The sequence below is a fragment of the Eleginops maclovinus genome, chromosome 3 (assembly GCF_036324505.1).
Source record: "Eleginops maclovinus isolate JMC-PN-2008 ecotype Puerto Natales chromosome 3, JC_Emac_rtc_rv5, whole genome shotgun sequence".
In the NCBI taxonomy this organism is placed as follows: Eukaryota; Metazoa; Chordata; class Actinopteri; order Perciformes; family Eleginopidae; genus Eleginops; species Eleginops maclovinus.
In genome coordinates this window covers 20,057,107-20,201,285 of record NC_086351.1, presented here as the reverse complement: position 1 = coordinate 20,201,285, position 144,179 = coordinate 20,057,107, and the positions used below count along the sequence as shown (strand labels likewise).

The following is a 144,179-nucleotide window of genomic DNA, read 5'->3' as shown; positions in this document are numbered from 1 at the left end:
GGAACAACTTTGTCAATACTATTTGTTCTGCTGTGGATAAGGTGCCATCCAACTGACTCCAACACATCCTCGCAATTATCTTCCAATTCAGTTTATTGTTGTAAGTTTTCCCTGAAGATATGTGGTTCAGTCTGTGTTGGAGGGGATTCAGCGTGTCCAGACCTCAACCCGGCTCCACTCTCTGACCTTTATCATAAAGAAAAAGCTACCCTGCAGGCGACAGGAGATTCCTGAGAGAACATGTTTTGTGCAGAAAAGTCATTATGACGGATTGATTTTATTGTTGTGGTCTTGTTAAATGATGTTATAGACTTGTTAGAGTACTGTTATATAACAAATAATTCCCATTTGTAGTGGATGGAGGTTAGCTATACATGATGTCTAAGTATACTACATTGTTGTTGTTTTTAAAACAAAATTGATTATTTGTCAATAGGTCCGAAACCAAATTAGGAGCCTGAAGTCATTCTACACTGGACAGGATCCTCAAGAGCCTGTATTAAAGTAGTATGACCAGCAACCAAATGGACCGTCTAATTGTACATGTTAGGAGTGAACAAGAAAGTACTTCATGAAAAAAACATTTCCGGTGAACATATTACAGGTATAAATTACAATGCCATAACTAGGATTTAAGGTTGTGTCTAGACTGTAACCATCTCCCTAGAGTTTTTTTTTGCAAACGGAGGGTTTGCATCTAGGCAGCAACATATTGTAACCAAAGCTATTGAGGAAAAAGCCTAACACTAACTATATTGTACAAGTTTTGAAATCAAGAGTTACCAATTAGACACATTTTAGAAATACTAAGCTCAAAAGCCCATGACCCTATTGCACTAATGCTATATTCAGCTATTTTAGTTTGACATAATTCAACAGACACTGGAATGGAATGGCTGCCATACATGTAGATAATGATATTTGAGAAACATTTGGAGTGCTCTCTTATTTTTTTCCAGAGCTGTATATTCTTAAATTAAAGACTAAGGGTCAAGTCATGTATGCATTTGCTTAGTAAGTTGTCTTACTGATATGGATACCCAGCCCTATCCCTTTTTATTTAAGAGTTATATATAAAATTACAACTAGCAAATACTGCCTTTACCAAATAACCTGAGTAGTTAGGCTGGGTGCTTTTAATGCCCTATAGTGCGTTAGTCAAGCTTGTTGTCTCTTATTCCTAGGGTATTGTTATGTCAGCATGCTCAAGGGATTATTGAACCCGGTATAGGGCCTTCATTTAATAGAGATCTGACCAAGGTAATGCTCTTTTAGCTATTATTGGTTGCCTTAATGAAAGAAGCCATTCCCTCCTTCTTCTGTCTTTTTTATCAGCTCAGTGCTTATGTGAGAAGCCTGCTCTCCTGTAAGCCTCGGAAATACATTTGTTTTAGTTATGTGATTAAAGTTTAAAGTGTTCCGACAGTAGAAAACCTCTCTGCAATGAAAGACAAAAGTGTATACATATAGAGGTACGTATAAGTCACCTCCTTTTCGTGCATGAAAGGCAGCCTAAACTGCACATACTGCATTGTGTTTCCTTTGAAAGGACACCATGGAGGACAACTCTTCACATGGGGGAACGCAGGGGGAAATTCATGATGTTTTCTGCACTGGAAGAGAACGGTAGAAGGAACTTCACCATGTTTTCTCCACTGAAAGAGCACAGCAGAGGGCACTTCATCCTGTTTTCTCTACTGATGGACACACTAGAGGGCATTTTAGATATATTTTTCCCCATGGAAGAAAACCGTGGAGGACACTTTATCATGTTTTCTCTAATGGAAGGGCACCTTAGAGGGAATTCTCATCATGTTTTATCTACCAAAGGGTCATCCAAAAGGGTACGTTTCTGCAAAACGGGGATAATCGTTACAAAGTGGCCTACTAACTACTAACTCTTTGTAATTTTGTGGTGAAGAGTCCATTGTGTTTTTAATTTTCTTTGTTATATGGGTATTTATAAGATTAATTGTTCATTAAAAAATAAACAAACCTAATACTCTGCATGTTTGTATACAACTGTTTACACTGCTGATTGAAAAAGAAGAAAGAATAATCTAGAGAGGGTTTTTGGAGAAGAGATTTGGCTTTTTCATCTGTCAAAGGTTATCAATTAACCTGTTGAACTAATGCAAAGATCAAGAAAAGAGTAAAAAATAGTCACCAAGCCATACCATCCATGAATAGTTATTATCCATATTCAAAAACACTGCTTGAATATACCCTCAAGCATATAATTAAAAAGTTCAACAAGGGTCATTTATATTCCTGAAATAAGCGGCAGTAAAATGGATGATCTGACAGTTAAGTTGCTTAGCAACACTTTCTCAACCTTTCAAAAAGGAGAAAGGCAGGGCCAAGGTCAGCAGGGCTCCTATAGCCGCTCACCCTGTCAGCAATATGATGGGAATGTGAGCTGTGTATGAAATGTACTGTGCTGTGCACACACACCTGGCCCTGCTCCCATCAGATCAATAGCACATGTACACATATCTCGTCTGCTACAGCTGTTTAGTTTTTGTGCGACTTATCTACGTTTTGTCTGGAAGCAAAACGCTTATTCAGCACATGTTCAAATATTGTAATTACCTGATATCGTCGAGATGATGCTTGTATGCCTATTATAGTGCCTGTTCTCTTGTTGAATGATGTTAATATTGATTGGATACATAACATTTGCTTTACTTGTGTTTTTCTCTTCTATGCAACCTTATACTTTGTACTTTTTAAATTCCACTTAAAAAGCTTTTCATTTATTTTCAGGTTACCATGAATCTCCAGATGTGTTTAGATTGAATGTTTGTTGTAAACTGAATGATGATTTATCCTCCTGCGTAATAAGGTTAATACAAATTTAGAAGCCCTTCTGGATCAACTAGAAAATGAATTGCAACAAAACTGAGCTTATGAAAAGATTACTTTATATAAAATATAATGTGTTGCTTTACAAAGCAGTATTTAAATGAGTTAACATTAGCACAACCTTAAATACTTACAGCAGTAAACTACAAAATACACATTAATGCAACTCTAATAAGAATCCAACAACATAATAAAGAAAAACACTGAAAGAAAACATTTTAGTGCACTTAAGTGTTTTAACAGCAATAACAATGTGTTGACTAAGGTAGGTTCTTCGATGGAGGATTCAAAAATAATTTTCACAGTGTGGTATTACTTTTACTTAAATACAAGGATCTGAATTCTTCCTCCGCCATCGATTCATTGCTTGTTTACAACATTTCTGTTATCAACAATCTTATAAGTTGCTTTATATCTACATATGAATGGAAATGTTCCATTCAGAATCATTGAGTGTGTCAACACAGACAGCAACAATCACAAGCAAATACCCACAAATCATTATGTTCATAAGAAACAGGCCGATGGTGTTTGAACTGTACCAGCTAAGAGCATCGTCACAGATAGGAGCTAAATGACCTGCAGCTCAATACTCATCCATATGACACTTTTCACATGTGACGAACAGAATGTAGAGCCCCACCAGCTGGGAAAACACTGAGGCCCTTGTTGTGCAGTAACTCCTGTAGCAGAAAACACTGAACACAGCACAGAAGACAAAGATTCAGGTGTCTGTTTTGACTGCTGTTTCACATCAATTATTTTCTTGATAAATGTTGCTTACTGGTTAGGGTTAAGGTTTCTTTTACACACCAAACAGCACAGCAGACCCAGGACCGTTGTTGCTGTTGTTTTTAAATTAATCCCTTGATTAATATTTTACATGTAGGGAAAATTATGCAGCGAGGCAGTCATTAATGAAAACGAACAGCTTCACGTTGATCCGACAACAGCAGATTACAGAAACGTAATTTAGTTCCAAGTCTGTTCACATTTTCTTTTCCATAAGGTTTTGAGTTCCACCACTGGCAAGTCCAAATTGATTAATCAGATATGTTTGTATTCAACTAAGCTGTGTAATAATGTTTTATAGCACTTTGAATTAGATAGGTAGGTCACAATTACCCTGCTTACTGTTAAAGCCCATTTGTTTTTCTGTTGTACTTTTGCTTTCTAACTGTAAGAGGAAGTCGGACTTTGTACTTCCAATACATTAATCCAAATGAATGGGATATTTACAAATCTTAAATATGAATTATACAACTTAAAGGCAACAAAATGTACATTTGCTTTCGTTAAGAACTTAGATTGAAAATAAGTTACCTGAGCTTTTGCACAACCTATCACTGCAAAATTGAGAATAAAAAAGGAATAAACTTATTAACCAAATTGAAAATCTTCCTTAAAGGTGTGGTGCTACACTCTGCATTAAGCTAGACTACTGAATTAGTGATGAATTTGAATGTATGTAACTGTCAAAACATCCAGTTTATGGTCTAGGAGTGAAATACTTTGACCCACATCGCCTGTAATTCATTGGTAATTTCACAGATTTGTGTAAGGGTGTTTCATAAATCACACTCATGCACTAATCCTCTCTACAAAGTCTACCTTACAAGCTCCCCTCAAGCTTTTATCCACCACTGACATGTTTCATAGAGGCTGCACTCCTGTGAGACATTTCCTGGGGCGCGTGTGAAACAAGCTGTGACTACATGGCTTTATTCATGCCACGGCCATCTAATTCTGCGCTCAATTCAATTGGCTGGGGTGATGGAAACCTTAGCCTGTATGGTGTTTATTTTCCTCTCTTCAGTCAGTATTTATCCTGCTTCACTTGGTTCTACGTCAGTGCGCGTACAGCTTTTGTCTTAGAGCTGTTTTGCAGATTGACTTGATTGATGTGACGTTCAACCACAACTGAACTCTGCAGCAGCTTTACTGCAACTACACTGAGAAATTCAAATGAAAAACGTCTCTAATTTTTTCTAATTGATTTCTATTTATTATGTTGTTTATACCCTATGAATGCCTGACGTCGGAAAACTAGAAACACAAGTTTAAAGCAAATTAACTTTAAAATAAAGTGTCCATAAAGAGTTCTATAAATCACAGAGGAGGTACCCCTAACTGAAGTTGCGACGTAGTAATGTAATTTATTATAATTAATTCAGCATTACTATTTATGGAAGTTATTAAAACTTTCAGTATTGTTAGTACGAAACTTTCTTTCAGGAGATGGATTGGTTTTGTGCTGGGCATTGCAAAACACATTTTATTCAAAAAAGCATATAAATAAAGTATAAAGGAAGTAAAAAGCATTTTTACCAAGTCGATTTAGACTTATTAATATTTGCAGTGTTTTGGGTAGCTGTTGGCAGAGGGGGGAGAAGAACTCCGATCTTTTACTTAAGTTAAAGTAGAAGTACCATAGTATAGGCATACTTTGTATACGGCAGGATAGCTTGGGATTTTAACTAGGTAAAATAAAATACTAGGTGTAACTAAAGTCTGATTTAGGTGTTGTTGTGTATACTGTATGTATATTTCACATTATTAATCCAAATATGTAAAGTAACTAAAGTTACAAAATAAATTTAGTGGAGTAAAAGTACATGGTTTACCTCTGAATTGTAGCAGAGTTCAAATGCAAAGTATTATAAAATGGAAATACTCAGTGAAGTACAATGTGTGCAGAGCAGTTTAGGGCTAGGGTTAGGTTCAGGTAAACAAGTGAGCAATTGCAACAGCAAAACAGGTTAAATGTTTCTTTTGTAGTAAAAGACTAAGATTCAAGGTATACTATACTAAGCCATGCCCCTAAAGTCCCAGATAGACATTGATCCCCAGACTTCATCAGGAAAGCATGTGCAGGGTTTTGGACAAAGGGTCAACCAACAAACGAGGTTGCTTCCCGTCCTCCAATCAGCGGGTTTATGCTGACACAGGTTTACATATTGGTTTTGGACAGAACTCAGCAATTGTTTCAAAGCCTTGACTTCCTTGACCTCCCTATGATTGTCTGCTGTTTAAGTTATAGTGGTTGTAGATCTATCTAATGTCTTGAAATCTTCTGCTTTATGGTCTGAGTCATTTATATGTAATATGACCCAGCATTTTATCTGTTGACGTTTTCTTTTTGTGACGCTAATGCTTCTGCTACAAGTATTATATATTGCTTTCTGCTGTTTCTAATTTGCAAATGAGAAGCAACTTGAATAGACAACAAACATTTTATATTCACATATCCTCAGTTATGTATGGAATAACCAAACAGTTTATCATGTTTACAGGGAAAAGCTAGGTTTTGCTAGTTGTTAGCAACCTTGTTTTCTAAGTCACCTTTTTTTCTAATATTTTCTACATTATCACATTACATTATGTTACACAAATAAAAGCACAACTAAATCACTGTCATGCCATTTTTATAATAATTGAAAATACAGTTTTGTACCTTGTTAAGTGGAATGTAGCACTGCCTTACAGCTAAACTAGCCACTGTTCTGTTTGTTACAGCTAATCATAGCAATCTCTCATTGAGCACACTTCCCTTTGTGTACTTACATCTTTGTATCTTAGTTTCCTCGATATTCATAATTTGTATTGCCGTTCTTATCTAATACAATATTATTGAGCTGTAATACGTGCTTTCTTAAATACGTTTACACTGTTTTACATTTAGTCTACTAAGCAAAGACTAAACATCTATAATAATAATGTCGGACTCAGAACACAAACACAATTTTCTCGCGATCAATACAATGACCTTCCATCATTTTCACTCCTGCCATTAACATGTCAATTGAGCTGAGTACAGATTGCACTCACAGTAATAAATAACATCATTTGAATTATAGGGTTGTACTGCTCTTCATTGATATTGGTGACCCAAAAGTAGCCACCTCAGTTCCAATCTTTCAAAAAGTTTTAGGAAAGAATAATAAGCACAAAGCCGTAGTTTGAAGGTTGACTGGTGTATTTCTCCCCTGCATTGTAAATGTTGAACTTGGGGCAAGGCAGTGGCATTGTGGGTTCAGCAGTATATTAGACCAAAGCTTTGAGGGACAGATTGCAGGCAGGAAGGTAAGATGATGAACAGGCAACCTTTTCTGAACCATGATCAATCTGCCTGCCTCTTTGTCTTTACACCTTCAATAGCTCAATAGCTCATTCTTAAACAATGATTGCTTTTGCTGGTGAAGGACAAGATGAATTGAAGCGTAAATTATTTTTGTAAACAAGTGATTCTTGTTGAAGAGCAGGATGTTTCTTACAGAACAGACCTGTGTATGGAACTACATAAACAAAGAAACATTTATCAATTTGTTTGGATTGTGTTGACGAATGCCCCCAAGGACAATTAAATATTGACAGGTTGAGGAAAATGTTTAGTATGCATGCACACAAAACAAGCTTAGAAATTAGACTCTACATTTCAAGATAAATGCTACCTTTGGTCATTTATGTTGCTATATAAACCCAAATAATCTCAAAAGCTATTCCTCTGGCATAATAAGGTATATTCCCAATTCAAGACTAATTTCCATGGGGAATGGCTGAATAAATCGTCAAACAAACTGTCGAGAAGGAATTAAGGACCATGATTCAATGTGGGAGTGAATGCTTGGTGCTTAATGTTCATTACCACAGCAATATTCTTTTCTAATGCAAATATGCTGGCATTTTGCTGATGGCAGATACATCGTTTCCCTTCCAGTTTCTCATTTTTGAAAACGTGCATAAAAATGTACAGCACTCCAGACGTTACAGAGCTGGAAGGCAGAAGCGGGAAAATGAATTAGGTTCATAGATTCAGGGCCATTTCATTGGTGCAGCTGGGCACTGCTGAGGCTTTTGTGCCTCATTCTCTGGGCCACTTCTGCTCTGCAATTTTACACTTTGGATCTCTTACTCTTTGCCAAATCAGACTGGCTCTCAATGGCCAATAAGTCTATGTCGGTACAACCACTTTTCACGGGATAACTGGATCGATTTGTAGAACATTATCGTGTTACTGGTTTCTTAATAGTGCTTAATCCTTTTTAATGAAGTGCAAGGACAGCCTGCGTTGCAGCAACCTTGAACTAAACACTCAATAAAAAGTGTTCCCTTTGCACATAATATGCTACTCGCTGGAAAGTCTTGCTCAGCTCTTTCTCTAATGGATCAACCATGTTTCCGGCAGAGTGCTTTACAAACCTTGCTGGACCTTTAAATGTCATACACAAGAGGTTGAGGACACATCTTTTGCTTGAAGACACATTTTTTTTTCTTAATGGTAGGACTATTTAGAAATACATTTGTTTTTGCCATAATTCAGCAAAGGGGTTATTTGCCTCACCTTTAACTCTATGAATATGAAAATCGAAATTAAGACATGAAAGGTTTTAGTTTAATTTCTTTAACACAGTAGTTTTATCTTTAGTGCTGGTCACAATGTCAGACCAGGAGCCAACAACATTGGTTAATTTAGTATAGAAAGTGAACTTTACCATTAAATTCATAATCAATGGTAAAGTTATTGGATTGGCTGATTTTATATAGCTTGATAGCATTTTCAATTTTTCATCGTTTACACCTGCTATTAACATGCTGTGTCAGTATATTCTTTTTGGATAGGGAACAATGCGTAAGTGTAATTGAACCTTGAACACATTGAGATTAGATAGCCTCTTCTTGAGATGGTGTGGCTTGCATTCTTATTGGTTTACCGCCAGCGAATGGGTAAATGCATCCATTCAGCATTATCATATTCTGAAAGAAAGATTGACCAATCACTTTAAAAGCTTACCTAACCCCACTTTTGCTAGCTAGAGCTTTAGTACCTTGATGTAAAAAATATGCGCGTTGGTAGCTTTACAACAGGTTCTAGTACTTGGTAACACATTATTGAAGATGTATAGGGCTCATTGCTAAATACATCTATCTAAACTACTGAGTTAGTAAAAAGATCATCATTTGAAATGAAAATGTATGTTTGTTACGTGACTTAGGGTTAGGGCTAGCCCTGGACGTAACGTCATTTGTCGCCCTTGGAGAGGGACCAGTTTGGGCTAGCAAAAGCTAAGAAATTACCAATAGTTAGCAAGTTTTGTAAACTAAAAGTGTTTGGCAGAGGAATGATATCATAACATTGCTTTTCTTGGGTTAGGGTCAGGGTCAGGGTTAAGCTGCATTCATATGATACGTGTTATGTTCTTTGCTCAATGCGAGGTTGGGTGCCAAGCCTTGAGGTGAACTCAGTTGGGTAAGTTTTGTTCTTATGTTTGTTCCTTTCTCTGCTACTGTGTGCTACTTCAAACTGTTTTCATTTGATTGGTTGATTGGTTGGCAGCTTATGGTTTAGGGGCACGCAACACATGTAATAGTAATTAGTTTACTTTTCATAAATGACATTTGAAAACACTTGTATGTTGCCAGTGGTTGTTTGTGGTCTTAATGCCTGTGTAATAAATAACATTTTCCATTATTTTGTGTGTGGGTGTGTGTGTTGGTGGCCTTAAAATGTACGGCTGGAGTGCACCCAGCAGATGAATTGTTACATCCATCATCAAATTAGTGCCTCTGTGTTCCAAGGACATTCTCTCCCAGCACATTAAGCTCTTTTTCAGCTCTATAACATCGCATGGGTAATTACTGTAATATATACTCTAGTGCTATCAGCATTTATCAGTTAACCAAATAGAGCGAGGTGTCATCAGTCAGATATAACCTACAGCAGCTTAAAATAAATTGCGTGGGTGTCATATTGTTTGTGTTGAGAGTACAGTTTTGGCCTGTGATAGCTTCAGTGAGATGAATTTGTGTCAAAGCAGGCCACCACATGCTGACTGACTGCAGAAAGAAGTCATCAGTGCCTCTGATTGATGTCCTCGGTGTGGCCATAGCTCATACAGAAGCTATCTGTGGCTGATTCATGGCCGTCTTGGATGGGGCAGTTTCTTTAATAGCTGCTGGTAGAAGATAAGTACAGGTGAAGGTACAGGGAGAAGAAAATAGATCATCTTACAAGACAGTTTAATGTAGCAATATTGCACCAACTGTGAAGCCGATATGCTGCAATTATAGTCTCTGTTTATTATAGACAAAACAATACAAAATACAAAACAATACATTAAACAGCAAGAAGAAAAAAGCAATGCCTCAGTTGTATGAAAATACATCAGGTGTCAGATCTTCGTGTTCACCTCACAAAAAGCATTGCGTTCATGCTGCAGACTGCGCACGATGCCAAATATCTCCATTACAACTGTGGTGTTTTACTATAAACACAATTAATTTCAACTGAGCGCAAAGGAAGAAAAGAAATAAAAGTGCACAAATAAAAAGTCATTTGCGATACAAACTTCAAAGCTTTGTTTTCTCTTATATTCAATATTGGAGCTTGTTAGCCTCCAGTGATTGGTTTGAAATGAAATAAAAAACAATGGATAGAAACAAGCTTTTTTCTTTTTTAAATGCACTTCTTGGCACACAATTGAAAATACAATGTTGAATAATTTCACGTTGAACTACACAATTAAATCTTAGCAACTTTACAATATAGACAGATAAGAATAACCTGCTAATAATGAACAAGTTATTTTCATTACACAGTTTTCATTCCCTCTGAGTGCTATTCAATTTGTACATACCATATATGTAGGTGAAACAAACAGCTGGAAATGCTTCTTTTAATAGCAGGGTGAGCTATACATACTGTGGATTTCACAAACTCAAGTATGGCACTTTGTTGTGATCTATTTACACATTCCATCATTGCTCCGGGGTTTTTGCTGAGCATATACATCACAGAAAAGTGCTGCACTCTGCAGTCTGTGGCAATATCAGTGAATTACTGCCTTCTGACCCTTTGACGAACAGCCTCTCTGTCAGGGTTACACATTTCTTCCTCATTATTATACACTGGCTACTGACCTTCAGAGACTGTTCAGAGTCCTCAGTGGTCTTATTCACAGTGACCAAAGCATCGTAAAGCTTTTGTGTCTGTCACTGTAAAGACCCTGTCCCTGCAGGAACCATTAGAGTACAGGAGGTTTTAGATTGACAGAGCAGGTTTAAATTAGTTTCTGTAATATCTTTCCTTTTTTTTTTTACTTGGGCTGTTTTAAAAGGTCATTTTATTCCATGCACATGCTTTTTCTCTCTGCGAGTGAGATTAAAATTTCACGGTGTGAGTGACATGGTTTCTGGAAAGGATGTTCTTGAATAAAGGCTTTTGCTACGAGTTATCCATGGTACCAAATGAGATTGCATCCTAGGCCTGGGTGATATAAACATATGTGTGACATACAATGTTCTTTGTTATAACATTAGGAACTTGGATATACTTCCGATAAATTAGATTGCTTAACAACATACTTTTACATACTATTACATGCTACCCGATTTCAAAACAAAACTATCCTCAACCAGTCTTTTGCACTTTTGGCCAAGTTTCTTGAAACATTTTCCATTACATTAAATTGTATTCATTTAAATAACGTTACTTTACTAATTACTCAACAGAAAAAGGACTGCAACAACTTTAAAGCCTCCAAAACCACTCATTACATCTTACATGTGTAGGAAACAAAAACCCCAGTCTACTGTTTGGAGGATTTCAGTGAACACCACCAACTTGATGTTAGTACTAATGACGGTAGGCATAGTGTCTATGCTCCCTTAACCCTGTGTTCCATTAGATCAGTAGCTCCGCCTTACATGGGAGAAGTTAGTCTTAAGGGATATCTTCCAAAACGGTTCCATTTTAAACTATTTTATTTTCTTAAACAAAGATGTAATGCCTTAACCTAGGGATAAAGCTCCACATTAAGACAGAAAGCCCTGAATGCTAACGTCCAATACTGTTTAATATTCCAAATCTATATCTTTACTTCTAACACTTAACACAAATAAACATGTTGGTTACTGTCCCCTGTGTTTATTTGCAGATGGACTTATGCGTTTATGAAATTCCAGATAAAACAACACAATATGCTTTTAAGAAATCTGGGAGTTCATTTATTTTAATGAAAACTATCCACCACAAACCTCCAGTGCACAGCAAGCTAGCACAAATGAACCGGTCTACACAATTTATGTACTGAGACCAGAACTGAAAACCCTAACCCTACCTTTCCGACAAACTACTTACAGAATGTGTTACAGCTAATGATAGTATTTTAGCAACTGACAGCCTAATTTCAGAGAGCTGGATATAGCGCTAGAGGTGGGCCCGGTTAATTTATTTGAAAATTGCTCTGGGGCCCATGAAGACCAAAAAGATTAACTAATCACAGTTCCTTACATCCCGCCTCTAAACCAAAAGACTCGGACCTTCACTGGTGAAGGGTTGCTGTTGACACAAGTAGCGGTTAGCAGCTAGGTGTTACTTGGCCTTCATGTGCCACCTTTCCACTGCCCGGTACAGCACGGTTTTTAGAAAACTCCATTTTTTTTTTTTTAATGAACAACAGTTAATGAGACAGTCCCAAACAGGACTACGCTAATGGAATTTAGAGACTCAAATGAAAAAGATACTGTAACAGCAAGACAGGAAGTAATTTAAACCTGAAGCATCACAATCTGATACTCCACACAGAGTACAAAGACCTGCCATCAAACCAGTAATTAGACTGATCCATAGGAACAAGTAGTAAGGCTCTCAGGAAAACACCTAAGGAACAAACTGTAACAACACTGACCCAAAATAAGACCATGGCTGTAAACATTACACACAGGGGGAATTAATAGCAATAGAAGGGATTGAAAATTAAATATCTCTTTCTGATGCATTTTATAATTTAAATATATTTTATGTCTATAGCTTGCACAATTCTTGGTTTGAACATTTTTTTAAATAATATTTTGATAAATATTGTAATAAAAAAGTTTTGCAATATCACTCAGCCCCATCATATAAAACAAAACTACCCAATATTAAGTGTGGCATATTAGTCTGGTTCTGTTTTGTGTGGAGGGGGACGGGGGAAGTGGATACTCCAATTTAGTTTCTGTTTGTTGTACCAATAAATTGTGTCTTTGCAAGGTTTGTGAAAGCTACCTGTATTTGCTTTGTATAAAATGCTGAAGTTGGCTCATCAAATAGCATCCTGTTATGTTTTGGGAAAATTGTATTGCCAAAAAGAAAAAGGAAGGGAAAACACCTTGGTGAAATCAAATTAATAGTGTCTGGGTATTTTATTTAAATCTTCTCATCAAAAAAAAGTCCCATGGGAAACTAATTCCGTCCTGCAGCTGCAGCTGAGTCTCTGCTACCGTCTTTAAGTGCAACGTTTGTTTATAGTCAGACTTTGACATTACTCCCTGACAGGGAGGGCTTTACGAACGGCATCTTCTTGCTACTTGGCAAAACGCCAGGTAAGTACTGATCTGTCGGCGTGGTCATTTCTTCCAACTCAGAAGTGAAGTGGTCTGGACTTTCCCCATTGGACGATTCCTTGATGGCGCTGTAGGTCAGCGCTACACTGTAAGAAGCTGGTTTCTCCATACGTTGTGGGCCGCAGTGACACAACTTCTTAAAAGCAGCACGGAACTTCTGGGACATGGCGTTGTAGATGACCGGGTTGATGGCGCTGTTCAGGTAGATGCAGAGTCGGCAGAAGAGCAGGAACCATGTGTCCAGGTAGGCGTCGTCCAGGAAGGAGTTGACAACCACTAGGGTCCGGTAGGGCATCCAAAGCAAGGCGAAGAGGACTACCACCACAGCCAGCATCTTTGTCACCTGATGAAATTAAATCATGCGTTAAAAATGCTACAACAACATAAAAACACAGAAATCTGGACTCGCATGCACATTGTCGCATGGATTCTAAACACTATGAACAGCCTGAGAAACCTTGAATACTAGAACTTTTTTTACTTTCTTATAATACTTGTATTTAATAATGATTTTGTTGAATTCCAGTGTCCCAGTTAGAGTAGGTAGCTTATCTGAGTTCCCAGGATGTCCGCAAGCTCAATATCCATACTTTCTCAGCATGTTTTTTCCCTAGTTCAAAGGTTCAATGTATATTTCTCTACAACTTATTAATCCTATTATGTTTTACTATGGCTCAAATGTAGGGTTAGGGTTAGGTATAGTTTTTCTGACTTGACTTTCTTGATTTACATTTATAGCATCTGCTTTGGGTTTTTTAAGCTATTTGGATTTACACATGACTTTTCTTCCGTTACCAAGTTGAATTCAGATTATCCACCCACATAAAAGGGTTTCGAAGGAAATTAAACATTTTTGCATTGCCCACACTGTAAACCATTCATTCCTCTGTTGTATTTCTGACACAGAGGGGAAAAGAAATTAATTATGGGACCAGTAGTGTTGAACCTATCTGCACCAGTAGCCACAGATGTTATCAGAACTTAATTCTTGATGGATAGTTACTTTAGGGTTTGTGAAAGATGCGCAAGCCATCATGCCCAAGAAAAGAAAAGTCCTTTTCACCAAGTCTCCATCCACTGAGGTGCAGCCATGATCCGTCTCAAATATTGTAGGTGAGAATGGAATTTTGGGACGACTAATTGCCACAGTGCCATATTCTGAAGTTCAGACAACTCAAGTGTTAAATTAATATCTTTATTGGAAGTATTATATTTATATTAAGTTTGGCGTCTAGGCTCAGGCCTCATCACTCCACATATTTACATAGTACATTGAGTGACGATTAGATAACTAACCCCCCCCGAGCCTACAGGTTGAGGCTGGGGTGGTGGTGGGGCAGGTTAACAGCGACCACGTGGAGTAGCAGCAGAAGCAGCATTAGCCATGCGGCAGATCTGGTAGCTTAAATAGAGTGGCAAATTAAGGACAGTGTGTTTGGTTGGTTGTAAGAACAGCAGTGGGCATTATGTACGAATATATCATGAGTACTCGAGTTGACTGCCTGAAGCTCGCAGGCTTAGCACCATCTCTGAATGTTCAGTTTGCTGGCTGTGAATGTTTGTTTTTGGCGCAACAGTAGAAATTATAATCGATTATAATTTTGTGATCATTTTATTCACAAGGACCTGCTGATGCATTGCAATGTGAGGCCTTTAAACTTATTTGTTTTACCATAGAATTAGTAGGAAACTGCCGTGTCCTCACAGGGGAATGCATTCAAGATCAACAAAGTGCTCAAATCATATCATATCAGCCTTAAAAGCCAGCCACTTTATGAATAAGACGAACAAATACAATGTAATTAATGTCAAACAAAGGCTTTCACAATTGCAACTTATATTTTTTGATTTCATATACTTTATGAGGAAACTGGTTTTATAAGTGTTGGTTCTCGTAAGTTTTAACTTAACTTAGTTTTTTTTAACCTGAATTATTTTCCAAGGTCTGTAATTTAATTATTTTCCAACTTACAATGGGCCTAATATGCTGTCATATTCATAGAGAGTTGCAATTGAACTGTACAACTTAAAAGTGAATGCAAATACACCATCTTAGACGAAAATACTAGAAAAGATTTATAGAGATTTCTCCAACTCCTTTGATTTCCAACAATAGTGATACAATGAGCATTGTTAATGTGACCATTAACAAACCTTTTTAAATCTTTAAAACCATGCAACTGTAGATCTAATTAAACCCATTTTATTTATTTAGATGCTGTTAATTCATTCCCAACAAGTAAAACTGATCTGTATGCAAAACTTAACAAAGCCTGGATTTGTTAATATAATTACCAGATGTAAATCCTGATTGTGAAACTTCCCCGTCATTAAATCTTTCCATATTTATGTTGTGTCGTCTCGGCTGCAGTCAAGTGAAGATGATTGGATTGGATGGGGGCGCTTGTAGTGTCGTCAGTGAGCAAAATACCTAATCGGGATTTTTCATTACTGTTTGACCTTTCGGTAATTCACCGTGGTACATGGTGGATTGTGTCCACATGTGAGTGTGTGTTTGTGGATGTGAGATTAAAACACAAGCCAGGATGGTGTAGAAAAAGCCAAAAGCATATTTGGGTTGGGGTTAACTGATTAGACAATCCAATAGAGCATGGAGCTCCCTCAGGGTACCACACCCCCCGTCATTCCAGGAAAGCTTCTTCCCGTGATCTGATAAACAAATGTCTGGCTTTGCTATCTACCTGCGTGTCTGCGAGAGAATTCTGGGTTATTTTGTAGGAAGATTTTGTTTTTTTTCAGGCACACTGAGCGAGGGGATTCAAAAGGTGGCTGCACCACAAGCCCTAATAAAGAAAGCACCGTTGGATATACAACACCTTGAAACTATAAATCTCTGTTGTCTTATAACTTTTGTCGGTTGTTTTCCGTGAGCCACTTTATAAATGTTTGCGCTTATGAGTATTAAAATGGTAGATTAGCTCTTTTCCACAAAAAAAAGGTGCACTTCACTAGACTTAATGTGTAATGTAATGAGTGCTGGCCCCACTTTGATGCACTGCAAATCAAAGAGCTCGGGGTTTGTTTCAAAATCTTCAATGATTATTGCAAACACCTTTTTCCTGGTAGAGCATCAACACACCAACACTGTTGTGCAATTACAATACTTAAGTGCAATATATCTATGTTTACAGTTTAATATTGTCTTTACTGGTTGCTTCTTCACTACTTGTAGGACAGATAAAGTATTTCTGATTCTAGTATTCTCTTGTCCCAACGATTACCCCTCAAAAATGCATGGGCTGTCCACAAAGGTTAGATGATGAGCAGCTGGCACCTTATATGGCAGCCCTGCCTTCAGAGTGAATGGGTAAATTTTGCATGTACAATTAAGGTGCTTTTAGTTGTTGAAAGACTGGAATATCTCATATATAAATGCACGGCCAAACATAAGGCCCATCCTCTTGTTCCTCAGTTAACACTGTTAGCGTTTTCACCCCTCACAGTGTAAAATCATTAGCTGCGATCCGCTGGCTTAGCTTTTGCCGTGATGCAAGACCTGTAGAGGCAGTCCTTCAATTTGCCCTGAATTGTATGTAGAACATTGTTTTACCAAAATAATACTTCATAACTGTTACTAATTGTATGTGAATTGCTCATAAACATGAATTTGAACTGATTTATTTTATGAAGTCTGTTAAAGATCTTCTATTTTGGTCATTTTGTCTGAAACTCCAGTTAGTAGTATATGTGTAATGGCAACTTTGTTGTTCTAATGTCCTTAATTGGGTTTCCCATTATTTCACAGTGACGTTTAGAGTGATCCAGAGGCAGACACATAACAGATGCTTTCCAGTCATTAGTTGCAGTTTATGACGTTTATTCAGAGTTTACATTACCAGGGTTTTAATCATTCAATGATGTTTGTATAGCTGTGAGCATCTGCCGGGTTGGTTGAAAAGGTATGCTTTCGCTCTTCCAATGTTCTGTGCTGTTTCCGATCACCTACCCCTTTTATACACCCGGTGCAGTTATCCCCCGCCACCAAGTGTTCAAAAGAATATTGCACTAGCATGTAAATTAAATAAACCAGATCAGATCAGTTGTGTTGACTGTATTTTTCAAAAATAAATCTAATAGGATTTATGGTTTTGTACTTTGTTAACAGTACACAATGACATGAAATAGTCCGTAATAAGTGTGCTATGCTCATTACCACTTGCAGCTGGTATTGTATTCAGCATCTGAGTGTGTTTGTCATGTTGGCAAAATGAGAACTACTGGAGTGGAGCGTTGGAATCCCTCTTTGTTCCTGGACAGATTGAGTTAGCAATGCAACCGTGCCGCGACAGTGACAAAACTACCAGGTTAATTTGTGAACAAAATGAAGGTCAGCTTTGAAATGGGCCATTGCTCTCTACCTGCTCTCTTATCTCTAAGTATAATGGTAAATGAATCCGTCTGAACGTTGCGTAGATATTTCAACACATACATGTTTTTTTGCTGTTGTCTAGTTAAATCTTAATGTGTATTTTAACATTCATGTCAGTGGGGTATGAAGGACCCAAAACAATGAGAAAACAAAACACATATCAACTTTGTCAAATGTTTTGTGGAATGAATATGTGTATTAAATTGCTTTGGGATGTGGAGTTTGTTGTGACAGGTTAGTGGTCAGTTTTTATTGGAAATTATGATTTTTATCAATTTTCGCCATCACAATTATGCTTCTTTTCCAGACAAGATGTTGCAGGTTCAATCTGACTTTTTTTAAGGCCTTTTTCAAAATAATTCTTTCTCGTAAAAATAATTTCTATTATGGCACAGGCACTGGTTTACTTGTGGGCTCTGTCTAATTTGTTTTTAGACAATATGCAAATCAACGGTAACTTTCATAATATGTTAATACTAATATTTATATTCATATTGCAATAATTACGTAAATAATTCTGTTTCAAGGATATATTATACTAAGTATGTTAGAAAAATGAGGGCAGAAGCAACTCATACCAGTAGACAGAATGTTATCACTCAAGCATGTTCCTGATTGGAGGACATGTACCTGACCATTGGTCCAGCTGGCATCAATCTTCCCTACTCACACAGGTCCAAACACAAACATTGATAACACTGATTATGAACAAACAGTTTCCCACCTGTCTGCGCGAAGTGGCCGTGGTGCTGCTGGAGGAGCAGGTGCTGATCATCCTTCCCCCCTGACTCGCCTCCTTCTTCCATTTCTTGGTGCTGTTCATGGGATCAGAAGGCAGCGGGTTGAGGAAAAGTATCCGGGCGATCAGTCCGTACAGAACCGTGGCCAGCATGAGGGGCAGCACATAAAACACCGCGAAATCCGTGAAGTAAATGGGCAGGTAGTAACTCCTGGACACCTTGTAGGCGCAGCTGAGCAACACCACGTTGTCATACACCAACTTTTCCGTGTCCGAGAGGAAGAGCCACATTACGCAGTAGACGGAGGTGAGCGCCCACACCAGCATGATGATCTTCTTCGCCCTGGATAAAGTGCACAGGAATTGCGCTTTGATGGGGTGGCAGATGGCGATGTAGCGCTCCACGGTGAAGGCTGTGATGGAACAGGAGGACGCGTTTATTCCTAGGTACTGGAAATAAGTGATGCCCAGGCACCCCGCGTAGCCGTACACCCACTGTCCGTGCAGGGCGTCGGTGATGTTGGGCAGCCCGGCAGCCGTCAGCACCATCAGGTCAGCCGCGGCCAGGCTCACCAGGTAACAGTTAGTTGGGGTCCGCATGTGTTTGGTGGTCAGCACCACCATGATCACCATCACATTCCCCACAATCCCCATTCCACAAATAAGGGACACCAAAAACACGCTGACCACTTTGTATTCACTTGTGTAGTCAGTCCAAACACCCAGCGTGGTTTGATTGTCGTGCACAAGTGTGTCATTCTCCATGGTCATATTGTCCATGGTGAGGTTTTCCATATTAAGAAATCAAACAATTGCACCAGGGATTAATCACACATAAACATTGTAATTACCTGCAGGGCCCTAGAAGTCCAACAAGCATAAATCCTCAAAAAACTTAATGTCATCCACATATAATCCAGGCAAATAGTATTTTCTTCTCCAGTGAAGACCGTTTTTGATATTGCAAATTAAACTCAAATGGAATTCCCATTCCTTAAAAAAGCAGATTGAGCCTCTTGCTGTTTGAAGTTTTAAGAGAGAGGGAGGTGGTGTTGCATACAGCTCCGCACCCTGCTCCTGTCTCACTGCTCACACAGTCATGACTGAGAAAGAGCTTCCTGCAGAGCCTCATTCACACACACACACACACACACACACACACACACACACACACACACACACACACACACACACACACACACACACACACACACACACACACACACGCACACACACACACACACACACACACACACTGTGAGGTCACAGGCAGGCTCCCACTGGAAGCCGACAACTAGATTTTGTCATTAAGCATTCATTTTACCCCAGCTTTTTGATGAGTAAAGAGAATGTCCATCTATTTGCATAAACTGCATAAATTGTAATATGAATGCCTGCACATGAGTTACAAATATAATTAAATATTAATTAAAATAAACATATACATTTCAACAGTTGCCCAGGTTTGAACAGAGCCCAGTCTGCTTCGATCAGTTAGCTGGTTGACTCTTTTTTGATTAGATTATCGGCTTATACATACCGCCCCTTAGACTATGTCATACAATGTGTTGGAGCACTTGCCAATAGAAGCATAAGTGTTACATAGTGATTTCACTATGTTAAGGAAGTAAACAACTGGTGCCACTTTGGTATTTAATCCTTTGTTACATGCACAGAAACCTACAGTATATAATACACAAGGGAAAACAGGATAAAAGCATAATTGGGCCTCTTTAATATTTTTATGACAAAGTGAAGCTATAAAGTTACACAACTATCATTTTTGTTTGCATTTTTTGATATTGTATAAATGTTACAGATTTTAAAGTAATTAGCTATCACTTATCATGCGATTTTCTCAATCATTTCTCCTGTAGCTTTGTGATTTGGGATTCTTATTTCCCTCTGTCTCAGGGTGTATATTTTGACTTTGATTGAAGCTAAGCAATGTTCACACTAGGAAATATTAAAGCAAAGGCTCATGTTTGCATCCCATCAAAAGGAGATATTGTAGATCTTTGCATCAAATAAAGTCCTTGGGATTCAATCAATGCACTGTGTGGGTCTATATCGACTTACCCAAAAGATAATCTCATAATAAATGTGTGATATATTACAACATAAAAGACATGTTCAGCTTTTCTCCCCAAAAAAACGTATTCAAAAACAAATATAGGTGATGTCATTAGGTGTATTATAAAGCATTTCAGACAGCGTTAATACAAACAGTCTTCTCAACAAGAAAGAGGGGTTCAACATGTTCTTAAGGATATTACCTGATAATACTAACTTTACTTAAAATAGAGAATTTACATTGTCATATTGTTTAAGCTTGATGCACACACAGTGCGTCATTTATTCACACAGATTGTATCTACAGGAATATTTCTGTATCATTACAGTGAGAGACAAACCACCATTAAGTGTGATTGTTCCTTCTAACAAAGTGTCCAAGCATCATCAGTAGTTTTGGGATATAAAAATAGTCCAAATGTTCCCATAAAGCAAAATGAGATCCTTTTGAATGTCTTTTTTAGTCCTACAGGCATGCTTTTACAATATTATAGGTCTAATATAGTGATGAAGATTTCTAAAATGAGGACAAAGACACTTTAGTATCATCACTTTTGCGTACAATATTGTAATGAGGAGAGTTTGCTCCAAAAGGCTCAGCATCACTTGGAATCATGAGGGACATGGCAGCAGCATATTTGCATTGTTTATTTCTATACTCTGTGATAGTTATGTCGTACAATTTTATTTTATTTTAATTAATGTATGTAAACCATACCTTAACGATCCAGGGAAAGGGCTGGGGTTATGGATGTCCTTTTGTAATTATATCTTGTACCTGTCTTATTGCTTCTGTGTTTTTATATTTCTGTCTTCTCTTTGTCTATCTTCTGACTCATTAACCTTAGACCTACAGTATTGGTTTGTGGTCTGCCGTTATTAAGCATTGAGTTTGGAATTCTGGAATAACACAGTCTTGGTTTTGTGGAAAACAAGGGACCATTTTTGGATATGAAGAGAAGAGAAACGCCCAACAGGAGGTGAGAAACTTTGAGAGATGGTTAAGATAAGCATTGACCTCAAATAGTTAAGATTAGCCTAGGTTGTTTACTCCTTTGATCCAGCAAAATGGTTAAGCTTAGTCTTTGGACTAATCAGTTTTCTAAAATGTAGGCTTACCATCTACAGTATATACAACTCCTGCCAAGGCTGGTACTGTCAGCATTGCAATAACTAAGTTACCAGCTAACTCTGCAATAGCTAGTCAGCTTGGTTGGCAATCTGTTGAATTGATTGAAATGATCATTTTGGCTAGCAAAAAACTCTGGAAAAAGTAAACAATATAGTACACTGAAACAATGATCAAGACAGTTTGAAGAGAGAAAAAACACATCACCTGTATTGTCATTTACCGGATACAGGACTTGTCATTCACAAGGTAGCAACCTTAAAGCATACCCTGAAGCATACCCTGCTTTATTTTACCCTATAAGGGACCGTCATTTACAAAATGAACATCATGCTGTATTGAAGATTTCAAACTGCGATTGAGACCTTAAACTCATCAGGAAAATACTTAGTAGGTTATAAATAAAATAAAGTAAAAATTGGGGTGGTTTTCTCATGGACTTCTTTACAATCTGTCTTATTGTTGTAACCAAAGAAGTTGCCCCCTGCTGGCTATTTTTAAAAAATGAAGGTTCAAGGCAGGAGTGCATTGGCTTCACTTGTCAAACATGGAAGTCGCCCCTTGGGTTCCCACTGTTCAGTTAGATTACATCATCATAATGTTGAAACGGGTGAGTTCTTTGGTGCTATCACAGCACCCGTGTTGGTGTTAAAGCAATTCCCCGCCCTGGGGGGTAAAAATCTGTAACATTAGATAGAGGAGCTGAGAGATGTGGAGCTGCTTTCCAGTGAAAGAGGAGGATAAAAAGCCTGCACTCATCTCCATCTGTGGAATATACAATGTGGAACGATAAAGCGAGATGCACGTGTTTATGATTTAACTGCTCGTGATTAGCAGCCCCATCCTGATGTTTTAGGAACCGCAGCCAAAAAGATAAACAAACTGGCTGAGGGTTCAGGCAGTCTCTCAGCACTAGTACAGATTAGTGTGATTGTTATTCCTGGAGAGGCTGTATGGTCACGAGTGAAGAAAGAGAAGGCAGAGGATGAAAATTAATCAGATCTCAGCACAGCAGGGGATGCAGCTGTTTATATTACTGTCTTTGTAATCTTCCCAAGAGGCCGGTTTAGCAATGAAAGCTCAGCGGTGTGCAGGAAGAAACTGCCTCGATGGAATCACAGATTAGTCTTTTAGGCTATTTTTTTTTCTTACCGTAGACAGATTAACTACAGATGATGTGGATAAAATGTATGATTACCTGGTTATTAATGGCAGTGTTTTTAGAGGTCAGCATTGGATGATGTTGATTTTAATTGCTTCTGAGTTTTGTGATCTTCAGTAGGTTGCATCTTCAACCAAAGATTTAATATCACGTATTGATCCTCTCAGTGTCCGTATCAGAAGAAATGAAGTGTTGGCTTCAATGACCTCACAGGCGGGGGGTCCAGAGGTAGTCACACAATTTGAAGACAAAATTGTTTTATTGATGCCTGAAAATTCCTCCGTGTCAGAAACAGCAGGCTAACCGAGTTATTTTACGTGAATGTTGATTCCATTACAGGGAATTTCTATGCTTGCTATGATTGTTTGTGATGCAATAATACTTAGATTTAAAGGAATGGCCAAAATCATAGTAATATTTTTGTAGCATGCAGCTAATTTTAGCATAAAAAAGCTCTAAAAAGTCACTGTACGCTACCTGCTAAGCACCAAACAGCAGACAGACACAGTACTTATCTTTAGGAACAATGACAGTGGGTGGTTTAATAATATAAACCATTTTGTTTTTTATTCTGATTTATAAATGTAAGATTAGGTACAACTAAATCTGGTTAAAGAACATTATGTTACTAACTGACTGAGGAGAATAAAAGTAAAGACATATGGTAGCATAACATGGTAATACTCACAAGTACCCCAAAAATGTACTTTATGAGTACATTAATTCTCCCTAGTGACTTGACTCTCACAGTAACACGGTAAGTGGGTCTTTACTGCCACCCCATGGTCAAACCCTGCTAATAAAACATTAAAACAGAGTTGAGACCAGCTACTGTAAAGATTTGAACCAGGGTCTTATTTCATAAAGATGCTATTTGTAACAGCTAAAGGTCTTCTGTCTGCTTAAAAATATGAGAACTAATGGCTGCTAAAGTTGCCAATAAGTACAGGACACTTATACTGGTACACTGGAGTGATGCCAAACAAATTCTTTGGCCTGCAAAATGTTACTGAGACAGATTTAATACCTGATTATATAACATTTTGCCCCAGGATTGTTTCTTTCCTCTGCTTCCAAATTCATTTATATTTATGAAATGCATTCCTTCAGACTTCAATTCGGGCTGATATACCACCTCTAGGGGTTTTTCAGTTTCACAGAACAATCATTTGCGAACATGAAACAAACCATGATGCAGAGCCAGTCATATAAAGCTTTAAAGGCAATACTCCCTGCAGAGAAAATGAAGAAATGCTGAGACTGAATAACTCACCGGTGGACTAATTCACAAATTCTTAAACAACAGTGACTTCTGTTTTATTATAATGCATTATTCAGCCGCTGCAGCTTTTAACAGAGAGGTCTTTTTGTTTCTAATTGGAATTTCAAGATAAACAGGATTACAGAAGCAGAATTTCACCTCTTGCCAGCAGACTACTCAGTGATTGGCTCGCTTTATTCCTCAAATATAATTCACATCTTTGGCTGGAACTCAAGTTTTTCTCATTAAACTAATGAATGAAACTCGTCCCGTCTAAAATGATTGCTGTGTCCATACTAAGCAGCTCCTCTGACTTTGGGTTAGCATTCAATCAAAAAAATCAATTCATTTTATTCACAACAATACAATTGGGACACCTCAATAAAATCTCCAAACATTGAGAATAAATGCCCACATAATAAACAGAAATGATATTTTTAAACCTATCTAGAAATTGAAGGAGTGGATGTATTAAACTGAAGATTCTGAGCTAAAAAACATGTTACACTAACTAAATGATCTCAAAAAATAATTGAATCTAACCCTAACTACTTACTGTTAAAAAGCATTACTCTATACATTATTTCAACATAAATAAGATACAATGAATACAGATAAAACATATTTCTCAGCGCAAGTTCTTTTAGGAGGACTGGGTATAAATGAATGCACTCCACAGCTGCATATAATCAGCTCATCATGGGTGTTCTCTTTTAACCAATTACATGTCACCACAATTTTCAACAGCAAATCACCGTGCTGCAATCAAATTTTAGAATAGTTCTCCTCTCTCCTGCAGTCAGCTGTGATTTCAGGTGTTCATGCTGCAAACCGCCTCCACCCCAAACTTCCTCCCGTCATCATGTCCAGTGCCCAGAAGAACCATTCCGAAGACCTCACCACACTTCTTCGCTTAAAAATAAAATGTTACTAATATACTCACGGCTGCATTGCCCCCATAAGATATATACGATATCAGGATCGGGATCTAATCGCAAAAGACTAGTAACATTTATATCATATGATATATGTGTCAATAAATGTTCTTTAAGCAGAACATGAAGTCTCTCCTGATTGAATTATAAGCATAGTCCCAAGACTGTATTACATTTCAGGTTTGACAGTATTTTTTAGGTAACATTGGCGGATCTAGATCATTGGCGATTATTATGAGAGTGGCACAACAGGGGGACAAAAGAGACAAAGACAGTGTTCAAGCTTAATAAAAACTTCAATACCATGATCTTTGTTTTAGAAACAGAATTTGTGCAGTAACTTATTTTCAATTTTATTAAATGATGTTTTTCAATACAAAATAACTCTATCATAAAGTCATCATAGACCCATTGGCCCCCCTAGAACTGCCCATGCAAACCCAGTCATGTCCAATCTGCCAACACCCTCACATCATTAAAAAGAACCTCAAAACTCACCTTTTCTCTCTTGCCTTCAACTCCTAATGCTCTGACCCCTCGCCCCTATTCAACCTAGCTTAGCACTTTACCTTTTAAGTTATCTTTCTTTACTTGCTTGTAAAGCGCTTGAACACCAAGAAAAGTGCTATATAAATAACATGTATTATTATTATTAAAATGATAGTGATCAGTCTTAGTCCATACCGGTGGACCTATGTACAATACACTGAGGTTGGTACATTTATGTTTTTTTACCCTTTTTAAAATCCTTTTCATATATGTGTGCGAGTGGAAAAGAGAAATGGTAAGGTCACATAGTCTGTTGTTGAGCACAATTACCATTTCATATATTAAACCATCCAGAAAGCACAATAATAGAAAGAGCTAAACTGAACATGACTGTGCATTCGTCAAAGGAATGGGATCCAGCGGCTAAATACAGAATGTTGCTGTGTTATAATTAGGGCACTTTTATAACCGTGCACATCAGAATAGCTAGAAGAGATAATCAGTGCTACTGATGGAGACAGAAGCAAAGGCTGAGGAAAGACAATTATCATCGAGCGCCATTGAGAGCGTTATAATTCAAAACCAGCTGTGGCGTGAGGGGATAACATCACATTAATTATGATAAAGAGGCGATAAAGAGAAGATGGGTCGATGGAACGGTGGAATTAATTATCCGTGTCGGCTTCCTTAATCACCAAAAGGCTTTTTTTATTTTTGTCTTATCCTTGCGTGAAGCGTAAATCTTTGCCTTCACATATACGCATTTAGAAATCTGTCATTATCCTTCCATTATCCCACAGTGTCTGTGTTGAGGTTGGCCACACCACTTCAATTAGTAAAGTCACTGTAAATTAACTTGAAGGACCAACTGCTCAATATTTCATAAGCGTGTCTGCTACCACCACACCCATCTAAGAAAAAAAAACACCACACTTAACCCCACTCTGCCTTTCCTTTCTCTTTATTCCCCCGTCATCCTGCTGTCTGGGTGCACTCTTGTCTCTGGGATGCTTTTTAGGAGCTACTGGAGGGTTTGCGTGCCAGACTTCCCAAACAAACCCAGTGGGACTGTACATCTGCTTATTAATAATCTACAATACCCTGCTGTTGTGACACACTACCCTGCTGCAGACATCAGGATGCTCTCTGCCAGCAGGTGCAAGGTTTACCTTCCTTGACTTACAACAAATACATTGTTTGAAATACGGTATAAAGCTAAATTAACTATGAAAACTGAAAGGATTTTCCTGTCTTATTATTTCATGTTCTCTTTTATCTTACATTCTTAATTCGGTTGAATGAAAGGTCAACTTCTGGATCTGTCTTAAACCTGCATTCTTTCTAATGGCCAGCATGGGGTGAGTCCACTGGTGGCAAAAATAAGTCTGATTGTATAAAGGTCTACGAGAAAAATGATAATTTTGTAAATAAAGGTACTATATATATGTAAAATAAAATTGCCAATAAAGCTGGGAGTGTTTCAGGGCATGGCTAGCTTTTGACTGACAGGTTGCTAACACAGCATGGTCCGTTTCTAACAACTTTGACACTTTTTCTTCGTCTTACTTTTAACCTTGCACTCTTGTATCACTTCTGGTAAATATATCGCTATATTTATGTGGTGCTCCCAATTTTAAATTCAATGATGTGTACATTTGTGAGTTTGAACGTAAGACACGCTTGTGCAGTGTGCCTCTGACCTTTTTCCTGTTTCTCATTCACACAGATCTACTCATTAATATTCACACATATCTCACACAGTCTACTTATGTGGGACACACTGACCAGCTTCAGCAGCTCCAAGAGCAGCTGGAGGTGAAATGAACCCAGTCACTCCCTCAGTCATTAAGTCACTTCATAATTCACACTCCCACTCATGCACTGTACCACTCTTCTCCCTTACGCTGCTGTATTTAGAGGGACCTCGACCTCCCCTTTCCATTACTTTTTTATATCTGCTACTGGCTAAAGAAATAGTAGTCCATGTTTCATAATCTCCATTTTGCGTGTGGGTCTATGCATGTGGCAGAAGACACACTATGAGGATTTATAGCCTTTATAAAGGCAGCAACTCCCCGACCGCCCCTCCTCTTCCAAGCCTGGTGTCCTTTGCCAGCAGGAAAAGTGGTGCACTGTTGCAGACAGATAGCATCTGATAGTTGGCTGTTGTTACCCCTTGCACGAGCGCACAGTCAGATTTCAGCTTCCTCCTCTTTATCTCTCTGCATGAACTAAAGGTTACTACAATCTGACCGTAAAGCATTATAATCCATCAGTCAGTGACCCGTGTGAATCTCTGACCCCCTTCTCTGCAAACTCATTTCTGCAACAAAAATGGAGGAGTAAATCTTCCCTCTCTTTCTTTCTCTCCCCCCTCTCACTCTCCCTTTCTCTTTACTCATCTGTTAAATGGAGCCTTGTTGGGAATCGAGCCAAAGCTGCTCACCCAGCCACAAGGACTCCAGGAAAAGTGGCGACTATATTTATATCCCCTGCCTGCTAAATAAGGTAGAACAGCCAGCAAATGAATATTCAGTTTGAAGTCGGATTAGGCCCTTTAATGGTGGATGGTGGCCCTGGAATAACATCTGGTTTACAAAGTGTCACTTTTCCAATAACATTTAAGTGTTGATTGTTTATCTTTTTCATGAGACATGGCTTGGAAGATGTGGCATAAAATGAGACGAACCGCCCAAAGATGTGTACGGGGTCACAGATCAGATGACCTATTTGATCTCTAGATTAAACGTGGATTAGAAAGGCTTTGACATAGTGACCAGTAATCTTCCGAGAGGGAACAGGAGAACAGATGGTCCATGATACACGCAGTTTAACAATGCTGTACACACAACACCGCTGGATAGTTCTTTCTGATATGATGGCCGCATTAACTGACAGCATACAGAAGTGATTATTGCATGCATGTCCCTGATCTTAAACAAACATGATACTGTTTATTTTCTCCTTAGGGAGTGTATTGTGTGACTTGTTCAATATTACATTTGTAGTGTTCAAATTTAATTTATGTGGATTTCTTTATACATAATTAGAATCAGAATCTTTTTTTTTAATGGCAGTTGCTCCATTTTAGACTTAGATAAAATAAAACATTTAAAAAAGGAATAATAAGTTAAAGTAAAATAATATAGACATTCATATGAACATAAGAAGTTAGGGGTAAAATGTTGGATAAAATATGAAATAAAAAAGAATAAAAATATGTTTATGAACATAAAAAAGTTAAATTAAAATGTCCAATCTGAAATTATACTACAATATATAACATATATTTTACAATATATACAGTGCATGTATTGTCATTTTTAAGACAATGTGATCCCTATGATAGTCAATACTGACTTTATAACACTTGAGTCTATAGACACTCATTTCTGTATAAAATAAAATAATTAAATGCATAAGCAGTAAACGTAATATGCTAAAAAAAAAAAAACATACAACTATTAATATAATCATAAGAAGTAAAAATGTGCACATTGTACTACAATAAATAACATGTATTTTTACAGTACACAGTGGTGTATTTGTATTAATAAGGTAATATGATCCCTATTGTATTGACTTAGCAACCTTGTGAAACTTTATGTCCCTTAAGAACTGCAAATTATCTTGAAGAGACTGGTTTCATGTGTTATTGTTATTTATTTTGATCACCTAACCAGTTTCCAGCATCCACAGGAGATGCACGGTTTCTATGGCATCAGATTCCCCTAAAATCTTACTTCCGGGAGTGAGTCGATGGTAAAAAAGGATCGTCAGGTCCCAAAGGTTCAGACTCAGCCCCGCAAATCCTCTTCCCGTTTGTGTGTTGACTGGCTGTAGTGATCTCAATCGGCTCACAGATAGCGAGGCTCCTTTCAGCGCCACAGAGCGGGCAGCTGAGGCTCTGTGTGTGGGCGGGACTAACGGAGTCGTCGTCGTCGGAGACCCCCCACCCCCCGGTGCCGCCACAGCATCGAGCAGGGGAAAGAGAATGCATTCAAAGCTATTCAACTGATAAGGCTCGTTTATTTATCTGTCCACGTTATATGAGCCCCACCAGCCTAGGTGTGCATGAAGAAGAGAAGGCGGAAGCGATGCAGGAGTAGTGTGCGGTGAGTTTATGTATTTGTATGCGTGCATGAGGAGGATTTTGGTGGATGATTAGAAACAGATAAACCGGGTTGTGCATGACTGGTCCACCCTTAATGCAGAGAACCATCTCACGTCTTGCGCTGAATTCATTGAAGTGTGCAGGAGTGTTCCGACTCATATTATAGAGCTATTGGACGCATTTCGTTTTCAGAATAGCTGCAATGTGAAATGATTCCATGATGATTTTTTAGGACTAACTGTGGTTATGTACAATGTTATGTGTGATTTAGTTTTAGCACAGTTTTGCACGTGTGTTTATCCTATTGGCTGTGTCTTTTTTAAAACAAATTATCTCGGTTAATACGTGGATTGTTTTCCTAATTGGATACAGAGGCATTTGGCTAATCACAGCCACTATAAGCGCCTTTCAAACTGATTTATCTTAAACGAACTCATCAACTTTAAAGTGATGTTGATTTAATTTTTGCACAGTATAAAGCTGCATTTTGCGCATCGTTCCAAATTACGCACAACAAAGTGTCTGTGCATGTGGATATATGAGGTTTCACGTGTGAAAATGAGCAATCTAATTAAGATGCACCGTTTAACTGGGAATTGGTGTGTGTGTGTGTGTGTGTGTGTGTGTGTGTGTGTGTGTGTGTGTGTGTGTGTGTGTGTGTGTGTGTGTGTGTGTGTGTGTGTGTGTGTGTGTGTGTCCTCTTGTTAGGGATGCTGTGGAGTGAAAGCGTCGTGGGTGGAAGGCTCAGAGCGAACCGGCGGGTGGTGAAATACGAATGGATTCTCCGGAGCTGCTTCCCGCAGATGAGAGAGGCAAGCAGCGCGATCCTCCCGACGTCCTTGACCGGGTTTCCGGCGCGCTGCTGCATGCCCGCAAGTCCGGTGGATCAACAGGGGGATTGCACCCGGGGGAGGGCGTCTGTAACCCGGCCCGAGGCAGCCATGCCCAGAGTCATTCAGCACCAAGGACGGCGCCGCGCAGGGGAGGCGCGGAGTTTAAACTCGGTCACCTCGGCGAGGAGAAAGTAAAGGTGTGTTGCGACGAGGAATTAGAGACATCTTTCACTTATATCGATGAAATGTTAACCTACGACTGGCCAGCCCGGATAGCAAAAGTACTCACAGGCCTGTGCGCAATGGCGAGCCTTGCTCCGAGACTTTACCGGAGTTTTCCTTCATGTCAGAGGACGATCTCTCCTTCGGGGAGGGCCCTGGGACTTCTATAGACTATGGCTTCATCAGTGCAGTCACGTTCTTGGTAACCGGGATCTCCTTGGTGATCATCTCCTACGCCGTGCCTCGCGATGTGGTGGTGGACCGTGACAGTGTGTCGGCAAGGGAGATGGAGAGGCTGGAAATGGAGAGCGCGCGGATAGGCGCCCACCTGGATCGGTGCGTCATAGCGGGGCTGTGCCTGCTCACGCTGGGAGGTGTGGTGCTCTCGACGCTGCTCATGATCTCCATGTGGAAAGGGGAGATGTACAGGAGGAAGGTAATCGCTTATTCCAAGCGTTCAGCCAAACTGTACGGCTCTATCAGCCTGAAGACCAGATCCAGCCCCAGCCACTCTTCCGCACATTTGTCCCTGGAGGAAGAGATAGAAGAAACTTTGGCTTAACATGCTGCTCTGTCTATGAACATGTTGGGTAAAACAGGAATTAATGCCATTCACATACATTATCTAACATAGTGTAGCCTAAAACTGTATTCACACAATCAAATTCTTAATTTGTTTGTCTTATAATGTCGAAATAGCCTAAATATTGGTGGCTAACGATGAACGATTTGATCCACAAAATATCTGAAAATTGTGATAAATGTCCATTTTAGATTTTCAAAGTCCAATGAGATGTCTTTAAAATCCTTTTTGCGTACACCCAAAACCAAAACATATTCACTTAAATATGATATAAAACAGAAAAAACATAAATCACCATATTTGAGAAGCTCAAAACAATTTGCTGCCAGTTTGGCTTGAAAATGACTTTCATTTAATCGATCATTTGCATATAGCAAATACGTTTCTGTCTTATAATCATTGCATCTTTGTCAAATTGTTCCCAAACGATTTAAAATGGCCCCAAACCACAAAAGACACTTGGGAGATGGCTAATAGCTTTGTGTCACAAACGTTGGATCACTTTTTTTTTTTTTTTTTTCCAGGAATGCAATCTCTGAGAGCTTCCATTTATTATTAAGACTATTCATATTTAATGCAACTGTCTCCAACAGAGAAATCATTCACATACACATTTGACGGAGCTGGGGAAAGTGTGTGTCCACAGGGCATTGGAGTGGAGGAGAGATGTAAAGATGTCCCTGTCCACTGGGATGTGGGAGCATCAGCTTAGTGGTCCAGACGGTAATATCCAGTGACAGTCCCTCTGCTACAGTGCTGAGGTAAGCCAGTTTAAGCCCGGACTCATGCATCTCAGTCAACGTTCCACATCAGTTTGATGGCAGTGTGCAATTTGACTGCAATGGACAGCACCTCTGCACTGGCTTCCTCCTCTCTCCTCCTCCTCACCAACTCCACACAATACTTCCCTTCCTCCTGCAGTTCTTTAATGCTCACCCCAACCTTTGTACACTTGTATATTCACTCATGTGGAAAGGGTCCTGGACGACCACAGTCAAGTGCCTGTGACATTTCAACAAGCCTTTTCCTTACCTGCCTCCTCTCATGTGAGGACGGACTGAAGAATGCCTAATCGCACATGAAAGAGCTGCCCCACTTCCCAAAACCTTAAGCCTTCACCACTTCAAAGAGCCAATTACATTAATAAAGTGAGGTATCAGTCTTTTCCAAAGGTGATATTTGATGGTATTGTGATCATTTGTGGACTAAAATATTGCTAAAATAAAGCTTAGGAAAAGAAGTTTATGATGGGCAGACTGGGTGAAAGAATGTCAATGCAACCGTGTACAGGAAAGTCAGAAATAACTTCATGTAACACTTTCTATGACGGCCTTGTTAATATTGCATTAAAAACCTACTTGTGATGCATTATAATCTGCTTATAGCACTTTTTCTCTCACCCCACCAAGAAAATTGCCTCTATTGGACTCCTTAGTTTACCTCCTTGACCTTGCAGCATCAATATGTAACACTTGCGCTTTTATTGGCTAGCGCTCCAACATATTGTACATGATAGGTTTAGTGGCGGGACATTGATAATAGAATTGGCCAGCGGACCAATCAGAGCAGACTGGCCTCTGGTTTGAGACAAAGGGTGAAAAGAGGTGCTGCAGCACAGGCAGTATGAGAAAAACAAAGAGCTTTTTGAACATTAAAGCATGGAAACATGCCAAAGCAGAGGCACAAATAGACATATTAACCTGAAAATGGGGCCCTTGAGGAGCACTCAACAATGTTCATGTCATTATAATGCATTTTTAAATGAATTATGGTCAAGTAAAGCTTACATTATACATTAAATAAGGGTAATACGTGGCCAGTAGGTGCTTTGAATGAAGTTGTGCATTTCATGAAGTATAGGCAGATATAATATGTCACAATCTGGTTATAAGTCAATATAAGTGATTTTTATGTCTCTATTTATAAAGGACCATGCATAAATATATTTATAAAAGATACAGATGATGTATGCCAGATTTAGCTATGTAGCTAATTTTCATTTCCATCATTATTTGCTTAAAGTAAAACTAAATCATTATATCTATGCGAGAATAACACACACATAAAAAAACTGATGTAACGGGTCATAACATTTAACATATGATCAAAAATTATAATTTTTAAGTATTTGTACGGGTTGTAAATATTGTAAAAAACATGATGAATATTTATGACTGCTGATATCTACAATTATACAGTCCTATAAGCAGATTATAATGCATAATATGTTTGTTTACGATGCATTATACATGGCTGTCATCGATTTTGTTACCCACGATTTTAGCTCCTGTCACTGCTGTCTGCAGAGAATAAGTAATGCCCAACAATTCTGTTGAAAACATTTTTTTTTTTATGTATACCATCCTGTAAGGCTCATGAATCATGCATGAAGCCCTAGCATTAATTCGCATTTGAATATATTCATGTACACAGCCAACGACAAGCGCTAATGGTTCTCGTGCAGTGTCACTGTTACCTTAGTTTCTCGCCCTTTGTTATTTCCCAGGCTTTTAATGTGACCCTATTTCAAGGCTTACATTGAAAGGACATGAGTCAGCCTCTCATAATGAGATGCGTAGGCTGATTATTCTGTGTTAAACTGCTCAAGGCCACACCGCTGTTGCACATTCATTCAGTTGCATTTCTTTTATGTACACTGTCACAGCATATTTTTCGAAGTGCCAGTCACATCACAGTCAAGTGAAAAGACTGGATCACTAATGAGGTCTTAAGGCACATTATGGTTCAAAATAATATGCAACTAACGCTAATGTTACCACAGCTTTTCATCTTCCGTAACCACAGACCTGACAAGTGTGTGTGCATCCCTGAAAAACATCCATTACAGTATGTCGCGAAACGGCAATAAAATGCCAAATGAACAGATTTCCAGGAGAGGTAATAAAAATTAATGATGCATATGAGGCAATGTTGTCCTGTTCTCATTGCAGAAGCTGTAAATCCACAGCCAGTATTACAGATGTTAAAGTGATATTTCATTAAGCGAGCTTTCCTGGCGTTGTTGGCCGTTGAAACGAGGTGCGACGCCCAAACACTGGACACACTTCCCTTTTCACACTCATGTGAAATTAAACTTGTTCGCAGCCAAAAGCAACGCTACCGAGGCCAACATTCTCATATGATTATATTGAGCAAATGAATCTAAGTCTAGCAATATAAGGTGACATTGCAGATGCAGTACATCAGTGCTTCCCATTCAGTGTCAGGGTCACAATCAGAGGTGGCATCATCTGTGAGAATGTCACACAGAGGCTCAGAAAAGCCGTTGGGAAGTCATTCACGTTGCACACTTCAAACAGACTCATCTGCAGCATGTAACGCACTATGCTGTAGGTTTTCAAAGATATAATATACCTCCCCCCTCCCTTTCTTTCTGTCCTCCTCCGTGGTTGGCTTCATGCCTCACAGCCAACACCAGGCTTCCCCCTCATACAGCCAACTAAACGTGTACGGGGAATTTAATCAGGGATTTGCTCAAGCGACAGCATTTTACGTGGCAGGCTCAAGTGTATTTCCAGAGGTCTCATGCATAAGCTCTTTATCCTTGAGCAGTGCACAGTTAAATCACCCTTATTGATATTTGGTTGGTTCCTCAGTAAGTCGATCCCTTCAGGTAGCGGCTTAGCTGCTGCCATCAGCTAATTTCCCGGAGGTGTTATTACACCCCTGCATCTAGTCAATGCTTATCCTGAGTGTGCACGAGTATGTGAGTATTTGCGTCGTTGTTGTGTGAGACCTTAGATTAAAGAGCTGCTGACCCTGAAAATATCATGTCAAATAGTTTCTGTGGAGACATTTCGATTTCCAAGAAGGTCTAAGTAGGATTGGTCAGAGTTATTTTCTGGGAAATGCAGACAGGCAGAGCAAGAGGAAGCTACATAACAATGAGATACTTTATAATTGTTTTAAAAATGGGTTGGGCCACCGGAGAGCTCAGTGGTTAGAGCTGGCGGCCCATATGCGGTTACCTCTGCCTTATAGGCTTGTTCGAATCCCGAACCGGCTGATCAATTCGGGGCAATCTCCCCCCCTCTGTCTCCCCCTTTCACTCTATGTTCTCCAAAAAGGCCCTCTGGCCCAAAAATACCTTAAAAAAGAAAAGAAAATTTGAAACAACCTTCTTTGTGTTTATCCCAGAAAGTTATATGAAAAGATCCTTAAGACGTTCATGTCTGTTTGTTCAATATGAAGATACAGCCATTAGCTTAGCTTAGCTTAGGTTAGCATCAACACTGGAAACAGCTAATGTGGCCATTTATGATGGAAAGCAACTCACTACCTCTCAAGCACACTGATAGAGTTACAAAGTTGAAGAAATCTTGAATGCACAATAAACAGCTGTTAGAAAATACCTTCTACAAACTACAAATCCCAAGGTCGTTTTGACAACAAAAAAATAAATAACCAATCTTAAAATGTGCCGCTAACAGCAGTAGAAAGTTAAAGATTATTAAGGTGTTTGAGAAATGAGGAATTTAGCCAGCATGTTCTCCTAAAACTGCATATCAATTATATTTCAAGGGAAATACATTTTCTCTTGGATTACTTAGTTTTGGAAGTAGCACCAATATGTTTATCAAAGTCTTTCAAATTAAACCAAATAGTTTTATTGCATGTTAGTTTTGTTAAGCTAAAATTAACAAACTTAACCGCATGTTTAAACATTCTGACTGTAAAACTGGGAAAATAAAGGTTGCCCTCGTAACATAATTGGCAATGCAGTTTGGTTGTATGATAGCATAATTTTGTACGAGGAAAGGGTTGACACTGATGGTCATAAAACAAACCTTTAGGGTTATTACGTTATCTCCCTGGAGTTCTGCATTTCCATTTTATGTTGAATAAGTTGTTTAGAAGAAAATTCACTTGGCTGTAACTTCATATTAAGTGTATAAGAGAGAGTGGCCAACATTTTTCAAATTTTAAGCTTAGAAAGAATAAATAAGCATCTCTACCAAACTCTCAAACCATATTTAACAGCTTGCAGTATAGATGCAATTGTGTGTTGTGTGCACTCTTTCCTATCTTTCGCTATCCTTTAGTCATTGTGGATATTGGATTTTTGGAAAGCTCATTGTATTGTTAAAGTAGTCAACAAAGCTTAATGTTCAGTGTGCACTTAGCCTGACTCTTTTACATTTTGCCCGCAAGAACATCCTTGTCCAGCATGTTTTCTTCTACTCAGTTTATTATTAGATTCAGCAACAGCACCGTTTCTTTCTCGTGTTCCATATACTTTTCAAACCCTCAACGGCTCTGCAGTTTCCTATTCTGTAAAGTAAGATTGAAACCCTATTCTTACAAGACAGAATCGCTTCATTACCCACTCACTGGTCAGCATTGCTGATGCCGGCAGTGAGGCCTGCCATAACCAGACACAGAAACGTCTGCGGAATCATTTCCTGTGCTTTACTTGGCACCTTAAAATCACTTTCTCAGACGGATAAACTATCAGTGCTTTGGCTGCTATGGTAGATGAGAGAAGAAAGGAGGTGATCGGTTGGATCAATCGTGCAGTAAAACCACTCAACTACTGCAGTAGGATAATAAAGGTTACATGTCGCTCTGTCTCTCTCAGCCTGTCTGATCAGCACTGAGCTACAGTGCATTTTTAAACGGGCTGTTTGTGATGGCAGAGGCCATGCCCTTGCCGGTGATGTGGTTACACGGTGGCTGCTTTTTACATCAACATTACCATCATATTTTCAGTGAGCTGGATGCCTCCTTGGCTTAACAGATTTGAGTAATGTAGACATATTGCACAAACAAATCACAAGCTTGGTTCACCTCGTGATCACCTCGCTGTTGAGTCCCTTCTGTTGTAAATCACACAGTCTTGCTGGGCTTCATTGATTTAATTTGTATCAAATTGCTAATGCAGTTATTCGTCATGCATGGCCTCCCGTGTAGCTTGTTTCCCCCATTATGCCTATGCATTTACCCTCTAATTACAGTGAATAATGATTGCTTGCTAGCTTGCTACAGTAAATACTGTAAGTGGGCTAGAGTGTGGTCTTTAGAAAGACATGAAGGAGCCAAGTAAACAACTTTGTTTATCTCCTCCTACAACATCTGAACAACAGAACAATGGAAATCAATGCTTAGCAGTTTGACACATTCCTATCTAAGCTTCTGCATTTATTCATAGACAACTTCTTAATAGTTAAGGTAAAATTCAAATAAGCTGTATTAAAACAGCTGCCCTGTTTCCAATATATGTTATGGTACAGTTCTACTCAACCCTACTCTATGTTGGTTTTCCATTAAAAAGTTTGGAATAGTACCTGTAACATTCTTTAGTAGCACCTTGGTCTTGACTCCATGCTGCATAGATTTAAAAAAGAAAACTAACTATAACATTTAATGGAAAAGGGTATGGTTCAGAGTGTTTAACCCATTTGCGTGGTTTGTTAGTGTTAGTGTGAACGATTTGCTAAATTCTGGTGTAGACAAAATAACGTCTCTTTGGTCTGCCTCAAAGGGGTGTTCTTTAACGTATGTCAAGTGAACTCTGAGCAGTTTGTTGTTGGTCTAAACACACATTTTGAAATAGTCATCTGCATTGCAGCTTGCCATTGATTTCATGGGTAAAAGTGTTCCTATTTGCATGTTTGAGTTACCTAATAGCCTCCACCACTGAATTTGATTAACTTCCTATACATCAGACCACTATTCTTTTTTTTCTGTAACCCGTGTAGCAAGAAAGATTGTTGCGATTAGCAAGCTAGCTCGCTCATAAGCTCATAGTGAAATAGAACAACTTTGCTTCAACAACACGGTCTTAACGCAGCGTAGGAAGGAGCATTACATGCATCGAAGCAACTGTTGTACGAAACTAAAGGTATGACTAATAATCAAATTACCTTTCAACCGAATGTCTTTATCTACAATTTCCGCTTTGTGCCACCTGTGTCCCCAGTTTGCTTCTTTTGTGTGTGTGTGTGTGTGTGTGTGTGTGTGTGTGTGTGTGTGTGTGTGTGTGTGTGGGTGTGTGGGTGTGTGTGTGTGTGTGTGTGTGTGTGTGTGTGTGTGTGTGTGTGTGTGTGTGTGTGTGTGTGTGTGTGTAATTAATGTCATGCTGCTCACCTGCTTCCCAGCACACCTGCCTACACTCAGCTCATTACCTCTGCTGGCTCGTCATCACACACCTGGTTACAATCAGCTCATCAAAACACAGCATTTAAACCCCAGCTTTCCTCCCACTCTGGAACCCTGTCAGAATAGTGTTTCAGTCTCAGTGTGCCAGGCTCTCTGAGAAGAGTATACCTTGCATTACTTGAAAAGGAGATCTTCATTCCGCAAATTATCCATTTGCATATCAGTTTGTCGTCAGGTGTTACATTTGTATTTTTTCAGAAAACCTTTTATTTGCATGATTCCTTGTTGAACAAAGAATCACAAATTGGTGATGGCTCTTTCTAATAATGGCACAACTATTTCAAAACAACCCTTTACAAAATGACATGACTTGGGCAGTATATTCTCCTCTGTAGGTCTCAATTATTTACTAGATGCTCACTACTTCACAAACATGCATTTTCGCAAACAAATCAAACATTTCCACAGCCCCTCTAGAGTCCCTCATTTTACTACAGACTAAAGATTTCAAACCATTCCAATCACCTGTCATGGCTGGAGTATCGTTGGTATTTACTCCACACTTTTCATTTTCCCATCATATCAGAAATGTCCTGCCTTCATCCACTTTTGTTCCTCTGCACTGCCAGGTCTTGACTGGAAAACGTAGAAAGAGTGCACAAGATATGTCTACACAAAGTGAGAGTGGCACCTATTAACAAAAGGAACAACATTTTAAGATGGTGTTGGGCGAAACATGGCCCCTAGTTTGGACAAGTTTAGCTTGTTAGCATGCTTAGAATGCTAAAGCTGAGGCTGGGAGGAATTTATCAATTTTAGTTTGAATTGAATTACTATTGGATCTTAATCCAAAGTATATGAAAATTGATCATTCAAATAATAATATGCATTCCTACTAAGGTTTCTCTAGGTCTTTGACCCCTGGTTGAAGACACATGATGGGATACCTAAACTGGGGACTATAAGTGTTGTCATGCCAATCCAAATAGTCAGTATTGATATATCTCATTGGAAAGGCAAAGGAAAAGTCAGCTGAGCAAGTCCTTAGTATCAGTTCTGTCCTCTGGGGACCTTCGATGTCGTGACCAAATGGCAATCCATTCAGTAATTGCCCACAACCCACTGAAAATCCAAAATGCCCATTCTTTTGATGGCACTATAGTAATTGTCAGAGGATGTAAGTACCAAAGTGATCAGCCAGATGACTGAGTGTTCAATCCCTATAGGTAAGCTAGGTTCAAAACTGCAAATAGCTGACCTTTCAAATTTGAATTACCCATATTCACCTCTGGATATGACCTTTGCGAGATCATGAATGCCATCGTCATAAAAGATTGAAAAAATGCCACCATCAATGTAATTTAATTTATATTTTTACCAGAGCTCTTTGCCATTTGAGTTTGACAATCATCCAGCTCGACAAAAACAATGTAATTACATTATTTCTAGTTTCAAAAACTGTTTTGGTCAGGATGTCCAATCTGGTCATGTGCATGTTAGCATGTATCTGATTAAATAAGAACAGGGCAGCAAATAGAGGATGAGGTCTGATGCCAGGACCAAAGGCAGGCGCTGCAGAGCTCATTGCCTGCTCTGCATTTCATTTGCCTCCAGTGTTGTGTTACCAGCACACATTGGACTACTGAGAGATAATACTGACTGCTGGAGACACCGAACAGGATGTGGAGAGGGGGGATGCTGACAGGGTGAAAACACACATGGGAATACATACACACTTGTACACTCTCACACATGAACATACATGCACATATAGCTGCGTGCATGTATACACATACTGTAGACACACAGAGTTCAGCAGTATACTTATCTCAAGATCGGATGAGATTCATTGTATCGATCGTTGTGGGTAAAGTGGGTTATCGTAAAGGGATAGTATCTAGATAAAAAAGCACAGCTACGAAAAATATCAGAAGTATAGGATATATTGACATTGTTTACCTATTTGATGTAGCAGTATGTACAAATCTAGGGTTCAACATATTAACTGAGTGGCAGTAATATCAGAAAAATGCACTTCATATAAAAATACATTTTAAGCGTGACATCAGTTTTATATCACTAAACTCCTAGAATAATAATACTAATACTTCAAATCTTAATATCCAATTTTAGAAGTTCAGTTACATTGACTTGACATAGGTAAATGGTTACTTTCCACTATTGTAATTTGCAATAAACACAATGAAGATAATAGTTAAATGAGATTGTACAATATTAATGGCAATTCCATGATTAAACATATGATGATAGGGGCCGCTGTATAGCTCAGTTGGTAGAACTGGAGGTCAATGTACTCTGGCTTAGTCTCCATGCAGACGACACCGGGTGTAGCCCCCCCCCCATTCAAAATGTTACTCAAGCAAAACTACAAAAGTATTATCACCTAAATATACTTAAAGTACCGACAGTAAAAGTAATCATTCTCCAGATTGGTTCATTTTAGAGTAACATATATTATGTTTTGATTATAATTATTGATCAATTGTTCTCAAAGCTTGTAAAGGTGCAGCTAGTTTTAATGAGTTTATATACTGCAGGGTAGCTTGTGAATTTACTCCAGGTGTCACTAAAGTCTGATTTAAGTTTAGATTATATCTGCAAAGTAAAGGTAACTAAAGGTATAAAATAAATGTAGTGGAGTAAAACTACAAAGTAGCATAACATTGAAATACTCAAGTAAACTACAAGTACCTCAACATTTTACTCAAGTACAGTACTTGAGTAAATGTACTTGTACACCACTGCAAATAACAAATTAATGTATTATTAATCCTCATTGTAGTTTTTGTAACATATGATGAAGGAAAGCAAGGACACAATCACTTGTATTCATATGTACCACTTCCTGCACTGATGAGCAATATATTGTACATTTACAGTTATCATTATCGTTGCACTTGGATTACAATACCCCCAATATGCAGTAGTTTCACTTTCATATACATTGTTTTAATATCTGATTACAACCTGAAGATGGCAGCATTAGACCTTATATTTCCAACCTAAAGCCTGAAACCAAAGCATTGCACCTATTGCCCTGTCAGCATGGAGAGTCTGATGCTCTCAGAGCAGGCTGTGTGAAATCCTCCTATTACAGCATTGAGCTCTATAAATCACTGTACAAATGTACATGGGTAAAACGCAAGCCCCTCTACCCTCCCTTGTCAATGTATTCACTGCCCTGTCTACAATCTGTTGGCATGCCTATAAGTACATTTGTAAATGCAAGCACACAACTTCCTCTTCCTGCAGTATTGTGCAACATCTGGCTCCGACTGCGTATTGATCTTGGTTAGGACAAGGGGCCGAGTGTGTGTGTTGGTAGGCGGGGGGTTGTAGTGTGAGTTAAGTGCACAGGTCTTTCTTTAAGGACCTTTTGTTTGTCCCAGTGAGCATTTACCGTCAAGAGGTGCTCTAACGTTCGAAGAGAGCAATTGATGGTCCCGCCGGAGATCAACCAGCCAGAAAACTGAATAATTAATCTGGGCCTCCTCAAAGCATCAGGCGTCTGGGATGATGAGATGTTGTAAACCCTCCTCTAACTCCAAAGGTCTCCTCCTCTCTCCTTGACTTTCTCTTATTCTAACCTCTGTCATGTTTCTCTAATGTCCCAATCACTCTTGTGCCTTGGCACCCAAAGTGTTATGCAACTGATATACAGACGATGATGCCCTGTATCTGATGTCTTAACGCAATAATACCTCACCATCCTCCCTCCACTCTCCTCCCTGCCCTCCCTCAATGCTTTGCCGTGGAGGGGGCTCTTTGCGGGAAACTCTAGCATACACTCCTATCTGCTCACATCTCAAGTTTCCCATCTGCGCAGCTCACCCATGCGAGGCAGTGCATTCTCATCATCCGAACCTTCACATTTTCTGTCCTTCACCACATTATCCTCCCCCACTTTCTGGAACTCTTCTCTCCTCTCTCTTCCTCTCAAGTTTCCTTTCGGATATTCACCCAACTCATGCTCCAGGTTGCAATGATACAGAGAAAATCAGGTGGGAGAAGTGACAGCAAGGAATTGAAATCACGCAACATCGTTATTTACTTAAGACATAGCCAATACTTTTATCAAATGGGCATGTCAGGGTGTCTCTGGATGTTGGTGTTTATTAGAATTTTGCTCTGATTCTCCTCCTATGCTAATTGATACTGTAACCTCTTCTCCCCCTTGACAATGCAAAATATGTGGGCTTGCTCAAGAACAGCTAGTCCTATTTTACAGCAGTTTTATGCCAAAGCATCAAAAGTTATTTTCATTCATTAAGATGCATGTAAAGAGGAAAGTAATGAGGAACAATGCAATTCTACCTTTCTGGGTTTTTGAACAGATACTGTTTTTTTAACATGGTTTTGTCGATTGGCATAATGCCTTTGTTATCTACAGTTCCCGGGATATTGACTTCAAACATTGAATCATATATGTCCTTTTCAAAGTCACTTTCCTGAAACTCTCAATCAGTTATAATGGCCTTACATTTCCCATAACTGTAGAGAAATGTACTTTTCACCAACTCCAAAGTTTCACACGATTTGACATAACAAATGGATGTTGTTGGTTTAAAAAGTAGCCATTTTAGTGTTTTGCTGTGTTTTATGACCATCAACAGCTAACCCTGTAGTGTTAACACATCTTCTTGAATGTTCTCATCCTTGATAGCCCCATCATTCTTTCTCCAGCCCTTGAACGATGTCAAAGGCCTATGCTTGACACAAACTTGATCATATAAAGTGTGTCCTCTTTCTCTCATGCCAGTAAAGGGCTTGATGAAAGACAATCGCCTTCAAGGGTGGGAGTTGCTTACAATACCCCACCTGAAAACTCCAGATGGTTGGTTAAACCTAACCATCCGTCAACTTTGGTAACTGTGCCAGTATTTTAGCTCTTCTTTTAAAGCAGAAATATTCTCCAGTTCTTATATAACTGAAGCTATTGCAGCATACTCTAACATTTTGAGGAGGCGCCATTGCTGTTTTGAACAAACAGACAATTCTATGTGCCGGCAACCGGTGGTTTAGACTCAAGTGCATCACTGTAAGCGGTACAAGATAGGTTCCTGCTCACCTTTTCATATTGCAAGAATCCAGCTGCTGTGCAAGGTAAAACATCAACACAGCAACTACAAAGAGCTGCCAAACAAGGAAGTAGCTAAGTGAAGCCAGATGTCCTACATGGGACAAAGAGGATTTAGTATATACCTGCCTCCAGCACCTGCGACATGGGTCATCCAACCACATTAGAAGAAAAAAGCGTTGCTCCAAATGGCCACCCTCAAAGGCGAACAGGCAAAACATAGTCTTTGCCAAAAGGGGCAAGAGACAATCAATCCTACAAATGAGGTTACTGTGGACACTTTTGGATAATTTCTCCTTGAAGGCACTAATGGTGTACTCATTTGTACTTGTGTCTGAAAGAGATGTTGAATTCCAGCCTTCTTTCTCACCTCTGACAAATGAAATGGACAATTTGACAAGCGGAGCATTTGATGACTTTGCATGTCCAGGACCAGTCATTGAACACACAGATGAAATTAAAATCAATCAATGTCATGATCCTGGTTTCGTGTCTGTCATGTCTTTGTGTTGTGTGTTTTATTTTGAAAGGTTTCCCCTCTTGTGTCAGGTTAAGTTTCACTCCCTGTCTTTAGTTTCCCTCCTTCCCCTGATCGTGTCATTGTGTTCACCTGTTGCCCCTGTGTTTCTCCTCCCCTCTCCAGCTGTGTGTTGTTTGGTGTTTAGCCTTGTGTATTTAGTCTTGGTTTCCCTTTTGTCTCTTGTTCGGTCGTCGTCATTTCTTCCCTGATGTTGTACATGTTACCTGCCTGTTCCTGCCCGTCCGTCTGTCTGCTCCTGTTCCCAGTGTCCCTGTATCCCCTGGTTAGTGTTGGTGTGGTTATTTTTTGGTTGAACGTACAGCTTTAATTTAAATAAAGCTCGCCTTTTGTTTGGACCCATACCTGCCTCCCGTTCATTTTACTGCACTTGGGTCCTGTTTCCCCAAACCCTGACAGAACGACCGAACCAAGGATGGACCCAGCAGTATGTTTGGACGATGCGCTGGTGGAGTTTTCGCACCAAATGTTGTGTTTTTTGGGAGAATGAAGGAAAGCAGTGTCTAAAGAGGCTCAAGATGCAGCTCTCCTTCGTGCATGCCGGGAAGTGGCAGAGAAGCCATGGTTCGTGAGCTCACTGCCGGAGTATTTGAGGACATTTGTCACTTCCCCAGAAAGCCTGCACCCTATCCTGAAACCTCGGGTCACAGCAGTGACAGCAGTTCGGCTCAAGCTGCAGCCAAGCCCCCTGCAGCCAAGCCTCCTTCAGCCAAGCCTCCTGCAGCCAAGCTTCCGGCTCAAATTTCGGCCCTAGCTGCCATGTTTCCAGCTGCGTTCCGGCCCACTCCAGCCACTCCTGTCCTATCGGCGGCCCGGCTGACTCCAGCCCATGCTGTCCTTTCGGCGGCCCGGCCGACTCCAGCCTCTCCTTTCCTGTCAGCTCCAGCATCGCCTGTCCAGTCGACTCCAGTCCCGCCTGTCCTGTCGTCTCCGGCCTGGCCTGTCCAGTTGTCTCCGGCCTGGCCTGTCCAGTTGTCTCCTGCCTGGCCTGTCCAGTCAACTCCGGCCTGGCCTGTCCAGTCGACTCCAGCCTCGCCTGTCCATTCGACTCCAGCCTCGACTCTGGCTTCGCCTGTCCAGTCGACTCCAGCCTCGACTCCGGCCTGGCCTGTCCAGTCGACTCCAGCCTCGGCTCCAGCCTCGCCTGTCCAGTCGACTCCAGCCTCGACTCCGGCCTCGGCTGTCCAGTCGACTCCAGCCTCAACTCTGGCCTCGCCTGTCCAGTCGACTCCAGCCTCGACTCCGGCCTGGCCTGTCCAGTCGACTCCAGCCTCAACTCCGGCCTGGCCTGTCCAGTCGACTCCAGCCTCGCCTGTCCAGTCAACTCCAGTCTCGACTCTGGCCTGGCCTGTCCAGTCGACTCCGGCCTGGCCTTTCCTGTCGACTCCGGCCCCGCCTGTCCTGTCGACTCCGGCCCCGCCTGTCCTGTCGACTCCGGCCCCGCCTGTCCTGTCGTCTCCGGCCACACCTGCTCCGTTCCCGTTGGGGGTCCCGCCGTCACTTGTTCCGATGGGGGTCCCGCCAACAACCGTTTCTGCCCCATTGGGGGTCCCACCGTCACCTGTTCCGATGGGGGTCCCGCCAACAACCGTTTCTGCTCCGTTGGGGGTCCTGCCGTCACCTATTCTGATGGGGGTCCCGCCAACACCTGCACATGTTCCGTTGGGGGTCCTGCCGTCACCTGTTCCTTGTGTATTTAGTCTTAGTTCCCCTTTTGTGTCTTGTTCAGTCGCCGTCGTTTCCTACCTGATCCTGTACATGTTACCTGCCTGTTCCTGCCCGTCCGTCTGTCTGCTCCTGTTCCCAGTGTCCCTGTATCCCCTGGTTAGTGTTGGTGTGGTTATTCTTGGTTGAAATTACAGCTTTAAATTAAATAAAGCTCGCCTTTTGTTTGGACCCATACCTGCCTCCCGTTTGTTTTACTGCATTTGGGACCTGTTTCCCCAAACCCTGACACCCAATCCAGTTCCTGGGAAAACAGCAAACAAGCTGCCTCCCTGCAATATCAATGTCGCAGAGCGTAATGGACACTGTTCGATATTCAGCTCGAACAAAGACGCCCTTACTCAATAATATTTAGATCACCTCGCTTCAACTCTAAATTCTGCACAGTAAGCTTCTCCTTCTCCGGACAAAACAAGTTTCTTTCCTTTTATTGCTCGGCTACAAAAGGCACACTGTGATGATGTAATGAAGTTGTTGGGGTTAACAATGCACTGAGGCCGATATGGATTAAAAGTCTAAATTCAGTGGCTCAACACAGTGCTGATACATTACGTCACCCCTTGTGTGCTGTTACTCATGTTTTGCAGTGTAATTGAAGCAGCCACAGATGATGTCATCCATAAACAGGGCTTACATTCAGAAGTTGTTTTGTTGCTCCTGTACACGACCAGGCGGACCGGCCCCATCACCATAACTTTAATAAATGGACTGGAAACGGCGAGCTGAGAGCGCACTTGGCCTCCGCTGAGGAGATTGGCAGGTGTTTGATATGCACTGAAGGCTTCCCCCGCTCTCTCTAAACCCCCCCCAAAAAGGCACGTCTGAGTCTAAATTATAGACTCCGAGACTTGGAACCCATTGGGAACATCGGATGAGTCATCTTGGAGAGACAGTGACGGAGGTTTCTACCTCTAACCCATCTACTCATGAGATTAATGACCTATCAGTCTGTTTATTGACACAAACAAAATGACTCCTCATAACTTATGCCAGGGGTCTATCCCTCTCTCTCTTTCTCTTTCCAATTCTGTGTAATGTCCCTCGCTCTGTCACTCCGTCCCCCTCTCTTTCTGATGCGTTGGCCAAGGTTAGAGAGGCGCAATATGAAAAGGGCGGCGAGTCGGAAAGGAGAGGGAAAGAGAGAGGAGGGGGGGTCTAAACAAATTTTCTGTCCTGCCAGGACGTCCTCATGCCAAGGTTTGTCTAGGGCTGGAAGGGATGGAGGAAGGCGGGGCTGCTGGGCGGGGAGGGTGGTGCAGAGGTTGGGGAGGGATGTGATGGGGAATGACGTGATCCCCTTTATCCCGGCCAATAAAACAGAGTGGCCGGTGAGATCCGGATCCGTACGTGCCGTCAAATTCAATAAGGTAGTGCTTTAATGTTTTCTTTTAATCAACCAAATTGCATTACGCACTGACTCCTCCGTGAGGCTCCACGGCGAAGAGGAAGGGGGGGACAGCAGAGTCGATGCGACTGGTGTTTGGGGGAGTTGGAAGTACCGAGGGGGGCATTCCCAATATCCAGTGGAATTTTGGAGAGAACCTTATATTGCATGTATGTTGAAGAATTTTCTAAGCCCGCACTGAATCCTCCTCTGGTTCCCCTTCAATGAGAGGAAGCAGGCGTGAATTCAGGGTTAGACCGGGGACAGACAAGGTGTACAGACAGACTACGTCATTCTGGTAATGAATGCCAGCTTAACGTTTTCGGAGTATCGGCCGCTTTAAAGGCAGAGCACTCTCCCTTCTGGACGATGGTGTCTCTTATCGTGAGCAATGCCCTCGACAGTGCCTTCCCCCATTCTTTTGCTACTTTTCTTCTTCCAGCAACTTCCTCCTCATCTTTCTTTCCTCCTCACCCCCACTGACCTCGCCCCCCCCCCTCCCCAATCGTACCAATATGACTCACCCTTTAGTTAAGGTACATCAGAAATGCTCTTCTAAACACTTCATCATCAAAAAAATAACTTTTTTCTTTTCCAACGCTGGAGGGGAGAACACAGGGATATTATATCTGCGTCATGTACTGTAGTAATCACCAGCCGCCAGATCAGCTTTCTGCCCCACTCCACTAGAGTTACTGGGATATTAATTCTGATTGGGTTGGGTTTTTTAATCCACCTTGAATCAAGCAGTGCTGTTGTGGCCTGAAGGATAACAGCCTGCTGCCGGCCGTTCATCCATGGACAGATGAAACTTCACAGAGGGCAGTAATCCACCAAAGAAGGGCCGGCTTTGCTGCTCAGCTGCCCCAGCCACAACTTTAAAGCCAGCTGACATTTAACATAATGATCAGTCAGAGTGGCCGAGCGTTTACACGGGAAAAGGTTTCCCGGACACAATTAGACCACAGTCCTCGCACAGGGCTAAAAATGAATCACAATGCACAATACCATACTGTAGTCCCTCTATCCATCTAATGGTAAACTGTGAGTGGAGTGACTGGAAGAAAAGCCTCAGTCTCAGCTGTGATATTACGGTGGTTTGTCCGCAGAGCTTGAAAAGACGACCACAGTTACAATCTACTGCACAGTGTATAGTCTAGGATACAGGCTGCATTTTGGTTTCAGCAATCCATCCTAGTATGAGTCATTTACGGTATGCTATTAGACAGAGGGGTTACCCAAGTTTTCCAATGCTAAAACAACACAGTGATTGCAAGAATGTAGTTCCTCTCTCCAACTTATCAACATTAGACCGAAAAAATTAAGGTTTTCTTTTCTTCTGTCACTCATCTACAATATAAATAAACACATCCATGCTCAATATCATTGCTATTTTGGTAGAAAGATGGTACATTTGTTTTCCTCTCACAAGTCATGGTTATCAGCTTCTGGCTAATAAATGAGGAGGTATGAATAAAATGTAAGAAGGCACTCAATTTAACATTATTAAATTGATTTAGCTGATTGCTTATCATATTGGATGGTTTTGAAGATTAGAAATCCTCCGATGAACTTTCATGTCATCAAACAACACAATATGGTTGTATCATTGCAAAGTTGTTTGTCGAGGGACAAAAAATACTGTGCTTTGAAAATATAGCTCTGTATACATACTTTGGGGGGATTTGAAGCAGCCATGTTTCTTTGGCTTCCAGGCAATTGCATTAATGAGTCAGACATATTGGAGCTTTTTGAAAAATTGCAGTTAATACTTGGATGTTGACATAAATGGTATTTAAAGGATGCAAACTGGTAATTATGGTAACTCCAATATGACATGAATGCACCATCAGAGTGAATGTTATAACCTTGGCTTTTTTTAAACAAGCATTGGGTAAAGGGATTCAGAGGCAGGATTTGGGGTTTTAGCCAAAACAATTAGGTAAGAGTCAATGGATAGCAGTTTGTTGTTGCATAAGTGGTGTTTTTTTTAAATAATTTTCAGTAGTATTAGTAACTTTTTCACAATAAACTCTACCAACCATCAATCTAAGCTGCAGCTTTCACCATGACTCGATTACAGTGATCCGCAGATCTGTATGTTTAACAGAAACACAACTACGCCCTGAAAACAGCAGATGAATAGAAACTGAAACTACAACAGAAACACCAACAACAAAAACAACAACAACATGCTGCAAGGCTCATGTTGAGCTCGCCCCAGAGGTCCCCAATGGGCGGATGACTTCAGCTGCAAAGTCACTTTGACTCAGTGAATCAGGAATCAGGTAACGGGATCAGGCTTCATTAGGTGACTTCAGCCGAGCTGGCTGACGGCCAGGTGAGCTGGACGCACAAATGGACATTGATTTTTCAATAAGGGCCTGAAGCTGTCAGCCAACCAGGCTATGGTGATATCTTCTCTCATGGGGATGGCCTTCTCCCGATGACGGCCTGACTGGCACCCAACCACAGGCCACCACACTGGCATCCACTTCACCTCCAGCTCATACATCACCCTAACCATGCTCCCACGCTGATGTTAAAGGGTATTATCCTGGAATGCTTCTAAAGATATAAAACTAAAAGTGGGTAGACTTTTAGCTGGTATGTCGATAAAATAGTTGTCTACATAATTACTAGAGAGGTATATTGTTTCAATTGACTTGTATTACACAGTAGAAGCACTCAGTTTACAAATAGTTTCAAGGTCTCAGTGGGATGAAAGAGGTTATAATGTTGTTTTCCTGTCAGGTTGTGCATATTTATCTAGTATTGTTCTCTGTTGCACCTCGATGACCTTGGCCTACAGGGGCAAAACACCCGTAATGGTTTCCATCAATCAGGACTCCCTCTTGCGTGCCCTCTGCCTCAGCAATCAGTACCTCTACGACTGCGGTCATCATTGGTTGCCCTTATCTTGAACCCCACAGCCAGCAGGGCATCCCGCAGTGAAGTAGGTGACCTCCTGTATGACCCTCCAAACTGCATATATAACAGGTAAGACTGCCTTGATGCAAGGAAGACAGCAGGAATGAATAGGAAACTGGGAAGAAACTAAGAAAATCCCAGTCAGCACTGCAGTAAAGATAGAGGGAGGACTTATTACGAAATTCCCATAGCTCTTCCGTTTGTTACACAATGTGAGATATTAAGCCAGAGAGACCTGAGTCATCCAAACATAGGCCTCCCGTTGTGCAAAGTGTGACTTCAGGGAACAAAGTCGTGAATGGTCAGGCCGACTAGTTCCAGTCTCACGCTTGAATCCTCAGATTCACCCTGAGGAAGTGTCTTTGAGAAAATAAAATCCCAAATAAATCACTGAAACACTTGACTTTTATGGGGAGGAAAAGCTTTTCGCAACTAATCACTTCTGGTGCATGAATCTAGAATGAAAATTGTTTCATTTCCCTCTTAAATATGAATGAATGCCTCAATCTCAAGCAAAAATATTGTCTCTGTTAAATGCATTATGGTATTCATCCAAAAAAAGGGTCTCTTAATATGACCCTAAGAACAGCTTGTTAGGTTTGTTTTTGGCAAAAATGCAGTTCTAATTAAATGTCCAGGAGTTTTGCAGGAAATGTTAAACCAAGAGATTATAAATCTTTTTCTCTGACAGGCGCGTCAAGGTGAGTAGCACTTCATTTAGGAAACGAGTGTCCCTGTATCAACAATTGGCCCCTAATAAAATCTCCAGTTAGAATCGGATATCAGTGCTGTAAAAGAATCACCTGTAGGCTTTTGGAACTACAACCCTGACGCATCAATCAAGTTACAGTTGAGAGTACAATCTTGCCAGATTTTAATTTTTCTCTGCGCTTTATTAGAAATTGATTTGCCAAGATAAAGTCAAAGCCATTAATCTTGTTCTCCCCACGAGTCGCTTCCAATATACTCACTGAATGGCCGAAAATGTCTCCGAAACCACTTTGAAGTGAATGAATGTCTAGGTATTTGATGACACAATTTTGTGCTTCGTTCAAATATTAGCTGTCACTGAATGAAACTGCTGAAGAGGTTTGAAATGCAGACACAAACCGCAGCCGTAATGAGTTTCGCAGTTCTCAGCCTGAGCCTCAAGCAATGGGGCTAAGGCAGCTTTCCATCAAAGTTGCTGTATGAATGCTCCTTCTAGGATATCTTGCTGTAAAAAAGAATCAGTAGTTTTCCAAATGTCTCACAATCTCACTCTCGTAAACTAAATTTAACATGTCATTAAATAACATTATGCTTATTTTCATGTATAACAGCAAAAACAAATAACACATCCTGGTGGGATTAGGAGGCTGGGATTTGTTGACTTCATGTCTATGGGATCTGGCTCTGCTTAGTCATCTCTCCTCAATTGTTTCTCATTGAACCTTGGACATGGAGATCTCCTGCTGCATCTGTCAACGGCAATTACCAATGGCTTTCCCCTGCAGCTACATAACCACCACCACCCCTGTGACTGTGATAAACACACACACATTTATAATAGCTTAAGAATCTCGGACGTTGTCCCAGTGTGTCCCGGTCCCAACCGAGAGGGTCTACCACACAAGTTGCAAGTGGAAGTGCAGCAAATCCGAGCCCTCTGGATCACACTGTCACTCTTGGTGTTGCCTCTGTCTTATTAACCACACATTTCCCAAACAAATTTCCCCAAACTGTCCAGATTCTTGCAGCAATTAAAGCATTTCTCTCATTCCTTTCTTCCCTGTACTTTTGGCAAGAGATGCAACCATGTTGGTCAGGTCGTCTCAGTGTTGCTAGGCCAAAGCTGACACAACCAATCCGAGGAAGCAACCATGATCCGACAAATAAAAGGAACAGACAATTACAGCTAGGAGGACGTCTGGGTTTCGAGGAGCAGTGAGAATCACACAGGGCGTGCCATTGTTTCTTAACCACTGATCGTTTTTGGCAGCTGTTGGGTCTTTTCTTTCCGAAACCCAAAGAACCATCTTGCTTTGGCAGAACCCTTATAAAAGAGACATAGAAAGGTTGAAAATTAGAAGCATTTATGTGGCTTAAGGGCTGTTGGCGTATTTTGTTGAACTGGAATATAAACTCTTCTGGGGTGAAAGGGTGAGGGTTAAAGGAGGAGCATTCTGACGTGGGATGGAGATGCTCTCTATAAAAGTGGTGAGTCATGATTGTGCAAATGTACTTCATAAAGACATTGTGTAACGTTATATGAAGATGATAGGTTGGGTGGTAGCAGTGTATGCCTGCTTTATTTCGAAAAGTGCCGTATAACGGGATCTCTGGAAGTCCGGAGCAGCACTTGTTTCCATTGGCCTTGTTTTAAAAAAAAACTGGCCAGACAGGATTCAGAAAATGATACCAAATGACAGCACATTTTCCACTGCGCCTAGACTTTGTTTCTTTTTCTGTGTGTGTGTGTGTTTTGTATTGAAGTGGTCAGTGGAAAGGATTTCACCTCAAGGTTTGTTGCTTACACAGTTCACCTCCGAGTGATAATCTGTCAGTAGCTCCTTACAGTCTGGACCTTGATCTGTAATATCAATCCCAAGTCACTTTTATTCAGTTGTCTCAAAGAGCAATCTCAGTTGTCTATACGTTGTAGTCACTTTTCTTGCAACACAGTGGTTTGAACTTGCTTTATTGAGAGCACTCTACGCATTTAATCACTCAATGGTCATCTTCTTTGATAAATAAAATAGTATATATGAAGCAACAGCTCAAATGTCTTTGCTCCAGTAACATTCATACATTCTTTCATACTTTTACAGATCTATATATTGCAGGTTTGAAATATAACTTGGCATTACAGGTGTCTGTATGCTTTTGGGCACAATAGGGTTAGGTGTTTTTGACTGTTTTTAGCTAGGCTAAACTAAGCTAAGCGACTGCTGGTCATTCAAGAGGGCAAAAATGTGCATTGCACAAAATGTCGAACAATGTGTTCGATCACAAAACACAATAAAAAAAACATTGCATTTAGCTCTTTTTGTAAATGTGTTGTAATTTCTGTCATGATCTTTTACACAGGTTCCTGTTTTATTTTGAAAACTCTTCAACCCCTGTCATGTCTGTTTTTACTTCTGTCTTCCTGTTTTATCACCTGAATTGCTTCACCTGGTGCCTTTGTGTTTTTCCCTCCCCAGCTGTGTCGTGTCCTTGTGATTAGTCTATGTATTTAAGTTCTGGTTTTCTGTTGGTTGTTGTCAGATCCTTGTGTGTCCTATGTGGAAGTGGGTTACATAGAGTTTAGTTACTGTTACTTGAATAAAGGTATTTTTTAGTTTGAACTTTGTCTGTCTGCATTTGGGTCCGCTCTGCCCCAAACTCGTGACAATTTCTAAATTATTCAAAAAAATGTCAACATACAAGGACACAAAGAGAGCCCTGAACTCCACGAAGGCTATAAGCCCTATCTGGCAATGTTAACGGTAAATTGTGTATCCATCAGGATTGAAATCTGTTGCAAAATGTAATAGGTTTGTGCTTGGCCGATACACCCTTCCACCCTTGAGCCTGTAGTTCTTCTGTTATTCTGATGACAAGCAGACAAACCAAGCAAACGACAAACTGAAACGGAAACATAACCTCAATGGCAAAGATAATGAACCTTTATAAGTGCTACAGAGGAAATTATGAGGTGGGCAACTAAAGAAAATACTTTAAACGAGAAGGGCACTTAAGAGAGTGGAGACCTCTGCCAAGGTCGTTTCCATAGATAAAAAATAATGCGTGTATGTGCCCCATGATTCGGATCTGCTCCAAAATGTAATGGCTTCTTCCTTGGCCCATACCACAAATACAAAAATGGGGCAATATTTTACCGTAATGCTGCTGACAAACAGACAAACAAAAACGGAATCATGTTGGCAGAGGTATAACTGAACTACTTCTTTGTAACAGTGCCAAAACAGCTATTTTCTTACCAGCGTGTTGCACATCAAACTGCACTGATGGAGACAAATGATGGAGCATGACCGTTCTCTGACATTTCTGCAGTAAAAGCACCGGTGTAGTGGAGAAACAGCCCACTTTATCATTGAAAGTGAGGGACAGGACAGAGGGACACAGAGGCATAGGGCAATGGAGACAGCCAATGTTGGACTGCTTTTAATGTCATTAACTTCATGTCCACTTTCATTTGTTCCCAAGCTGGGACAGCACAATATGTGTGTGTGTGTGTGCAAGTACTATGTGTAATAGGAAAGAGGTAAAGGAGACAGAGGACAAACACAAATGTATCTGACAGAGCTGGACAATGTCACATTCATTCACTTGAGAGTGCATACTTTGGACAGGATCTGCTCATTATTTATTACTTTCATGACCATACCATGCTTCCAAACATCATTAAGAAACCCACCACGTATCCTGTCTTATTTATGCAGCCAGGTGCACAGAGGGCACAGCAGGACAAATATAAAATATCCCGGTAATCAAGGGCTTTTGACCATGTCCAGGTTGGAAAGTCCTAAATATTCCCACCTCCGGTTCAGGTCAATAAAGTTAATCATAAAAGCTATTTATTTTGCAAGGTTTTAGTGTTTCGTTTCCATTTCTATTTCACGTGAGAAATGTTTTGCGTTCAAAAAAATGAAACCCATGCTGCTTTTGCTTGCTCCTTAAATATAAATTGTCTAAATGATGTTGTTGAAAGTGAGTTTTTAATGGACCTTTGGAGGATACTGAAATACACCAATATGAGCTCTGAAAGGGGTACTGTAGGGGTGGTTGACGACGTACGCCGGTGTAGGTCCTAAGAGGGATTTGTGTAAATCTACGCTGAGAGAGTGAGTGCTTAATGTTTGTAATTAGGGAGAAATGAAATTGAATGTGATTCCTACAGATGCACAGCATGCTGTGCTAATATAACAGGGCACTCGTCAAGTCCATGCCACAAAACCAATACGAGAAACATATGGTTCAACATCTCCTACTTCCCATAGCAATGTGCCTGAGTGGATTGTGGCACTGTGACCTTGACGGTGTTCCATTTGTATTCGACTGTGTCCGTGCCAGTGCCTCTGAGGCAGAATTAAGACTGCTTAGGGTGCTTTTGTTCTTCTGTTATTACTGCTTACTGCTAAGACATATTCCCGGTCAGAAATGTGGTAATTTCCATTATATACAATTACAGGATAGGCGGTGAGGTAGATCTACTGTGTTGTGGTGCTTTGTCATTTGAGTGGAATCAAGACCGTGTTTCACAGATAATGATTAAGTACAGTAAGTGCTTATTAGGCAACAGTAACAGAAATTATGTGAAACATTTCTGGAGCTTGTTATTGGCTCCAGTGTTAGACGTAACCTCTGGAACTTGAGTTAGCTACTACTTTATTATTTAATATTAAAGCTATTGAACTGGGATAATTTGCTTGGCTGTATCCTCTTCTTTAGTTGCCAGTGATATCTCTGATAAAAACTGAAAAAACGTAAATAAAATATGTGCACAGTAGGAAAGGACATTCCTGTTACCAAAAGCAATAGCAGTGTGTTAAAGATGGATGTGCATAAAGCAAAAAGCAAACTTTAAAGATGGACATTTTTGGGTGTGTGTGTTCTGGGCAAACAGTTGTTCAACTGACTGGGCACCACATCTGAGTCTATTGAGTTGAGTTTGTATAATGCAGGGTTATCCCCAACATGAACAGTGTAACCATCCTCAAATATTTATAACTGGGATGTGACATGTCCAAATGTCCTTTCTATAAAAGACTTACAGTTACGAGACATTGATATGTTTTTTTCCAGTGAAAATGTTTGACTGTTCCAGGACCGAAATATGCTATTTGAAAAACACAATGCAGGTGTTATAACAAACTAAATGTCAATAACAGCCTAAAGCCATGTCTTAATCTGCAAAATTAGCATCACAGATACTTTGTATGCTGTGCTATCAAACACTATTCAAATAAAAGCCTTTCAAACAGTTGAAAGATGTTAGAAATATTTCAATGTGAAACAAATCAGAACTGTTGAGTTTGCATTAAAACAGCATCCAGCAACTTCATTTATAATAACAGCGTGTCTTAAATAAAAACCCGGTTCCCTTAAGGGAAATAAAGTCCTGCCCCCCTGTTTGAAATCCGACTGTGTTTTTTCACTTTGAATGCATAGTTAGAAAGTGTACATTTTAACCTATCAAAATGTGGGAGTTTGCAACAGTAGCACAGATAACTTGACATTTCCTTCAGGAAGATTCAAGCATCCAAAATGCCAAAGGTTACAGTTTAACAGGCACTCCGACAGCTCTCAGCGGCTGAAGTGACAATAATTTACTGAAGATGGACCCTGGGGTATACTCCGTAGTTTCTTGGGAGTTACAAGTAATAAACCTCACTCATTTCTGACGTGATTTCCTTTGCCCTTTCCAACCCAGTAAGTGTTAAGAAGCTGTAAGACGAGACATGAATGCCCAATGCTGCCTGGTAACATTTGTAACAGACTTATGGCAGAGCACCTCTTCCATTATTGCCCCCTGTCTTATACGGAGATGCCTCATAGATCACCCTTTAGTGCCTTGCTTGCACTTTATTCTCCTCATAAACAATTGTTAAAGGTAGGAGGAGGTGAGCTTTGCAGAAAGTTTACACAATGGTAGCAGCACTGCAGACACACATATATTATTCCCAAGTAACTTCTTATTGAGGTGATTTATCATTTTCACATCATCCTGACATGGTTTATTTCACTTAGAAAACACAATAAATTCTTTTCCGACTGTCATGTCAGAATAAATTACAGATAAATCAAATTCTTGTCAGGCTGCAGGAGTAAGCCAGTGGATGAAATAGAGGGGAACACACGTTTGGCCTCTGGGTATTGTTACACATTCTCGTTGGTTTTGCGGCGCTATCTTTGATATTTTCACATGCTTCTCCTAGCTTCTGGGGCCAAGAAGCCAGTCTGGACTGGGCAGGAGGAGTCACCGGGAAATCCAAATATTATTTCTCAGAAATCCAATATGGGGGTACAAGTATGACAGCAAATAAGTTGGCCCCTGTCCTTGCTGTGCACCACCCACAGAGCGACGCTTCTAGCATTGTAAATTCTGTCTGGATGACCTCACTGCTCGGACCTCTGCTCAGTCCAGGGTCTAATAAGCCACCCTATAACTGGCTAACACCCTTTCCTCCTTACATTTTTGGAACACTAAAACCACATAGTTGCAGCAATTTCAGATTAGCATGCCTAGCATCACTTGTACGCTGCGCTAGGTGTGGCCAGATTAGCGTGGGTTGCGGCCTGGCGCCTCCATTGTTCGTCTTTGTTATTTTGGGAAAAAACCCATGCAGGATGGTTTTCACTGGCCGGGCCATCAATGAGGGTCGTGTGAATTTGGGTGCAAAGGTCTTTTCTAGCGGTGGCCCCAGACTTCTGGGACTTTTGAAACAGCTGCACGAAGATAGCTGCACCGTTTTATGCTGCGTCATAGACCTTTGCCAGGTGTAATTACAATGTCAGTCTGTTTAAAAAGCAGTCTTACGGGAATGCCAGGGCCCCATTACTGCATCAGGACCATGCACTAGGGGCCGTGGGGCCATAAAACACTCATCTGTGACCAGCAGTAAAAGAAGCAGCAGAGCAAAAAAAAAAAAAATGGCACTATGACAACATAGTATTTAGTGCAATAATAATCACACCCCCTTTTTGCTTTTATAGCATGTAAGGTTGATTGATTCATTGCCTTGAGGAGAGAACACATGGAAATGTACTTGTGACACTGTGTGTGACTACGGCAGCACAGTTTCCAAGGAATAACCTCAGTCATGCAATAGCAACTGTGTGTCTTGTGTTGGAAAACGTAAAAGGTAAAGGATATACATTGATTTGTGTTTTCTTTCCAAAAATGCAACTTGTTTCAATGCAACTGACTGAGCAAGTGATCAGTGTCTCTTAGCGAGGTCTGCATACAAGATTTTTTGTTGTCTTTAAAGGTGCCATAGAAAGCATCTATCTGGTATTTTAAATTGTTCTCTGATGTCTACAAAGAAGGTATACAACTTTGGTTGATCCAAAAAATGTCCAGATGCAGTTTTACAGGCCCATTTATAACCATATGATTTGGTCCTAGAATGAAACAAACTGAATTGCCTTATTTGGGGCTCATTTAAACAATTATGATGAGCTCTGCTCTGATTGGCTGGTTTACAAGGAGCAATCCATGGCTGCCTCAGAGCCCACAGAAGTAAGTGAAATTCGCAAAACTGTGAGAGATGAACCATGGAGGCTATTGGCATCCAACCTTACATGTTGAGCCTTTATCGGAGGAGGAAACTGATGAATTTGAAGAACAGCCAGTTGGTCGGAGAGCGACATTACGGAGTGGTAAGTGTTCGCTTTAGTGTTTCCAGCAGCTGGTGTTTGCAAATGTTGGGGCTGGAATATCGTGTGTGACGTAACACACAGGGATTGTTGTAATTTGCCCGTCATACTGCTGTGATATGCGTATTCATGATTTGCAAGTGAAGGAGGAAACAATGGTGTTTGAGGATCACGGTATGTCAGTTCAATGTACCAAACTCTCCTTATTCAACTATGCCGAGGTAAATACAGTTTTACATTTTATGGCACCTTTAATTAAATTAAATTGTCAGCTAAATTATTATTATATAATGAAAAGGGTATTTTAAATTTTAATTGAAATGGACCAAAATCCTAAATCAAGATGCCTTCTTCATCATCATCATCATCATCATCATCATCATCATCATCATCATCATCATCATCATCATCACCATCACCATCAACATCATCATCATCATCGTCATCATGTCCTGTTGCTTTTCAAAGATGGAACCAAGATTGAATTCTGGATGAATTGCAACAACCAGAAAACATATTTAAAACAAATAAACAAATTGGGGTTCAAACACTAAATAGATGATAAGGGAAATGTTGGATAAGGCCTTTAGTTGAGAAACATCTGGCTGAATGGTTTTTTAAAGTTTCTCCATGTGGATTCTCGTCATAAAAATAAACCACACAAGTCAAATGAAAAAGGACAGAGACTGAACTTTTGTAAGTTGTTTTACAGTATCTGCTGGTTCTATTAGCAACATTAACACTTTGTCAAACCAACCACATCAACAAATCAATCAGAGCATGGTTTGTTTAAACGAAAGAGGGAAAAAAGCTCAAGCCGTTGTTATGTTAGTCTAATTCTCGTTGAGCTATTTTCCTGAGAATGTGGTGGAGACCAAAACAGAGGTAAAAGCAATATTTTCTTTAGTTGCTTAATACTCATATGCACACCAGATAGTGGCTAACTGTCGGCTGTTTTGTGCTTTTTCTGTGAAAATGGCTGCCTGCTGCTGGTGAAAGCAACTGTGATACAAGTGGTGATGTTGACAGTAATTAGAGTTCGGCGATTGGCTGAGGATATCGCTGTGGGCGGGTTATATGGGCAGATTTTCGTATCTTTTTATTTAGAGACATCAGGAGAAAAAAAATGTTTCATCTCTAATACCGTGAATAAAGGGTATATCGACCACAACTATATGGATAACCATTTTGGCCATTAATAGAATACAAAAGATAAGTGTGGCAAAAGTAGGCTTGACACTCAACAAATATCCCTGCTAAAACTACACTACACTACTACTACACAAAAACACGCCTACCTATACAAATATTTTTGCAATTGCCGGTTAGGAAGGCCTATCAGCCAACTGTTAGAGAATACAAACCAAATATTAACCTATAACACACTAAAAAAGATGTGTACATTAATGGGATTCTGCTGTGTGGTTATCCTTTGCGGGTACACCTCTATGAGACTCCTTTCACAATAAACATTAAAATCTTGATTAAAGCAGCTTTAGGGTCAAAACCTCAGGCTTAGATAAATAACAACCAACATTTCAGTTTTATTTGCACAGCGCTTTAACGGGTACTTAAAGGCACTAGAGATGCTAATACAAACAGAAACAGAAAAAGCAAATGCGGTTACAAACAACCAAAACAATGATAGAGGAAAGGGAAGGGTGCTAATGAATAACAGATTAAGAGCAAATCTTAATCGGAAGGTTTTGCAAGAGGGGAGTGGTTGGGGTAAGGGTAGGGAATTAAGAAGACCCTGTCCGCACAGGTCCAGTGCTTGGACCATGTTAGAGGGGTGAGGATATGGGGGTGGGCAGATCTGAGAATAAAATTACATTGAGGCTGATTTGGTAGAGGTTAAGCAGCTACACGTTGGTCAGAATTGTAATGTTGAATAGTAATATTAATAAAGCGAAACATTCAGGAAAATTGCTCAAATAGAAGCCCTCTTGTTTATGAGTTGAGAAATGAACCTGGGTCACTGCAGTTAAAGGCAAAAAGAACATAGCCCTCCGCCACCCTGACCACAACAGCCTTTCTTTCCACTGTGCTATTTCTATGTCAAACCACTGCCTGTTTCTAGTCATGTCTACTTCATGTAATCCTTTTGTGGTGGGAAAATGAATTTCTCACTTGTGAAGTTTTAAGATGTTGTGCTTTTTCCGCCAAATTGTACAGCACCACACTTGGATTGTCGTAGGATTTCTCGCTCATTGGAAATGATAACAGTGCATATGCTGTTGATGCCATTTGAAGAGGACAAAAATAGCCTGGGACTTTCCCGATATAAAAATAAATACAAAGCTGGATTTATTATGTTACATTGGTCTACTTAGAGGTAGGTATAACAAAAGCCTGTCTTGTCAATCCTCCAAGGATTACCGCCATGTTTGTCTTTGTAAATAACCACATGGAAATGTTTTAGAAAAACAGGCTCTTCTTTATGAATGTAATGGATATGAATGGAGACACAGTGCTATTTTGTCTCTGTTCATGTCGTTTTCAATCATAAGGAAGGGAAAGAACTGCAAATGTATAATTCTGTGTGGTTTTCAAAAGTAAGCACCAGAGTGCCGCAGTAAGAAAATAATATTGGGTAAAAGTAACGGTCAATAAAAATGAAACTCAGTCAGGACTTCCAATTGACAACTTAAGTATATCATTACCATTGTCCAATCTGATAAAAAAAAATTAAATAATGATAGCCAATGCAGAAGTCATTACTTATTGAAACACAATATTCTGAGAACTTTATAGAGTTCAATTTCTGTTCAATGTTAAAAACATAAAATTCAGCAGGTTAGCCAAGATTTCCTGTCGATATCCATATTCGCTTCACTTAGAGAAAACATGCCTTGAACGCAGCGTATCGAACAAAGATTTTATCATAGACAAACACACATGGCACCAACCGCATGGAAAGCTCCAACATACCTGACCTTGTGTGATCCTTGGTTCACACAAAAACATCCCAGAAACTTCCAACGTTTGATGCTGTGATCAAGGCAAGAGTCCAAAAAGCCTGAACCAATAGAAGATGGAAGACATCCAACATTTCTGGACAACTGTAGAATAAGTGCTTGGCTCAGTTTGCTCACTCCATCCGAGCAAAGGTTTGGGTGGGAGGCCGGTCTTCTTGACTCGATGCCATGGGAGCAGGCCGCAGCAGAAAAACAGGTCAATACTGACTGTTAATGCCACGATTGGATGGTTTGTGGTCTGACCGTTTGGAACAGTGCAGAAAATAACATTTTACTGGGGTTCATAAACCTCTTGTGAATGTTAGAATGGCTCGTCCATAAAATCTTAAGTGTTAAAGGCAAGGTGTTAAAAATTGAAGCTTCAGGAATGACTGAATATATAGAACTGCAGAGTTTCAGGTTAGTGTCCAGCACATGCCAGATAATTAAACTAATAGTACTTCTGGTGTTAAAAGGGAAATATAAAAAGCCAGTTAAAATCGTTGAGTGGTAAATGATAATCACTTAGAGAGGATCAAGTGTGCTACAGTGCAGTGAGAACAGTGTTGTTTCTCTATCAATAAAACATAACACAAAATCCTATCTTGTAATTCACCTCAACTCCTTGTTTACTTATTTGTAATTATTGAAGTCGATTAGTGTTACAACTAACAATTGTTTTCAGTATTGATTCATCTGATGTCCTTTATCTAGATTAATCACTTGTTAGACTCTGGGAAGTATGATTATTGTTCACAATGGTGTAAGGCGTTGTCTTCAAATGTCTTCTTCTGTTCGACCAACACTTAAAAAGCTAACTTCAGTTATAATGTATGAAGGAGCTTACACCAGAGCGTGGAAGAGTTTTTGCTTCAAAGGAGACCAAATTCATTATCTGATAATTAAAATGTTTATTTAATTTTAAGATTTTCTGGTCGATTACTCTAATTGAGTCCAACTGAAATTCAATTTATGTTGGCAAAGAAGTCAGTATAAACTCACCAGCCTCATTATTAGGTACACCTTGCTAGTTTCGGGTTCGACCCCTTTTGCCTTTAGAACTGCCCTAATTCGTCATTCAATTCAACAAGGTGCTGGAAACATTCCTCTAAGATTCTGGCCCATATTGACATGATAATATCAGTTGCTGCAGATTTGTCGGCTGCACATCCATAATGCGATTTTTCGTAAATTGTAGCCTCAGTTTCCTGTTCTTAGCTGACAGGAGTGGCACCCGGTGTGGTCTGCTGCTATAGCCAATCTGCTTCAAGGTTCCATGTGTTGTGTTCAGAAATGGTCTTCTGCAAACCTTGGTTTTAACTAGTGGTTATTTCAGTTACTGTTGCCTTTCTATCATCTGGCCATTCTCCTCTGACCTCTTGCATCGACAAGGCGTTTCGCCCAGAGAACTGACCCTCACTGGATATTTTCCCTTTTCCGGACCATTCTCTGTAAACCCTAGAGATGGTTGTGCGTGAAAATCCCAGTAGATTGGCAGTTTCTGAAATAATCAGACCAGCCCACCTGGTACCAACAACCACGTCACGTTCAAAGTCACTTACCTTTCTTCCATATCCTGATGCTCTGTTTGAACTTCACCACATCATCTTGACCATGTCTACATGTCTAAATGCATTGAGTTGCTGCCATGTGATTGGCTGATTAGATATTTGCGTTAATGAGCAGTTGAACAGGTGTACCTAATAAAGTGGCCAGTGAATGTGTAATTAGTTTTTTTACTTGAAAACAATGGTCTTTTTTATTTTAGGAGTTCATTTTGTGCAATGACAGTGCATCTTTAATTGCTGTTCCAGAGGGGTGTTTGTTACTGTTCTAATGAAATGAGTTAATGTCCTTGGTACTGCGGTCATAACATCTATTATTACCGCAGGGACAAGAAAAAAACCTCTCTTTTTCTGGATGGGGAAAGTGAATTGATTGCAACTCATACTGTTGCCAGTATGAAAATGCAGATTTCATTGATGTTGTAGAAGAGTGACTCATCCGATGAACTGCAGTCTCATCTGACAGGGAAGCCAGCAGACCAAAACACATCTGTGTATTACATCCAGTAAGTGGTGCATCATCTGATTTGATGCGATTGAAGCAAGTGGCTCCCCTTGAGAAGACAAGAATTATACTAATGTCTTGTATACTAACAATGAACTAATGGTAGTTTAAAGTTGATCAAACGCCAGCTCAAAGTGGATGTTCTGAGGTCAGGTTGAGAATAAAGTATACCCAAGAGGATGTTCTTCACTTATGGTCATCATTATGTTTACAAGGAGGATTTGGCTAAATATGGAAGCATAAAAGTACACATTAGAGCAGCAAAATCATCCTCAGGGCTATTTAAGTTAACAGATGCATCCGTTTGAAGCCATCTTTATCTCTGCAGCACAAACTTGTTTATTCTCTAAATTCTGCCGCTATCTATTGCCCTAAACCGTGTTTGTTAGGGAAAGGCATCTTCATTTTAAAGTTGCAGATAACACCTGCTGCTGCTTTAAGTGAAAGTAGCAAAGTAACAACTTATGACGCACATTCGGAATTTCGCCCTATGGTGGTTGGTGAGATGATCTTCTGAAAAGACTAGCCAGCTCCAGAACGAATGCCCTGCTGTGACCAATATGAAACTCAGTATGATTCATCCTGCCAAGACCCCACAGATATGACCTCTTAAATGTACTATAGCTGCATCAGTTAGGCCCCTGCAAGACAAGGTTTTTATCTACCCGCTCTGATCGTCCTCAGATGTTCTCCTTTACCCTTAGGCGAGGCGACAGGGCAGAGCAAAGGTGGAGAATGAATGCGAAAGGGGGAAAAGAAACCTTTGAATCTGTCATCACCCAAAGGCACAGGGTGTTTCATCTTATACACTGCTTCCTGAAGTAATACCACTGATTTGATTTGTCTAAGGTTGAGATACACTTCAGCTCTGCTTTATTCACTCAGGAACTTTGATTTATTGTAGATGGGCCCGGAATGATTGGATTTTCATCATCAGATGACAATGAACCATCAGGAAGACTGATGTAATGCTAAAATCAATCAGGATTTGATACATGGCACCATCTTGCTGCTCACCACAGGCGTTATTTCAAACATTGCACTGTTTCAAGGGATTATACAGAACTACAGCTTGAGTTGTTTTTTCCCTAGTCAAGTATGGCTGCAATTAGCCTCAGGGGTGATGAGGATAGTCTGGCTGAACCTTCCAAACCATACCTCAAAGAAACCACTTAGCAGGTGCCAGGAAATTCACTAAACGCCAAAGGAGCAGAGCAGTTGAAAGTAAACAGCTGGCTTTTAATGTTGCCCTTCAACTTAGTTTTGTCAATGTATTAGAGTTGAAATAAAAAACAAGACAGCTGCTGCTTTCACCACTTAATTCAACATACACCTGCAGGATCTAAGATACAATCGGTACTCTGTATTAGTAAGTTATCGACCAGAATAGCTCAGTACCAGCTATCAAAGCCCCCTTAGATCAAACTATACCTGCACTTTATACTTTTTGCACCCAGATAAAAATGTGTTGTCCAGTCAAGTCAAGTGTGAATTCCTTATATTATAGGAATATTATTTTTACACCATAAAATACATCCAACTTGTATCCAAAGCTAAGATATGAACCCCTTTGCGTAAATTATCACAATAATACTAAGACTTGTTATGATACACTACTCAATAAAGATCAGGAAAACATACACATTTTTTTTAATCATTTTTAGTCAGTTTCAGTTTTCAGTTTTAATCAATTGCCTCAGTCCGGATTTACTTTTGATGTGCACAGCATGACATGGAAATGTTCAGGTTCACAAATATTAAAAATATATATGTGCCTTGTTTTCCAAATTCTCAGCTAAAGTCAACGGTCATATAAGTTCCCGCAATCCGTGACAATGACAAAACATATTTCTTGTCTACATTTAATAGCACCTATTTAACTAAGAGCAGTTGGATCTTATGTTCAAAACAACAGGAAATGATGGTGTATGACCTGTTCCTGTTTTATGCCATTACTTTATGTTGATCAAACTGTTTAGGCATTTTTTTCAGAAAATGACTCCCATAGCTTGCCGGATGATATAAAATACATTTGGTTGTAAATCCTTAATTCCCACTTCTACCCTTTATGGAAACAGTCAGAAAGAAAGCATAAAGGGGGGATAAATAACTTTTTTTGCATTATATACAAAAGAGATTCCCTGGTTATGTTTGTCAGGAGACTGCTGGAGGCAGATGGACAATGAGATTCACTGTCCTCTACAGTTTCTTAATGTGTTGAATCCAAAATATCCACATATTTTCCCAGACACCCTATCTCTTTCTTACTCCGGTCCAGCCAACAGGCCATGTGTATTGGGCTTCACACTTCCCAAGCCCCGTGCCTGACTTCTACAGACCACCACTTCCTACCACAGGACCCCTGCTGAACGGCAAGGCTCTAAAGCCAGACCACTCGTCTTCCCTAACACTAATCGCTCTGTTGAGTAACTCAGAGCCTTTCGCAGTTTATCCAAGAACTCTCCAGGACTCAAACAGAGACAGAAACACCTTCTCACAGATTCCACACAAGTGGAACAAGTCAAATCGCTCCAGCATATCTCCCTCTACCACAATATATTTATTCAGCACCACCACCTAATTGTTATAGAGATGTTTCAGGTCATAGGGTGTCCTGAAAAAGGTCACATATAAGTTCCTCATCTCTGGGAACCTCTTTGGGGACCATTACACGCAAAATGATGAGCAAGGTGTCCCTAATAAGTATCCCATTGTCTATTGGAGAGCAAGGATTGGATGAAAATGTTGATTACGCTTAACATGCCTGTGAGCTGATTCGCTGGTCCACCACTTCGGCCAAGATTGTATCTCAGCAGCAAATGGATGGATTGCCATGGTATTTCGTAGATACATTGCAGTCCCCAGAGGATAAATCTTTTTCCTTCTGTGACCATCAAGCTTTATCCCTTAATGCCATCAGCTGGTGAAAAGTTATGACTCAACATCTACAGGACAGCGATTCATGGTTTCCAGCTGTGTATGACTCTGGCTTCCCCCTGATGTGTGTTTCTAGCACCATGGACCAACAGATGTATCATTTAGCTCAAAGAACTGCTGTTCCTAAGTACAGCCTCCCTGTGACAGGACTTAATGATCACTTCATCTTTGTCTTAGTCACGGCTGCTTGTTAGGGTCAACAAATGTTTCTATCTGCCAATCGATGATTTTTAATGCAAATTGACATCACTCTGGCAATGTGATATCATAATCAATAACAAGCCAACCAAACACAGCTTTAAGCCAACCGAACACAGCTTTAAGCCAACCAAACACAGCTTTAGGCTTTGTTTTTTCTTAAAAACTGGACCTACATTCATACCACAACTGTCTATGCTTATCCAGTTTGTGAAAGTTGAAGGAAAGTGAAAGGACAATCTGTCTATAAGACCACCCTGATCACACTGTGAATGTGAACCACAGAAGTAAAGAAAAAAAGCATAATGAAAATGGGCTTAGGCTATTTAAGTCATTGAAAGGGCAGCAAACTACAGAGAGAACACCATGCTCAAAATCTGATCAGAAATTGGGACTCCATGTGCTGATTCTCAGAAATACCATATGTTTTCCTGTATGAGTACAATATCCTCAGGTTGGACTGGTGCTGACTCAAAGTGTTAGCTGAGAACATGTGAACAGAGCAGCAGTAAAATCATGTTGGATCCTCAGACGGCCCTTCGACACTTCCCATATCGAGACACAAGATTTATTGATGGGCCATGACAGCCGTTGAATTGATTCTCTGTGTGGTCAGGAAGCTAATCTCATGCAGACCAAACATGCCTATACTGCCACATGATAGTCTCGAACATCTGCATGGTTTCAGAAAACATAAATTCCCAATAGCATATCGTATTTGCAAGATTAAATAAATACGCCCGTAGTCAAACCCTTGGTTAATGTTCAGTTGGAGATACTTCACAAATATACACCAGATAGTCTGTTTGTATAGTTTACACACAGAGTAGTGGCTCACCAATTATTGAGAAAGATGATTTCATAACCAAATCAAAACCAATATTGTGTTCTGAGTTGTTGAAGAAAGACTTCAATGTATTTAATTCAACGGTTAGTTTTCCTCTTAATAAATATGCACATCTCTCAACCATCAACACTCCATCATTTAATATACAAAAAAAACATTTAACAGATAGAACCTAGAAGCTGAATATTACCCGAACTGACCTGTTATCAACATGTTACGTGCAGTGGGAAATAAATAAAAGAAAGTATCCTCTCATAAAAGTGAATTTATTGGCAAAATCTTTAATGTTTCTTTACGGCTAATAAGTTTACTTTTTTCGCATTCTGTCAGTCAGCTGTGATCTGAAATTCCCCAGAAGGGTGGCACCGTTTGTGAAGAAATATGCTGGGGTTTTTTTTACTCACTAACTGCATTGACAATGGGCCAGCACACCAACACTGCTGTTATGCTTCATTTTAACGTGTGAGATGGCAAACATGGTGCGAAATGCTTCCATTCCAGCACACTGGCTCTGTTTCACACAGACAGTATTTGTATTTTTAAACAGAACACAAGCCTTTTATTAGCAGAGTAGTAGAACATTTGAATCATCCAACAGCGTTTATTACTTCCAGTTTAATACTTAACTAATGTACACTAATGGAACAGAACTTTGGTGCATTCATATGTACAAGAAATGACCAGAAAATCCTTATTAGCAGAAGCAATATTACATAGACAGCTCTGCCAAGGGTAACGCTACTGTGCACTTCTGCTATACTAAATATACCGTTAGCTGGGGATTCACAGCCACTGGCTTCATTGTCATTCTAACCTTCTCCACTTTGGTATCCATATACAGTAAAGCTCTGGCTGCCCACTTGACTGGCTGATGGTGAGTGACAGCATCTCTGATTCCTAGAATCCAGTGCAGGCCAGCTAAGAGAGAGGAGGGTGGGCTGAGGCATGTGTTCAGGATGATTTGGTACAGGCTGGCTTGGGCCGCCTTGAACAAATCACTGCTCCCCTGCTTCTTAATGATGGACCATTTGCTTTCCATATTTTACTATTAACAGACAAGGAATGGTCGATCCAAACCTATACCTCTTATTTTGGCTGCAGGGGTGGCAATGACATCCGCAATAGCAGTGGGGATAATTAATGAGATGGTGTGCATCACCAAGGAGGGTTATTTATTCAAATGAAATATACCTAAAGTGCCAACCCTTAATATGTCAATTTGAATAATGGTGGTCTGTGTGTCTGGAGGATGTAGCCTGGCTCATTAATCTCAAGCGACTAGCTTTTGCCCAGATGGACCACAATTGTTATCTTTATCCCTTTTAAATAGATAAGAGGAGATGCCCCCATTCATGTGCTGTGAGATGGCTATAGTTTGGTAGAAAGGAAAGGCTCCAAAATGAAACTGCTCCCAATAAGGTATGTTGTTTCTTCAGTAATGGGGTCATGATTTCTAGAAATAAACATTTGAGTTCTTCCAACATGTTTTTGTAGCTTTGACCACCACAAGCCAAGGTCCATTGTGTCTCACTGGATTGGAGAAGGCAGCACATTTTACGCTTTTACAGCCAACATTTCAAACATTGCGGACCTCAAACAAAAGCATCCAAGGTTGATTTTAAGGTAAGAGGAACAATATGTATTTGAGATTTAGGATTGAACTATCCCTTTAAGACAACCCTTTCTCTTTATCGTCCCCCTGCACCAATGAAGCTCAACCTCTCTTACAAATGCTCTGGCAACACAACAAGTCAAAGTCAGCTTTTCAAATGTACTTATAGCACAATCCAAGTCTATGATACCATCTGTTCTAATTGCAATCCTGAGGGGGAAAAAAAGCCAATTCCTCTTTCTGGTTCAAATATGCCCACCAAGCATTCAGGTAGACTTGCAGACTCTACCCCTTTAAGGGCTTGATAACGCTCCAACAATGTATCAAAAAGAAAATAAGAACCATAAGAGTGTTGACGCACAAGGGCAAAACAGTAATGCTCTCAGTCAAGGATCTTAATAGTTTTGTTTTTTTAATCCCACTCGCTGAGACCTCTAGGAGGAAAAATAGCCCAATTTGGGCTTTGAGGAAACCGGACCGGTCTCAATCTTGGATTGAATCATAGCCTCCACAACAAAACAAATTTGCATCAATGATTTTTTTCCAAGGAGGGAGAAAAATCTTGCAGAAACTTTCCAGAGGTATAAACAGGGCAATTATTGACAAACAGTCACCACAAAGGTAACCTTAGCCTTCTGACGATGATGCATGGTTCAGCATTTGATATACATTGCTTATCCAGACCTTTACAAGTGTTGCATTGCTGTATGATAGTGGCTTTAATGTGATCAGGCAGCGGCAATTGAGATTATTGAGCCGGACTAAAGTGTCTCGCTGGCCGAAAGAGAAGGTAAACTTTATTGGAGTTTGCAAAATTTGATATCTATATTAAAGAAGAACCTGATCTCCTCTTTCGGTTGGCTGTGGTGTTGTTGATGCTTTTTGGATGTGCTGATACATAGCTACAATATCCAAGTGGTGTCATTTAAGTCATTCTACCTTAAGCCTGTGTAATTGGATATTACTTGAAAATACAGCCAAGACTCTTTGAACTGTTATTCAGTGGTAAAAGAAGTACTGAGATTCATTACTGAAAAAAAAAGTCCTAATACAAACAATGTAAAAATACATGGTGAAAGTCCAGCATCAAAAGCGTACACAGGGTAAAATACATATGCAAATTGTATGGAAATCATCAAAAGTTAAAATGTACCTTTTTAGATACATTACTATGTTTGATATATATATATATATATATATATATATATATAAGGGTTTTAAGGAATCAACTTCTGTTGTCAAAATTGGAGCTAGTTCATCTTCTGCACATTAAATCTCTCTCAAATTGCTTTCAATGTGTTAGACAATTATTTCATTCACTGCATACAGCTGCCTGCTGTGGTCGAAAGCAAGGTTATGAGAGCAGTAAGAGTGAACCAAAACAGTAAAGTCGCATGCGGGAAAGCTAACAATGAGCTGAAACAAAAACAAAAAAACATAAATCTGAAAGAAGCTGCATATTCAGGTGATAATTTCCCTCACCAAGGAGTTTGCTGTTTTGATTGTGTGTCAGCAGGAATGTGGAACAACTCCTGGCTTGGTCGAAGGGTGAAGTATAGGCCAAGGAAGTACCCATAAAATGTTACAGGGGATCACGGGGCAGACGCATGCTTTATTTTTCACTTCTGGAAACAGTCATTGCAAAGATCTGTGCCCTCTGAGTGCCTCTCTAGTTCCTTGTTTTCACATTGTTATTTGATATATTTTAGCAATACACATATTGATTAAAGTCTGTATATAGCCGAGTGACCAGTGGAAGCATTTTTTATCATGACTTACCAAGTTTGTTGTCTGCCTTGATGGCATATCTAGTTATTCCCTCTCTGTGCTGCTTCTGCTGAATAATTAAGAATGGACAAAGTGGATCACTGCCAATATTGATTGTAATGCATTATGCTTTTTGCATTACAATCTGCAAATGTCGAATGTGTTACAATAAGCCTCAACTAGACTGACTGTCGAGATCCTCCGTGCAGCACCTACACAAAGTGTTTTTACGTGAAAGATCCCACTTTGACCTAAGAGGAATATGTGGTGAAATTGGACTGTGGTTTGGCTCTCAGGGAGAACGAAGAAAAACTTTAGCCAACACTAATACTGAGGGAAGGTCACAAGGTTCAACCGCAATTTAGTTGATCAACCATGTCATTTAATCTAGGAAATATAAGGATTTATGTGTGAGAATTTACACCTATGGTATATTAAATAAACCCGATGTTGGACGAACGCCTGTAACTATTAATGTGATCATTCAAAACCAGATTTAACAAGTATCATTAGTGGCTATATGAATATCTGGATGTTTGAGTGTTCCTGAAATTGAAAGACGCACAATTAAGAGCTTTTGCTGTCCACAATCCAGAAGAAGAAAATGACCATTAAAATACTGCATAGGTAACGGCTTTGTAGCCTGTGCTTTTATATTCTGGCATGGATTCTTACTATTCATCCACAGGAACAACTCATAAACTGTGTTCTTTTATTTTGTTTTTCAATTTTTCTATTAGTCTACTGGCTACACCTAACAGTTCAAGCTTTTCTCACTACATGTTTCTGTTACTTACTTTATGTGTCTCCATGAGCAAAACCCCCACAAGTAGAACATTCCCAATTAGCATTTATTAAAAAATCCCTACCTGGAAGTATTGTCGGAAACTGGCTCCAAGAGTTACATGGGTATGAACTTGTATGAATAAGGGATTCTGTTTGGTATAAACAGAACTACGTAAATGTCTGAGAAATGTTACAGTAGCTGCCAGCGAACTGGTGAAGCGCTTTGTCGTTGTGCCGTGGCCCATGCTGTACGAAGTCCAAGTGCTGAGGAATGAGGAGTCTACGACTGTCTGGGAGATAGAGACCGAGTGGAACCCATCACTATTACCTTGGCTGTTTGTGGTCGTCCGCTTGCCATATCCCTCTCGCCACAAGCAGATGGTAGCATCCATAGCCTGCCAAGTTTACACTGACGAGAATGTGTATGTGACACGAGTATCCATTGGTGTATATGTGTGTACGTGACCGCATACAAAATTTGTACGTGGCAATAACACGCTAGAGTTCATTCGGATCCGTGGTGAAAGCAGGCCATTTGAAAATTCCCCCTTATCTTCCACAACAGAGGCTGTATGTTTTCCGCACCTATTACAGATCATTTCACAGGGAAAGACAGTGATGGGCCTTGAGTGGATATATGTGAGAAAGGATGTAATACGGTAACCTTACGCTGCAAAATGAGACGGCAAGTGAGCAGTGGGGAAATGGATACAGTCAAAGCGAGTCAGCAGACCACATTGCATGTCAGTATGTCCTGCAGATGTAGGCTCGAGTCTCACACGGATGCCAAAATGTACACATATCAAACAACACCAGGCTGAGTCAGGCGTTTCACCGCTTTGTGTTATTTTACCCCCTCCTTATTTGCCAGTTATCATAGCTGGGGAAATTAACAGTGACCAACAATCCCAGAGACGGTGAAGAAGACAAATGGCTACTGTGACAATAGAGGGATCGGCTAACTTATAAATGAAACTATGCATGGCCACAGATGTTACGAGCACATATGGATGTAATTAATAACAATAAAGCTAGAGTTTACTAAAAAGGAAAACATGCTCTTGTAGTTCAACCTAAATGCCATGGAATCAGGCTGAGGATATCAGCCTAAAGTGCCTCATAGGCCTACTGTAACAGGTAGAGGGATGCTGAGTCAGCATCTAACAGCATGCAGGGTTGGAAGAACTATGCAGGTCTTTAATTAAAGTAAAAGTAGCATTACCACTCCATCCAATCAAATCGAATCCAATCAAAAGTAAAACTAGTCATAATGCAACAAAATAGCTCCCTTCATTTTGGCACATTATAATAATGCCGTATTATCATCTTCACAGAAGGGCTTACAGCAAGTACCGCTGTTAAATTAGAAATGAGTCCACAGCAACACTCAGCTATAAAGAAATAACAGACCATATGACGCAATTGACCAAATCTGAATTGAGTCATAACGAAGCTGTGTAATAATGATTTATGAATGTGCAGGCAACATTTCATACTAGCTAAATGTGAGGAAGCTTGTGCTAAAACAGTTCAACTTTAAAAATATATATAATTCCTTGCCATCTTGCTGAGAGTCAGCTGAGAAGATTCATACCACTCATGTCTGTATGCTAAATATGGAGCTACAGCTAGCAGCTAGTTAGCTTAGCCTAGCATAGCAGTAAGACTGGAAGCAGGGAAAGCGTTAGCCTGGTCTTGAGCTTTTTTTCTTTGCATAAGTAACTTGGTACTACAGCTGTCAAATCTGGTCAAGTAAAAAGAAAGACCGTGATTCTAAAATGTATTAAATTGTGTAGATTAGCATTAAATGGATAATAGTCACGAAGGCTACAGTGCAAGAACATCAAAACTCTGCTCAAGTACAGGGCTTGAGTTATATACTACCACTGACAGTATGGTATGTGGGGAAATCAAAATCTAGAGGAGGGAGTGTTCACATAGCATCAAAGCAACAACATTGAGGAATATGTGTCCCATTGTTCAAGTTGGAATGAGGTTTGGCACCATGCCTCGGAACTTCTTTGACTCCGGCACTGTAGTAAAATAATGTTTACAATTCCTGGATGGTGTCATGTCAGTGTACACAGATGAGATGTCTCACGAGGCCTATGGAATAATAAAATAACGTGTTACGGCTTGCATGCATTCATAAACCCATGTAAAGCTTTGTCTGTAGAATTTCCCCTACTTCCACATACTCCCAGGCTCCGTTGCATCCCTCTCAGGGTATAAAATATCTCTCTGTGGTTGCCATTAACATTCACCCAGGAAGCTCAATCAGTAACCAATTCTGGTGTTCCCTCCTTTTTGTAATTAGGCCCCGGGCCTTGTGTGGGGTAGGCCTGTGCATTCTGGCTGAGAAGACGCCCTGAGAGGGGATTTGCGGTTTGGGAAGCCTGGTCTGGAAAGAACAACTGTCTATTGGAGCCAGCTACTTGCCCCTCTCTGATTTGACACATGCCCTACACTTTGACAGAGTTTGCAGACAGGATGCAGCCTTCGACATGTGCGCACTTCTGCCAGAGAGCCTGGAGCTGAGAAGCCCGGTGCAACAAGCAGAACGGCCCGTGGAGGCCACAGAATATCCTCCTGGAAGAAGATCGCAGCAGTCTGGAGCCGCCTGGTCAAGAGGTTTAAGGAATACAAGCGTCGCCTGAAGCCAATACTTTTAATTCCACGGGCAAAAGCTCTTCATATTGTGGAAATTACCATATGCGAACACAAACTCAAGCTGACACAAAGGCATGCCTGCACATTGTCTGCACATACATAATCACACTTTCATAACCACATATTCCCTCCCTCAAACACACACACACAGTTTTCTCAGGGATGTTCTCTGCCTTGAGAGGAAATTCTTTTCCCAGCATTGATGCCCTTGTAGAAAAAAAAAGTTTCCTGGTGCAATTCTGCAGGGGAGGAAATAGTATCGAATCAACAAGGAGATACTGTGCAATACCCAGGGGAAAACTTGCTTCATATGCAATGATTGCATTTCATTTCACAATACAAATCCCCCCCTTTAAACATAAACATCGTACCTCTTTATCAGTAAGTAGTGAAGCAGCTTAACATCTCTTTTTGTGCTGTTGGATTGGAATGAATGAGATGTGGTCAACTATTTGCAATGCAGCCAAGGCAAAAAGAAAAAAACTTTGATGAATGCATGCTTGTCAAACATTATTTTCCACAAACTGAATTCCATCATGAAGACAGAGTTAATTTTACACAACAAGCCAATCAGATATACGCAAATACACCAGAATGAATGAATGAATGTGCATTTATTATGATGTATGTGTCTTAATATTCAATGTTAATCAGAACGGATCACAACCCTGGAAGCAAATCAAGAGCTGCAGATTATTGGGAATTCTGTAACAGGAGTTCTGAATGGCGGCTGTTGTAGTTATCTTCTCACATCTCTCATCTACTTGTCAGGTGTTATTTGACTGATCAATCATCACCATACCAACCCTGCTTCTCCTTTCCCAGAAAAAGAAAAAGGAGTGGGTCAGGCCACCCCTGCTTGTAGCCAAAACACAATTTCATCACTGAGTCCGGTTTTGTGGCTGGACAGGGCAGGATTTAGCGGTGCATGCCTCATCCATCTTTGGCGCTCCCAGCCTTTCCCCCTAAAACAGACAGAGATGGATGAGTTCTAGCTGGAGCACGGCTCTCCCTTTCCATCCACTCCCTCACCTTGGGAATCTTCCCCGTGCTTCAATCCTGCTCCTCCCTCTCTCTTGCAGACCTATACTTGTTCCCTTACAGTTGCTACGCCCCCTACTCATGTTAAAATCATGGTTTCTTCAACCGCCACAATGATCCCGAACAACAAATCTTAATCCTTTAACCTCTGTAATCTATTCTTTTGGGTTTATTTCATATGCTAGCACTAATGCCCAAGTGTTTAAAATAGTAAGGATTTGGCAAAAATGCAAGAGTTTGGGAAGCAGTGAGCAAATGACTGGATTGGGGATCTAAACAGTTAACAAAAAAGTATATTTGTCCTCTGGCATGCATGTTTGTCTATGGGTCAGTTTTTCTCTGAGAGGTTAGGTTTATGTACACGAGTGGTCAATATTGTGAAATGACACCTGATTGTACAGAACAGGGTTCACGTTGCAACAATGACCCGCTTGCTGAACATTATCCTGATACTAGCACGGTAAGAGAAATCAATAATTTTGACAACATTTTGATTTTAAAATGTTGTTTAAATGATTCCGCTAAACAATTAGTCCACACTGTGCAATCAGAAATGAGTCCATAAATATAGCAACAGACAGCTATAATGAAATAACAGAAGAAGCTTTGTAATAATGATTTATGAATGTGCAGGCAACATTTCATATTAGCTAAAAGTGATGAAGCGTCTGCTAACATTTAAAACTATATATATAATTCCTTGCCATTTTACTGAGAGTCAGCTGAGAAGCTTCATACCACTCATGTCTGTATGATAAATATGAAGCTACAGCTAGCAGCTAGTTAGCTTAGCCTAGCTTACCGCAGGGTAAATCTGGTAAAGTAAAAAGAACAAGTGTTTCTAAAATGTATTACATTGACTAAATTAGCATTAAATTGAAAATAGTCAGAGGTTAACATGGGCGCCCTAAGGAAGCTTTGACGCTGTTCAGACAGGAGGAATTGGGCTGATCGGAATACCCAAATTGTTTCGGAATGTGGCAATGAGCTTATTGCCAGTCACGAGAAAAACAAAATAAAGAGTAAAACATTGATGGCAAAAAAACATTAAAATTTCAGTGCCTTTAAATGGATTTGGTATGACACCAAATCTCGATTGAGTCAAATTATGAAGGATAAATTTAACAAGTTAGGTGACAGTTTGTTATAGTTAGCTGCCACATTCATGGGTTCTTAATTCACCATCAAAACATGCGAGACAAACAGTTTTCGTTAAGAATTCTAGGATAAACAGGATGAGTAATAGATCTTCTCAGTGCCATCCTTGGACAGTTATAAATCACAGTCCTCACCACTACTTTTGATGAATAGGCTGATTAGGCACAGCTCTATCTCGGTGTTAGCTCATCATCCCAGGGCTCATCCTGTTGGGCTAACCTGGCCACTGTAGAGCAGCCGAGGACAAGCAAACCCTCTCCAGGGGCTAATCTCCTGGGGAATCCAGGATTATGGGCAGCACTAATAGCGAATCCCCTACATACACTAAAGCTGAGCCGGCGGCTTAGCAGGGTTAGAGGGTTCTCTCCTCGCCTTCCTCTGTCTTTTGGACTCTGCTGTCCAGGTATGGACTGATAAGCTCTGAACCTCTAGAAGAAAGGTTGAAAAAGATTGTCCTGACCTGGAGGTGTTGTAAAACGTGGTTATGAGTGTTGCTGGGGCCAAAAGCACATTTTCTTGACTCTACAAGGATATGTTTGGATAGCACAGCTGAGATTTATCAAAATTCATGACTGATAAAGTATGCGTAATAAGCTTCTTTTTTTTTTTCAGGAAACAGATTAAAACAGGCTATGAATAACAAACAAGTTTAATTAGATGTTTAATTTATGACAGCTTACTTTCAGGTGCATGCTGTCACTCATTACTAGTCAAAGTTTACCCAGAGTTCTTCATCCAGACTACAGATGGCACTATTGCCTCAGTATGGCAGGTACTGGATACCAATATCTCCTAATGATTGGCAACCTTTATTTCCCCTGAATGACCTTAGTTAGTACGGAGATGTTTGCATGGGAGCAACAACTAAAATGAATCACTGCTTCAAATCAAACAGCGTCCACCCTCCAACTCTTCAAAAAGAGCTTCTTTTAGCTTCAGTCCTTTTCCTGTAAAAATAAATCCAGTCAGTTTATGCTCAAACGTCCCCCTGGCTTTCATTGGTTCCGCCAGATTGGTGAGGCAAATCAAACGCAGACACATTCATTCACTGACCAAGTGGTATTAAAAAACTTGAGCTTTCCACACTGCCGGGCTTTGGAGCTGGTGACCTCTCTCAATTTAGAAGGCGTCCAATAAAGAGCATGAACCGAACACTCAAGATTTCCATCAGCCCGAGAGTGATGAGTCAGTTGCCGCGACTTAATAAACAAAAAAATAAATGGAAGTAACAGCTGACCCTGCACGGGTGAGTGACAGCTTTAGATGATCATTTGGATCAACTCTGATTCCACAATTGCACCGAGCTCTAACAGCAGAGGAAACCAGGCTGCTTTAAGAAATGTCTTTCTTCCCCGCCTGTCATGAAAGTTCCCAGATTCATGAGTGTAATTTGCTTTTTCTTTCCAACTTGTGGCGTGTTAATTACTGGCAGCTTTCTCCGAGGCTCTCTAAACTGAAATGACAGAGGTGTTCTTTAGTGTGCTGAAGTTGCTTCAGCTGCTGTCTGTGGTAATTGAATAGCAGGATTTTGCAGATGGAAATCACTGGGAAAGAAGAGCAGCTTTTTTACGTCACTGTTGTTACCACTTCTGCCATCATTCTGATTTCTTTTTCTGGTCCAGCATCTTTATAGCAGGTTCAAATGTCAGTGTCACTGCATGGTGACTTTTTGGAAGCATGGAGATCCTGCTACAAACTCTACCTCACCTCATTTATATAAAACGTACACCTTTAACATGTATGTATATAGTATCACATTGTATGTAATATTTATTTAGAATTTATTTATTATTTATGCTGTTGATAAAAAAAATGTTGCTAGATATTTTTCTACTGTTGTTATATACACTTTAACTCATGTGCAATGCCTTCTTAGCATGCTGCTGTAGCGAAACAATTTTCCAATTTGGGATCGATAAAGCATTTCTAATCTAATCTTATCAGAGACAAATGTATTGGCAATCAGTTCTACTTTTATTAAGACATTTTAATAGATTAGACAAAACAAGTTTCATTTGATAAAGATGTTTCATTTACAGATAAATCCGGAAACAGTAAAGGACCTCAGTGCAGACAGGTGGGACTCCACATTGCCTTCATAAATAGCTTCTACTGTACAGCTTCTTACACACGGTCACATGGTTTAAATCCTTGATGTGATTACATCAGTTAAGAGATAGAACCTAAAAGAAAAACATGGGATGGGGATGGAAAATTACAGAGTTAATACTAAGTACAGCTTGTTTGAATAAATTGGGAGTACTTGGAATTGGCTATTCCGGATGCATGGGGGAAATTGCACTTGAGGGAAACAAATCTTTTCTTCCATTGTCTGTGTCAAGTCCAATCAATTACAGAAACAAACTAAAAAGGAATAGAGGAAGAAAAGAAAGAAAGAAAGATCCGGTGGTGGTGGTCACATTAAAGGCTATTCGAGCTGCCGTGTTGCTCCGAGTCTGGGAGTAGGAAAAAGGGCGTCTAGGACATGGTGATCTGCATGGACTCCAGCATCTCCTCCACCGTCTTCATGGAGCATTTGTTCTCCTTGGACCCGCGACCAGCCATCTACGTGTCAGGGAAGAGGTAAAAATAAAAAAAAGAGACAGAAGTGAGACGAGAACATTGGCTCATTAGGTTTGCCGCCAACAAAAGCAAAAGAGGCCAAAACACATTTGACCGCAGCATTACTCGTTAGCCTCGCCCACCCTTTGCTGCAGTGGTCATTAAATAGCATTGATAAACGGGTAAAGAGTCACAATAGCCAGATTTCTCCTCAACTGTTGCATAAGAGTCATTTTGAGAGCACTCCGAAACAGGATGCCCACATGATTAGTCCACTTCCATGGCCTCTAGTACAGGAGTACATAACACTGCGCTCTAATTTCTGTCCACGGGGTTTTCACAGGAAGTGCCGCAAATTATAATCCACAAGCACATCCAGGATTACTCAGGCGTGAACGTACAGGCACACACACTTCATTTTTCTTCCCAATTAAACTTTGCAACGTACGAGGCATCCCCTCGAAAAATACCAAAGAGGAAGACAACTTCCTTAACCTTGGGTAGGGGACCAGGGGTGTAATAAAGGGTCAGTGTAATTACCCTCGCCTCCCTCACATTTATAGATGGAAATAAATCTTGATGAGATGTTTCTAAAATAAGGTGAAAAGTATTTTTAACTGTAGATCTAGATACCAGAAGGAGAAGGAGATTTAAAGGGGCCCTATTATGCTAATTTTCATGTTTGTTTTTGGTGCCTCTACTGTGACATGTCTCCATGCTTTAATGTTGAAAAAGCTCTTTATTTTTTCTCATGCTGCCTGTGCTCCTCTTTTCACCCTATGTCTGAAACCAGAGCTCAGACTGCTCTGATTGGTTAGCTGGCCAGCTTTGTTGTGATTGGTCAACTGCTTAGAGACATCCTGCCTATCGTTAACAATGTGTTGGAGCGCTAGCGAATACAAGTGAGTGTTACATAGTGATGTCACTATGTTAAGGAAGTAAACAAGGTAGTCCAACAGAGGCGATTCAGGCGGGGGCGGGGAGTGGCCTCGATTGCAATGTTTGATAATTAACAAATATCAAAAAATAAGTCTTTGGGGCAGCAGAGGTTCAGTCTGTAGGGAAGTTGAACCTAAAGGTGGCCGGTTCACGTCCCGATAGGACCAAATATAGGGCGTGGACTGGGGCCTGGAGAGATGCCAGTTTACCTCCTGGGCTACTACCGAGGTGCCCTTGAGCCAGGCACCAAACCCCCTACTGCTCTGGCTGTCGGTGAACTGGCTGCCCCTTCACTCTCCCTCTCTTATCCTGCATGTGGTTATGTGTTCATGTAAATCAACCTGTTTGTGTAATGTGAGATATTAACGTAATTTCCTCGTTGGGGATTAATAAAGTATTTCTTCTTCCTGTTCTTTTGAAGAACATAGATTAAGGAAAAGAGCAAGTATCTCATAATGTGATAAAAATGTAGCAATTGGGTTAAAAAAGAACAGATTAAAAGCCCAAATGTTATTAGAACATTGTGAGGACTTTTGAGACTCTTTGTGCTTATATTATACTAAACAAAAACTGTGGAAGACAGCGATGCAAGCCAGTAGCATTGCATATTAATCATATTATAAAAGTACTGACACAATGCTTTGTAGAAGCATTGCAGATCTGTCAGCCTCAACTACAAAACAGATCCATAGCATTGAGAAGGTCAGGATTGGACCCTCACTGAGACCATTTTGCTTTCTCTCTAAATCTTTTTTGTGGAACAACACATTAATTAAAACAGACACCTCTCAAAGCCATGTTCAACATAAAGAAATGCTTTGAATGCTGTGAGGCTTTTCGTCTTCCGACATTTGGCCTGGCTTCAAACAGGAGCTAACCGTAGCCTAGACCTAGCCTATTTCCATGGCTAACGTTTTTTCCTTTCTCTTTTGCCAGACTCCATCTTAAGACAGTTGGCTAAGGTGTGCAATTGCCTACGTAATTTCCAAGAGTGACTCATTCTCTTGGAGTTAGGGTGTGTGTGCATGTGTGTGTGGTGGGGTAGCTCTAATGATCAGTGCATTTCATTGCCTTGCTGCCCTAATGCGCCATTACCCCGGGCCCCGGTAGTCAATTATCTCCTTTGCTTGAGGTGAGAGAACCACATTAGGTCCTGCCCTGCTCTGCAGACCGCTCCAGATCTATTTAGAGCATCTGATAATGGAGTCACGACGCAGCGGGGAGCCTGTGGTCCGTGACGGAGGAGCTAATCAGGGAATCTGTTGCGAGAGTTAGGGCAGGAGGGCAGTGCTGCTTTAAAGACCCCCCTTGTACCTCCGAGCAGATGTAGAAGAAGTACTCAGATACTTTACTTAAATAAAAGAGGATATACTTTGGTCCTAAAACACTACATTACAAGTAAACGTCCTAAACTCAAAATTGTACTTAAGGAAAAGCACAAGAGTATTAATCAGAATTAGATTAAACATACTTTATTTTTCCTGAGGGTAAATCGGTTAAATGGAAGTTGCACCATATTAGAACATTAATAAATATTGATATAAACATAAGGAGTAAAGATGTGCAAAACCCGCTCTGTCTTTTAACCTCTTTCCTTCTCTCTATTGATCCTCCTTAGCAACGGTCATGTTATGCTTAGCAGCGGTGTGTTATCGATTATTAACAACCTCTGAATGTCCAAATTGACCAATCAGATTCGAGCATTCAGCTTAAGAGGGTAAAAGTGTTAAATATATGAAGGGGAAGAAACCAATATGATATTTCCTGTTGAAATGTAATGGATTAGAAGTATTCAGTAGCATAAAATGGAAAGTAAATGTACTTAGTTATTCTGCCACTGCCCCACATCTCCAGCCGACCCCCCCGAGGTAATTACGTTTCTCTTGTTGTAAATGAGCCTCGGTGGGTCGTGACCTCTGGCTGACGTCTGCTCCCACTTGCACTCACCTGCCGGCCTTTTTTCTCACACTGAGGTATGACAATAACCAGGTACCTGGTCCCTAATAAAAGTGGACTGACACAAGCAACGCTTTTTTAAAAAAAGGGGGCCATTAATCAGCGTGCACAAGCCCCCCAGCGGCCTGCAGCTGTGTAACAGAGGCCTCGCACCGCCTGCCGCTCCCTTTTAAAAAAGATCTCAGAAGGCGGGAGGTGGTGAGGCAACCTTACACCTTGTCATTTAACTTGTCTCGCAAAGGGAACGGGAAAAAAAAGTGCCAGACTTGTAGACACAGACTGTACATACACACTCACCGCACAACATCATCATTACCAAGCAACTACAGGGACGCTTTGAACAGCAATGGATTTGTCCGATTTTCTAGTTTAAACATAAATTCTGGCCCATTTAACAGAAATGACCTTCACTTTGTAGCATTTTTTAGAGCACTACCAGACAAGATAAAAGGGACAATTTCAATCATTGGATTTTTTCTTCTTCCATAAAATGAGTCAGAAGCTCACACTCCCTGGAGGACGAAGGTGTGACTGACTGAGGTGTCTCATTATCATCACTGAGGGGGGGAAACTGCACTTAGTCAGAACTTTTAAAAACTTGAGCTTCTTCCACTCCCCTCTGGACTGGAGATGCATTATTTCAGTCGGTCGTCATAACAACTCAACTGAAACCGTTTGCCTCTGTGCCACAACATCATGACGTACACAACAATGTATTGTCCCTGAAATTGGGATAATCGATGATGAACTTGTTGACCATTTCATGCTTTGATATAATTATGATATAATGGCAAAACTGTAAAAGTTCATAGAATAATTGTAAAAAATACATAAAATCCTAATTAAAAAATACATAAATGAAATAAAACCACACAACCAAAACAATAAATGAAATGGAGGATCTTTAAAAAAAAAAGTTTTATATCTTTTCTCCCTGTCTTTGTGTTTTCCCACATGTGTGCTTGTCTGATTGAGTTCACCTGCTGCTTGTGTTTTCCCTTCCTTCTCCAGCGGTGTCTCGTCTTTGTGATTAGACTTGTATACCTGTCTTCCCAGGAGTTCCCTTTCTGTTCATTGTCTATGGTCCTGCCTGCGTTACTTCTCTTGTTCCTCGGGCCCTCTTAATTGTTAAGACTTTCTTTATTTGGTTTTGTCTTGTCTAGTTCCTCTGTTTTTGTCATCAGCTTTTCTTAATTAAAAGCTACATTTTTTGGGTCCAACCTCCTGCCAAAACTCTGACAAATGGACATTTCTGTTAACAAAGATGTGCAATACCCAAGTCATCGTGTCAAAATATTCAAAACTATTCATATCTGTATGAATGTAAACAGTTTGACATAATTCTATTCTATTTTAATACATACTTTTACATTTTTTAATCCATGTGTGGACTATTACCTGTCCTATCCTGTTTTTTGATTGTATTCCTTTCGCTGCTATAAAACCTGAATATCCCTACGGGAACCATTAATGTTTATCTTATCAAGGTGATCACATTCTAGACATTCGCACATGTTAACAGAACGGCAACAACAAGATCAGCCACAATGCTTCCAGTCGTGTCCATATATCGTGGGATGAGTCGATAACGTAATTATTGAGAAATGCCTACATATCAGCTTCATAGTTTAAATATAACTTGAGTTGGACATCCATTTAGAGGTGTAATAACAAAGCTCAATGAATCCAAAAGACTTACTGTTTTGGTCCAAATATTTTCTTTCCGATATATAATATTGTCTGTAACTGTTTATTGACAGTTGAAATCTTTGCCCAAAGCTATTAGCACAAACAATCTGCTGAGCTGAAGACAGATGTGTGATTCCGGTCTGTGGGCAAACCCTCTGACACACCTCTTTGGCAATAAAGAAACATATCTAGTAAGGAACACATGGGCTCCACTACTGGTTGTGCTACTGTCAAAGCCCTGTAACAAGTTTCAGATGAAGGCCCTTTGAGTAATGTTACAATGTGTCCAAGCTTTTCTGCTGATCTTATATAAAGCCAGTAATGGATTCAGCAGTTAGAATTAGACAGCTTAGCCTAATAAGTGCCACATGTGGCCAGAGCAGAAGGTTAATTGAAGGACAGTATCGGTGCCGTGGATTATGTTACGCTTCAGATATGTGGACGTGGCTGAGTTCCATTCAAGTATGATTTTCCTTCTTCACACTTTGTTTCTCTGCTTCCTTTGAGCCTCAGATTTATGCTTGAAAATTTAGCAGTTTGAAATTTTTATCTTGTTCCCTGCCGGGATGAAAGGCATTCTGACAGCGAGGTGAGGTCAGAGAGTGTGCGGATCAAAGTGTGAGAATTCCACATCACTCGAGGCATTTGATGGAATATTATTATTGACCAAAGCGCCTATGCGTTTTTCCCATTTATCAAGGGGATCCATATCTTATGAAGCGTTAACCTGATTTAAAACACCCCGCCAGTTATTACATGTTCAATTGAGCATCCAGGAGCGAGTAAAAGCTCGTAGTTCTCCCGTGAAACTTCTCCAGCAGCCGCTCACCGTGACACATGGACACTTTTTTTCCGATTGAGCCCTCATACTTGTCTGAAAGCTCGACATGTGAAACGTGTCTCTTCGTGTGGTGAGACGAGGACTTAGAGGCTCAGCGGGGAGCCCCTCTCGCTCAAAAGGAGCCACACATGCTGAGCGAGGAACCGCTTATTACATGTTTAACTGTCGGTGCCCGAATAAGCAACACATATGGGCGCGTGGTAATTTTTTTTTTTTTTTTTTAATGAAATATGCTTTTGGGTTGCTATGACAACAGAATAAACCGTTTTTAGTGATACCATGTGAGCGGCTTCTCACTTTTTCCCCTTGCCTTTGCATTGCGTGCGTGTGTTGATACTAATGTCAGCACACACAGAGTTCCATCATTTATCTCCCATTTTGGAGAACATTTCTACTCTGTGTAGCAATAGATCAGTGTCATCGTTTTCACAGAACGTTTGTCTGGCACAAATGGATTTATTGGCCATTAAGATTTCACTTTAACGACAGTAATTCAAATATCTTCCCAGATAAATTGATTTGAGGTGAATACGTTAGGAGTAATCTGATGGATATCACCATGAAACCTCCCCACATTGTGACTGACTATTATTTGTATTTGGAGAAATCTTAAAGGGGCCCTATTATGCTTTTGGGGGTTTTACCTTCCCTGTAGTGTGTTGTAAACGTTTTGGTGCATGAAAATGGTCTGCAAAGGTTAAGATCCCAAAGTGCGCCCCCTGCCTGAAACGCCTCATTTGGACTCCTTTGTTTACCTCAGTTACATAGTGACATCACAATGTAACACTCCTGTTATAATGGCAAGGTAGTGTAAGTAGAATAAATATGTCACAGGAGAGGCCCAAAATACTATAATGAAAAAGAGCATAATAGGGCCCCTTTAACTAAACATAGTATTTTAACATTATCTTCCCCTTAACCAATGTTGCACTTACTGCGATTTGGATATTGTGCTCGTCTGTCGTGCAATAGTGATATCAAATGTATTTAATGACGAGCCCTTATTTTACATCAAAGTTTGTCAAGATTATTCATACCATTGCCTGGAAGAATGAGCATAAATGGCCCCTTTAACACACAAATGGACAGATTTGTATTTTTTTTAAAACCCAAATGTTTTCTTCCTCTGGTCTGAAAGAAAATGGAAACTAAATGGTCTTAATAATAACTGTATATCTAGTTAACACATGCTGCGACTGGAGGAATAGCACTAAAATTTACAATTAGGCTCGTGAATATGCCGGGGACTTCCAAGTTTCAGCTTAATGGCTCTTGAGGGGTCAGTGAAGCTCGCGCTGAGAACCGCTGAACTATACAACTCTCTGCTACAGTTTAGCACGATTGTGGTCCTGGGAGAGTCAGCCTGTGGCTCATCTGTGAGGCCGGGGTGTGGAATAAAGTCTTAGCAGACGCTGTGGCCTTAAATCAACACATTAACAGTAAATGTACCCAGACATGGGGAAAGACACTGGGGTTGTTATTACAAAACACTGCACGTCAAAAAAAGGCCTTCTCCGGGGCTGCTGTGCGTTCAGGGGTCATTTGGTGGTGCTGAAAGATTTGCACATGCTATGCAAATGAGGGGATTTCTGGATATTGTGTGTGAATAGTGTATGAAAGCTAAAAGACAACAGAAAAATCATAAGAAATATGATTTGGGGTTAGAATAATGGAAAAAGTCAAGCTATGGTTGTTAGCCTAACCCTAACCTGTTTATTGGTTCTACTGTTCGATCTCAGCACAGGCCGTCAAAATGCCAACTTTTCGATAGCAAGATGTGACAGTAGACGAGAGACAACACAAATAATGGTGGCTAGATAAAAGTAATGAAGATAGTGGAAGAAATTGCATAATAGTGAGGCTAAATTATAAATGCTGTGACTATTGTTACATGACTTACCTTATAGGCCCTGTTTATTTGAGTGGCAGCCCAGGCGGCGTACTTCATATTGTCCTTCTTCACCTTAGCACTGACTTTTGGACTTGCAGCGATGTGACTTGCAGACTGGAGGCAAAAACAGAAGAAGAAAAAGCACATGAAGAAGAAGCAAAAAGGGGGGAAAGGGGGTGTTTCTTATATCAAAACTTGGTGAAACAGCAATAAAAAGCGTAATTGAGATGAATGTGCAACCACGTTTACCATCCACCACTCCACTAGTCATTGTGGCAGAAAAAAACGAAGAGAGAGAAAACAGACCTTGGCCTGATGACACGGAAATCATTTATGGGGAGGGGGAAAAAGTGAGTGTTTTAATGCTTCGTACGTAAATTGTCACTTAACGGGGGCCTAATTTCTCCAACACCATCGATTCTTCGCGATGAAAGGACCTTGATGTTGAAGGAGAAAAAAAGTGGCGCGCAGCGAGAGGAGCGCTGTGTGAATCACGGTCTTTGCCGGCCTCGACAGCTCCCCTCCGCACCACAAATCCAATGTCTTTCCCATGTTCCTTCCATCATCTCCACACAGCAAACCCCAGAGGGCTTACCCTGCATGCACTTCAAAGCCCTCCGCTAAAACTTTAACTACACACCAATCAACCTAGACCTGGGTTTCTTTTCTATAAAACAGTTTGGCTTCTGTATTTTTTTAGTAAGCATCACTTTCTTTCTTACTAATTTAGATCATGTCGTCTTAGACAGGCTCTCCTGTTATGGAGGGGAATCCCCACGCAAATGTTGTGAGTAACTCACCCACAACCCGAGTGTGGTCAGTGCTACCAGGTCTGAAATGACTCAGTCGGTGAAAGTTTCCTGTCCTTTCGATGAACTTCTTGCACCTGTCAAGATCTGGACCACCGAGACCCTCTGAATCTGCACAGAGACTGATTTAAAAAAAGAAGGAAAAACTCCCACCTGAAGTCTCCATTAAAAGACCCGAGTGTCAGGCGATGACTTGTCAGGAAGCCGTAGAGGGACCTGCTTTGTGTCCAGACGAGCGTGAGAGTTAACAGAAGTCTCCGTTTTTGACCCCGCGTCTTCGTAGCGGTTTCAGAGGGTTCTGGGCTTTGGCGAGGTGTTTGGACTATTTGAAGAATCCCAGTGCCGTTCAGAGGAAAAACACTGGAGCTCTCTGTGTTCGACCCACTTCCCCCTTTCCACCTTTTATTCCCTGTACCGCTTGGTTTGTGTTTTTATGTCAAGTCTCACTTACGTATGATGCATTAGCACTAGCAGACAACATCCTGTTCAAACAAATATGTCGATGAAAAGAGACCGAGAGTACAATCGGACTGGCACCTGGTCGGGTAATTTGCCGGTGACAAAATGCTTCAAGCGGTTGTTCTCCTTTTTTCTTTTATAACTCTGTGACTTCTTTATTTATTTAACTCATACATGTAAAAACCTCACCGAAGGGGTATTATTACTAAAAATAAAGAGCTCCAGAGGGGCAGACTTTTTCCAATGTTGGAGTTCACCGTCTGAGTCAGCAGTGACCTGTCTGAGAGCCCCCTTTTTTTTTTTTGCTTCGCTCCCCCCGAAAACACACTTACACACACAGTGAGTATGGTGGTGCTTGACACACTCAGTGGCCAGCCTCAACCTTGACAAACCACAGGGTTACAAAAAAAAGTCTCCACTCTTTTTTTCTTCTCTCCCACTTTGTCTTCATGCACAGCAGTACTCACCATGTACAGACCAAACAATGCCCTCATGTTTCGGTTGTTCAGCCTCAGCGCCTGGGCAAAATACTTTCTGGACAGCTCCAGGTTTTCCAGCCCCCCCTGAGTGTACTTCACCTGTGTGAGGAGACAGGAGGATGAGGCATTAAACATGGCCAATAAGCTGCGCTAAAGGGCAGCTTGAAGAATGACAGCATGACATCTGAATAAGCAATTCATAACGACCCTGTGTAAACACACGTCCTTTCAGGAGCCTGTATTCCCCGTGACGTTAAATGCGCGTCTCTCCGTTTTTACAGAGAGGCGCCATTGACAGAAGGTTAACATTTATTCCACGGTTTGCCCCCCATGCTCGATGACGGACATCCAGGCGGCTGTACCTACCTCAGCGTACTGCTCACAGTACAAGTGATTGTGAGGGTTGGTCATCATCAGCTCCTCCAGGCAAAACGCAGCTTTTCCATAGCTGCGGACACGACAAGGAAAACAGTAAGCCGATTGATACAGCTGTGCGTGTGTCATCCTTTAGCTTGCTCAACTGTGAAGCACAACATCCATGCCTAATAAATTCACAGGTATAAATCTTAGTTTTAAAACGACGTGTGGTACGGGTCGGTTTAAAGCCTATGTTGTGGAGATGTGTAAAGATGAACGTGACGTTATGTTTATTTACGAGCTTACAGTAAAGGTTACTCAGTCCAGACAGCTGGAAAAGGTAAAAGCCTATCTGCTGTGGTGATTTTTCCTCCTTTGGGGACACTGAGGATCAATCTGGTGCGTCTGTGTGTGTTTTTTCAGCTTTAATGTGTAGTTAACTACCTTCCTGAGGTCAGCACTACAGTAAGAGCTGGCACACTGTGCCTATACTCAGATGAGATCACTTCTCAGCAGCAGACTGCTGAGCTGTTGACCTCACACTAATCTGCTGCCACTCCACTTCTAATACACAGTTTCCCCCTCACAGGCTTAGGCCAAGACGCGCTCAGATACTGTATATCACCGAACACAAAGCCATAAAACGTCTGTACGCCAAACTAAACAGTAGCCGGCGGACGCAGTATCAGACCTACCAACAGATACTGCTCTGGCTGTCTATCAGCAGATCCTGGAAATTAAAAGGTATCATTTGGATTTTTAAACTGCATGACCTAGAGCCTTCATCAGCTCTCCAGTCTGGAAAAACAAATGGGAATACCTGGGTATGTGGCAGCACCAAACAATATTGAAGTCACCCCAAAAAAATCTAAAATAACTTTCAAGTCTGCGCTAAAGTTGGAATATTTCCCCTCGTATTGATTGATGCTAATTTTGTTTAGGTGGCTAAAATATGTTTTGCCGCTACTCGATAGAAGTACAGCGTTTTGCTTCCATGCTGGTAGTCCTATGTGTCTCTCTAAACATGGGCCATTCTAATCGCCATCCACTGTATGTAAAATAGACCATTATATAATATCTAACTATTGAGAAGTAACCCACTTTAAGAAGATCTTAGCTATCCCTTTAAGCTCCCTCACAGGCAGTATGAGGAAAATAAATCATCTTTTTAACAATAAAGCATGTAAACATAATATATGAAACCTTAAACTGAGCATTATAGGGCCTTGTAAGGGGCAGAGAGGTAGGGTAGTCAGAGGCTTCTCCATTCCTCCCAAGTGGTTCCACTCTCTACCAATTGGCAGTATTGGGAGCAGGTGGAGAACCACACACCTGGATCTAATCTCCTAAGCCAACTGAGCACTTCAGTTTGGTGTAGCACATGCAGAGAGCAGGAGGCACCCAGTCTCTGAAGAAGTGTGTTTACGATCCTAGCCGGTAAGTCGGTTAGCGGCCCGTGTATGATGGATGTTTGTTGTAGAGGATTTTGTGTTTGGGTAAAACAAAGCCCTTTTGTATTGGAACACTGATTATGTGTTTGATTGCTGCAATACCATTTTCCTCTACTGTCTGCTGATTTTATAGGCCCCTTTAAGCACTGCTGTTTCTTAATTTTGCTTTGGAAGATTTAAGATGTTTATAAAGGACTTTATCAGTTAAATAAAAAAGCAAAAGACCACAGCTTTGGATCAAGAGAATTAGAGTAGATGGTGATGAATCCAAACAAACAATACAAATGCTGAGATTTTGCGGAAACTAAATGATCCCGAAATGTCCTGCCACATCATAAAGACCCTATCTGTCTATTTAAAGTTTGCCATAGTAACACGCTGAAAGATTAACAGCATAGGAAGGTGGGGACAGAGAAAGAAAGAAATAAACAGGGGGAAGGGGTCTAGTAGAGGGAGGGGGAGATCAGAGGGCTTGGAAGTATGGGGGGGGGGGGCTGCTTACAATTACCACTTCCTCTCCATAAAGACTTTCAGATGTGCTCATGCAGTGGCCTGCCACAGAGCCCTGCTCCATCAGCCATCCACCGGAATCCTGTCCCAGAGTCAGACCCTTACCTCTTCTCCTCTTCCTCTAAAGCTTTGTAAACCCCCCCCCACCCCCACCATCACCGGGCTGCTCTCTAAGCCTGCTCTTCACCACAGAGCTCGAGTAAAGGTTGTAGCCACCATCATGCGCGAGGCTGTCAGAATCCTATTTGTTTCTCTTGGAGGTTAGCGAAAACCATCAGCAGTGGTTTTCCCCCCCGTTGTAATACCGCAGTCTGGTATGAGACAGAAATGGATTCAAAGTATGTTTCGAAGACGGTATTACTATTCATCCTGTAATTCTGGCTGGCCGTTCCAATTTGGTAAGGCTGGGTCAGAGTGACAGCCGACGGCAAATTCTGACGGTGGCTCCGCTCGCAAACAGCCAAACTAACCTCCTGTGTAAACACCTTGGGCATGAGGATTGTTTTAACAGTGTCAACTCATGGCGGGGGGGCTATTAATTACGTTTTTAATGCACTAACACTGGTGCCTGCTGCAAGCCCAAACAATGGCAGTGCACAGACACACCGCTTTGTTTATTTTTAGCTGCCGGGGTGTTGTGCAGTGAGGGGAAGAGAGTTTATTTCTCTTCCTCGCTTCTCCATGTTTTCTCTGGCTTGGTGGGGATTGAAGGAGGGGGAGGGAAGGAGGGAGGGAGGGGGAGAAAAGTGCCACCACCTTCTCCTGGGAATTTCACAGCAAGTGCTCCCTGCCTCTGGAAAAGAGTAGGCGATAATGCCAGGGCGATCCGGAAGAGGAGGAGGAGGGGAAACGGGGAGTTTGTAACCCAAAATAAAGAAAACAAAAGAAAAGAAATTGACACGCCTGTAGATAAGGGGGCTGTGGGAGTGAATGGTGTGATATTAGAAGTGTTGGGATAAGCCGGGAGATAATCCTCTCACCCCTGGATTTCCTCTGGCTACTACAGCAATAAAGCCTCCCAGGACAAAAGCGCCAAATATCCAATAAGTAGCCTTCTCACCGCGCCGCGCATTCCTCCCGCCGCTGCCTTCGTACCGGAGCAACCGCAGAATCAGTGTGCCCACACGCCCACACGCCCACACGCCACACACACACACACACACACACACACACACACACACACACACACACACACACACACACACACACACACACACACACACACACACACACACACACACACCTCTGAGCCCCCAGACAATTAAGGAGGGATAAAAGGTGACACAAACTAAATAAAATAAAATTGTCCTACAATGCTCTGGCAATTCTCCTTGGCAACTGAGTTATCAGCGGGGGGCCGTGGAGTCTTTTTGCTCTCATATGTAGGAGAGAGGGGCTTAGGAGTGAAATCCTATTAAAGTACTCTTATGTGACAAACATGGACAGGGCTCCATTCAGACCCCTGGCAGAGTTAGGCATCTCGCCGCCTTCCATTGTGGCCGAGCAACGGCCCCGTGGGGATCAAGCCATCAGGGCGATGTGAAGCCCCGTTTAAACTGACAGGTACACCTCCGACATATGTTTGCCTCACTGGGAACAGCCACTTCTGAAATGATTAACATCTGCTATTATAGGAAGAGTTCGTGCTGAAATAACAACTGAACAAGCAGCAGTTTATGCGGTATTCCATTGTTTTGTTGATGTACAACAACATAATGCCATTTTGTTTAGATTTATGTGAGGAATAATACTTATGTTTCATGTTGTGGCCTAAACATTTTTTTTAACACAGTTAGCGGAAAAAGTAGATGATACACTGTTCGTCTTTTTTTTATGGCAACTTTACAAAAAAAGGATTAAAAAGGATATCATGCTCATTTTCAGGTCCATATTTGTATTTAGTGCCTCTAGTGTGAAAGGCTTTAATGTTCAAAAAGCTCTTTATTGTTCTCATACTGCCTGTGCTGCTGCACCTCTTTTCACCCTCTTTCTGAAACCAGAGCCCAGTCTGCTCTGATTGGTTAGCTGGCTGGTTCTGTTGTGATTGGTCAACTACTAAGAACTACTAAGAAGAAGAAGAACAACAACAACAAAAAAAACCTTAATCGTCCCACAGAGGGGACATTTATATTCTGCATTTGACCCATCCTAGTGTTAGGCACAGTGGGCTGCCATATGTACAGTGCGTGGGGAGCAGTGTAGGGAATGGTGCCTTGCTCAGGGACACCTCGGTAGTGTCTTTTGGGGACTTGAACCGGTTCCAAAGCAAAGTCCCTATGGACTTAGCCACCACCACCCAGATTAAAGATGTTTTGGAAGTGTCCCGGGCCTTAGCACATCACGTTCAATATGTTGCGCTAGCCAATAGGAGCGCTAGTGTTACATAGTGATGTCATTACGTTACAGAAGAATAGAGCAAATGTGAACCTCCAGTCACTTTCATCATTACTCCGTAGCCGTACGATTCCAACTCAGATGTATAGTACATATTTAAAAAAATAATTGTTTATGTATTTTTATTTCTTGTATTTTTTTTGTTTCTTTTCTCATGAAAACTTGGCAATAAACCGGATTCTGATTTTGATTCCTCAATGAGTGTATTAATATGAAAAGGTTACTCCACCTTTACAAAATGCATGTTAAAAAAAAAACTAGTAAAACTTCAATGCATCTTTTTATAATCACTCTTTGCTTTTGGTGATGAATAACTTTAAGGGATACAATTAAAATGGTCACTGTTGTGTTTTATACCATAATGAAGTACATCATCTTGTGGTAAAGCCAATTATAAACTATGTGCATTAAAAAATATATATTTACTCATGCTCGTTGATGTAGAGCTCCGACAACTCATGCCACGCCTCTTGGTCCCCAACAAACCTGGGAACACAAAATAAATTCTCCTTTAAAACAGGGTATGAATTGGTGACAGTAAAGTGAAACTGTGAGTTTAATACCATGAAAATGACAGAAGTATCAAGGCATGAAAAAGTGTTTGCTGGCATTTGGAGCAAAAGTTGTGCCAGCTCAATTCAAAGCAAACTCCTTTTTTAATTAAAATAAAAGCCAGGAGAGGAGGGGGGCGGGCCCTGACCCTCCCCCCCTCTCTTGGAGAAACACTCACTGCTCCAGATACTCGTTGAGCTCCCGGACGGCTTCGGCGCCCTTCCCCTGGGCCTTCAGTATGGAGATCTTTCGCTTCCTCGCTGCCTGCAGAGCACAGAGAGTAAACAGGATTAGGAGCTGGAGTGTTTGTCCAAAGTGTAGAAGGGGGAGGGGGGGGGCAAGAGGATGAGAGACTGTAAGAGTTGTGAGTTTTAAGTGTGTACATTAGTGTCTTTTCAGCGCAACACAATCCTTTTTCCAGGTTTCACTGAGAGACTGAGTCACTTCTCTAAGGATGAATCGGCACTTTTGTTTGCGTTTCAACAACAGCCGTGAAAAGAGAAGGACAAAAAGGCACGGACACTTCCGACACCAGGAAAAAAATCACTGATTGGGTTTAGAGTGACTGATATTGCGATATAATGAATAAGGAATTCTAATTTTTTTGACATTTATCTTTTCACAAAAGATAAGGAAATGATGATTTTTTAGAATATCCTTACCAAGCAAGGATGAACCGAGTCCTATCAATATTTTTACCACATATTGCGATTTTAAAAAAGTCGATCAAAAGCCATATTTAACGAAAATGTTTTTCAGGTTTATTAATGTCTTTGCTGGGTAAGTGTAAATGGAGATAAGCCCAACAGGGGAGGGGATTACACTTTATTTTTGATAACTTAATAAATTTGGAAATGTTTCAAGCTCATTCTATACCTTTTATACCTTTTATTTTGTTTTTATTCTACGATTACAATATTAGTACAAACAATTTATGAATCCAACAAACAAACACAATTTGTAGAAGTTCACTTTTTAAATAATGCTTCTTATTTTTTGTATTTTTCAATGTGCCTCTTCATTTAAAATGTCTATTCTTCTTACTCTTGTCTTTCATCTGCACTGATCTTATACTGTTGTAACGCCGGTCATTTTTCCACTACCGGCCACAAAAAATGAATTCTAAGTCTGATTCTGAAGACATATGGATAAGACAGTTAGTGGCCCGGTCCAACAGGAGATGGACATATGCATTAGAAGTCCATGTTTGGGAGTTGGAATGGACTCCGTGGCTGAGATAAAGTGGTGAGTCATCCCTTAACCAAGTGGGGAAAATGGCACACTCCCCCAAACCCTAACGGCTGTCTTCCTCGCCGGAACGGCACGCATCGAGCGCTGCACCATCCCAACTGACATCAGCTGAAAATTGCTTTCTGCTTGGTTTTGATGTTGGAGTGACCTTATAAGGTGGATTAGATACTCATCAATCTGAATTAGAAAGTATTACTCCTGCGGCTGTGACTTTTCCAACTGTCCCCCCTTTTCCTTTTCCCTCCTCTTCCCTCTCCGAGTTCTTTTTGGTAGTAAGTGAAAACCTTAACAGGAGGCTGCTGCTCCATTAGAAGCGCACAGCCCTACCACAGCCTATTTTATTTATGGGCTGGCACTTGATTGAGTAGTGCTTCCTCTCCTGCGCTCCTAACCAAAGCCATTGAGGGCTGTGTATGAGTCACGTCTAAGGGGGCTGTAAATTTGGCCCTGACACTGCCATCAGAAGAAATCCACTTATCCATCAGGCTGGGACAGGGACCTGCAGAGTCGATTGGCAATAGTTTAGTCTGTGAGAATAAACAAATTCTAACATCAAAAGTAAGGGCATATAGAGTTGTGCAGGAACAAGTCCTAAAACCCGGAAGTGAGTTAGCATTTTACCACTTCCGGTTACCTTGTCTCAGAGTCAATGGGATTTCTCCATAGGATTTGGGAAAATAGCTCAAAATAAGGTCTGTGGCTGACACAAATTTAAGAGACGGTTCACGTTTTGTTCTATAACATTAAATACATCAGCAGTTGAGCTGTTGATGGAACCCATGCACAGCTTACTTCTGGGTCGGCCTACAAAAATACATCGTCCCTGTACCACTCTATATCCTCCCCATAATACACGTAACCAACGAACGCACTTTTTTTCTTTAATCGATTTTCTTGAGTATTTTGTCATATTTGACTTCAGTTTTTGTCTCTCATAATTCTTTAAATACTTGAATCGTTTTTATATGCTTATAGATAAAACCCTATTATAGTTTATTTCTGTGTTTTTTTTTTTTTTACAATTTATTTTCTCTCACTGTGTCTATGAACGCGCCATACACCAAAACATATTTCTGATGGAAAATATGCTATGAATCAACATGTCAACCCTTCATTTGTTTTGGACGTATTCAAACTAACACACCGTTGTATATTCAGTCCCTTTTACTAGAGATTGATTTAATGTGAAATTCAGGAATTTATACTGACTAAAGTACAAGTTTTGTGGGATTTTTCTTCATTCAATACCAAAAGGGAAGCTGATTTTTTTTTTTTACAGAGATGTTGGAAGTGGACTTCTGCACTTGTCACCACACCCACCTCTTTCTTCTCCCAGCTTTATTTTTTCCCTTTCCTTTCCCAGATAAAGCACCCCTTGGGGCTCAAAGGAACATATGGAAGTTGGTAGCCCAGAGAGTCACACGGCACTTTATTAAACGAGAAGCAATTCCAAACCACTCCTCTCTCTCCTCCTTTCTCGAACTAATGATCCAGAAAAACCTGGCAGTGGGTCTGAAGCCTCTGTTGTCGTGATTCTTTTTTAATTAGCGCTCCAAGGAGACTTTGGGAGTGAGGACTGGATTATTTACATCACCCCTGGCTCTTTGCTCGGACCCACCGCAACCTCCTTTTATAATAAGAAATATCACAGCAAGGGTGGCACACCTCGCACTGTATATACTGGCAATTTAATGGAAGAAAAAAAAGGAGGTACAACAGTGAAAGACAGGTCCATAAAAATCTGTTTTTTGTATGGGGTTTCAAGGATTACATCTGCACATAGACGAAATGGAGGCGTGGATTTTCAATTATAATCACTCACGAAACATGTAATTGTATTATCTTTATGTCAAACTCCATTAGCTTTGTGATTACATTTCACATTCATGTGGTCAAAGAAAATTAAATTGGGGCTTTATATTTCTTATGACCTGACCTAAACAAATACAATCTCGTCCTTCAATGAATCTGTAATTGCTTATGATTGCGGGTCAACCTCAAGGGCCCTCTGCGTGACCTCAGTGGCTTATTTAAGAAATTCTATATTGTCAATATTAAACAATTAGGGTGAACTGGAATTGAAATGGAATGCAAACACCAAAAATAAGGGAAAATTCTGCATCCTTGTATGTAAATAGTTTGGGTATATAAAAAAAAACAAGAAGAAATAAAAAAGGCGGAGAAAAATGCATTTACGCACGCAGACAAGAATTTTGCCAGATCATTGCTGTAGGTATTGGAACATAGCAGGCAATGGAAGGGCTAAGAGTTTGAAACTTTTTTTGGACCCTTCCCTGGCAAAAAAAAACCATGAGCAATTTTTGTTGAATCAACAATTTTGGTTAATGGGTACCACATCTATTCCACAGCCTGTAATTACAACAGCTCAGTTTCCAATCTCTGCCTCGCATGCTGGGATGCTTAGCAAGTCTTCCTTGTGGTCGCCAATTTTCCGCCATTTCTCAGGCCCGTCCCCTGCCTGGTTCTTAAAGAGCACATTGGAGAACATGAAGCGAAGAGATAGAGTCTGGGACAGGTGACCCTAAACGATGCCATCATAACACATGCTCCACCCTAGGGCACTACACCCAAGTCATTCAGGGCGAGGATTGTGGGAAAAAGGTTTAAGGTTAACATCCCAGGGACTGAACAGCTATTTGGCGGTATTGTTCCATTCCCGGCCCCGGGTTTGAGTGACAGCCTGCCCTCACTAGGGTGGCAGAATTCAGCATGCAGAGACCAGGAAACGGACCAGTCCCTTTCCGAGGATGTCCCTGGGATCCCCACAGGATCTGTGCCATGTTTGGGGAGGGGCCCTGGGATCCATTGAAACTAAAACTCCCATTGTCAAAACACTAGTAAAGTGCAAAGCCATTTGTTGCCGATATAACTTTGATGGAACATAACTTTTGACAAAAATGTCCTTTGTTTCAAGGAAATCTGCGGTTTTTAACTCAATCTTGTGTTGGACAGCGTGACTTGGACAAAATATTTTCATTAGTATTCACTGAATCAGTCCCAGTGTTATTTTCTTGTCAGAGCTACCACGGATCAAAACTTCAGCATAAATTACGACTATAGACTCCCAATTTTGGATCCGTTATGAGTTATCTTTTCAAAAATATATGTACACTTTTGGTGTGGAATGCTTTGCCTTTTTTTTTTTTAAGTGTATCCCGTGACAACGACTCTTGAAATTGAAGTATAAGTTAGGTGGAGGATCAGTCGCTGAAAAGGCTGCCAATCTCACTTGCAAACATCCAAAAGCAACAACAACAGCAGCAAGAACAAACAGAGATGTTCTTGACAAAGTAAAGGGGGAAGTGAGACATGCTGGGAGGCAGCAGCTGGCTATTCTAGAGGCTTCTCTTCGATCAGAGCATGGTAAAGGTTATTATTTTTTTCCGTAAGAATTCCATTTGTTTCAAGATGAAATGTTGATGTGAAGAATCTTCACATGGGATCTGAAGCATAAATGGTTCAATACATCCAAAGCGATCTGTGTGTAAGCGTGGTGCAGGTAACTTGTCGAACATCTTTGGGATGAGGGTTGAGCAAAGAATCCAAAATAAATAACGTCATATGGAAAACCCTTTGGAGATTTTGGGGATTTGTTTTCTTGCATCGCCACATGTCCTTATGGAAACAATTATCAGCAGGTACATTATGCTTTGGGTTGGTGGTGTGGGATTTGCAGAACACTGGCGGGACATGCTACTGCAAGTTATTTTACACACAGGAACAGGGGTGTGAATCTTAAGGCATCTCATGATTTGATTCTTGGGGTCACGGTTCAATCCAAATGTTGATATAAAAGAAAAATCTGATTCTGGATTCTGTAACAGAGGGGCGCATGTTTCAGGATCTACTCCGCAGTACGTGATGTACAAATAATGGCAAGAAAACAGAAAGGAATGTGTATAAGATCATGGAATTTTATAATGAAACATGTTCCTCAAATGAAAGGAAAACGCTTATTTGTGAGACACTTATCAATACTGTGTTGGATTATGGAGGTAAACTTATAAAGTGATATTGTCTGCTCTGTACAGTAGCAAGAAACAGTCCATAAAAGTAAGTTGGTATCTAGGTATCTACATGGAGATAAGCCCCGCCCACTCTCTGGCTTGAGAGATGCAAGTCAAAACAAATGATGCTTTCAACGTTTTAAGCATCAAAACACATTTTCTTGTATAATGTCGGGTATCACATCGGTGTTGCCACAAGTTTATTAACTTGTTGGGAAATGTCCTCACCAGGGCATCCCCTTGCTGCAGACCTTGCACCTGAATCTGGCAATAGAGAAGGTGGGACAGCCCTCAGGGTGGGGGTCTGAAGGTCCAGTAAATCACCATCTTCAAAGGCCAGACCTTATTTACGCTTTACTTCCACCAAACATGTCTGCCACTGACTACGATCATGAATCACCCCACACACACCCACCCAGCCCCCTCCCTTCGGGCGAGAGGCTGATGAGCGCTGTGGTTGAGGTCAGAGAGGCCACGGGGAGTTTAACTTTGCAAACTCACACTGCTAACACCAAAGTGCCTCGGCAGATTTAAAGCCTTCCAAAAAAGCGGAGACCACAAAGTGAAGCAAAGGAGAACTGCTAAGCTGCGGGACTTTTCCCGTTCTTTATCTGCTTTTCTCCTTACCGTGTTGGTGGGGTCGTCTTGGAGAATGGCATCGTAATGCTTGCTGGCCTCGTCGTATCTTGAGAGAGAGAGAGAACACCAATTAGTTTTTTTTTTAACCACTCCCAGTCCCGAAGTCGGATAAAATTAGGTGGTGGGGGAAATCAAAGACAGCTCAAGGTAATCAAGTTTCTGTATACAACATGGCAGGTTTCTGTGATTACAGTGAGGCTGTGCAGAAATCAGCAGCGATCTAAAGGAAAAAATAAACACTCATTTAACGTTTAGGTTGCCGGTCACGCGGCCTGACACTGAGAGAGGCGTGTATCGCTTCACAATGACTCATGAAATCAATACAAACAAAGCACCGTTTGGAAGATTGTATTTTCATTTGATTGTATCCAGTTTGATTCACCTTTAAACAAAATTAAATTGCCGCTTTTACGTGGGTCCAGATCCGCAGCCGACTTGTCGGTTCAGTTGTCCGTCTCTTGGCCCATAAGTAATACCACAACACACACACACACACACACACACACACACACACACACGAACGCAACAAAATCCAACACGGCGCGCCTTCAACTGCTGGATTGAGCCCACATGATTCTGTTTAAAGAGGAAATTTATGAGCTGTAAATATCAAATCATACGGTAAAGAAATCTGGGAAATGGAGGTACGTGCACTTCACTTGTCATGTCAAATCAGACTCTGAAGGATGATTTGAGGAAAGGGGTTTTTTTCTAATCGGGACAATCTGCAACGCTAACGTTTTAGCAGCCAAAGGGCAGGGCTCAGTGATCAGAAGTGTCCCGCCCACAGCCTGCAACAGACAGAAGCGACTCTGGTTCCCATTAGCGCTGAGAAGCCCCACTTCCAGCGCCATTGCTTCCCTCACATTCACTTTATTACTCAGCCACACGTTGGGAGATTTCAGATGGCACCGGGCAACCGCTCACGAGCCACTTTGATTTGCTTTATTTATTTAGGAACCGTGTGTGGAGGGGAAGGGACGCGCTGTTTGAAGCCGTGTCATTGGAGTGTGGCTCTGTCTGCTGCCAATTAGACCCCAACGTGCCATTTATTTAATCTGACAGTGCCGGAGCAATCGTTCTCAATTATCACATGAACTCCGACATAACCGATAAACCAGCAGCGGCGATCTGTGGAGGGGAATGTGAGCGAGGTAGTAAACAGATTGAATTACCCTTATTTCAGCTCAGTACAGACTAAAATACCCCGTTTATCCTATTTGCTCATGCTTACTCTCTTCTTTTATAAACTGTAGATTCACAAATAAATCATTGGAGGGAGTTGAAGTGGAGGTTGTGGTGAGATGTCAATATTTACAGGGCCAAGGCACACTCGCAGTAAAGGGATCAAAACAGGACGGGAAAAGAAAGCATGAAAATAGGCAAGAAGAGAGAGATGAGGGTAGCAAAATAAGGAAACAACGGAGGAATAGAAACCAGAGAAAATTGAGGGACCCCCAGAATAACATCGGGATCCGACCACTTCCTTCCCGGGAATCCCTAACTCGGGCTGAAAGGGCCACAGGACTACGCAGCGCTGAACCCGTTCTCTCTCTCTCCGTTCTCTTATGCTCCAAAAAGGAATGCTGAGTGATCCAACATAATCACAAACCCACCCCACATACACACACATATACTGTACGTACACACACCCGGACTATTGTACTAAAGTTTCTCGCCCTCCGAGCCTCCCAAACTACAACTCATAGCAGCGCCTGTGGAGCATTCAGTGCCCGCTGCTTACCTTTCCAAAGCTTCCAGCCTCATGCCCGATAATCGCTTCACTCTGTGGCTATCTGGAAACTGCTTCCTCAGTTCCTGGAGACAGGTCTGCAAGGATGTGGGCAAAGGAGAGAGAAAAAGACCAATTATAGTTGGCTGTTACATACGTTTATGTTGCGTTCTCACACACGCTACAGATACAAACCACCTGTCTTGAAAATTTTGCCTATGTTTCAGCTAAACAAACACACTTAAAAGCACACTGTTAAAAGGCCAATTAGATGCGGGAATCTGCTGTTACTACAGTATGTTAACCATTTAGGCAACCACGCTTGGTGCCATAAAAAGGGAAGTAAGGATGCTCCCATTTTCTCCTCTAAACAGAGGGTTTGCACCGCAGAAAGAGGGCTGAGGAATGGTTGTAATCACATTCAGCATTATCCATGATGAGATGAAAGTATGACCTGATATGGAAGCGCTATCCATCAGCTGCTCCTTTACTTTTTTTTTCTGTCTGGCAGCGGGGCTTCAAGGATAGCCAACTATTTCCAAAGAGTTCTGCCTTTTCTCTACGCAATGAGTCACTCCTTTTTGCCCAGGGAGTCGTTACATCCATACTGATTAGAGATGAACCATTTCAATAATCATGATGTGCTCTTTTTTTGTGGATTTTAAGAGTTATGAATAAGTCAGAAACATCAAATTAAGCCCAAGGATGGCAAATAAATCCTGAGGGGGGGAGGGCTGTTTAACTCCATAAAGGATCATGGCCAACACTTGAAGCATGCTTCTCCGCTCATTTGCTACACCCTCTGAATCCAACTCTGAGCAAATTGTTTTTCCAAAGTACAGACTAATACCATTTGGCCAAATAAAAATCACATTTTCACATTTGGCAGAAGGGGTTCTGCTAAGCAGGGAATGGCTGTGAGGGAGTGAACGATGGCTTTTGAAGTTTCAGGGCGTGTGAGGAAGGAGCGGTAAAGAACTCACCAGAGCCAAGTCATCCCGACTGCAGTCCAGCGCTGCAATCATCACCTGCTCATAAATAATCCAAACTGGGCAGAAGAGACAGGGACAAAGAAGACTGTGTTAACGCCCTTTCCACTCCACTGTCTGCTGTCACATGTACAAATGAAATATTGAAGGGTACACTTTGACGTCTTTCCACACAGCTGCACATCATGTTTTCAACACGCACAAACAAGCTTCCATGATGTGAATCAGCAGCATCACAACTTTTCCCATTTCATTTCATATACAGCTCCGGGGAAAAAAGAGACCACTGCAGCATTATCAGTTCCTCTGGTTTTATTATGTATAGTTTGTCTTTGAGTTAAATTATTATCTTTTTATATATTTATTGTATTCTATAAACTACTGACAACAAACTACTGTTTCTCTGCGTTGGATTTCAACAAACACTGGAAGGCCTGCCATACATGTACAGATAAAGATTTAAGAACAATTTGGAGAGGTCTCTTAATTTTTTCCGGAGCTTGAGTTGAATACTGGATTCTGATTGGATGATTTAGAGACTCAGAAGTCTGCTTTTTTTTCGAGAGCAGACTACTGTTAAGGACGCTCTGATCAAGGACTATTTACAGCCAAATCAATAGGAGGAAAGAAATCTGGTCAATTTAACGCCACGTGTCACCAAAAGAATGACATTAGAAAACACCAGGGAATACTTTTTGAATTATTATTTTATTTATAGAGAGCACAAAACTGCTGATTCATGATGGCTTAACTCTACCCAGTAAAGAAATGAACAAAGAACAAGAAAACAAGAGGAGGAGAGACGTTAAAAGACGAGAAAAGAAGACAGACAGGAAGTAAACACTAACAGGAACACGGTATGCTCTGGCGGTGTTTAGAGACCGGTTCATGGAAAAGAAAATGTGAGCTGACTCGGACAGTTCCAGAAACCCCACAATCCGTGCTGCTGTCATTTTAAGTTATGTTGCTATTGCTGAAGTTCCAGACGTCTTTATACATAGAAGCCAAATAATTCATTTTAAGTCAAAGAAATCAAGAACAAATCAAAATAATGTGTCAAAATATTGATTTATTTAGCAAGGAGCCGTGTCGAGACGGTCATTTGAGGATGAAGAACCCCTTCAGGGTGATTCAAAGCCCCCCCTGTTGCCATAATGACATTTTATCTCTTACATGTAATGCCACCGCACTATTTTATGTATGCAGTTTGTTAAATATAATGTTCCAAAACTATACATTTCAAACTTTTGACAGATAATGCCCTTGTGTAGAGCTTTCCATTCATGATATTCATTTCTCCACAGTGAGTTGGTAATAAATTACTAATTCAATTTCAGTAATATGTTACATTCAAGGAAATTAAGAGATTATCGAGGAAAATGCTATAAAATAAAGTTGTTATAATCACCTGTCAATGTCAAATTTAAGTTGAATTACATAAAAATGATTTCCATTCAACCCAACTCATAATTCAGTTGGTTATAACAGACATCTTGGACACTATGAACCATTATAATGGACTCTATGTACTGTTATAATTTATGGAAACATGGATATGGAAAAAGTGATCATTCAAGGTATCAGAGGGAAAAAGGATGGAGTTGGGAAGTTAAACGTAAGCAAAAAAATTAGTAAAATATAAGCAAAACTTTGCTAACATTGTTAAATAAAATCACTGTTGATGTTGTGTGAAACCAAAGTAGCTGAACTAACATTTCTGTAAAGGTTCTTCACTCTGGGTGGTGTTAACAGTTACTGTAGTTCACATGCCAGAACAGGTTTCAACAGCTAGGCTCGCTGTGGTTGGGTTTACAACATTTATGTCTGTTTTCATTAAAAATACATATGTAAAGATCCGTTTCAGCACAAACACTATATAAAATGTACATAACCTCAGTGAGTTATTTTACGGTATTAGCAACCTGTTTAAACATCCCAACCCATGTTACCCCAAATATAATTTTGAATCAATGTTTACATAATCATTTATTGTTTTTGGAAGGCCATTAACTTTAAAAAATCTCATTCACTCTCATTTAAATAGCTCTAACAATGGTCAGTTCTTAAAAGAAATACAGCTTTTTTTAATTAGAAACAGAATAGATTTGTATTTTAATGCGACAAAATAACATCATAAATGTTTATTATGTTGTAGAGTGGTTGTAGTTGGTTTTATCGACAATAATACACACTTTAGATGTCTGTTTTCTTTACCTTCTACTCGATGAGGCTTATTGTATAGAGGCGCTGTAGTGGAATATTGTCAAACGTGGTTTATTTATTTCCTAAAACCAATCTCAAGCTATTCCCACCATTTCCCCACTGTTATATTTATATACTTGTAGAGGATGGAATGTTAAAAAACCATCATTAACAGGCACAACTGTTCCTTTAAAATGTTTCACTTGGTGGTTAGCAATAAAGACTAAATTAAACGTTTATTGAAATGTTATTTCATTCGGTCAACTGTAACATTATAAACATACTGACTAATAGCCTGGCTTCAGGAGCCAATTAATAGAATTAATACAACATGTAAGACAGACAGTTCTGACAAACTAACGGGACATGTTCCTCCAAATGAACACCCTCTGTTAATTGAAAAGAATAATAAAATCCAGCGCTGTATGCCAAAACAAACAAATGCCTCTAGTTTTCTTGACTTTAATGATTCCAACGCTTGTTTTGATAATTGCCATCTCATTTCACAGCCAATTTAAGAGCTGGTTTCAATAAAAGCATGGCATGTTAAGTGTTTACTCGCCTCTTTTAAAAAGGACAGTATGAATCATACTGAGTAGGGGAAAAGGGAAAGTTTTACGGGCTACTGCAGCAGGACAGTGCTGTTGTAAGGGAGACCACGACCTTTAATATGTTTATGGTACATAAAAGTCACTCCCCATAGAAGAATTTAATTTAAATCAACAGCATACTGTACTGTGCACCTTTCCCATTCCAATGACTTTCTTTGAAACTGTATCCGTGCGTATAGCATGTCTGGAACATTCAGTTATTTTCTGCTTTTACAGATTATCCAATTCTCTATTTTTTGCATCCCTGCCTATTCATCATCTAAAAACACCAAGGAAGAAAAAAAAAAGGGAACTGTTTTTCCAAGTTAAGTATTTTACCTGTCTTATCTCAAATCTCCTAAATATATGTCTAATGTAAGCGATGTTGTATTTTTGAACTTGGCTTTTCAGCCATGGCTGTGTCTATCTGTGTTTTCCACATCACATGAAACCCAAGATCCTGTTATGGAAATGTATCCAATAAAAACATATATACCACTAAAGAGGAGAGAAAAAAAACAAGAGCTAGCAGGAAATCACCCACTTAGATCAATCACATTTTACAAAGTTGCACAGATAAACCCGCAGTCAATAACATTTTTCCTTGATGTTATACAGTGAAAAACACAGCGGTTTTTTTTGATACCACAAAGAAGAAGCTCCTCATTCAACAAGATTATTTTGAACTTTGAAACTTACTTTGTCAGTAACACCAAAAGAAAAATGATTGCAAGCTGTCCATTGTGTTATTACCTAAACAACTTATCTTATTTTCTAATTCGGGAAGTCAACTGTCATTTGGTTAGTGTTACATAGAAAGCGAAAACTCTTGTATAAACGGGGCATTGTCAACTTATAGTCAATTTTGGCAAAATATTTTGTGTGTAGGCTTGCTAAAAAAAAACAACAACTGTGGAATGGTTTCACATGGTGTACTGATATATATTGTATTTAGTCTTGAGACTCTTACTGTCATCTCCCAGTTTGGATCCATGATCACTGATCAGCTCTTCACCAACATCCACAATTTGTTCACTATTTCTGCAGTTATCCTCTCTCCATTTGCGCAGCTTGTCTCTCATCTCTGTGGACAAAGTTGTTAAAGCATAAACTTTAAAATAGTTTTGAGTTGCAATATTTATCATGACACTGTCTTGTCATTAAACTCTGGAACTGTGCAATCAACAATTTAGGATGAAAATCAAAACAATACTATAGTGTGGATCAATGTGTCTTTTTAATCATTTATCCGTCGTCTGATCTGATGTGGATCTGAAGTAACTGAAGCTAGTTAAACACTCCAAAACCGAAAAACCATACATTCAATTTATCGGACAAGTAGATCATTAAATACACCTTCTAACCAATACTGTTATCTTTGTGGTGCCAGTGTTCTTGTACATGGATAAATGGCACTTTAATTACAATTGTGCTGTTATTACAATGCTATATACGTTTTTCAGAAACATAAATCTATTGCGACGTAACGTTAGCTTACTTATAGCTCCTGTTAGCCTAAAGGCTGGCTAGCATGCTATAGGTTATGCAATTAGGTAGTTATCTCTGGAAACAGAAAGTCCCCTCTTACTTCCTGGTATTGAACGGTACTTTGGCACCGTCTACAATTTAGTTATAAGTGAGGGAGATTAAGCTGTACTGTATTGGTCTATCTACTGTACGGGTAAACCCAATGCATTAGCTATTCTTGCTAATAGCATAAGCTAACTCCTATACACGCCGACTTGTTAGCTCGTATTTTCAGTCTTTTTCTTCGAAAGAAGAATACCAAGTAAACACCGAATGCTTTCACGAATAGAAATGCAGGTCCCAATAACACTTGAGGAGAATGTATTTTATTTTAGTTGTCTTACCTTCCCAACCCACATCGTACATTTCTGATACAGACGCCATCTTTTCTCTTTTGACAACAGACGCCGTGCCTACGTCATGGGCTAACCAGCAGTGGACGTACAGTTTATATTGAGGTAAAACAATTATCATTTACTTTGAATGTGATTTGATGATGATAACAGCCTATGTTTTTTTATTTTTACTAGGAGCATTTACTTTTTTTTTTTTTATAAAGACACAATTCCTAACTCAACTCTATCTTTACAGTTCTAATAATTAAAGTTGAATGTCACTGGCATAACATTATTCTTATTTTGTATTAGATTTCACTATATTATTATTATTGTTATTATTGTTATGCTACTACTACTACTACTACTACTACTACTAATAATAATAATAATAATAATAATAATAATAATAATAATATGATTTATTATATATTTCTTTATAAGTTAAAATGCTATAGCTCATCGTTTATACCTTTATCATTACGATTATGACCGGTTATTTTAATTATTTTAAGATTGTATTAGTATGTACCTAACATAAACTGTGTGTGGTGTCATATTATCCATGTCTTATTAAATATAGTCGAAAATACATTGATTAGATTAACATTATTTTCAATGTAGGCTATTATTTAGAATTACAATAATATGGCAATTTTGTAATAAATAGTATTTTTATTTGTCACAAACATAGTGTCCTATTTTATACTGGTATGAGATGTGATTAATTTATAAAACTTACATACTGATTTGAATATTGATTTAATGACACTTTTGTCACATTCTGCTTAAAAACCGGTGATTTTGACTTTCAGGCTCAAATTGCACATTTTCTGGCCCAAGCACAGGGCTAATGTAATTTCAACATGCTGCAAACCTACATTTGCCTAATGCAGTGTGATGGTTAGTAGATATGTACAATCCAGATGATGTTCCTCTCAAGCTCCATTTCCAATTTTATTTAATCCACCTATTAAGTATTGGATAGGACAGTCGGCTGAACCTAATCTATCAGTTTCACAGAAAACATGAAATATGCTTTCCAAGCACAACTTAACATTATATCCTGATTTCCCCCAGGAGCCTCTGTGATTCTCATCCCCTTGCTGTGTATGCCTTTTTACACAATTCTCTCTTACCACTTACACACTTGTTGATGTGGACTCAGCAGAAACGTGCTTACATAGACACTTCAGAGATCTGATGTCATATCCAGTACCATGCATACTTTGTCGATGTGATTTAGTGACAGGACAACAAGGAGAGGTCTTTATCCCTCTCAAGGACACTGACACTGTAATATAGCTTCATCAATAATGAGCAAGTGCACAAGGGAATAATGACATTTCATCATCTCTGTCAGAGATGCAAATAATAAAACTGTGTACAGTTTAGGTTACGAATAAGCTTTGGTGTTGGGTGCACTTGTAATTTTCAAGTCTGCACATGGCAGTCGGTTGATTTGTGGTTGGGTTTTTGCTGGAAGCCGAAATACCAAAAGAACCACATTAAAACAATGGCACACTGTCCTTTGGGGTAGAGGGCTTGCCCCTTGTATGCCAAGGTGCCGATGAAGGCAGGGGCCCTAGCAGTGACCTGCAATAAACACCATGCAGTGGGTGTGACCCTTAGGATTTCAGGGACTTGATGCGGAAAGTACTCTGTGAACAAGCTGTCCACAACTTTGAGATGCAGCTGGATGTGGTGGTGAAAAAAAAACAGTTTTGAAATAAGGCGCCTGTTTAACTTGGAGCAGCCTTTTTGTACAGAAATGTCCCAATATGGGCGATCAATTGGGGCCATCTTTAAGCCCAAAATGTGGGACTTGACTGGTTCCTACGTATGTTTCCATGCTCTAGAAAGCCCCCTTCATATGGCAAACAGGACACGCATATATATATATTTTCCCTTTCGGTCTCCATGTATGAAAAAAAAAATTCCAGTAGAAACACTTCACAGGAATTATATTTTGATTTCTGACAGAAGCAATCAGAGTTGGCAATCTCTAAAATGAACAGCTATGGACTGAAAATTGAGGTAAGTCTGAGGTGCTCTCTGCGGTTTTCCAAATAGTTCTTGTTCCATCTAAGTTTCTTTCTTGTTGGTGTTGTACAGTCACTTGTGGAAAATGAAGACAGATGCAATTAGCGACGATGTTTGGACTCGGCCTTCTGGAGCCGCGCGGCACTGTGTTTGCTTTGAAATCTGATTAGGTCCCCTGTCGGAGCAAGTTGCTTTCACCTCGCCACGAATAACTCCATACAGATGACTCCGGCACGCTTTACCTCTGATGGACTCCCTCTATTGCACCTTTGACCTCGCCTTTATCCTGAGTGAGAGGCCCTGAGCGGGAAATTATGGCACATCACACAATTAAACTTCCTCACCAACCTGCCCTTCTCTCTCTTGGCTTCAATGCCAAGAACAATATTCAGCCCTGTGTCGGAGCAGCACCACACTGGTAATTGACGTTGCTCACGCGGTGTGGAGCTAAGGATGTATTGCTCCCCTGACACCCCTGGTAGTGGCGCGATTGCTTGTTGTAGATTGGAGTATTATCACATGTACTGTATTGTGTGTAGAGAGAATGGGTTAATAGCCAATTCTCATTTAATTCAACATGGTTTTAAACTCACCATGCATGAAATTACCTCAAAGAAGTTCCTTGTAGGTGATGGCATTTATCATGACAAGTAGAATGTGATAAACTCATCCCTACAAGCTTTGATGAGCATTGATTTCCACATGAACACATTCCAGTGCTCCTCCTGGAATTTATTACAGTAAAAGGATTTGTATTTGCGCCTAATCTTGCATAACCCTCATTCAGTCTTATTAAATTGAAACCTTGATCTCTAAGAGAGTATTTGGCAGCAATGGGACAATTTGACACCTCCGAGCCAAATATTGAGATTTTTTTCCATCTCCTATCCAAGAATCACATCATCTCCATTCTAAATTGCAGCAGCTGGTTAAGTTCCTTCATTCCAGCACAATTTTTTGCGTGATTCCAACTTGATTAATAAAGCTCTTCAACAACCTCTCAGGGGGTCCAGCTTCAGGTTTGACATATAAAGAAGTCATGGCTATTGTTCGACTGGTCTGTCTTTCCGTGGTTTTATTCAAAGGCCTCCACTTAGCTACATAAATACACATGACTATTACACAGATTTTAAGTCAGCGGAAAGAGGAATATTCAAATTCCTTCCCAAAAACAGTAATTTACTAGCATAATCTTTTCTTTTCTGGTAAGAATATTCGTGACTGTACATTTGGAGATTAAACCATGTTCTCTGTCTTGCTTTGAAAGACAGTTGCTGAGGAAATTGAAGTTGTGCATTACGAAAAGAGCTAGGAAGCATTAGAGGGGTCACATATTGGTGGACTCCCCTGTGTTCCTTCTGTAATTACGTGTGAGAGTACAAGTCACTCCTTGTTTGTGCAGCAGCAGACATATGTCGGGCAGATGTTCTGCCATGCTTGGTGCCATTGGGTGATCACTGAAAGATCTTTTTAAAGTTGTTTTCTGGTCGGTCAATAACCTTCATCCCATTACCATCCAATGTGACAGTGCTGAAGTCAGCACTGGGCTCTGAGTCAGGAGTGTTGGCCGCTGATTTATAACCTGACACGCACTCGGGGCGAGGTGATGCATATCTAGAAAGTTTACAAAAGGAATCATTGAAATTCAGATGAGATGCTTGGAATCCTGATTCGAAACGGGGATGCTTGGCTTTGCAACATGCAGCGGCGAGTCGTTCATCTTCAGGTCTTATTGATTTATTTTTTGACAGATATTAGAACGAGGCCAGTGGTGGGTGTCTCTGGCAGTGTCATCTTCTCTCCCTCTCTTTTGGATTCAGTTGTTGACCAAGAAAGCTTTCAGGGAACTGGAGAGCTGAGGTTTTTCATGGAATATTTGGCCCATCACTGCAACGCGCTTTGAGTTGATCCCATTAAGGCCACGAGACTTTTCTGCGAGACAAACATGAAGGATAACTGTTTAGCATGATGGAATGTGTTTGTGTTCTTGACAGCTGTGTTGATCCTGTGTATGGAGTGTGCCATCACTGCTTTGATTTAAAGTGACACAAATATATTTTTTGATAGCCCAAACCTCCTTTTTTTCTCGCCTGGCTGAGGATTCTGGGAGTTGCTGGGAACAAATCATTAGTTTCAGTCACAATGTTGGTTGGGTTGACTGAAAAGCACATTGGCAGGAGGAGATTACAAAGTTGCAGAAGCATCGCCAAGTCCTAGTTATGTTAGAGAGCAGACCACCGTGAACTGTATCCATACATCTGACAAACAACAATCAGTTTTCAGTAATCACATTGCCTTGGCTTTAATGGAGCAATTTGACGTCTTTGGGAAATGCGCTCATTTCCTTTCTTGCCGAAACTTGGGGAAACAGCTAGACCCGCTCCATCCAAAAGTAATAAAATCCGCCCTCCAAGCACCTGAAAAAGATCAACACATTATATCTTGTTTGCAGGGGGATACATTGGGTTTTGTGAGGTTGGGTATGGAAACCATTGGCGATGTGGTCTGGATGTGGCTTTGTCAATGGAATAGTTTCTGGACAGAGATATTGTTTTTGAATTTCACCTCCAGTATAAAGTTGAAATTTCGCCAAAAAATACCACTAGGGAGAAAAGAGTGCATTTGTTTAGGTTAAGCTTATCATACTTATTCATTTAAATGGTAAATTGGGTGAATCAACTCTTTGGAATAAAGCTTGGAATAAATTGTGTTTTTGTTGAGAATCCTACGTTCTTTTGCCATATTTTCTATTTATCTTATTTTTGCATGTTGTAGAAAAACTGAAAACTAAATGTTGTGCAATGCCTCATTAATATCATAATACTCATGCACCACTTTTATTATTCATTCTCAAATGGTGCAACAGTCACAAATCCCAATTACCCCCACGATGAATGCAATTTTGTTATTGTGATGATTGAATATAAATCCACCAGAAAAACATTTTTATTTTGAAAATAAAAAATATAGCTTATATAGCTATAACAGCTTTGACGGTGCTCGACTAATCCACTTCCCAAAGATTTTACTTTGAAATCTGTGTTTAATCGCTTACCTGTTTGTTATGAAGAAAAACATTTAGCTAAATAGAGCAATTGCCACGTCAGATTTAAATAATTAAGTTTGTTCCCCATGCGTAAATTCTGCACAGCCCCTCTCTCCATTTCGAGCCATGCTTATCGATCCCGCTGTGTGTAATGAGCTGTGTAATGGCCACAGTTATTTAATAAAGCTAAAGAAAGTACCCACATTGTTTGTTCAGCGTGAGTTTGTCTTCAAGCATCATGGGATTAATATAGCTGATACTCAAGATATTACTGAGTGTCCAGCAGGAAATTGTCTGGATCCATCCCTCTGTATTACTTTGTTGTTTGTTTCAATCACCCCCTGCAGATTTTCCCAAATCGCAGGAAATTTTGAGTTTGGCTTTGCTTTTCTCTAAGGGGATGGATAAGCAAATTGGTACAAAACCTTTTGAAAAAACATTGTTTGTGCATAATTCAGGCCTTAATGTGGCTGAGTGGCCAGGATTGTTGGGTTTGCAGATTTTAATATGCACTCCACAAACACTCCTTACTATCTGAGACTTATATTAGCAACCATAAAACCAATCAAAGGCTTAATATAGATGGATGATCAGAATATTAAAGTGGCCCTATTATGCTTTCGGGGTTTTGCCTTTCCTGTAGTGTGTCTTAAAGACTTTTGTGGATTTAAATGGTCTGCAAAGGCTAAAATCCCTGTCTTTCCCCCAAAGGGAGTTTCTCCATTGGACTCCTTTGTTTACTGAGGAAACATAGGGACATCACTATGTTACACTTGCGCTTCGGTTGGCTAGTTTAACAAAAAATTGTTTGTGATAGGCTAAGGGGCGGGACATCTTTCAAGTGGTTGACCAATCATCAAATAACTGGTCAGCTAACCAATGAGAGCAGACTGGGCTTTAGTTTCAGACAAAGGGTAAAAAGGTGTTCTGCAGCACAGGCAGTAGGAGAAAAATAAAGAGCTTTTGAACATTTAAACATGTCAATTATTAAACGATGAAATGAGCATAAAAGTGACCCTTTAAGTTAAAACACTGCATATTCTTTAGAGGAAAAGGTTTTTGATCAGTGAATAATCAAAGAGTCAAGTCTGTCTTTGACATGTTTTTCCATGCATAGTCTCATTAATATCATAATAGGATGTAATTTACACAACAACATTTGTCTGGTAACAAAGCTGAACAAAATGAGAAGAAGGGGAAATTGAAATGTGTTTTCAAACATACTATCTCTCAAGATTGTCTGGTCAAAACAAGAGAACCCATAGCAGTTTGGCCTTTGGGGTTTAAAACACAAGGTTTCTTGTCATTTTGGATTCATACTTGTGGTGTTTAACCTATATAAGAATGCTTATTGGCTTTGCCTGGACCAGTGAAGATTCTTCCAACCGATTCCTAATTTAATATTGAGTAAAAACATGTATTACTGCCTGCACATAAAATCCAGCTCAAATTATACTGAAAATGGATGACATCTTGCATGACGTTTATGTTACACAGAGGAGCAATTATTTGGTATGATCATTTTGCACTAAAGTAAAGTTGGAAGGACATATAGCGGTTTTCCTTCTTGGTAAGGGACTGCAGACAAATTATTAGTGCCTTCAGGAGGGTTGAACCATAGCTAAGCCCCTCCCCAGAGTTATTGATGTTTTATTGAAATCCTCCTAGACTAAGAATTTAAATATTAGTATTTAGTATATTAAATATTTAACTAACATCATTCAAAAACATTTATCTGGTCCAAACGTGTTTCCTAAATTAATCCCTGATATGTTATTAGCATTATGTATTTTTGTGTCAACATGCATCACCTACACATACACATATTAACAGTCATAGATTGCTGCAGGCCAATACGTATATCAGTAAATTAAGTGGTGTATGAATGAGTCCCAAAACCAGGAAATTAGTTAATATTTGACAACTTCTGCTTCCCTCGTCCCGAAGTCTGGGTGCCTAAAATAAGATCTGAGGTTTACACAAGCTGAAGAAATGTTGTGATTTGATCTATGACATAAAAATAAAAACTCCACCTGTAAATATCTTAAGCTTTTATGTGTCTTACAAACAGAGGTTACTAAAAGAATGACTAAATGAGGCCACTAAATGTCATCACATCAAACATGAGCAGCCATTTGCTTAGCGGAAGTAAGGTGAAGTCATACAACTATACCATACGACTTCCGGATTGGCCTACACAAATATGCATCCCTACGTTTCTGTCTCTCTCTAGAAACAAAGCATTTGTCTTCGTGATAAGGCAAAGCAGATCTTAATGAATCATGGGAGATGTAAAAAATGATTTCTTAATGTCATTATTTATGTACTGTTTAAGGTATTTGAAAATAATATTAAATAAAATATTCAGGACAAAAAATGTACGAAAAAAAAGTGTTAGCTCTTCCATAAATGTCTGACTACCCTACCTTAACAAATAAAATAATACCTGCACACCTGTGATCCCCAATCCACAGAAATGTGTGTACAGTTCCTTACTACAAAACGTATCAGTAAGTGTAGTTCCTGGTGATAAATAAGAGGTTAAAACGTCAAATATCATCTTAACATAGTAATCAAACTTAAAAACAAAATACTCAGCAGGAATTAAAAAGTGCAAGAAAAATATACACACAGCAATATCAAATAGACTTGAAGAAATGCATATCTTGAAGGTGCTCACATTAGTAAAAATGTTAATAAAAACAACAAAAGCAGAGGAAGTATTTCATTGTGACCTTGTAAAGCCAGGGTAGCGGCAGCCAAACCGGCTGGAGCTTTTCATTATATGAATTGAATGATCTAATAGAGACAAATTCCAAATTGGTGCTTGTTGCCAAACTGGCCAGAACATTGTATGGGTGCCTCTTTTTACTGCAAAACCTTTCCTGAAATGATGCAGACGACACAAAGAGGCTTCAGCAGAGTAAGCGCTGTGTTTTCTCTCTTTTTTTTTCATTATAAGGGAGCTGCCACTGAGCCAGAGCGGACTGTGTCAGAAGCACCCAGTAAAACAGCAGCTGGCCACGGTGAGTGGTGTCTATTTATGACTCATTTCTACCTGTCATCAGGCGGCCGAGAGAAGTAGGAGTTGAAGAGAGAGAGCCCAGTGGTAACAAGGGAAGAATTGTGTGAGGACACAAGACAGTGGCGTGCGGTTGTCAGGAAAACAAGGTACTAGTGAAGCCTATTGGGAAATGGGCCATTCAGTGGCTGATATTGGCTGTTGTTGGGCACATGGGACACATGGGGCCCCTTTATGAGGTAGCTACTGAAGTAAAGGAGGAGAAAGGAGGATGTTCAGATGCACAGTGAAGACATTCTTACCTTGTGGAAAAGTCAAATGATTGGAAATGATCTGGTTGTTTTCATTCAAATTAAGCAGGCCTGTAAATGGGCCTTCAGCATGACTGTATTTGGCTCCTGTGAAAAAGTAATTCACAGTCACACAAAGGCTTTTAGAAGAAAAAAAATATTTGTGGTGTCTGGAGGGAAGCCTATGTTTTCAAATTCAACAAAACGTTCAATTGCATTTGTATCAATACATGTAATGTTTCACTGTCTCACCACAAAATTATAGGAATTTTCAAAGGTTTACAAGTCATGTGTCCGTCTGAGAAACCATGAAGCAAAAAAGAAAAAAATATATATATTTCGATATATGCTCAAAATTAATGGTCTATTCTCAGTGAAACTGACGTCAAATTCACAATATCAGAGAGCTGGATATTTACTGTCATTGTATTACAATCTTAAAGACTATTCTGACCTGCTTGTAATAAAAACACAGGATTTATTATTAATTAAATATTAATACCAATATTTAGTCCCTCAAAATGTAAAACTGTCATTATATTAAAGAATCATACACCTTTTTTATATAGACCCCAAACCAATAACTGTTTTTGATTTTTTTTAAAAACAAGGATTATCAATATTATTATAATTATTCTTATTCTATTGCATCTTTCATATCAGCATCATGAGTCTTACTTTTATGTATTTATTGATGAGAGCGTGAGAATGTCGCTGATTGGTCAGTCCCGTTTTAACAAAGTTGTGACACACATCCGTTTCCCTTTTCACTGAGCAAAGATGGCGGAATACGACCTCACCACCAAAATTGCCCACTTTTTAGATCGTCATCTCGTTTTTCCTCTGTTGGAGTTCCTTTCTGTCAAAGAGGTAAGATTTTAGTTAACCCTTAAACTTTCCGTTACATTTTTTCGTTATTTTCAGGAACTATAAACGGCTTTTGAACAGTTTTTAAAGCCATGTGCGCCTATGAGTTAGGCATGTTTTCCCTTGCTGTGTGAAGCACCCACATTTAACCGGAGTAGAGCCGGAAATGAAGCGTTTTGCCTTCAAAATAAAAGCGGCAAAACAGGTCACACACAAAAACAGTAACTTTTGAAGAAAAATGAACACTAAAATTGCACAACAACGCTTTAGCAATAATATGGATGCATCAGGTTTGATACAATTAAATACAAAAAATAAATAATAATAAATAGAAAAAATATATTGTTTTACGTTGGAGAAAGAAAATATCGGAAGTCCTGCATTGACTGTGATTAACTTTACAATAATGGAGTCACCCATGCGCTATTTCAGATTCAGATGATTTTATTAGCTGCCTTTGTTAAACTCAAGAGTTTAAGTTTATAACATAGTAAATATGTTGTACACAACTGTTCGGTGATTCATAAGCATACACGTTATTACTCTGCCGCGCTGTAGCTTCCCTTATTTACAGTGAAATGAAACAGTCATAACTGCTCGCTTTGGCGATGCTGAGCCTTGGAAGCTGAATTATTTATTTTCCAATAACAGCATAACATACTTTTGAGTTTTCATAAAGGCAACTGTAGGGGCGTATCGGTTAACAGCTAAATGTATTAACACTATTTAGGAAAATATAAAGAAGTATTTGCGCCAGCAGACACTGCCCGTTTCGCATTAGCCTTAGCTATCTAAGCTAACCTCTAGCTTGAAAGCTAGCATCGTTGCTTACATTTGCATATATGTGGCTAGCAGTGACTTGCATGTTGTGAAAATAACTAGTGACATGAATAATAGGCGGTATTACATTTTTTGTTACTTAATTTTGTTATAATATTGCACACAAACAACCCCCCTCACCTCTGTTTTCTACTGTCCATGTTTATTAGATTTACAATGAGCAGGAGCTGCTTCATGGAAAACTGGACCTCCTTAGTGACACCAACATGGTGGACTTCGCCATGGACGTTTACAGAAGCCTTTTTTCTGAGAAGGATATACCTCCAAGTAAGTGTATAGGCTTATTTAATACACACTCCTCATTTGTATTTCTCAACCAATAACACAACCAAATTAACATTGCTTCATAGAACTCATAAAGGGCTCTACACCATTCACTTCATTTAAAATTGATTTAGCAGTAAACAACAAATAACTTTTTTTATGCTCTGTGTGTCAGCCCTAAAGGAGAAGAGGACAGAGGTGGTGGCCCAACTGAAGCAGCTGCAGTCCGAGACTGAGCCCATTGTGAAAATGTTTGAGGACCCAGAGACAACAAGGCAGATGCAGTCCACGAGGTAAAGTTATATTTTCATCAAGACTTTTCATCTTCATTTAATCGTTATCCTTAAATAGCTTTTTACTAAAGGCATCACGAGTCCAATGGCTGGTTCACACCAGATTCAAAGCCAATTATTGGGCACTGTATGATTACATGTAAGGCACAACCCCAACGTCTTACAAACTAGTATCATAATGTAGTTATTAAGCAATTTATGGGATACTACAAACCACTATCTACATGGAGATAAGCCCTTACTACTCTCCAGCGCATTGTTTTTGAGTGACGTGAGTTAACAAATGATACTTGTGCAAGTATGGAGGCAACATTGCTCTTTGATTCGGTGTTAACCCACCATTAGTGATGTTGTAAATTGTATTTCATGGTCTTACATTTCCTGATTCTAAAACCTGTTATTTGAAATGCTAGACTGCAAAGCCAAATTGCAGGAGGTTTTCATAAAATATGTATTGAGCCTTTTCAGGGTTTTTTGTGAGAAAAGGCAGATGCAAGACGTTGTGGTTAGCCTTATTAAGACTGTATGGTCGTCTACAGTGATTAAAATAGTGCGGTCACATTCGCTCTTCATCCTTTCTTTTGTTTTTTGGCTGGAGTGTGTACAGTTAATCAAAAGCATTTGCCATTTTCAGCTCTTTTCAGTTTATACCATTTTTATTATCTAGTTTAAGTTTGGCGGTAGATATGTGTTTATTTTAGACACAGATTTGTAGGAAATGTTTTGTGAGATTTGAAGCCTGGCAAAAGCAACATTGATTTAACACATGTCTATGTATTTGTTAGTTTGCTGTCAGGATACATAAAGGAGCTGAACCTCCTTCTTGGATGAGGAATGATATGTCTGTCTTAAGTTATGCATTTGTTTTTCTTCAGTCCATTGAATTTGTTAAACAATAGGAATCTCATCTGGGGTCAATGAAAAATTCTCTCCAAAGCCGAAGGACATGCAACGGGTTGACTTCCACCATTTTAAGCTAAATTATACTTAATGCAGTTGCTTGTACATAATTTTGGCATTAAAGGATCATACAATGATGCAAATGAGAAATGGGTTGATATTTGAACTCGTGTTGCACCGACACTAGAAAGGAATCGCGATAACCTGCCTTTTTAAAAACGCAACGATTCCCCCATTTCATTAGTATCGGTACTTTAAGAATGACATTGTTTTAGACAAGAGCTGTATTTCCTGTGTGTGTTAAGCGCTCTGCTTCCACTCCCTGCAGCAGTGCCTGCAGTGCCTCCGCTCTCTCATGCACGCTCTAGCTGTCATATCATGTGACAAAACGAGAGCAAGGCTGCAAGTGCTAGAGGCATTGCCGATGCGCTTCAGCTTGTTGAAAAAAAAAGACGCAAGAAACGAAATTTGGAATTATTTTTCATCACATCTCTGCTGACGGAGAACACGCAGCTCTACATGATCACCGCCGCCGTTGTGACGGGACCGGTGCGCGGAGCAAAACACGTACTTCAAGTTAAATACCTAACACTTAACTATCTTATCTACATCTGGAAATCAAAATTCTTGACCAAACAAAAATGTTGGTATCGTGACAACGCTAATTTGAACCCCAATGCATTGTCTGTAGTCAAATACACTGAAAGTATTTTTGATGGTGAACGGACTTAATGCTCCAAGTACTTTTATTGAACAGTTAGCTAATCGACCCGTTTGCCTTAGCAGGCTTTATTTGAACTATTAAAGCCAGAAACAAAGCCAAGCCATAGTAAATAAAGCATGTTAGTACAATATTTATAAACAATCCGTCAATCACAGAGACCCACTCTGCCTATTATGATCACCATTGGGGTGATTTGTGTTTTCTTCTGTTTGGATTTGTCAAAGCATTAAAAACCACTGTTGGCTGTTTTGAGTCAACATGCTGCCCATGGCTATGATGGCTATCTGACTTTTTCATAGCAGAAGGTGGCAGTAATGCTGTGCAGACCTTTATTTTATAAACTGTTGCAACTTGTTGGACAGCCCAGCAGCTGACTCTCAATGTCATAAAACCACATTCATATTTTGTTACAATTTGAAGACATTGTGGGAATAATACTTTGTGGCCCATTCTGTGTCCCAGAGGAGGGATAGATCGCAGATAAAAAAGAAAAGAGAATTTAGAAAGCTGTGGTCAATGGCTCAGATAATTTATTACGATCTGTGTTCCCACAATGCACAGCAGGTTGACATTCCCCACTACAGGGAAGTCAGCCAGGAGCTTACAAAGACCACTCTTCTATAACAACGTACCCCTGAAACTAGGGCTATTAAATTAAGGTTTTTAAATGAAGCTTTGAATTGTTGTCCTTTTTATTTCATAAGATTTTATAACCTAATTCAAAAAAGACAAAACAATTCTTTTAAATTAAATTATCTTTCTTAAATCACTACAACTCATCAGTGCGTGAGTGTGGAAAAGTGGTTCCAAAGTTGTTTATGAAAGGCTAAATGAACAAATATGGGTTGAAGCATAATATTTTCATGGATAGAAACATGTTGTGATTTCTTTGTTAAGATAACATCTATCTGTTTTCAATACTTTTTGTCTTGAACGCTTTGCACTATTTGGAAATGTTTTTCTAGCACACGAGTTGGAAAGAATATTGCACAGCCATCAAATAACAATTCTGTTATTACCATAATATAATATTCGTTGTATAAATAAAGCTTTATCTTCTTCTGCAACTTTGCTGAAATATCTGGATAAAATAGACATGGAAAAACCCCAACTTTCATATGTTTATTTAAAGAGGCCATATTGTGCTTTTAGGTGTTTTCTTTCTTTCTCTTTTTTTTAATAAACTTTATTTTAAATTATTTGAGCAATACAATTGTTATATACAAACATTACATTGATAACACACAAAAACACATGCATAAATATATATATATTTATATATAAATAACTTAAACAGAGAGCAGAGCGTTTATATTCCTTTCCTGTAATGTGTTTTATAAGTTTTTGTGCATGTAAATGGTCTGCAAAGGCTATAATCCCCAAATCCCCTCCACAGGGAACTTCTGTACTACACACAACAGCAAGAGGCAAGTTGTACAGAAGAGAAAATGCATACCTTTTTTATTTTGACTGCCATGGGGAGTAAAAGACAGCTCTGAACAATCTGTTCTCCCTTTCCTTTCCAGACCTAGGCAGGGCTAGCATGGCTCCATAGTAGCCAGACCAAATGTAATAAACAGCCCATCACACTGTAAAAGTGAAATGGTCTTCATCTAAAACCATCTCTTGATTTTGACCAGAAGTGGAAAAATATACCTGAATTTGGACTCCAAAAACCAGGATGTCAGCCAAACGGCCATTCAAGCTAAACGGCCTCTAACTGCAGGAACTGTCTTCCTTTTTGCTTTTTTCTTGCAGAGATGGACGAATGCTCTTTGACTATTTGGCAGAGAAACATAACGTAAGTTGGCCCGATCTGCTGACATCTCACTTCTCCACTGTATTTCCCATGGCTGTTGTTTGAACCCACAGTTGTCTCAATGGGGGGGAGCGCGATGTGGGAGGGGCAGGGAAATGCTGAGTTACTTCCCAAAACCCTTAACTCATTTTCGGGGTTTGTACGGCTTGCACAAATCCTGTGGACATTTACATTCTGTGGTGAATTGTCAAGAATAAACGGAGGAGCTCGGACCCGTGGATAGAGCCGCAAGAATGCCGGAGGTTCTATATTTACCGTGATGTTTGGCCTCCTCCCCTCCCCACCGTCGGTCCTCTCCCACTCCGGTATCCCGCTGACCTGCACGCTGTCCTCAGTGCACCTCCACACAGCCGTGGTTCAGGGCCCCTCGGCCCGCTGTGGGAAAGGCTTGGGCATTACACTGACCCTTTAGTGAATGGCCTGACGTCAGGGCACTGAGATACTGGACAGAAGGAAGGGCAGTTAAATATAGCAGGCCTGAAAGGATAGCCCTAAATATGTACATATGCCTTTTTTTTAATTCAGTTTGCGTGACCACTTCGTGGCAATTTTGTTACAAAAGTGAAATATTATCTAGCCATTCATTGCAAAATACCACTGACGCGCTATAGCAGTGTTTACTCTACATTCATTTGGGAGTGGTGTGCCACAACATCCAGAAAAATATAGTGCTACAAATATGAGTGAAAATAAAATTAAATGTGCACTTTAGTTATGACCTAAAATGTGATGTAGCCTAGATGTTTGAGAAGTAACATTTTAAGGCTGGAACTACTGACTTAATTTTGTTCAATCAATCTTAAAAAAGTCACAGTTTTACTAAATCACATGTAAAGTCTTTAAATGTTTTCTTTAACCCTAACTATTGATTTAAGAGTAACTGTTATCTAAAGAAATGAAGGAATATAATCTGAGAGGCTGGATGATGAGAAACTGGAATCAAATTTCAAAATTGTTTGTATATTTAGGTTGAAAATTCACATAGCGTTCTAGCTCTTAACTGCATCACCATTACGCTGGCACACCAAGGATATGTCACTTAACTGGGGGCACCACAGCTACATGAAATTACAAAGCCCATTGTCTGATTTAAAAACAATGTATTGTATACTCTGTCTGATTTCCGTTTCCTGTGTTTGTGATATTAATACTCTTCTATTCCACTTAAAGTTTCGTCAAGAGTACTTGGACACGCTGTACAGATACGCCAAGTTCCAGTACGAGTGTGGAAACTACTCCGGCGCTGCAGAGTACCTCTACTTCTTCCGCGTCTTGGTAAGTCTTTGTCATTGTTGTTCAACAACAGTTAGCCTGATTTAATAGTGATGTTTCGCTGACGACTGCAGGCCTAAACCCACTTAAGAGAGTGTCGGTAGTATTTTACAACCCACATTTTATATACTGGCTTAAGGCATTTCTCTGACATATTAAAAAAGAACATCACATTATGTTTGCCATATTGCTTTAATTCCTCAAAATGCCAATGCTTGCACAGAAGAGGAAAAGAACACTTAGAAGTAATTGAATGTGAAAAGCTTACGTCATTGCCTATTCCATTCCCCGCACGTCTTTTGTATTAGGGGGAGTCTGCCGCTCTAAGACTGGAGGAGGATATTTTACTGGGCCAAGTGATCAGTGGTGGACTGCATAATCTGTCTGTAGTCTTCTCACGGGCGGGCCTTGCTAGACAGCTTATTGATTGGAGTGCTGTGGCCAGAGAGTCCCTCCTCACGACTTCTGCGCTTATGGAGTGCTTGAGTTATGCAAGGCATCTCTTAGTTGGTGTAGAGAGGGGTACGCACATTCTGCAAGGGGTTTTTGTTCACATACTCTATCTTCATTACGCAACTCTTTAATATTCTCTATTTTTATAAGGAATTCAATTTGAGCTGGAGGAAAAAGTTTGAACAACTCAAAGAGTATCACTATTTTCAACATAATGCAAACGTGTGTTTTGCAGCGAAAGAAAATCACAGTTCAGTGCTGTCAGAACTCGTTTTGGTGGATATACACAATCTCTGCCTCCTCTAAACAAAGAGACTTGTTGCCTGGGTTTTCATCTCTGGAGGGTACTTTGGGAATTTAGCCTTTGCAGACCATTTGCATGCACACTAACCTATATAAGACTACAGGAAAGCGAAAACTCCAAAACTATAGTAGGGCCCCTTTTGAAAAAAAAGTTTCCCCACATTTTATAAAAAATAATGTGATGTTTTAACTGCGAAAGGGTTATGAACCCATCTTCATAGCGGTCTCTTTCAGATGTTTTACTTTTAACACATGTTTCGCTTTAATGAGGTGTGATTTACGGTTCATCTTTATCACCTCATCTAAGCTTTTACTTCACAAAAAAAGATGCAAACTAGAGCAGGTAGCGACATCCTTCCTGTAATGGGTATTCTTATTGATTTCTCCAGAGTAGCAGACATGTGGAGAAACAACTACAGTTTTGGGCTAAGCTACCTTCAACGAGAGGTTTTCAGAAAGTGTTGATCTGCTAAAACGGCACATTTCCAACGGCTGTGAAGCACTGCGTCCGTTAGTGACGTGACTTAAACACTTGAAATGAAAAGTCACTCGGGTTTCGATGGAGTCAGTTAGAGGAAATAACAGCAAGAGGTAATTGTGTTGCTCATATCGTATAGCAACTCTTCATTAAATAGAAAACCAACCAATGGAACCGGGAAATGCGGAAATACAATATGTACCTCGACTCACAACCACAAGTTCTATGCTGGGAAGTTGCGAAGTGGTGCGAACTTTACAGCATCCATAAGGTTTGTATCCAAGGTGATTCCATCATTACTTGCACCTGCGCAAGGTGCGCCTTGGTGGAGTCAATTGTTGCCTACTCCAAAGCTGCCTTCAAGGTCACATTGTAGGGCCTCTTCAAGCTTGTAGCACACCCCCTCCCCTGTTGGTTAGATTATGACTCCATTTGAAATAAACCCAAATTATAGCGCAATTGTAGCTTTATTTTGACCCCTTTTGAAGACATCCAGTGTAAGTAAGTTCAACTCAACTGAGTGCCCTATAATGACCAGTGGAACCAGCTGCCATAGTGAGTGCTTTCCAAGTGTCACTCACTTGTCCTCAAAGGAAGACTCCTCCTGCTTTTGTTTGTCTTCGGTTCAGCATTTAGCTTTGCGGCGAAGCAAGGACTAATGCCAAAGCCAGCCCTGAGAGAATGGGCAAGAATAAGATCAACATTTTGTCTATTCATTAGAGAGGAAAACATTAAGACGGGCTTTTTGTTCCCATGCTAATTGACATCTGATACTACACTGTTGTCTTTGGGATGTCACTGACTCTGGCTGGCCATGCACATTCATATGTCGGAGTGAAAAACTTGGCAGTCACTCGGAGCGATGATGAACCCTCTTCTCTACAAACAACCCTCTTAACCCAAAGCAGTTGGGTACTTCATTTGATGGGTTTTTCACTGATCTGCTCAAATCTGCAGAAGGAAGAGTCACATCCGAGACAAGATGAAGGGTAATTCGCCCAAGCTTTCCACTACCACTCCCTAAAGAAATAAACAAAAAAAAGGCATTAAGGAAAGTCTTCGAAAGCTTTCAAGGGATATAGCCCACTGTTCCAACAACAATTGTTTATGGCTCTGCAACTCAGTCTAAATAAAACCAAAATTGCTTTAATTGAGGTATGTTGTACAAAGTCCAACACAGATTATTTTTTTCTTTTTACCCCTCAAATTGTTATACCCCTCATTTTAAGTTCCAGGCAGATCAGGCTTTGTAACTAGATATCTGTTGCTTACTCTTGACAATGCAAGAGGCTTTTCAGCTGAGGAAAAGGTGGAAATGGATTTCATTAGTAGGAGTCTGTATAGTGCTCCCTCCCCTCTTTTCCATCTTTAGTGGACCTCCCATCCTCACAGGCCCCTTGTCCGTCTCTCCCTCCCCCCGTATGGGAGAGGTGAGGCTCCATAAAGTCATTTTAACGTGGGAAACCCAGTCAATTAAACGAAGGAAGCCAGCCTTGCAAAATCCATGCCCCAGGTCTTGTTACAGTGCGGCCTAGCCCGAAAAGAGCAACTTATTCATATCATCACTTAATGCAGGGATTGAATGTTAAGAATAAAGATTGAGTATCCCGACGGATCCCCAGCACAGTCAATTTATTGTTGCTGGTCAGTCAGCGAAAATGTGCCCATTTCACAAACCAATGGAAACTCAAGGTAACTGCTGGAAAAACCCAGGTACTGAAAGTGTGTGTGTGTGTGTGTGTGTGTGTGGCTGCCATAATGACCTGGAGGTCAGCCAAACGTAGCAGGCAGGGACTTCCAGGAGAGGGAAAAAAATAACAAACAAAACACTTTCAACAGATGAAACGCTGACCTTTCCACCGGCAGTGGAGCCAATTTCTTTTTTTTCCTTCTAGCTGTTACAATGCTGATCATTCTTGTGACTTCTGCACTTTCATTCGTAATGGACCCAAGTTGTGCTCCGTGATCAAAGAAACTCTGCTGCTCGACTGGATGCGTGGAAACCCCATGTTTCTGTGTTCTCCTTCGGGGAAATACTAGGGGAGATTTTCCAAATATTTCCCCCCTACCTGCCAGCGTCTCGTTAGTGGAAATGTTATCAGAGTGCAACTGAAACCCTCTATCTCCAAATAATCTCGCCAATTTGTGGGGTTCCAGCGGAAACCTGTTCTTTTTTTAGTGTTTCCTCTACTCGGACATCTGTCGTGTCTCACGGTCCACTTCAGTGGCTGTCCAATGGGTTATGGGGGTGTGTGGTTAGGATCTCGGTTTCTCTGGCCACTCAGCAGACACCCACCCTGACTTCCTGCTTGACTCATGTCATTGCTCCTGGTGTTTGGCGTTATCGTGAACCACCGTGGCGCAGAGTTTCCCATGTGCCTCGGGGTGTATTCCAATGTCCACTACTTGCAAGTGATTGCCTCGGCCGAGGTTCAGAGGCATTCTCAACCTGTGTTTCATTACCTGAGTCCCCTTTTTGTTTGTTTTAGGCTGTTCTGGAAATCAGAAACAGTAGCCTGCGACATTTTTTCAGAGTGATTATGCTCACAAAGATGTGTCTTGTTAGCGTCAGTTCATATTTCTGCCTAATTACCTTGTGATAACGACAGGTAATGGAGGGAGACTATTGTAATTATCATTCTCACGACTGGAGTCAAGCTTGCAAAACATTTTTAACAAAACAAATCTCACTGGAAACATGTACGAATGTTTAATGTATATTAAGCACTTTAGAGAGGTTGGAATCACCAAGCCTCTTACGATAAGATATGTTCCCATCTTTCTTTTCTAGTGCAAGACCTGTCCAGGTTTGTTTTTTTGAGTGATCCTTATTTCTTCATTAAAAAAACAACCTTAAATAATGTATAGTGATGCCTTAAAAGAGTTTCCTTCAGATGCTTTACAGAGCATATTATGCTTTGGAGGGTTTTCCTCTAGTGTGTTATATAGGTGTTTGTGCATGTAAATGGTCTGAAAATCCCAAAGTTCACACCAGAGGAAGTTTCTCTCAGATACTCTCCACCCTGCCTGAAATTCTTCCATTGGACTCATTTGTTTACTTCAATAACATATTGGCATCACTATGTTACGCTCACAATATTAGCTAGCGCTCTAACCGGTTGGAGGTGATTAGCTTTTTCCATCAAAGCTTGTGCTGTGCAGAGTTCCCTGCATCCCTCATCAGATTGGTGGTCGGCTCATTTTAAATTAAATGAAGTCAATGGCACACGTTTGGCTATTTCTGGTGTGTAATGTAGGAAGATCCACATCTTTTTATAAATCTTTTTGTTGACTTTATAAATAGCCTTTCTTTTTTTTCTTTTTTTAACACCAGGATTGATTTGCATGTGAAAAGTCTTGTGTCATATCGGTGAAAAAAAGGGCTTCATCAGATTTGACTGCTCTATTTTTCTATTTTGTGTACCCAAGCTCTATGGAAACGATAATATCAAATTGTTGGAATCTTAACATCAAACTTTATGAAAGACGTGCAATGCTTGCTGCAACTAGGCCCATATAGTGTGCTATGATCTGTTGTTGCTGATATGCGTTACGTTTTGAGCCATCAGCGTTACCCTACCTAGTAAACAAAATGTTTTACTTCCAGCAAATAATTCAGACCACAGTGACACACATGGTCCAAATGTGCCTTTTTACTAGTATTTAACTGTATGGTCAGCTTCTATGCAACGTTCGTAGCATTTAAGAGCAGCACATTTGGTTTTATTAAAGTTAAACAGTCTCTCATGATCCGTTTATCTTTTTCTGTCAAGTTCCATTCCCTTAGGATGACATACTTTAATCCATTCATCCAGTTTAAATAAGGAAAGTGACAGCACCGTTCAGAAGTGCCACTGAAGCCAAACAAGCAGTGGCAAACTCCAACCGGGCCTCACTGTGAATGTCAACCCGTTGGAGTAAAATGTGGAAAAACTGTTTGTTTTTTTAATAGATGTTGTTTGCTTCAGGTTTTAATAACACACTGTGTCTGTTCCCAAGGTCCCAGCTACAGACAGGAATGCCCTGAACTCTCTCTGGGGCAAGCTGGCCTCTGAGATCCTGATGCAGAACTGGGAGGCTGCCATGGAGGACCTCACCCGCCTGAGGGAGACTATCGATAACAACGTAAATGCCCCACTTCTCAGAATTTGATACCACATTTAGATTTCCTTACATAGACTCCTATATCGACATTTCACTCTCAGTAGCGCTCTGCTGTGGCATCTCACCCCTTACCCACACACACTTATGAGAACACTTCGATCTGGATTTTAGGATGAAGTGGTTGCATGTTTGATTGATGACTGTTTGGGAGGGTAGGGCTTATTTTTTCTTGTGCCCTTTTTAATCATAGAATAACTGTTGTTACGATAGGCAAAACATTGTAAGAACTGTCTCTTTCACCTTCCCGTTTTCTTCTCTCTCATGCCTATTTCTCTATCTTTGTCCCGTACAGTCGGTCACCTCTCCTCTCCAGGCACTCCAGCAGAGGACATGGCTCATTCACTGGTCCCTCTTTGTCTTCTTCAACCACCCCAAGGGCAGAGACAACATCATTGAGCTCTTTTTGTATCAGCCACAGTAAGTAACATTCATCATTAACTTTCTTGTTTAAATCCCTTTTCAAGATTTGACATCCAGGAAATGTTGAGAAGAATACCAGGAAGTAGTTGTAAAGATAAGATCCCTTTCCACTAAACAATTGCAACAGGAAAGGAATGGTTCTGTAGCCTGGTTGTACCATAGATCCATAGACTGCTATTTTTTCCTTTTGGCAAAATACGCAACCCTGTAGTCGGTGTTGCTTCGTAGCATTGATCGAGGTTCCATGTGAGTTGGAGTGATATTTAAAGCCAAACGAACGCTGGACATGGAACATTTTTCTACCAAACAGCAGCGGCTACACACGGAAAAGCAGTGAGTCATAAAGAAATGTTGCGTTTACTCATTCAAGAGGAGTTTGAAAATAGGCCTTAATTGATTCGGCATAGTTAGTGTTTCGGTCAATTCACCCAAAAGCTACCACTTAATGCTTCTGAGACTGTACAGGCACTTTTGGTATTTTAAAAACGGATCAACCTAACCCAAAGTAATTTTCTTCAGTTGTGTTGGTAATGTGACCATTTGTATGTATGTTTTGGACCTATTGGACACCTATGTTTGTGGTGTTCACGTTTCAAAAATCTTTCTCTGTTTTATGTCATATGCAATTAAATTGCAATGTTGCTGAATGGTAATTCCAAGATGATTTTTGAGAAAAGGTTGGTGATTTTCTAACATTAAGTTGATTTAGAGAAAACCATTTGCTTTAATAACACATTTTTTGGGTGGTGGGCTCCGTCATGAACCCCGCTGGTATTTTTAAAGTGGTTTCAGAAGTGTGTGTTTTCGTGTGGTCTGTTTACTCTCCAAGTAGAGGAACAAGGCCATGTGTATCGCAGATCGGAAACTTTATACACTGCGTTAACATTTGCACACCGCCCATTTTGATGTCTTTGCTCCCTCCCCCCCTGTTCTGATTGCAGGCTTGTATAATTGTACAGATGATTGGCCTCCACAGACAGTATGACAGGCGACCACAACACAGCGCTCTCAAATGTCTGGTTCCCTGAATTTTACTCCGTTTTTAATTTTATTGCGCATGATTAAGGAGGCCTGCCCAATAGTTACTCATGAAAAGCTCACCCAACCATCTGTGTGGACAAACTGAGGTAGTTTTGTGTGCTTTGCAGTTTCACAGTCTTGAAACCTCATGTTTTCCCCGCTGAGGCTTGGCTTTTGTTTCCCATCTTTTGACCAGTACTTCCTTTGGCTTGAGTCGGTGACCAGCAGCTGGCCTTCAGCTCCATATATGACCTCCCTTACCCCTGCAGTCAGCAGATCTTGGTCCCAAAAATTGTTTGTGGATTCCTTACTTTAAGGAAAACAATTCCCAGTAACAGAGTACAATACAGGTGCATACTGGGGAAATTCTAATGCAGTAATATAACTAACGTTTTAGTCATTGGTTCTGAAAAGCTTTCGTGTCAACAAACCCATAAAATGACACATTACGGTCACAAGCCGTTTCATAACATTTTGCTTTTTGGACCTCCATCTGAAGAAGATATTGGTTGTTATTCAGGGTGGACGTAGCTCGGTCGTCCTCCAATAAGAAATTTGATATTTGTGTCGAAGTGTCCTTTGGCAAGATACTTTTTCTGCTCTGATGGCCCGGTCTACGGTGTGTGAATGTTTGTTTCCCTGAACATATGGCGCTTTGTGTGTGAATGTATGAATGGTGACTTTTGTATCAATATGTTAAATAGTGCTTTTAGGGGTTCAAAGACTAGAAAATGCTAAAAAAAAGAGTTCTAAAGTCGCCAACTACAGTAAAGGAAGTGAAACCCATGATCAGAATACTTCTTCTTTTGAGTAATGGGTTTGCTTACAAAGTGAAATAAATAGCAAAAATAAACTATTCCTCATTTTACCGGAGACTGACAAGAACTCCATTACGGACCCCTAGGGTTCTCCAGACCCCCCCCTCACACACTTTTTTAACAGAGGAAATCTGAACTCATACTTGATATTTTTGGCTGCATGCCTCAGTAGCATCTTTAGCAAACCAGTGCAGCGATGCTTGTTGCCTCAAAACTCCCAAAAAGATCCCCTAAGTGGAGTTGGGTGAATGCCCTGCAGATATGGTACAGTGACTCATGCAGGATCGCTTGCTATTGGAGCCCCCCCTAGAGAGTGAGTAGGTGTAAGTTAATCAGGAACACAGCGCGGAGCTTTGCGGTTTTCCACGGGAGTCAAGCAACTACAAAAGGAGGGAGGGACAGGGGGAACCAGAACGCCTATGGCTTTGCCAGCAGCCCACTGCTGTTTTTAGACTCTACATCACTACTGCCACAGGTCCCCCTGTCCCTTTAATTGTTTCAACTAATTAAACCGCTGTCGGCACTCTTTCTCTGAACCCCATGTGTTCCTCCGGCCTCAGCTATAGGAGACCTGAGGGGGCCCACTCCACTTCCTCTTTTCAGATCTAATTTGATCAATTCGGGGGTTGGGTGGAGGGTAAAGTTCAAAGATGGATATTAAGAAACACTAAGGAGTTTTGGTGGCATAGTTAATGTTGATTGATTGCCATCTTGACTAGCAAAGTGGTGTGTGTGTGTGTGTGTGTGCAGACCTTACATGCTGTCTTGTACAGAAGCCTGTCTCCACAGTTGGTGTGGGATTAGAGTCAGCCTGTAGCAACGTCCTGTCTCTTGTGTTCAGCCCTTAGCTAGTTGACCTGTGGTTGAAACATCAGTCCCCGATGGATTGTGTTTCAGCTACTGGGCAGGTCCCTGCTCACTGATCTATATCTTCTAGCCAGGGTTTCCTTTTCCTCTTCCCCTCTCGGTAGGACACTAATGAAAGAGACGGCTTAAACCTGGGACCCATGTCCAGAAGCAAGGGGTCCTGTCAGGACATTTATCTGTTTTAGCCGCAAAGGCTTCCCCTGTGTTCTAAATGCCAGGAGCCCAATAGGCAGCCAAGATGTTCTATTACGTGTCCTTGTAAAGATCATGTCTTTGCTTACTTCAGTGATTATCCTTCACTTTCCAGATACCTCAATGCTATCCAGACGATGTGCCCACACATCCTGCGCTACCTGACCACAGCCATCATCACCAACAAGGACGTCCGCAAGCGTCGGCAGGTCCTGAAGGATTTGGTGAAGGTCATCCAGCAGGTATTACATCTTTTTTATTTTACAACAAAGTGTACACGGTCATCAAGTCTTTGCTTATAGGCCGTAGTTTGGACACCCCTGCCTTAGAGGATGAGTAACAGTCCGACCAGTAAATACATAGGGTAAGGAAAAAAATTCTGTACAGAGTGAGAACCGAATCCAAAATGCCTGGTAACCAAGGGTTAGGGTTATGGCTTTCTTGTGAGTAGGCATGTGACCCCTTTTTAAAGAGCAGAAATCAAAAACCTTAATCAATAAGCCAAACTGAAATAATTAAAATCTAAACAATTCCCAAACCAAGTAAACCAATAGCATATTACGGCTTCCTTTTGTTTAAGCTCAGGTGGTGTAAGTATTTGTTCCTAGCTCAGAACACATTACTTCTGATGAATGTGCTACTGTAGCTATGCCTTCTCCACCACTGATCGCAGCTACTCCAGAGGTCTTAACACTCTCTTGTTGGGTTGTGGGTAATCTTTAAAACATACGCCCAGTGCTCTCTGCTTTGTGGCCTCTGGTGAGGCTGGGTCTCTGTCTTTGAGTTCGAAATGTGTTTTCACTCAGACCTTTGTAAATGGTTATCTTTATTTAGCTTGTGTGCCCGGCAGGTGGCTTTTCTCACTATCTAGTCATTACTTTAAACCAAACTAGGATTTATGATTTCCAGAGAGGCACAGACTCTTTAGATCCCCCGTCAGAAGAATCAAAAACGATGTGTGGTCCATTAGTTATAAACACACATGCAGCATGATGGTTTTATGTTTTACATGCAAAAAAGTCATGATGGATTCACCTCTAAAATAATTTCCTCTAACTTTGTCAATGTATCATTCATTGTATTTATTTCTCAATGTTTTAGTATCAATGTATGATTAAATTAAAATGTTGCATTAAGGAAAGGTACAGAATACAAAACCTTTTTTTGAGGGATAAAATACTCTGAATTGGCAAATAAAATGTTAAAAGAACAGCAGGAAAAACTACAAATATGCACATCTAAGTATTTCTTTCAGTTTATATTTGGATATTACTCATTTCTATTTGATTGCAGAATAAACCTCAATATGATGTCTATGCTTAAGTATATGTCTTCTTTATTCAGTTTATCTTAACAAAGCTAAACATTAAATTGTTAAAATTGTAAGCTAAAGAAGCTTTGATTCAGAAATAAATGTCCTAAGGCATAATACTCTATTCTATGTATATTCTTTCTTTTTCAGGAGTCTTACACCTACAAGGATCCTATTACAGAGTTTGTGGAGTGCCTGTACGTGAACTTTGACTTTGACAGTGCCCAGAAGAAACTAAGGGAGTGCGAGTCGGTGAGTAAGCACTTCTGTTCCGACCTTTTGTTCCCAGACCATGAGAAGTCTCGGATCATTGTGACTCTCCATGACACAACAAAGGTCTTCTGAGGATCTGGGTCTCCTGAGCTGTAGAGAATCGCGGTAAACATTGTTAGTAATCGCAGGATCTCTGTATGACCTTCTGTCTGATCACACAGCGGGTTTTATGATGGACTTCTGCTTGGGTCCCGTTCAAACACAACCCTCATAGTCTGTGTCTCAGACTATCGGATATAAAGATCCTCTTGGACACTGTGTGACTCAGGCTTCTGTCAGATTTGACTGTGGCCTTTAATTGACCTATCAGGCTTGTAGTTAACAGTAAAAGCTTTATAAGCAAGTCTCTGCAGACACTATAAGGGGGGGGGGGATCTGTCAAAGCACCGACGTTTAGAGTGTTTAATTCAATTTTGGATTACATGACTGTAAAAGTCCTCTTTGTATGTCCACTACAAAGATGAACACACAGAACACTAATCCATGACGAGTTATATGTAGACTTCAGTGGAAAAACATAGTGTGAGAAATTGATTTCATTTCTATTGGGTAACTTTTTAAACCTCTGTCAAAAACACTTGTGGCTATGCTCTGTTAGCACAATATGTGTTAAAGAACGGTTCTGACACGCTTCTCATTCTAGATACAGCTTCAGTAGACCAAACGCCACATGCCATTTTGTCATTTGTTTAAGAAACACACAGCACTTACAAAAGATGGATCAAACATGCATAGTGTCAAGGAATAACATTCACTAAGTTACTGTTCCACTTTCATTGTGTAGCATTACCCTCTTCATATCCATACCAATCTTTAACATTATCAACAATTCTATAATTTATGTCTCGGTATAATCCAGTGCAGTTCAACATCAGCACAAACTACTTTCATACATACTCTGCCTTCAACATTGCTTCAAGGCTGTATTAACATTTATTTAGCAAAAACTGGAAATGATACCTTCTCTTATACATTTTTTTCTTCCATTTTGTCTAAATATTAGTCTTCTAAAATGTTGCCAAAACTGCTTTCTGTGCAACATGTATAGCGATATTTAGCGAGTTGTATTTCCATTCCATTGGGTACATTGGTTGTGCACAGTACCAAGAATGACTCTTCAGAAGAATGATAAATGATGTGTCGCATTGATGGCATAAGTGGAACTTTCCTGGTTCTGGGGCTAGTCCGATTTTAGAGACAGAGCAGGTGTCCTAACCGGTGTTGTGCTGTATGCATATTTTGCGAAATTAACATTTTTGTTGTTCATTCTTTGCTCACAAACTGTAATTTGTTTTTTCCCAATGGACTTGATAATTTTGACCTAGAGAGGAATAAAAGGCATTGCCCTGGGTTATTTGGCCCATTTCTCTTTTTTTTTTGCCTCTTGACGATAAACCTTCAAAATGAAAAACATCTGGCCTGATCAAATGGCTTTTTCCCAGGAGTAAATGTTTATAAATCATGTCAGCGGTTTGCTGGCGGTTCCGTTTCACTTTAACCATGTTTTTTATCTAATAGAAGGAGTTTTTAGCTTCCCTAATCAGTGTTTAACAAATGATGAAGTTACATGAAAACTCACTGGAGAAGATTACTTTTTACTTAATCATACCCTCAAAAAAATCTGTTCCACGGTCAGAAAAAAATCCAACGCATGTTCCAAGAGAAAATAAGATTTATCCTGTTCAAAGCCATATCCAAATGATGAAATGTACCATCAACAATATTAAGAGTTGTATCCTATTTCAGCTAAAACATGACTCAAGCACTCAATCACTGACCTTGTTAAACACTTGCACGCACTTTTTTAGGAACTCTCCGGGCTGGTCTTGACCTCGCCTAGTGGGGTTCTGTTTACAAAGAGCCTACTGTGGTTAAAACAGATACTCCTAACCAAACTACCTCTCAGGTCAGAGCCCAAGTTATTCCATGTGCTTTTAACACTGGCTTACATGTCAGTCTTATCAGAGCATGTCCAGTAGGCACACAAGACCTCCATTGACCTCATTCATTTCACAAGCAGGTCTATCAAGCTGGGTGGTTCCAAAAAATGTTTAACAGCACGTTAAATGCATTACCTGTGATGGTCTGCAAACATTTTCCACCAAACTGGTCTTGTTTGAAGTCAGTAATGCCATTTTTTTCCCCCTTGAATTCATACGCAAGCTTTTAAAAAGCCCATTATTTCAGAGGTAAAGGGAAGGTTTATGGACTGCGGAGTGATTAGGGTAAACGGATACCCCTTTGGGATGGGCTCTCGTCTTGATGAACATTTGTAATGCATCAATGTTGAGCCATTGGCAAGAGTGGCACAGATATAATAACTGATTGCTGTAATAGCAAGATATGGGTATTGTTTTCAGCTCTCCTGTCTTCGGTGCTTTCAAATTTTAAATTGTCTTGTTCTGACGGTTTTAGGTCTAATTTTGTTTCTTTCCCACCCCACCCCGATGTAGAATCACTGTCAGATGTTAGATGCTTGCATGTCAAAGATTGAAAAGTATAGGCCCACCTATAGTCAGGCCTTTGAGATTGCCCTTCAAGCCCCTTTCAGAATTTGTTTAAGCTTTGTGGTCTGAATCCCATATGACAGTAATTAAGGCACTTAACTGTTCAAAGTGTATCAGCGTAAGATAAGCGCTGTCATATCTGAAATGTGCGTTGCCTGATAGCGCCATATAGTTGGGCTTCATTTGAGCAGAACTCTGCGCAGATAGCAGATTTTGTAAGCTTAAGCAAACAAAGCGCTGGTAATTTTTTGAGGGCTTTTGAAGCTCGGGGTCTGTGATGTGAAATAGCACTCGATGGAGAGTCGGAATGCAGTGAGAAGTGGGAGCATTTCACACAGTGGTACCTCTGGGTCCATAGCTCGGTCATGAGCCTTTACAGTGGAGGAATTGGCCATATGCAGTGGTGTCAAAGAGTCCAAGTAAGGCTGTATTTCTGATTCTAACAAGCCACAGGTGATGCAGTACGTGGACGCCTGAAAAGACTTGCTCTCATCTGTGAGTTTATTTGGACTGCTGGTGCTACAGTTGTTGGATGACTGGCGATCCTGCACAGTGGAGCCGACACTGAACCAGCACTAGGTGACGGGTGATAAGTCTCCGACAATGTGGTCTTCTCTGCGGTTTGCTATGCTCTTACCGCATCTTCACACGTGGTGGTTGAAGAATTGGAATTTTTGATTATTTGAAGCACCTTCTAGGAGTATTACCTCACAAATGGTCCCCTCATCATTGTATTTAAAACAGACCTGATGATGACGTCAATGTAGCCGGCCTGGCTCTGCCTTTCCTGTTTACTTTCACCATTCATCAACAAGGGATTGTCATTTAGATTTTATTAAAAAGATTATTTCCTTTATTGAACAAGACACCAGACTGCCAGAAGCAGACCACTTTGAAACTTGTAATGCTACACTCATGACTCTTCATTGCTGTTCAATTTGAAGAATGCCCAGCTAGATTGTCACTATAAACTTCTGAAATAATAATAAATAGGACGTGCTCGACGTTGCACATAATCAAAAAATAATTTACAAAACGCGACAACGGTGATTTGGGGAATTTCTTCTCAGCGGATTATTTTTTATATTTTGTAGCAAGTAAAGGAACAGTCAGGAGCCGCGACAGTGATCCTCCAAATGTTCAGCCAGGTAACCAACTACTGTCGCTGTTCTGTTACTAATGCTAAATCGAGCATAAAACCAGATCACGGGTGCTTACAGAATGCTAAAAAATGTACAATTATTGCCAGAATTTTTTAAGTAATTGATAATAATTTGTTTTCCTGCCCCTCATATTCTGGGACCTCTAGTATCAAATGACATTTGCAGGTACAACCAATACATAGACTGCGTTGAAACCTCTTTAAATGATGGTAAAATAAACTTTGAAGTAGACCAAAAACAGACACAATAACTTCTGTATTATCTTCAAACTGCATGCTTTCTGTCTCTCAGGTCCTTGTGAATGACTTCTTCCTGGTTGCTTGTCTGGAGGACTTCATTGAGAACGCCCGCCTCTTCATCTTCGAGACCTTCTGCAGAATCCACCAGTGCATTAGCATCAAGTAAGTTGCGCAATGCAATCTAAACTAAGCGAAACTATCATCTGCAAATTGAAGTTTTGCGGACACAACAATTGCGTTCCCATCCTAAACCATGTTGCAGGATTCAGACACACATCCTTTAAAAACTAACAGGAAGTCCGATTGACTATCACCAGACTTGGTAAACAGTCTGTAAACAGGAAGTAAGAACATTGGCTTTGTGTTTTAGTAGAATTTTACTCACTGATAAGTGTTTATTGCCCCTTCTATAAACAGCCATGCTGACCCCACACATCTCCAGGATTAACTGTTGGGAGGTTTAAGTGCTTCCAGGTCTCCACAGGTTGCTCTGCTCGCTAAAATTTTAAGACCACCTGTCTGAGGCCATTCCCAGAGCGTTCTCTCCTAGGAAGAGGTGGGGGTTAGACAATGTTAGATGTTCCCATGTGCCGTAACGGGCAACAATCTTTCAGCTTCTTTGCTTTGAATGAATGAATGAATGAAGGTCAAAGGGTTTGTAAAGTCTTTATTGACTCCTAGCTCAAAATGCAGTTTTGTTGCATTAAAATAAAATTGACCTTGGATGCCTCACCAAAACCATGAAATTTAGTAAGTGCAAATTACAGTGAGCATTAGCGGAGAGAGTAAAAAGATTATAGTAATTGTCTGCAATTAAGAGAGATTATAGGATTGGCTGCCTCCTTACATCAATTTCAGAGAGTGAGAAAGATAAAGACGCAGCATTCAACCTTGTAACCCATTAATCCCCGTGTTTGAACAGTGGATTTGTGCTGAATCCGATCTCTGATATTTGGTTATGCATACGAACACTTGTGTATCCTTAATATTTTAATGTACAAGGTGGCTTCAGAAAGTAAATTTATAGTCGATATGAAGATTTGAAGAATCAAATATCGTACGAGAAAAGAAATGATTTACCTCTGTCGACATGGCAGGGATTGCACTGACTGTTACATAGAGCCGTGGAGGTCTGTAGTCAAGGTTGAACCATGGAACATGATCAGGCCCCTTCCAAATCTCCAGTTGCAGATTGTCTGGAATTGATTAGGAGTCCTGGTTCTTTTTTTGGCAGACTTACTGCAATTGGATCCATTTACTTGTTAAGGACCACAAAAGTTAGTGGTAACACTGAAAGAGGAAGTAAAACGGTGATTTCTCTACTTTTCACCTTTTTTTTAAAAATTCTTCTTTCGTTGACGCCTCTGAAGCAGGAACTCGTATCAGGCGCAGTTTCCGGGATTTCTGTGTTTATTTTTGGTGGTGTTATGACGATTGGACAAAACATGTCTATTTCTGAAAGACTCCCAATTTCCAAGTCATTAGTCCTCTACCCAGAAGCTGTGTTGCACCCAAGCGTGGACTCAAATGAATTTGATGGCTGTTTTTAATGAGGACATTTTTACGGCTGTTGGCCATGATGGTTTCACATTTTTAGCTCGCCCTTTTTTGCCTAAAGCGTAGGACACAAAAGTAGACAAAAAGCTGGCGTAATTGAGTTATTTTACGCAATAAAGGCTTATGTAAAATGTTTGGTAGGCAGTGGAAATGAATTTCAGCCTGTATTTGTAATTGCATGCACACACATCCTTTTGTCTAGACTTTTTTTCTGTGTGTGTTTCCAATTTGGCTTTGTTTTCCTTGTTTGATTTACAGGGTTTATTTCCTTGGTCGTTCCCTCAGTGGTGAGACCCTTCTATGACCTCGAACGCACACTTGTCCTTGGACATTTTGAATAAATGCTTCAGACACATAATCATTTGGACCCATTTTTTTCCCTCAATATTGTATTTGTACACAATCGCTCTTTGGTAGTTGGAATCAGTGTCCTGTGTGTTTGGATCTAACACTGAAGATCTTTCCACCTCACAATTGAGTCATTAAAAAGACCACACAATCATTTTGGTTTCCCTGAAAAATCAATTTCACCCAAGACGAAGGCGAGGTTGCTCCAAAATGGCTCGGGAGTCTCCCAAACACCCTCATATGTTAGTGTTTAACAACTATTTTCAGGCCAGCTGTGTTGAAGGGAGCTGCTTTTCAGAAGGATCCCCCATTCTCTTCTCTCCTCTAATGCAGTTAGAGCCCAATGTCTGACCCCCTCTCTCCAAGTGAGACCCAAAGGAGTACCCTAGCCTTAAGTCGAAAGCTCAGGAGTCAGTAAGGGGTCGAAATGAAAGTGATCCCCTCTCCCTCAAGGAATAGAATCATGGCTGTGTAAAATAAAACCCGCCATGGAGGCTGTCTGCTTGGCTTAAGGGCCAAAGGATGTCAATAGTAGCAGTTGTATGAGTCTGATCCATTCCCAGCTCCCACTAATATCTCCCTCCCTCTCTCTTTTTCTTGTCTTCCCTTCACCCCTAAGGTTGAGGTAGCTGCTATGCACCTCTGAGAGACAATGAGATAACCCTTCTCTGATATACAAATGTCCTTCATGGGAGGAAAACATTGCCAGACTTTGGTTTATAAATTAGATTAGAGGACTTCGGCAGATACGGGCCACGGCCCTCGGCCTTTTGGGGGAACCCCGTGTTCCTGTGTTATGGCGCACGGATCACGTTTAGAGGGGTTAGGGGTTAGTGTAACTCCCCGGCGAGGAAACCGGATCATGTTTGTTTTGATCATCATATCTGACCTGGACTTGACTGACATGTGCCCCCACTTTACTGAATTGCCAAACAAAACACCCAGAACCCCCTGCGCAGCAATCACTTAATCACATGGGTAACATGGGAACCGATAACAAAGCTCATTCAGGTTGGCCTAAGATTACTTGATTGTTAAATAAATAAGTGAATGTCAGTGAAAATGTCAGAGTGGCGCTCTTAACAGGTGTGTACTGTTATAGAGCATTATTCAGGGGTGGGCAAATAAATATATATTGTGAGGCTCATAATTGCCAGTAAAAAGTCCCACTTCATGTTGTTTTTTGCATCTTTGTAAAGATTTATAGCAATAATTATGCAAAAAAATGTACTATGCCGATTTAAATGAAAATATGGAATAGTAATATAAGATTTATAATACCTCTAATTAAAATGTGTTATTGCTATGAACACTGACATGTTAGCCATCACAAACCTAAACCTGCTTTATTAGACAGCTGACACTCCCAAACTTGTTGGGTTCCAATTATGATCCAAATGAGCAATTTTATTGTCAAGCATCATCTTCTTTTAGGCCCTGACATGTATTTAGCTGGCCAGCAGAGCTATTTTAGTAGCTTGTCGTGTGAGTGACAGGTTCATCAGCCTCTCCGTTTCCCTTTCCCCTCCTCCAGGCTGCTGAGATGCTCATGAATCATCTCACAACTGCTGTTTTTCCATCTCATTATCCAGCCTGCATCACTCTCGCTGTGGTGAAAGTGTTGAGAGATATGCACCGTCACTCGGAGACCAAGCCTTATTTTGCTCATTATGCTGAAGTAATGCTCTCACTTTTTGTTTGTGCCTTAAATGCCCCATCCAGACACTGACATCATTTCCCTTCCCCTGGTTTATGTGGTTTTGCCACCGTTTAACCAACATTCATGGGTAAGAGAGTAGTAGTATTTTTTTCTTTGGGCTTTGAGGTAAGAAAAACATTATCACAAATCCCAAAAGCTACTTTCCACCAACAGAATGTCCTAAATGAGTCCCAGTCTGAGAGGGAAAGTCGGTAATGCTGCTGGTGGGGTGTGTTTGCAGAGCCATGGCATGAGAAGTGGTGTGTGTTCAGATTCTAGCGCACAAAATGTGATGAATGGACCAGGAAGTGATAATTAGCAGAGTAAACTGTTTTTCTAAAGGCCTTATAACCCCTATTATTTTGAACAAACACACAGGCTACACACAATGTCAAATTTGTCTTTCATTAAGTACGTGTGTTTTTCTTTTCCGCGAAGTGGGAGGGGTCTTGTTTTTTTTTTAGATGAGAGGTAGGGGTCCCTGTAGTAATTGTGGGCAGTGCACATAAGGGTGGAGGATATTTATTGGGGCCCTTATATGAAATGCAGTAGGCGTGGAGGGTGGTGGGGGTCAGGCAGGAGGAATGAGGCAGGAAACGCTGGGGGAAGGGGGTCTAGATGGGGGTATCTAGAGGGGGTCTAGTTATTTTGAAAGCCACAAGGGAAGCCAGCTGCACTGTCGAAAGCTTTGGATCAAAGAATGCCAGCACCCCCCCGCCTTTCTGCTGTGACACATCCAAGTCTAGCTTTATCAAAGAGCGGGCCGGTCTCCAACCTGGCTTTCGTTTTCGAGGGGACAGTCCCCGTTTGACCAGTGTGTCTTGACGGCCTTTAATTCCACATGGGGTGGGGAGTGTGTCCAGCACAATGGCTCAAGAATAATAATAATAAGAAAAGTCTCCACGGGGGTCACAACATGGGGTCGTCCCAGCACGTCTAATTGACTTATTCCTACAAGTCTGTAAATCAAGCGTCCATTAGAAGTGTTTTTCGGGTGCGATTCATTCTGTACACCTTTTGCCCCAACACAATATGTCGGCCACTTATCAGCGATGTCAGGGGAAAATAATGTCGCTTGGCACCTAATGTGCAGCATCCATCATGGTGCAGTGCGCTGCTGACTGAGAGTTATTCGGTGCTACGCCATATTTCATATATGCATCAACACTAGCAGGCCGGTTTAATTAAAGTCTCCGTTTGCAAATGACTTCTCTCACTGAGGTATTTGTAACAGCTGCAGTGACGGTCTGCGATTTTAATAAAAGCCCTGTGCAGATTAGAGACAGATTTTGGTAAAGACAGACGTACTTTAGTAATAATGTTAGTAGTTCCTTTGAGTGTACAAGTCAAAATTAGCTCCCTCAAAAGTATATGGTAATCTCATTCTGCCATGGCTAGGATTCTTGCGTCTTCTCTTCATTTTTTGGGGACAACCTGTCCATGCATTCAGGAATTATTTTCAACCTTCTAGCAGGAAAAAGTACATGAAGCGCCACTCAAAGGTGACCTTCCTAAATTCAGATAAACTCACTCTACCATGACTTCATGAAATAATAGTTGTCTGATATCACACAACATTGGACGTCCACATTTTAAACCATCAACTAAAAGACAATCCATCCATCTGAAAACCTGTCCCTCCAAAAAGGGGAGGCTATGCCAAGAGTTTAACTGAGTGCACTTGCAAAAGAAACCTCAGTTAGGCGCCATGTTTTTGTTTGCTGTGGTGTGCCTGGAGCGCTTGGAGGTCAGAGGTTTGATTGTAGGTCAGAAATTGGCTACCTCAACTAGGAAAATCCAACTTTGACTCGAACGACGTATCATAGACGGGCTCGAGTCTCATGCATCTATGTTTCTTCAACAGCATGCTGGCAGACAAACTGAACATGACGCCCGAGGACGCTGAGAGATGGATCGTCAATCTTATCCGCAACGCCAGGCTGGACGCGAAGATAGACTCCAAACTGGTGAGACCTCCCCGTCTTCTTCCTCAATTAGCCGGCTCGGCACTTATCTAATGAATCAAAGCCTTTTAAATGTCCCTCTACCAAACCGGGGGTGTTACTGACAGTCAAATAGCTTTTAGATGCTCCTCATGTGTGACTTCAGAGGCATGGGCGGCATTATTTATGTCCTGATTTTGTAATTGAAGGGTAAGGACATCGTAACCATAATATGTCACCCTTGCTAGGTCCGTTTAGCGAGGCTCCTTGTTGAACCAGCAGGCTCTGGTCTCCAGATCACAGCAGTTCTCTGTAATCAGCAAAATCATAGCCCAGTCCTCCAGAATGACATAGAATTACAGTAGAGTCGATGTGAACAGGACCACTGGGTGGTGTTTGTATAGCACGGCGTGTCTGCAAAACCAAATGTCATTGGCTTTTTTTATCGTTTTTGTGAAACCTTTGTGCTTTTTGTCCGTTTTTCTAGGGCCATGTGGTCATGGGGAACAACGCCGTCTCACCTTACCAGCAGGTGATTGAGAAGACCAAGAGCCTCTCGTTCCGCAGCCAAATGTTGGCCATGAACATTGAGAAAAAGCAGGCCCAGAGCACCAAGACTGAGGTGAGTAACGCACACACTGTAAACAAAGAAAACGCACACCCTTCACAGGCTGTCGCTGAAGGCAACCATCCCTCCCCTTTTTTTCCCTTTTTTTTAAACCGATCAGATTGACCGAGAAGGTCAACACGAACTCAGGGCCAGTTCAAAGTGTTTGAAATGATCAGCTCGAAAGAACAAGGCCAAAGAATGTTGATGAACAACCATCAACAAAGGCTCTCTTTACACGAAATAAGCCAGTAAGAGCAAGTTTAACAGAGCTGACGCTTTCATCCTTCTCCATTGCTCTTCAAAGGCTTAATGACAAGGTAGATTCCAAACAACCATAAAAAGATGCCTGGCCTCTGTGACTCAGCTCAGCAGCGTAAATAAGGTGGACCCTCACACAGGCTTTCGGTTAACATTACTTAAAGCCTGGAGTTCCCTGCACTTAGGACCTGCTGCAGATGTCTGGCTCAGGGTCCAGTCATCCCACTTAAGTGTGTTTTTGATGTTGACCTTGTGTGTTTTAGTGGTATGTAGGACCGTTTAAGCACTCCCAACTACACAGTGTCATAATCACGCACATACTCTGAGTAGTGAGCTATTGCCTCCCCACTCCTTGAAGACACGCACGTCTGTCAAATCAGATTGATGGGCACCGACACCTGATGGCACCAAGGCCACAGAGTTACAACAGACATGTTAAATGTTCACTTTTTAACTCTCCAGTGGCTATCTCTTGATGTGCTCTATTATTAATCCTAACCATATTGTTTGAATATCTGCTGCGGGAGTGCTGCCATAACCCCAAAAAAAGAGAGAAAAAGACCCCCCTCATTAAGGAGTTTTTGTAATTAGACAAAAGAGTCTGCAAACGACTTGCAGAGCACCAATACATCCTGCTGTCCTCAAGGCTACAAATCGCTTACATATAGAGAGCATTTACTGCCTTCCATCTGGGGTGGCTGCTTAGGGTCCCTGTCAACTCTGGCAGAGAAAAACGTCAGCACTTAACTGCTTGCACATGTATGTTACTTTTTCACATTTCCCACAAACATTTGTTTTGATCGCTATCCGTCATCTAATAATTGTTCTTCTTTTTCTTTGTTGCAGACACCCAACTGGGCCGGTCAGGAAACTGGATTTTAAGCCACGCAGTGAAGATGGATCCTTTCTGTTTTACACTGTCTTTTTCCAAACTTTGTATCTCATGAAGCACATTGCTGACTTGTTTTTAGTCATCACCAATTCAATAAAAGTGACCAACGTAACCATTTTCACCCATGATTGCCTTATTTCTGGACATTACAAGCGGCGGTTTGAGGTCTGAGTGGTCAGACTTTATTCTATCGGTAATACTTGATGAAGTTTTAATGTGCGCATTGAGTCACCGGCTGGGACAGTTAAGACTGCTGTGTGCGATGCGGCTCATGTGTGCGCAGTAATGATGAATGGCTGTTTAGTCTGTTGGTTTTATGGTGTTTTTAGTGGTTCCCTTCAGCGTGGCGGGCAGTCTCTGAGTGGGACGTCAGCTGGATGGGGGCAAGCAGAGGTGATGTACAGTTAGCAGCGGTCACACACTCTGCCAGTCATTCTGCCCATCTGAGGACATGAGAGAGCCATAAAGAACCATTAGCCAGACGGACACAATCTTTTTAATGTCCCGGCCCGCCCCCGCTCTTCCCTGCCTTCGACCTTCTCATAACTCAGTCCTCCGCCTCTCCGTTCTTCCTTCTTTATCACAATTGCTCACAAACAGGCTTTCATTCCTTCACATGTCTTTAATTTCCCTCTACTTTGGGTATCATTTTACTACTAAACAAGGATTGTGTGTAGAAATGCACCTGCTTTATAAGGCTACGTCTGAAAGTGCGATGTGT

The 144,179-nt window shown here is 40.4% G+C and overlaps 4 protein-coding genes and 1 long non-coding RNA gene across 5 annotated transcripts; 2 read left to right on the top strand and 3 right to left on the bottom strand.

Annotated features, from left to right (window-relative positions):
• Positions 1-12,747: 12,747 nt before the first annotated feature.
• trhra (thyrotropin-releasing hormone receptor a) lies at positions 12,748-19,386 on the bottom strand. Its single transcript, XM_063879775.1, has 2 exons — positions 18,363-19,386; positions 12,748-13,591 (listed from the first exon to the last, which is right to left on the bottom strand). Exons 1-2 carry the CDS (start codon positions 19,170-19,172, stop codon positions 13,154-13,156), a joined length of 1,248 nt encoding a protein of 415 aa, XP_063735845.1. The 5' UTR covers positions 19,173-19,386; the 3' UTR covers positions 12,748-13,153.
• A 10,070-nt stretch (positions 19,387-29,456) lies between these two features.
• Positions 29,457-34,003, top strand: LOC134862126 (transmembrane protein 74). Its single transcript, XM_063879859.1, is given in 3 exon segments — positions 29,457-29,541; positions 30,249-30,613; positions 30,616-34,003. Coding segments are annotated over 2 exon segments (840 nt in total). The 5' UTR covers positions 29,457-29,541; positions 30,249-30,315; the 3' UTR covers positions 31,158-34,003.
• Positions 34,004-78,333: 44,330 nt separating this feature from the next.
• emc2 (ER membrane protein complex subunit 2) lies at positions 78,334-106,651 on the bottom strand. The gene is made up of 11 exons (XM_063879520.1): positions 106,572-106,651; positions 105,671-105,784; positions 101,903-101,967; positions 100,932-101,017; positions 99,176-99,233; positions 93,448-93,533; positions 93,144-93,203; positions 88,372-88,453; positions 87,994-88,104; positions 86,268-86,372; positions 78,334-78,945 (listed from the first exon to the last, which is right to left on the bottom strand). Exons 1-11 carry the CDS (start codon positions 106,609-106,611, stop codon positions 78,859-78,861), a joined length of 894 nt encoding a protein of 297 aa, XP_063735590.1. The 5' UTR covers positions 106,612-106,651; the 3' UTR covers positions 78,334-78,858.
• A 4,195-nt stretch (positions 106,652-110,846) lies between these two features.
• LOC134862135 (uncharacterized) lies at positions 110,847-115,932 on the bottom strand. The gene is made up of 3 exons (XR_010165470.1): positions 115,642-115,932; positions 114,976-115,071; positions 110,847-111,022 (listed from the first exon to the last, which is right to left on the bottom strand). It is a non-coding gene; the product is annotated as an uncharacterized LOC134862135 (long non-coding RNA).
• Positions 115,695-143,570, top strand: eif3ea (eukaryotic translation initiation factor 3, subunit E, a). The gene is made up of 13 exons (XM_063879870.1): positions 115,695-115,833; positions 116,820-116,937; positions 117,110-117,227; positions 120,610-120,652; positions 121,841-121,945; positions 127,176-127,301; positions 127,633-127,757; positions 130,773-130,899; positions 132,120-132,221; positions 136,204-136,313; positions 141,620-141,722; positions 142,186-142,320; positions 143,413-143,570. Exons 1-13 carry the CDS (start codon positions 115,744-115,746, stop codon positions 143,446-143,448), a joined length of 1,338 nt encoding a protein of 445 aa, XP_063735940.1. The 5' UTR covers positions 115,695-115,743; the 3' UTR covers positions 143,449-143,570.
• Positions 143,571-144,179: the final 609 nt, after the last annotated feature.

What these genes read in the sequence shown, in the direction of transcription:
- trhra (XM_063879775.1), bottom strand. Translation starts at nt 19,172, where the DNA reads ATGGAAAACCTCACCATGGACAATATGACCATGGAGAATGACACACTT. An exon ending in CGGCCACTTCGCGCAGACAG is followed by an intron (nt 13,592 to 18,362) that starts GTGGGAAACTGT and finishes TAATTTCATCAG; the next exon opens with GTGACAAAGATGCTGGCTGT.
- emc2 (XM_063879520.1), bottom strand. Translation starts at nt 106,611, where the DNA reads ATGGCGTCTGTATCAGAAATGTACGATGTGGGTTGGGAAG. An exon ending in AGGCTGGAAGCTTTGGAAAG is followed by an intron (nt 99,234 to 100,931) that starts GTAAGCAGCGGG and finishes CTCTCTCTCAAG; the next exon opens with ATACGACGAGGCCAGCAAGC. An exon ending in AAGACGACCCCACCAACACG is followed by an intron (nt 93,534 to 99,175) that starts GTAAGGAGAAAA and finishes TGTGCTCTGCAG; the next exon opens with GCAGCGAGGAAGCGAAAGAT.
- eif3ea (XM_063879870.1), top strand. Translation starts at nt 115,744, where the DNA reads ATGGCGGAATACGACCTCACCACCAAAATTGCCCACTTTTTAGATCGT. An exon ending in AGTTCCTTTCTGTCAAAGAG is followed by an intron (nt 115,834 to 116,819) that starts GTAAGATTTTAG and finishes CATGTTTATTAG; the next exon opens with ATTTACAATGAGCAGGAGCT. An exon ending in CTCTTTTTGTATCAGCCACA is followed by an intron (nt 127,758 to 130,772) that starts GTAAGTAACATT and finishes TTCACTTTCCAG; the next exon opens with ATACCTCAATGCTATCCAGA.